Raw genomic sequence first — 104215 nt, 5'->3', positions numbered from 1 at the left:
ACAAAATCTTATCTTAAAAATATCTAATAATTTAATTTAATCTGACTTATTTATATAGATCGCCCCAAACCCTTTTTTCAGTGCGTCACAGATTATCGAATTCTCTCTAACGCATTACAGATGGAAAACAAAATCATTTTTAGTTAAATTGTGGCTTATTTACCATTTAGAATAGTTAATTACAAAAATGCCACAAAGAAATAGCTTTAGAACAACATTTGCGATTTAATTGCAAAGCCAACTTAAAAAAAAATAAAATCGAAAAATTTACGTTTTTGGCTGTGGGGGAGGGGTAATAGGGGAAATGGGCTAAAATTGCGGTGAGTCCTAATTTTTTAATCACAGAACGTAAAAAAATATAAAAAATATTCAGGCTGTATCGATCTCAAAAAATATGATTAGGCCCGCAAAAACCCTTACAAAACTTTAACTAAATAAGAAATAAAAGAATTGACGTTTTTGTGGGGACAGGGAGAGGAAGTGGTGGGCTAAAAATGCGATGAGTCTTATTTTTTAATCACATATAACGTAAAAAAATGAAAAAAAAATATTAAGGTTGTATCGATCTCAAAAAATATCATTAAGCCCGCAAAAACCCTTATATAACTTAAAAAAACATGGTTTTTGGGGGGTTTAAAAGTGTTTCGCCCAATTGTTGATATTCCTAAAATACTCAGTTATTTCAAATTATGCATAATCTATTAACAAAATTTTGAGTTGATCTATATTGCAGTCTATAAAATGGAGAAAATCCCCAAAAACCCCCTAAATAAATAGTTTTCGGGATTTTTCAAGATGGCGCAGGTGACGGAAAAATCTAAAAAAATCAAGGAGATAGCTTTTGATAAAATACACAAAATGCAAAAAAAATTGGACCTGCAGCCCCCTCCAAGAAAAAGTAATAAGCTTTAAAAAAGTAAAAAAAAATTTGAGGTTATGTACACTCGACCTACAGGTCCATAAAAAATGGATATATTTTGTAGATATCTCGGATATATGTCTGAATTTTTTAAAAATTTTAAATCAATTGCAACCCAACTAAAAAAAAAATCAAATCTAAAAATCTACTTTTTTGGCTGTGGGGGGAGGGGTAAGGGGGGTGGGTAGCTAAAAATCCGCGTTATCTCATTTCTTAATTGCATAGAATGTAAAAAAATTAAAAAAATTGAATTCTGGGAGTGAGGGCATTTTGCCTATCTTAACGGGTGGTGAAACGGTCACTAAAAATTTTTTTTAGGAGAAAACATAAAGATTTCAAAATATTTCTTAATTTATATGTTTTATCGTAGTAATATTTGATACTTATTAAAAAATTAACTTGAACTTAACTATATTGACATTGTTTTAATTTTAATAAATAAAATTGTATTTTATATTTTCTATGAAAACGTGATTGTTAATAGTTATACTCTGTTTTTTTTTAATTAACTTCTTTGAACGTGTTTTTATAAATTATTACTACTTCCAATTATTAACGTCTGAATAATTATCCCCACGAGTAAAAATTCAAGCACGCTTATGCTCATTGAGGAAGCTTTTAGAAGGACATTCTATCGAAGCTTCAAAACATTGTGTGTTCGAGGTATTTTATTGCTGGGCCCATTACCGCAGGCTGTGGGTGAAAAAACGTGATATAATTCAGGAATTTTTGAAACCTCTCAGGTGTTGTGAAGGACAATGCCAGGAATAACTTATACTAAAATGTAACCAAAAATTTTGTGCGGTTTTTTATTTATGACGATTTTCATTTTTTAAATTTACAATTTTTAAAGATTTTTAATTTTGCAGCCTAGAATATTCATTTTAGAGAAAAACTTTTAAGAAGAAAATTGTAGTAAATTAAAAATCCTACAATTTGAGCTATGGCAAGTTTAATTTCGTTAATACGTTATTGCAAAACAGTCTGCCAAAAGTCCAAAATGGCCGTTTTTTGCAATTGCCTTATTTATTGTAAAAATAACTTTTATGTATTTTTTGTGGCTTTAAAATGAAGATCTTTCAATACTAAACATAAAAAAAATTTGTAGTGCTCGATTGGTGAACTTGTTGTTTAGATATTATAATTTGTTTTTCCCAAGAGGTCAAATTTCCAAGGCTATAATTTTTTGAAAAAAAAAATCATACACAGTTAATCCAAGATCCACTCTCCTTCTAAAGACTTATGTTTTCATATTCTGATGTAAATATATGCGTATAACATTTTTCAACATATTATTTCGGGTTTGAAAATAAGGGGGCAAATTTCGTTATATACATTTAAAACAGAAGCCGGCCCTGTACATCCTATGAGTTTTTAACTTACAGGTTATTGTTGCTGAAGACAAAATAAAGATTGAAAACTAAATAAAAATTTTCTACAACCAACTGAAGTCGAGATAATTGTTTTTGTTTTCTTAAATCGTAGTGAATTTATTTATAACAATTAAGAAATTATTTCACAGTCATTGACTAAAGAAAGACTTATATTATCTTAAAATAAAAATTATTTTAACCGAAAATTACATTTAATTATCAAAAATGATTTTTAAAGTGTAATGGAGATATTTTTCGTTACGACTATGATTTATTGTGTCGGTTGCCCTTAGCAACGGGTAGCAACTTATAATACATTGTATCACGGTTTTTGCTTTAAATTTGGCAAGCACATAGATAACATGTTAAAGAATAAAAATGATATTGGGCCTCTGTCTGCTTTTGTCTTGGGGATGAGTTTCACCCCTTATGAGGGGTGAAAAATATATGTTCAAAATAAGTTCGGAAATGGATAAAACGTCTAATTCTAAACACTTTTCGTACTATAGCATTTTTTCACCAAGTTAATACCTTTCGAGTTATTTTCGAGTAAACACCTTAATTTTTCAACAACAAAAAAAAACACGTTTTTAGGCGGTTTTTGACAAATAACTCAAAAAATAAGTGTTTTATTGAAAAAATGGGTTTTAACAAAAATATAGAAAATTAAAAATTAAAAAAAATTATGTATGCATGAAATCTCTAGACTCAGTATAAACAAAGTTCTAGCTAATGAAAAATAGGTTCATATCCGTCAAATTTCAAAGTGAATTATTTCAACATGGAATAATCAAAAAATCATGTACTTTTTGGAGAAAAATCATTTTATAAAGTATTTAAAAAATATGTATATCTGTTTTAAAAAAAATGTTTATAGCATCAAAAGTAAGCAAGTTACTCTGAAAATAAAGTTGATCTCTTTTTTTTGGTCAAAAAACTCGAAAGTCAACCCCAATTAGCATCTTAAGTCAAATTAATCATTACCGCTTCACAAGTTACTTTGCTCATGTATTATTTATATGATCTGTAAGTATCATCGGTTCAAAGGGCTTATTTAAAAAAAATTGGTTTTTAAGTAAATCTGTTTTAATTTTTAATTTAAAAAAAATGTTTTTTTCTAAATAACTTAAAATTTATTAATGTGACCAAAAATCACAAAGAGTAAAAAAATTAGTTTTTGCTGTTACGAATATTTCGGATTTTTTGCTTTTTTTTGGAAGGCAAAAATTTGTTAAAATATGGCTGTTCTAAATTTGCATACACTCGTGATTATTGACTAGTTCAAGTCCTTTTAACTACTGCCCCTTCAAAAATAAGCACTTTGAACCGATAAAACTTACATACATAAACGACACATACACTAGTAACACAACATTGAAGTAAAATTGATTAATTTCATTTTTGATGCTAATTAGGGGGTGACTCTCCCGAGTTTTTTGACCAAAAAAAAAGATCAACTTTATTTTCAGCGTAACTTGCTTACTTTTGATGCTATAAACTTTTTTTTAAAACAGACATACATATTTTTTTAAACACTCTAAAAAAGTTGTAATGATTTTTCTCCAAAAAGTGCATGATTTTTCGGTTATTTCACGTTGAAATAATTCACTTTGAAATTTGACGGATATGAACCTCTTTTTCATTAGCTAGAACTTTGTTTTTACTGGGTCTAGAGATTTCACGCGTACACCGTTTTTTCAATTTTTAATTTGCTATATTTTTGTTAAAACTCTTTTTTTCAATAAAATACTTACTTTTTGAGTTATTTGTCAAAAACCGCCTAAAAACGTGTCTTTTTTGTTGTCGAAAAATGAAGGTATTTACTCGAAAATAACTCGAAAGGTATTAACTTGTTGAAAAAATGCTGTGGAACAAAAGGTGCTTAGAATTAGACGTTTTATACATTTCCGAACTTATTTTGAACATATATTTTTTCAGCCCTTATAAGGGGTGAAACTCACCCCTAGGACAAAAGCACACAGAGACCCAATATCAATTTTATTCTTTAACAGATATTATCTACGTGTTTGCCAAATTTCATGTCAATCCAAGCGGTGCTTTAAACTTTAAAGCGAAAACCGTGATTCAATGTATTATAAGTTGCTAGCCGTTCCTAAGGGCAACTGACACAATAAATCACAGTCGAAACGAAAAATAAATCTCCACTACACTTTAAAAATCATTTTTAATAATTAAATGTAACTTTCGGTCAAAATAATTTTCATTTTAAGATAATATCAATCTTTCTTTAGTCAATGGAGGTGAAATAATTTCTTAATTGTTATAAATAAAGTCACTACGATTTAAGAAAACAAAAACAATTATCTCGGCTTCAGTTGGCCGTAGAATGTTTTTATTTGGTTTTTAATCTTTATTTTGGCTTCAGCAACAATAATCTGCAAGTTAGAAACTCATAGGATGTACAGGGCCGGCTTCAGTTCCAAATGTTTTTAACGAAATTTGCCCCCTTATTTTCAAACCCGAAATAAGAGGTTCAAAAATGTTATACGCATTTATTTACATCAGAATATAAAAATATAAGTCTTTAGAAGGAGAGTGGATCTTGGATTAACTCTATATGATTTTTTTTTCAAAAAGTTATAGCCTTAGACATTTGACCTCTTGGGATAAACAAATTATAATATCTAAGCAACAAGTTCACAAATCGGGCAATACAAATTTTTTTTATGTTTGGTATTGAAAGATCTTCATTTTAAAGCCCTAAAAAATATATAAAAAATATTTTTACAATAAATAACGCAATTGCAAAAAACGGCCATTCTGGACTTTTCGCAGGCTTTTTTGCAATAACGTATTAACGAAATTAAACTTGCATTAGCTCAGATTGTAGGTTTTTTAATTAGCAACAATTTTTTTTAAACTTTTTCTCTAAAATGAATATCCTAAGCTGCAAAATTAAAAATCTTTAATAATTGCAAATTTAACAAATGAAAATCGTCATAAATAAAGAACAGCACAAAATTTTTGGTTACATTTTAGTAGAAGTTATTCCTGGCATCGTCCTTTATAACACCTGATAGGTTTCAAAAATTCCTGAATTATATCCTGAAATCGACCTATTTTTCACCCACAGCTTGGACTACATCTGTGTTTATACGTCCGTGAAAAAATCTTAATAAATTAGAAGCGTTCGAGTTGTGGAGTTACCGTCGCATGCTCACAATCCTATGGACAGCACATATATCTAATGAACGTGTGCTATAAACCATGCACAAAAAGCGAGAGTTGATCAACATGATTAAAATGAGTGCAATACTTCGGTCCTATAAGAGAAGGACCTAAATATCGCTTACTCCGGTTGATAGTTCAGGGCAAAATGGAAGGAAAACGCTGGGTCGGGAGAAAACAACTATCCTGGCTGCGTAACATTCGACAATGGACAAGTCGAACCATCGAGAAATTGTTTCATCTAGCTGCCGACCGAGAAATATTTCATCAGCTTGATAGTAAAATACGGGAACGGGCGCACCAAAAAAAAATTCCCTAGATCTACTGAAAAACTGGGCATTTCGCAACATCTGGCAACAGCGCCTTCCATAAGAGCCTATGTGGTAGAATGAGATAGAAAATCAATTTTTCCCCACATTCTGGGGAAATTAAAAAAAAAATTAAGGTCCATTCTGTTCATTTTTGACGCTTTTTGTGTGGTGGAGGCGCGAAGGCCCGTCGGATCGTGACGTTTGAGGTATCGTTGGAAAGCGAAGGGGGGTAGCAAAGACGTTGACATAAAAAACAAACGCAAGGACATTGCCAAAAGGGTATTATATCGTATCTCCGTTTCTATTGGTCGAATCGTGACGTGTGAGGTATCGTTGGAAAGTGGAGGGGGTAACGAAAACGTTGACACAAAAAAACAAACGCAAAGACATTGCCATATTGTAAGAAGGGTATACGTTCTTCGATTAATCATATTCTATTTATAGTAATACCTTACACGCTGCTGTACGGTATATCGTTTTCAGCTATTGTATCATTCATGAATTGTTTCATGAGAGAGGGAGACAGAGACCGAGAGACAGAGAGCGAGAGAAGGGAAGCGATAGGCTGAAGACTATTTTACGGTGACATATACGTGCTAGATGGCCTGGACATAGTTCCAGGTTGTAGCCGGTAGGGGGCTTGATGATAGCACTCGCATACTACTAGGCGATATCAAATCCCCCATTAATTTGACTCGTTAAAATAGCCACAATAGTAGGCACAATGTTGTCACGTTTGTTGCTTCTCTGTTAACCAATCACCATTCATTCGATGCCTCATTTGCTAAAATGGAATCAATAGCAACCGAGATATGAAATAGTGTCGTTTAGACAATATCTTTGCGTTTGTTTTTGTGTTAACATATTCCTTACGCCTTCCTCTTTCTAACGAGACCTCTTACGCGACGATCGGTCCAATAACAAGGGAGATATGCGCTACTGCCGTTTTGGCACTGTCTTTGTGATTGCTAAAAAGTGTCAACGTATTCGTTACCCCCTTCTCTTGCGTTTGATGTCTTACATGTGGTAATCGGACCATTAACAACGGGAATATGCTCTAATGCCGTTTTGGCACTATCTTTGCGTTTGTTTTTTGTGTTGTCTGCGTTACCACATCCTCTTTCCAACGATACCTCACACGTCACGATCGGACCAATAGAAACGGAGATGCTATAAAATACCCTTTTGGCAATGTCTTTGCGTTTGTTTTATGTGTCAACGTCTTAGTTACCTCCTCTACTTTCCAACGATACCTCACACGTCACGATTCGACCAATAGAAACGGAGATACGATATAATACCCTTTTGGTAATGTCTTTGCGTTTGTTTTTTTGTGTCAACGTCTTCGTTACCCCCTCCCCTTTCTAACGATACCTCAAACGTCACGATCCGACGAGCCTTCGCGCCTCCACCACACAAAAAGCGTCCAAAATGAACAGAATGGACCTTAAATTTTTTTTAAAATTTCCCCAGAATCTGGGAAACAATTGATTTTCTATCTCACTCTACCACATAGGCTCTTATGGAAGGCGCTGTTGCCAGATGTTGCGAAATGCCCAGTTTTTCAGTAGATCTAGGGAAAATTTTTTTTTGGTGCGCCCGTTCCCGTATAGCCCTTTTACTCTTGATATTACAACGATAGCCAATGCTTGAGAACAAGCATGGCACACAGAGAATTAAAAAAAGTTGGAGAACAAACCTGCATATATCTTGGACAGTCCATCCAAGAAACGTTTCCATCCTTAACCAATTTGATAATAAACAAGCTGAAAATGCGAGCATTATCATCTTTATTTATTTACGTTTTTTAATTCATAATATGGAAAATTGCTATTATGAAAAATAGTTTAGAATTAATAATTATGTTTTAATGTGCAATTATATCATTCTAATTTAAATGTTATGAACTATAAAGGCAGTTCACTCTTGATCGAAATTAATATTTTTTATATACCTCGTATAAAATTAATAAACTTTTACGTTTGATGGTTGCATCATAAATCTTAGAACATGAAGAGCTTTTTATGAAGAATAACTTTTCTGCGTCAAATTAAAAATAAAAGAGTTATAAATGAAAATGTTGCTGGTATCCATAATTTGAGAAAAATCTTCAAATATTTTTTTCCATTTGAAAGATGTAATTGCACATATCAGACCATAATTGTTTATACCAAACAATATTCTTTCATATACTGTCGGTTCGCTAAACTCAGACACAACTGGTTAGTGATTTTATTCAATAATTTTGCCAATTTGGCAAGAATAATTACTAATTAGTTAATAATTACTAAATAATTAGTAATTTTGTCAATTTTGGCAAAATTTGCAAAAACAAAAAACTTACCTACTAAAATCACTAGCCAGTTGTGTCGAGTTTAGCGAACCGACTATATTTTAATTTCATAGCAAATGGAACAGTCCATTTATCATAAAGGGGAGGCCGCATACTCGTATAAACCTTTTTGAAGCTGTTAATAAATTATTGCTTTTAAAATATACTCAAATTGTATTTTTGGACACCTTATTTATTTTATATAATAATTAAATTCACTATTAAATGTCATTAATGTTTTATTAATACTTAATTTAAAATTTAGTTTGACATTCACGAAGTGTCAAACTCAAATGTAAATAACCTATTATGCTTTGCTTATCAAATCGAGATTAAAAAACTAGCCTACTTAATAGCAGCGATTTCAGCTGGACGTGTAGTGTGTCGGAAGAAAATAACCTGATTTTGACGTCACATTTTACATTTTGGGGTCGATTATCTCGAAGACGGTTAGGAATATCGAAATGCCGTTTTCAGATTTGGATTCAGAAGAAAAAACTACATAAGAATCCATCGATAAATCTGATCTGAGTATTGCAGGAGCGGCAACGCAATAACACACAGACTTTTGCGAATTTATAAACGAAATGTTTTCATTGAAAAATTCTGAATTTTACAATTCTGTGGTCACGTAGTTAAGAGGACGATCATCTACCAGATAGTCCAACCAAATTCAAAATATTTCAGCCATCGTTTTGCGTAACTCTTGGAGCAGCCGAACATAGAGAAAAAAGCAAACAAGATCCATTATATCAGAACTCATACCCTTTTCTTACATAACAGCACAATATTTACGTTTCTCCGTTTGGTTTATATTAAAATATTCCATTATCTTTTGAGACTTGTTCATGATTGCAATGTCAATGGGAGTTTTCTGGTGGAGATTAAATAAATAACTTAAATTGTTGTTTAAGTAATTGTATATACCCTGCTCATTTAGTAAATATTTAATGACTTTAATTGAATCATATTGTGCAGCAATGTGAAGTAAGGTATTACCATCTTGATCTATAACCGTAAAGATATCATAGTTGAGTATAAAATCCAGGACCTCGACAGAATCATACTCCACTGCAAGATGAAGAGGCATTTTTCCGTTAATATCTTTATACTGTAGTTTGTCAAAGTGGCATTGCTTTATTAAAAATCTTAAAGTCTCCAAAGCGTTTCCAATGGCACACCAGTGTAAAACATTGTTTTTTCGATAATCGGAAATATCGATTGGTAATCCTGATTGCAGCCAATATTTGACAACATTTAAATTATTATTTCGACAAGCGTAATGAAGTGGTAGTTTCCCACCTTTATCTGGTGTTAAAAGTGGCATGTATTTTTCGTTTGTAAAATATTCTAAAGATTTAATAGCATTTCCAGAAGCCGCATGATGTAAGACATTGCAACCGTTTAAATCAGTATCAGTAAATTTAAATCCTCTTAACTCTAAATATCTGATTATTTCGAAAGCATCGTTCTCGGCAGCATAATGAATACAAAATTTTCCATCTTGATTACCTATTTTTGGATCCATATTTAAGTCTTCGATTAAAAACATAAAGACGTTAATAGCATTTTTGCTCGATGCCAGATGCAGAATATTGACTTTATTCTTTAATAAAATAGCATGATTTTTACCTTTCTTGATATAATATTTAACTATATTTAAAGCATCTACTTCAACGGCATAATGAAGAGGTAATTTGTCAGATTTGTTTTGCACGTACAAATCTGGATAATTGTCAAAAATATACTGCGTAGTTTCTAAAGCGTTACAACTTGAGGCTGTGTGTAGGATATTATTATCTTGGTAATCAACTACTTTATAATTCACTCCAGACTCTAACAAGAATGACAATATTTTTAATGTATTAGATTTGACAGAGTAATGTAAGCAGTGATTTCCATTATAGTCAACAGCAGATTTATCCAAGTTTTCTTGGTGATATAGGTACTCAAATACAGCACGAGAATTGCTGCCTGCTGCATAGTGCAAAACTGTAGCTCCTATGTCATCACGTAAGTTTAAGTTAACGTTTCGTGTTATAAAATATTCTATAACTTTTCTAGAATCAGCTGCAGCAGCACAATGAACGGCTGTTCTTAAAGCGAAATCTGTAAGATCAGGATTCATTCCCAATACCTCTACTAAATACTTAACTGCATTTAGAGAATCTCCTACAGCAGCCAAATGAAGAACCGATTGCCCCCTTAAGTCGATAAGAGTGGTTATATCTGATTTTGCCTTTAGAAAATATTTTAACACATTTACAGAATCACCTTCAGCCGCGTAATGTTCTGGAAACTGTCCAATTTTGTCAGCACAATATAGATTAGGGTATGCATTCATCAAATATTTAACAATTTCAAGGGCACCCGTATACGCAGCCATATGCAATATATTATATCGTAAATCAGAACTTCGTTGGTTAACATCTATGCCGCAATTAATCAATAATTGAACTAATTCTAGCGAGGTAGCAGAATTAATATAAAAAAGTAAGTTTCTGCCGAAAAAGTCTTCCGTATCAATCTTGACTTTATCTTTAATACTAATAAAAAAATTAGCTACGTCAATTGAATTGCCAATAGGAATAAAATGTATCGGCGCTACTCCATTTGAATTTTTTTCATTAAGATTTATGTTTTTCTTATATAAAAAATGGAGGATACTTACATTTCCTCCAAGCACTGCGTAATGTACTGTGTTATTTTTATAAGAGTCTTTATGAAATATTGACGCTTCTTCTGTTATCAAATATTTAAATTCTTTGTATCTACCGCAGTACGCTACATAATGTAAGATGGAAGTCCCTATGTTCGTTGCTTTATTAAAATCAATTCCTTTGCTTTGGCAGTAATCTGCTATTTTATTAAAATTATTTTCTTCTCGTCTCAGAATTAAGCTTTTCTGATGCTGCGAACCCAAACGTTTTATATAAGTATCCAGTTCTTTGTACATGTATAGATTAGTACGTACCGACTGTATATGGATCATCATTTGTCGGTAATGTAGAGAACTACTAAGTGCAGATAGCTGCGACTCGAAGTCTTCAAAACTTGAAAATTGTGTTGTTGCATAATGAAGTATTGTAAAACCATTATTATCTTTCGCAGAAATATCCGCTCCCTTTTTTACCAAGTATTCAATGGTTGGTAGATGATGACCTGCTAAAAGTACAGCTGTCTCTCCATGTTTGCCCCTGTTATTAATAAAATCAGGAACTGTTTTACAATTTTCAAGTAACAGTTTTAAAATATTAACTGACCCCTGGGAAGCTAGGTTCATAATATTTTTATTTTGTTCCCGCGAAGAGATCCAAAGGTTTTCTAGAATATTTCCAAAGTTCTGCGAAATTTGATCATTTTTTTGAGTATCCTGTTCCTGCTCCAAAATACAGTCGATAAAATGACATATATTTTGTTTTTCTATCCTTAAAAATATTTCCTGATATATGAATAAAAATAGTTCCTCATTATTTTCATTATTTTTCAATTGCTTCCATATATATCGTGCTACAAAAAATTCTTCAAATGCCTTATGTACAAATATTATATTGTTTTGTGTATGTTCCAAGATTCCTACATGTAACACAGTTTTCTCTATATATTGATTTACATCAACATTAAGCAATTTTAAAAATTTTGTATCGTTAAAATTTGTTTTTATTGCGTGAATTTCAAGATCTTCCAAGTACCGTCGAAAGCAATCATCCAGTATTATACACAATACAGAATCGTTATTAGAATTACTTTTAGTACGTACAAAAACATCTCGTTTCCTTTGCAAAAAGAGTTCAAATAGTTCATAAGTGTTATTGTGTTTAAACTCTAAACTTTTAAATGAAGTAGTTCCTTCACAAATTTTGTCAAAGACGATATCTGCCACCATTTCAGTATAAAGAGGTATACTTAGAAAGTGTAAAAGTACATCTGGTAAAGTTTTTATGAATTTTGGAATATCTACTTTATCAAATTTTTGCTTAAAATAAAAGTACTTTTCAAAAAATTCTATTTGATCTTTTTCTGAAAATTCCTGCAGTGTTAAAATTAACAAATCATTTATAGTTGCAAATTCTTCTAAGATAAATGTGTAATTTCTGGTTGTAACAAGTATTTTTACAACATCTTCATCTAAAAGTGATACCTTGTTAAGGAAAAAAATTAGAGCTTTTCTGTCTTTTTCGCTTATTTCGTCAATTCCGTCAACTATAATTACTTTTGGCAAGTGCCTTAATAATCTTCTTTCAAATTCATTTTTACAGTATTGCTCTAGAGTGTCTAGAGCCTCAAATAAAGATATATACTCCTTTTGATTAAGGTATCTTACCGTTGTTTTTAAATTCAAAGGCAAAATCCAATGTTGAGGATTTAATGTTTTTAAATTATTAGCCATTTCTACCAATAGAGTACTTTTTCCCGAACCTGGTTGATCGGAAATAACCAAAAATTTTTCTTCGCACTTTTCTAACAGTTCGTCTTCATTGATAGAACTATACATGGTATTTAATGTTCTTTTGATATAATAGTTTGATATTTCACCCAACTTTTTTAAAGGTTCTCCAATATTGTATTCTTCGACACTATAGAGATCAGACAGTAACTTTTCATCGACAAAATCAACAAAGGTGTTGAGATTTGTAGGTAATCCTTGAAATATTATTTTCTTTTGAAGAAAATAATTTTTTGTGTTATATGTAAAGTCATTTAACGAAAGCGGCTCACAAAATGTATGAAAGGAATTGTCTTTAATCAAACTTTGCTTATTTAAAACATATATTATAGTTTTTGAATTTCCATGTTTTAATTTACTCATTTCAAGTTTAACTTTACCGCAGAACTCTAAGACATCGGAGCTTTTAGCGTCATCAAATAGAACTATTAAATATTTGTATTTATTTATGTAAAAACAATTAATAAACTCTTGTACCAATTTTAAACAACTGTTTACTCTGAAAAATAGGATTTTATTATAGAGGTTTTCTTTCAGCATACCCGGCGTAGAATAGGTAAGTCCCAAACTGTGAAATATTTTAATGATTTTCAGATTTATGGCTTCACCTAACACTAAATTAAATTCCGAAAACTTATAAGTGCTTTCAAACTCGATTGTCTCACTTAAAAAAGATTCTATATATTTTTTGCTACATTCTGAGTATAAAATTGATTTAAAGTAGTCGTTCGTCATGTAACACGCTTTAGATGGCTTTTCTGAATACCAATTTTTTATCTGATCTGTTACATATTTGTAACTAGTAGAAATGTTGTACTGTTTCTCAAAACTATCTAGTCGACATCTAATAGAATTTTCAATAGTACCATCTGGAAGAACAATACATACAAACTTTTTTACAAAAAATTCTATATCACCTTTATCTACCACTACATCTTTAAATTCTTGACCCTCTTTCAGCTTATTTTTGTATTCTGTAACCGCGTTTAGCAATGTTTCTATTAATGTTTCATGCCTCAGTTTATACATTTGGACATCTATACATATTTTAGAAATAATCTGGTATTCTTCGGAAGAACCATTATCAAATAATTCAGTTTTTTTATTTAGTTGACTGTTAGTGCAGAGTATCAAAGACTCATTCTTGAAATCTTTAATATCTTGTTTAAAAGAAAGAATATATTTGGCCAAGCTAAAAGGATTGGAAGAATGAACTGATAAAAAATCGTTATCGTTTAGTGTGCCGTTCTCCTTATGTTTAGCTTGAAGAAGGATGTCGCCAAATTCTGTTTCGAATATCAAATCTTCGAATTTTCCAGCTTTTGTGTTTTCATTTGACAATCTCCAATTGTGGTCTCGATATTCGTGGAGTCCTCCTGCAGCAAACAACGTTAACAGCATCACTTCATAATCTGATCCACCGACTGCAGAAACTGCTTTCTTCCTGAAATCGGGTGCCATGTTGGTGACCTACAAGAGTTTCACAATAAAATACATGGTATCCAGAAACTCTACCGACAAACGAAGACAGGAGATTTCCCAGATAATTTTTAGACAATTTAACCCAATTCACCTAGTCCGAAAATGCTTCCTAAGGGACCTTGAGCTCTTTGAAGATGTCGTCTTTTAATTAGTTTTTTAAATACCTCCAGGACGCTTCTAATTAGAAAAAAAGAAAATTGGTACACATATTTATTATACAAGGTGTCCCAAAAGAAGTGGAACGGTCGAATATTTCGCGAACTAAACATCGGATCGAAAAACTGAAAAATACGTGTTCACTCATTTTCAAAAATCTATCCAATAACACCAAACGCCAATCGCCACTACACCCCCTGGAGGTGGGGTGGGGGGTAACTTTAAAATCTAAAATGGAAAGCCCCAGTTTTTCTTGCAGGTTTTAATTAGTTACGTAAAAGTAAGCAACTTTTATTCAAGACATTTTTTCGAACTCTGGATAGATGGCGCTATAATTGGAAAAAAAAACGATTTATGCTGATACTATAGGTAAATTATAGAAACGGTCTAATATCTCAAGAAATACACTTCCACATGAGAAACTAAAAAACAAATTTTTAATCTTTTTCGAAAGCCTTTCGAATAACACTAAACGTGACCCTCCTACCCACCCCCGGGGGTGGGGTGGGTGGTAACTTTAAAATCTTAAATGGCAACCCCCACTTTTTATTACAGATTCGGATCCGTCACGAAAAATTAAGCAACATTTATTCGAAACATTTTTTAGAATTGTTAATAGATGGCGCTTTAATTGAAAAAATACGATTTATTAGCGTCATCTATCAGAAATTTTAAAAAATATTTCGAATAAATGTTGCTTAATGTTTTATGGCGAATCCGAATCTGTAATAATAAGTGGAGGTTGCTATTTAAGATTTTAAGGTTACCCCCACCCCACCTCCAGGGGGTGGCTTGGAGGGGCATGTTTGGTGTTAATCGATAGGTTTTCGAAAAAGATTAAAAATCTGTTTTTGGTTTCTCATTTGGAAGTGTATTTCGTGAGATATTAGACCGTTTCTATAATTTACCTATAGTATCAGCATAAATCGTTTTTCGCAATTATAGCGCCATCTATCCACAACTCGAAAAAATGTCTTGAATAAAAGTTGCCTACTTTTACGTAAGGAATCCAAATTTTCAAGAAAAACTGGGGGTTTCCATTTGAGATTTTAAAGTTACCCCCACCCCACCTCCAGGGGGTGTAGTGGGGATTGGTATTTTGTGTCATTGGATAGATTTTTAGAAATGATTGAACACGTATTTTTCAGTTTTTTGATCCGATGTTTAGTTCGTGAAATATTCGACCGTTCCACAACTTTTGGGACACCCTATATATTGGTATGGTTATACCTGGGTTAAGCAGAGAACTCGGATCGAGTCGAAATTCATTTCGCTTATTCCCTGTTAGAGGGCGTTCTAACGATACTGCAATATAAATTGTTTTAATTTATATCGAGAATCTACGGCCGTGATGGTAAAAATCTGTCTTTCTCAGAGCCTCCTTGACAACAGGTAGACCTAGAAATAGTACTATCGGGGGATGGAGGTAGACAGATTTTTATCAAAACGAAACCGTAGATTTTCTTATTTTATTATTTTACACATATTTATCTTCCAGCGATAAATCGATTCCATCTATTGTGAATTTCTAGTACCAGTCATAGGCGTCCGTTTTGGGTGGGGTATCGGGTATTTTATCGCATAACTTCTTTCTCTTTAACTTTTAAGAATTTTTAATACTGGATTATTAAATTGTGAGGTATTCTAGTACTAAAAGGTACTCTTGCTTTAAGTCTGTAGGACACACCGTTTTCTAGAAAAATCGATTTAAAAATTTTTCGTTTCCTGAATTTGAAAATAAAATGAAAAAATTTTTCAAAAAAAACCGTGTATTTTACCAACTTAAAGCAAAAGTAACTTTTAGTACTGGAATACCCCATAATTTAATAATCTGTGTCAAAAATTCTTAAATATTAAAGACAAAAAAGTTATGCGATAAAATACCCGTTGACCTACCCAAAACGGACGCATATGACCGGTACTAGAAATTCGCAGTTAATGAAATCGATTCATCTCTAGAGTTTAAATAAACGTACCAGTTTTCACTTTTCTAGATAGTTTTTTTGAATTTTTTTGAATTTTTTTTTTATTCAAAAAACGAAAAATTTTCAAACCGATTTTTATAGAAAACGGTGTATATGTATCTTATCGAATTAAAGTAAGAGTACCTTTTATTACTATAATACCTTACATTTTAATAATCCAGACTTAAAAATGCAAAAAAATTAAAAACAAAAAAGTTATGCGATAATATACCTAACTGTTGCCATACCCAAAACGGACGCCTATGACTACTACTACTAGAAATTTGCAATGAACGGAATCGATTTATATCTGGATGATAAATATGTGTACCAATTTTCGTTTTTCTAACTAGAAGCGTTCTGGAGATATTTAAGAAAAACTAATTACCAGACGCCATCTTCAAATAGCTCTAGCTCCTTTAGGAAGCCTTTTCGGACTAGATGAATTGGGTTAAATTGTCTTAAAATTATCTAAGGAATCTCCTGTCTTCGTTTGTCGGTAGAGTTTTTGGACACCCTGCATATTACCCAATCAAAGCCACGTCTGCTTCTCAAGCAGTGGTAAAAAGATTTGTATGTTTTGGTGATTTAAAAGACAAAATTAAATATAATAGAGTGTCTAAAGTGAAAATTACTTGACAAAAATGCTATTAACATAGTGGTAGGGGAGAACAAGCGGGGATTTTTGCAGTTACTCGAGCGCGTCAGATTATCATATGTGAGAAACCTGGTACCCTGCAGATGTACTTCTACCATATATTGGCTCTTAACACAGGGAGGTTCGTTAAGGGGGGCCCGAAAAAAAATATCTATGTTTAAAAATACTCGAAATTGTCAGATTAAGATAAGGTAAGTTAAGTACATGCAAGAGAGTGCATATTTTAAAAATCTGACGATTTGAGCGGGGCGTAAGGAAATGGGAGGGTCAAAATATTTCACAAAAGAAAAGCGAATATTTCGCGAAATGAACGTCAGATCGAAAAACTAAAAAATACGTCTTCAATATTTTTCAAAAATCTATCGAATGGTACTAAACATGACCCCACGGAGAGGGGTGGGTGGGGAGTAAATTTAAAATTTTAATTACAAACCCCGCGATATTTCGCAAAATGAACATCAGATCGAAAAACTGCAAAATACACTTTCAAAATGTTTTTGAAAAATCTATCGAATGGTATCAAATACGAGCCCCTACGGGGGTGGAGTGGGGGGTTACTTTAAAATCTTAAATGGGACCCCAATTTTTTATTGCAGATTTGGATTCTTTACGTAAAAATAAGCAACTTTTATTCGAGACATTTTTTCGAATTATGGATAGATGGCGCCATAATCGGAAAAAAAGATTGTTGGAAATGGAAAACTAAATTAAAATATGACAAGCGCCCGCTAAAATGGAAAATTTTTCTTAACTTTTTTTGATTTTACGACCTAATAATCACAACCCAATTGGTCCCCAAACCGCTCGAGTGACGGCAAATTTTGCATACTTTACTCCCCTACTATAGTGAGAACTATAGAACTAATCCGCGAGTAGTCGCGCCGTTAGATAGAATCTCACATTTTATAGTGGAGTCAATGAAGGTTTTCACCTCCGATTTCGTTGAACCTCCATCGATTTTCATGAAAATTGGTAAGTATGTAGAGGATACCTCAAGAATCAAAGGTGACATGGTGCCAACTTGCGCTTTTACCCTGGGGGGGATGCCACCCCTTCTCGGGGGTGGAAATTATTTTTTTAAAAATAATACAACTAATCGATAGAGGGACAAATTATAAGTAAAATTTGTTATATAAACTTATTCCAATAAATCAATAGTTTTTGAGTTATTAAAGATCAAAAGTTTTGATTTTTCCTGAAAAAATCCATGTTTTAAAGCAGTTTTTCATAAATAACTCAAAAACCATAAGTTTCTTTTAAAAAGTTGTTATTACCAAAATCGAAGATAATATAAAAATAAATAAGCTCCTTATTCGAAAAATCCTTTATTATATATACAAAGTGCGTTATATGCCATTGAATATATATTTTTTCCCGCGAGTACTCAAATCTTAGTATTCAAGCTTAAATAACAGGAAAACGATGCACTTTGTTAAATATAGATACTAAACATTTTAATAAAGTACTTAAAGTTAACTATCAAAAAGCTATATAAGAAGTCGATAGCATCAAAATTAAGCAAGTTATGATGGAAATAAGAGGACCCTTTCAGATTTTTTAGGGAAGAATGAAAAATGAAACATACGTCATTTCCACAAAAATTAAAATTTATAGTAACCCATTTAAAACTTTATTTATTTTAACATGACTAATAACTTCAACAATTTTGACCGGTTTATAATGCATATTTTTGAAAAAAAAAATACAATTAAAAAAAATTAGAGTTTTTCAAATTTTCGTGAATTTTATTTTCTTTTGATAATAACTCCAAAAATACTCGATATGCTTAAAAAATGGTAGGAAACAAAATTTTAGTTTTAACTTTATTTAAGCTTTTTCTTTTTTTAATATTTTTTACGACAAAAAATAACTGAGATAGAAACATTTAAAACCTAAATTTTACTGCGAGAACCATGTAACCGGGGCCATTTCACCTTGTATTTAAAAATAAATAAAGGATTTAGAGAATTATGTTTAATACAGTGTTACAGACCGTTTACTTAGCTCTGTAATGGTTTTTGGATAAATCTCATATTTCAAAAATTAACTGAGTTATTTTGAAAAAAACCAATAACATTTTCTTTGAAAAAATTTTATAGCGGAGATTTTGTATGTATACAGGTTGTGGGAAGTCCAATTAGTCGTTTGTTGTAGGAGATAGAAAAAAGTTTATTTAGGTGAGATTGGGGCATAGATAATATCAGAATTTAAATACATTTCCAAATATACAGGGCCACCCATATTGACAGGGTGAAACAAAATTATCTTTTGTTTAATGGAACACCCTGTATATTTTTACATTTTTGGATTCTCCTCTATGTTTTATTTCTTAAAATATCAGGTTTTGTGATGTTATACGAAGTAGTTTAAAAGATAATTACGTTTTTTTTTTTCAAATTTCATAGCAATATTCACCACCTGTTCAAGTGATTTTTAATATAGTCTATTATTGTTAAAAATTATTAATCTAGCAAAACGTTTAATTTTAGCTAATACAGGTTTGGTCGAAACTGAATGAGTGTTTTCTCAAAGCTTGAGAGTATGAGTTTTCTCAAACGGAGCAGCCTGTAATGCCTGTAATGAGCATTATAATGAAATGCTATTGTATGGCACTTTATTATTTCCCACACTGCCAGTGAGAACTGAATTTATTTTTGAAATCCCTAACTTTATGTCTTTTATTATTTTAAATATTGTAAACGATTAAAAAACAATCAAATTAAATTGAAATGAATAAACAGTGTATATCTTCCACATTTACTTCACATTTAACGTAGCCTGTACCATAACATTGCACAGATTATTATCCCTGTATAGCAACGATATACCATGAATGTGAATTCATACTTGAGAAATGTCCTATATCCAGTCTCAAAAAAAAGGGATTCTTCAAACATAATACATATGCAGACAAAATCAGCCAAAGTGATTTGCGATATCTAATTAAAGGCCGTACTAAGTTGGTTTTGTTGAATATAGCATGAAAGCACGACAATACTTTAGTGATAAGCGTATTTTTCGTAGTAGCTATAGTATGTTGTTTTATATTATGTATTACCTATATTAAATTAGTTTTAGTATGTTTCGTTTATCTAAAAAAATGTAAAACAAACAAAAGTTCTGTTTTTCTTGTAGTTGTTTTTTCGTATAGATATTGTTTTATATTGTAGTAAATTGAATTTAGTTTTAGTATGTTCCGTTTGTTTGTAGAATTATATTTAATTAGATTTGCTTTAATTACTTAAATAAATAAATTTTCAATTATATTTTATGTATTTGTGGAAAAGGAAACCTAGCATTAGCGGCCACATTTCTATAACGGCCAATTTTTTTCTATTTTTAGTGGCCGTTATTGGCAGGTTTTACTGTACCAATAATATTTTATTGAATTATGAAATATTATTTAAATAAAAAATTTATAAACTTGATAAAAGAAAGTTTGCTTAGAATTTACTCCTCTATCTAATTATGGGGTTATTTTTAATAGAATAGTGTTCACCCATGAGAAGGGGTAACATCCACCCCCAGGATAAAAGCGCAAGTTGGTACCACATCATTTTTGTTTCTTGAGGTATCCTCTAACTACTTACCAATTTTCATGAAAATTGATGGAGGTTCAACGAAATCAGGGGTGAAAACCTTCAGTGACTGCCTTTTTGCAAATATAAAAGAATAATTTTTTTCGTGATTGTCGATTTGCTAATTTTCTGATTTTTGGTTGCTATAAGGTTTGAAAAATTAATAAAAATTATAAATCATGCACATAAATTTAAAAAAATATTTATTTTACTTAATTAAACGAGATTGCTTGAGCCAGAATGCTGAAATCTGCATTTTTATCATTAAAAAAAAAGATGGATTTCACCCCTAAAATGCAGAAAGCGCAACTTGGTGCCATATCACTTTTGTTTTTTGAGGTATCCTCTAACTAATCAACAATTTTTATGAAAATCGATGAAGGTTCAAAGAAATCGTGGGTGAAAACATTCAGTGACTACACTTTCAGAAATATAGAAGAATAAGGTTTTCGTGATTTTCGACTTGTTAATTTTCGGATTTTTGGTTACTATAAGGTTTGAAAAATTAAAAAAAAATAATTCATGCACATAATTATAAAACAAATATTTATTTTTCTTAATTAAAGATTACTTGCTCCATAATGCGGAAGTCTGCATTTTTTACAATTTAAAAATTAGTGGTGTATTGCACCCCTAAAATGCAAAAGCGCAAGTTGATGCTACATAACTTTTATTGCTTGAGGTATCCTCTAACTACTTACCGATTTTCATGAAAATCGATGAAGGTTCAACGAAATAGGAAGTGAAAACTTACAGTGACTGCACTTTCAGAAATCTAAAAAATAATTTTTAAAATAGGGGTGTATTTCACCCCTAAAATGCGAAAAGCGCAAAATGGCACTATGTCACCTTTGTTCCTTGAGGTATCCTTTAACCACTCACCAATTTTTATGAAAATCGATGGAGGTTCAACGAAATCTGAGGTAATAACTCATATCCACCTTCATTGACTCCACTATTATCCTTCTTCGCGATAATGTGATGAAAAATTTTGCAATTTTGAAAAAATTTCGTAAGTTCCTCGAGGAAGGGTGTAGTAATGCGTAGGAATTTTTTTGTCTTGAGAAGTATGTAAACCTTAGTAGTATGGAACAAAATCAGCTCTTCAATTTTTCCACAGAATTTTTTAAAGTTAGGAGAAATTACAACGCTTCCATTCACCCCCGTATAATGCCATCTAATCAAAAAATTTTTGTTACCGGAATAATTACAAATGACATCAATATATGTACCTACAAACTGATGCAAGAATCTTGAAAATCCGGATTAAAAATAATAAAGCTATAGATTGTAAAACTTAATTAAAAATTTTTGGTGGCGGAATTTTGTGCAGGTGAGTGTATATGGGAGCCGAAGGCAAAATCAAAATAATCTCAGGGAAGCGGTTTCAAAGAAAATAATCAAACAAGGCTCCGAAATACTACCAGAGATAATCACTAGCGAAATCCATCAAGCACTAATAAAAATGAAAAATGGAAAAGCATGAGGTGAAGATGGAGTCGTAATAGAGACCATTAAAATCGGAGGCCACATTCTTATAGATATAACAAAAAATCTCTTCAACATATATATCTTCATCAAAAGTCGATACCTGAAAAATGGAAAAACGCAGTAACAATACTTTTGCATAAGAAGGGAGATAAGACAGACTTAGAACAATACAGATCCATTAGCTTGCTAAATCACTTACACAAACTCTTTACAACAGTAGTGACATCAAGAATAGAAAAGAAGCTAGACTTTTATCAGCCAAAAGAACAAGCTGGATTTTGCCCAAACTTTGGAACCAACGACCATCTGCAGGCAGTAAAGTTACTAAGTGAAAAGTCAATAGAATTTAATAAGCCCCTCGTCGTGGCATTCGTGGATTTTCATAAAGCCTTTGACCGGATAGAACTTGATAGCATTTTAGAAGCTCTAAATGAATGCCGTATTGACTATCGTTATACTAAACTAATCTGTAATATTTATAAAGAGGCAACAATGAGTGTTAAGATACATGATAAAACCAAACAAATAAGCATATAACGTGACGCAAGACAAGGCGACACACTCTCGCCAAAACTATTCAAAACTGTTCTGGAATATGCCTTTAAGATGCCCAACTGGGACAATAAAAGGATCACAATAGATGGAGAAAAGTTAAATCATCTTCGTGATGACCTAGGAGAAGTAAAGGAAAGGCAAAATGAGTTAGACGCTATCTGCTGGAAAATAAGCCTGAAAATGAACTTTACTAAAACTTAATTTATGACTAATCTGATTCCTTAGCGGACAGTTGATTATAAGTGAACAAGAAGTAGAAATAATGGAAAAGTACGTTTACTTAGGTCATGAAAGCAGAATTGGCAGAGATAACCAAACGTACGAAATAAAAAGAAGATTAACTCTTGCTTGAGCAGCCTACAGAGCGCTGATGGACATTTTTAGCAGCAGCGTACCGATCAGTTTAAAAAGACAAGTGTTTGATCAATGTGTGCTACCGATAATGACATGTGGAGCAGAGACACTGACTCTAACCAAGGCAACAGTGTCGAAAATGAAGGTTACTCAAATGCGTATGGAAAGATCCATGCTGGGCGTAACGGGATAAAATAAGAAATGAAGATCTCAGACAAAGAACCGGTATTACAGATGTTACAGAACGTGTCACCAAGCTCAAATTAAACTGTGCAGGATATGTTGCCAGGCTGAAGGACTCAAGATGAACACGAATGCTAATGGGATGGAGAAAAAGAGAAGATAAACGCAGTAGAGGAAGGCCGCCTACACGATGGACAGATGATATCAGGCGGATTAGTAAAAACTGGCAACAATCAGCACAAAACCGTGAAGTGTGGAAACAATTGGACGTAAATTGGTTGTATGATGATGATGAAGTTAACAGATTGTCCTTTAGAAAACACTCTTCTTCGGTCATTTTAAAAAAAATGTCTTAACTGAAACCATCAAATATTATGAAATATACAGTTCACAGTAAATATATGTTAAATCCGAAATACACCATAAAATGATTACAAAAAGTAAATGAATACAGTGATGAGCGCGTTAATAACCGTTAATAACCAAATAACGCAAAAGATGGAAAACACATAAAGTTGTGAGACAAAAGAAATGAAACTAGTGGAGGTGGGAGATTTAGCGATAAAAACCTATAAATTTACATTCTACTTATTGTTTCCCACCTTTAGACGTATTGGACGAGTTTGGCAACTGCCACCGTGACAGTGACAATTTTAGTTGATATACTCCTCTGATACTTCTAAGGGTGGGAAACAATAAATAGAATGTAAGTTTATAGGTTTTTATCACTAAATCTCCCACTTCCACTAGTTTAATGAATACTTTTGTCAATGTGAGTAAAACTATTACATAAACTATTTTGCCACAACAAGATCCCATTTCCTATCTCCCTAATTCAGGAAAGCTCTCGAATTAATTCTTTATAAAACCAGTCGATTAATCTGAACTGATCCAAACAATCAATAGTATCAAAAGCAAATCTTCCAGTAGTACTGATGGTCTATCGATAAATTTTTTTTCTAATCTCCCAGAAAATATGTTGGAAGGGAAGTCCTCATTTCACTGATTAATGATTGTTTTGAAAAGGGCAAATTTCCAGAGTGCCTAAAGACTGCCATCATTATTCATCTTCATAATGGTGGTGTAATATCTAATAACTGCAATTATAGACCTACTGCACTACTACTGGTACTCTCCAAAATTATTGAGAGACTCATACAAGCTCGACTTATGTCCTTTCTCGTTGAAAACAACATTTTATCACAAAATTAGTTCGGCTTTTTAAATAATAAATGCACCACTGATGCCATGTTTTCTGTACTACATGAGGTTTATCAAGCACTGAACAATAATCTTCACACTGCCACCGTTTTTTGTGACTACGCCAAAGCTTTTGATTGTGTAAATCACAACATTTTGATAAAGAAACTAAATTTCTATGGAACTCGAGGTATTTCTTTGAATTAGTTCCAATCTTACTTGGATGGAAGGAATCAACTGGTTAGAGCAAATGATACAGACTCTAGTGTCAAAAATATTGTATGTGGGGTAGCTCAAAGTTCAGTATTGGGTCCTCTACTTTTCCTTATCTTTATTAATGACATCACTGAATCTAAAATTCGATGGGACAATCTTTATTTTTGCTGATGATACCTGTATCACTTGGAACAACTCAAATATTGCAACTCTTCATGCTACTATATTATCTTCTGATCTACTTACAATAAAAACCTGCTCTGATTCTAATTTACTCTCGTTTAACGTAGATAAAACAGTAGCATTATCTTATAAAGGAGCTCTTCAGTCCTTACCTCTTAATAAAAGCCAGATCAGTGCTGTTGATTCTGTAAAAAATTTTGGTATTTTTTTAGACAGCAACCTTAGATGGTCCCTCCATATCGATTTGTTAACCTTTAAGTACACGCGCTTTTTGACCTTGTTTATCTCTCTAACCTATCACTGGAATGTGCTTTACAATTTGGTTTTATTTTCGTTATAATCGGCGTCCTGAAAAGATCGTAATTTACAGTTTATTATTTGTTGTTTCCGGTGGTGGACAATATACGCCACGATTATATATTTCAATTGTTTTTTAGTCATTATGGCACAAAATATACTTTTTCTTTATAAACAATTCTTTTTCTCCTGTAAAAAATTACATTTCAAAAAATTTTTTATTAGTAATTTTATTTATTATGGAATCCAGTTATTCCATGATTCTAGTTACAAATCTCAATTGGCTTGCTGAGAAGGAACTCGAAGTATTCACTGATGCCGAATAAGGTTTATAACACACAACTAAGTGTATTTTTTCAAAAAAAAATTAACGAATCCGCTGTTTTTAAGTGTATTTTCTTGTGGCGTATAAAGTACGCCACGCGTGTAGTGCTGTTATAACTTGATGCGCGGGTAGTTAAAGGTTAAGGAAGAAACTATCTTCAGCTTGATATGCTATAAGATCTGTTTCGAATGAACTCAATTTAGCATCTTCCAAAATAACATTTTTTTCTTTGTTCGATGTTTTTTTTTTCTTTTGCTAGCAGTTGCCGCTGGAGCATCTATGGCATTTCGTTCGTTGCAATCCGTGACTGCACGCCGGGGTTTGTTTTGGTTGGATCGGAGAGAGCAGCATATGTGCCTCCTGATGAGAGACTAATAAGTTTAGAAACCGGTAGAGGTGCTTGCTGCACTCTGTGATTGAACTAGAATATGATGCGTCTGTATTTTCGTCTTGCAACGAAATTGAAAATGGTTATTCATTTTTGACTTTTAAATTTAATTTATATTTTTTACGATTTTGAACAAGTTAACCGACGCGCGACGGTTAAATTGAATAGTCAGAAAAATATGTAGAGTAACAAATAACTTACCACTTTATCTAATAATGGCACTACTATGGACTAATATCAACGAGAACAATGAATTATAGGATCAAATAATGTTAGAGATTAAGTATTTGATAAATTGCAAATTTTTATTGTTACAAATTCTTGAAAATTGATAACAAATCACAATCAAACCCGGTAATATTTTAACAAATTATAAATAATCTTTAGTACTTTTGTATGTAGTTTTTAATCTTTTTACATCAAGTTTGATTGTTATTACATTTATACTAAATCTTGAGATTTCGACATTTTCACAGAGTTATAGATTATTGTTTATTCTTCAGATTGAACCAGATAACGGCAGGGATCCCATACCCAGAGGGCCCAGACAGCTGAGATCCACAAGGGTTTGATACCAAACCATCAGATATGGATGAGAGTGGGTGAATGATGGAGGGTGGAGAAGAAAACGCATACGAAATAATGACTATGAATCGACCATGCACAGACCTTTGAAAGAGATAGTAAGACGTATTGCTTTAGTTGTAGTGTGACCAGAAACATGTTAACCGTAGACAAGGCATACTGAGTAAAAAAGCGTAACGCGCGGCAGTCGATCGGTGGTCTATCTATCTCTTTTTACTAAGCGATACCGCTCATATGACGGACAAAGATGGCTAGACCACTCCAAATGAATATTGACCAATAGCGTCCTTGATATCGGCGTTACACCTCGATGCACAGAGCGGCCCATAGCTAGCCTCATCCACAGGTTATTATATCTATTGTGACTGAGGGTTGTGATGTTCCAGTTGCACTGAGAGTTTAGTTTTGACATCTTTCACGATTTCCGCTACTATCATTAGTTGCCATCGACCGTTCAATAGATGATGTAACTGAACCTCTGAACCTGTTCAACTCAAGTGAGGGTCAAATGGTGCCTAGGGCCTAATCATATAATATTTATAACATCCATATTACTTATAACAATTCTGCCGTCCTTAGCCAAAACGCCGTATCTGCAGAGAGATCACATTTGAGTAAAATCGGCTTTGTTTAAATGTGTAGCCATTGAAAACTACTTAGATTTTTTTTCTACTTTATAAACATAATAAATATCATAGAATTCATATCTATACATAAGATTGCCAAAATATATCTTATTTACTCTAAAAACTCATGTTACTGCGTTCTTTCTAAGTATACTACATACATTAACTTCTTCCTACTTAGGAAGAATGCAGTACTGCGTTTGCGCTAAGCATTGTCTTATTTTATAATACACTAGACTATCTCTATAACGAACACGGTTATTACGAGATTTCGCTTATAACGAGGTACACTACATGTCCCATGAAAGTCCTATTGAAGTGAACTCCTCTATAACAAGGCATATTTGGATAAAACGAGGAAAAATTAAATCGTAAAATACGTAACTTTATTATTCTTTATCTATTTTTAGCGCTGTAATGGCTACAAGTAAATACCCCAACTACCTGTATACATAAATCCCCAACATCTGTGCAGTTATCGAGGGTAGTGCTGTAATAAAATCCACCGCCTACCTATAATAAACTTCATCCTGTTCTGTTTATCTATTGACTGATACTAAATATTGTAAAAAAAAATTATAATTTATGATGGCGAACCTTATTGTAGAGGAAACAAAATTTAGCATCTTATATTGCTCCGAATGGCTTCACTATAGAAAGTTAATATTTTAGAAAACTATATAAATATTCATATGTATGCACAATATTATTGTTGTCTGATATAACGAGATCCGCGTATAACGAGGTAATTAGTCTGCCATTTCAGTTCTCCTTATAAAGGGAGTCTACTGTATAATGAATACAATATAACGATGAAAAAGGAGAATAAAAACCATTATTTATAAAAGTATGCCATGAAAATGAACGATGAAATGAAGAATGAATTTATGATGGCGAACCTTATTGTAGAGGAAACAAAATTTAGCATCTTATATTGCTCCGAATGGCTTCACTATAGAAAGTTAATATTTTAGAAAACTATATAAATATTCATATGTATGCACAATATTATTGTTGTCTGATATAACGAGATCCGCGTATAACGAGGTAATTAGTCTGCCATTTCAGTTCTCCTTATAAAGGGAGTCTACTGTATAATGAATACAATATAACGATGAAAAAGGAGAATAAAAACCATTATTTATAAAAGTATGCCATGAAAATGAACAAAAAAAGTGCTGGAAATAATTTTGGAATTAATCAGTTTGCCGCTAAGGGGCGTTTCTTGCATTTTAAAATTAAAAACATTCCAGAAACGATTAACATTTACGATTAAGTTTATTTTTAATTATTAATTATTAGACATTGATTGAATTATGTACTTTTATAACAAATTTTTTATTTGGAAATTCTACGACCTACGGTGACCAAAATACTTCGTACCAAAATTCGTATTTCGAACAAGCCCTATAAAATTTGCGCTGGTTAAAATGCCTGTTGTAACGTAATAATAGAATCCCGCATCAACAACAATATACATACACATAGGAAGCATTCGATCTGATTATGCGATAATATAGAACTACGGCTATTCTGGGAAAACATATTCCTATCTTCTCAGCGGATTCCTCCGGGAAAAAATTTCCGTAAAAGAACAAAATTGCCGTCGTTACAAACAGAGCGTTCTCGTTCTACAAATACATTTAAGTTTTAGAATAAGTCTGCACACGTAAATACTCGCAACAAACGAAAAAGTAGAATGTCAATAACTACCCATATCTGTCAGTTGAAAAAATGTCCGGTTATTTATGTTGATAAAAAGGACCATTTAACGAACAAACTAGAATCAAATGGATACCATAAATGTTGAGAAGATGAGATTGTAACTCAGTCAGGCCTTTTTAGTGCGGTTGCCGATATATTCAACAGTAATTAGACATCAATAAATATCTTGTTGATAAATCTCTGCAATTTCATAGGTTTTTAGAGCTTGCTTTTATTTTTAAAACATTATTTTTATTACATATCTTTGAAATTCACTAAAAATTATGGTAAAATGATATTATGATGTAAAGGGTCTAGCCGGTTAAGCTGGATACAAATAGTACGGGATCCGAATAGGAGGTCGAAATGTACCCATTTGCTTGCCGGATGAAACAATTTTTTTATTAAATTCCATACATATACAAACACGACCAGCATGGGTTGTCTATAAAAATCGTGTCATAGCTATCCTTAATGGGGGGCCGTAGGGGTTGAAATCAACATTTTAAGCACATTTTTGTGAATTTTTTTTTTTTTTTGAAGGTATGAGAGAATAATTTTATTTTTAAATTAAACAAGCATATTAAGTATAATTCATGTAATATTCATAATAAAATTAAAAAAATATATTGAAAAATAAGCCAACGGTGGCAAATTTTTAAAGACACCTCAAAAAAACAATGAATTTTGCGGTGGTCATCATAATTTATCATTGGATCATGGTAGACAAAAAATTCAAAAGGATTTTATTAGCTTATGAGTTTCTCGAGCAAACGCTGTCAAGTTTCTTTTAGTTTTAATGATCTTTGAATTTTTAGTATCACTCAGAAATCAACACAACGAAATTTTTTACAGAAAAAAGGGTGAAAATCAACATATTTATTATTGTTAAACAAATATAAGCATAGAACAAAAAATATTTCGACAGTTTTACCTCAAGGAATGTCTAAAATTACAGGTGAGTTGGTAAAGTAGCTTTTGAGTTACAATGTCTACAGGTTTTAAAAAAATCAGTTTTGGGGAAAACGCTTAAAGTATTGTCAACTTTTATTTTTAATTTTTTTTGTCTGTCAAATCGTAAAGTGATGCACTCCGGAATATGTTTTTGAATCGCGGGGTAATTTAGAGAAGAAAATGAGAACAGCTGTTGACCATTTCTCACTACGCTCAAGATCGCTGAAGCAAAGATGCTGCAAAGCGAGTCGAAGGTAGGGATATAGTGTTGAATATCCCTATCTTCGAGTCGCTTTGCAGAAGGTTCGCGTCAGCACACTTGAACGTAATTAACAGCGGTCAACAGCTGTTCTCATTTTCTTTTGTAAATTACTCCGCGATTCAAAAAGATATTCCGGTATGCATCATTTTACGATTTGACAGACAAACTGAAAATAAAACAGAAATTGAAAATAAAAGTTGACAATACTTTAAACGCTTTTTCCTCAAAACTGATTTTTTCAAAGGCTGTAGACATTGTAACTCAAAAACTACTTGACCGACCCACCTAGAATTTTGTATATATTTCCTTTAGACATTCCTTGAGGTAACGCTGTCGATATATTTTTTGTTTTATACTTATTTTTTATGTAGCAATTATAAATATGTTGATTTTTGCCCTTTTTGTGCAAAAAATTTCGTTGTTTTGATTTCTGAGGGATACCAAAAAGTCGAAAATCACTATGTCTTACAAAACTCGACAGAGTTATCTCGATAAATATATAAACTATTAAAATCTTTTTGAATTTTTTGTTTACCGTGATCCAATGATAAGTTCGGATGTCCACCGCAAAATCCATTTTCATAGCTATATTACTATTAGCAAAATCCATTTTGTTGAGTTGTCTTTAAAAATTTACCACCGTTGGTATATTTTTTAATATTTTTCCTTGAATTTTTTGTTGAGAATTCTTTAAATCATACTGAATTGGCTTATTTAGTTTAAAAATAAAATAAATTTATCATACTTTCAAAAAAAATTCACAAAAATGTGCTTAAAATGTTGATTTCAACCCCTACGGCCCCCCTTAAGGATAGCTAAGACACGATGTTGATAGGCAACCCATGCTGGTCGTGTTTGTCTATGTATGAAATTTAATAAAAAAAAAATGTTTCATCCGGCAAGCAGATGGGTACATTTCGTCCTCCTATTCGGATCTTAGACTAAAATACCGTGTTGTTTTACAACAAAAAGTATTTTACCAAAAAAATTTTAGATCCCTAGTCCCACCTATAACCCCTCAAATAATTAAAACGCGTGTTTTTATATAATTTTGGCGATATTTTCGGTTCTAATCGTCGTAAAAATTTGTTTTTTCCTTCGTTCTGTAGGCGTAGGGTTTACCAATCACATGCTGTAAAAAATAAAAATCCAAACAAAATAAAATTAAAAGAAGTACTTACGACGATTAGAACCGAAAATATGGCCAAAAAACGGAAAATTAATTTTAATTTTTTTGGGTAATGGGTGGGGGTGGGGGTCTAAAAATTTTCTTGGTATTTTTGGAATCAACTTGAAGGATATCAATGCATAGAATGATTTTAAAATTTAATCTGAGTCATAACGGTTAAAGAAAATACCGAAAATTGTAAATGATAATATAAAATAGATTTTTCGTTATTTAGACGATGCCGCCCCACCTATAAAAATCTGGAAGAAAATCATAAAGATAATTTGATACCCAAAGATAATTCTTTTTTTCGACATTAAGTTCTGTTAAAATTTTAAACGAATTTTAAAAATTTCGTTTAAAATTTGAGACAAGTTGTTCTGCAAAGCGCGGCAGGTTGACAGTCGAGTCCCCTATATTTGGGTCCACTACACCTTTCCTCCTTAGATCCCCCCGCGTGAGAATAATACACATTTTACGTATGTTTTTAACTGCTGTATATTTAACATGAAAACTAAAAAGTTTTTACAAAATATATTTTTTTAATACTAGAATATATACAAAGATCAAAAAATATAATTTCACAAAATTTTATTTTTTCCTTTTGTATTTATCGTCGAAGTTTCTTTTAAGATTTCAGCAGTAGTCTGCAAGCATTGACGGTTGCCATTTTCCCTCATACCTTTTTTCCATTACCGCTATTTCTGGAAAGTAGTCTAAATGGGAATGCTTGAAATAAACTTTCAAAGATATATTACATCCCATATCTTTATATGTATGCATTTAACATTTCCTTAACTACATCTTTATAGTCTTCAGAACGATGTCTTCCCAAAAACTGCTTACATACTTTCTTGAACGCAATCCAGAAACGCTTTTCTTTTCTATACAAAATGTGTCGAAACTATCGTCTTTCATCAGATCCTTATTTGTGGTCCCACCAATACACCCTCTTTAATTTTTGCATCAGACAGGCGGGGGAACTTGGTAGTGAGGCAAGCAAATCCTTGACCATTTCTATCCATTGCTTTCACAAATTGCTTCATTAACCCAATTTAATGTGAAGCGGTGGTAAAATTACATCTTTAGTGGCAACAAGAGATTCATTCGTCACATTTTTCTCTCCAACGGTTAATTTTCTGGTTGGCCATACTGTTCTTTTAAAATGTTCTTTTCGAGCACGACTATCCCACTCACATAAAAAACAACAGTACTTCGTATATCCTCCTTGCATGCCAAGTTTCATTGCGATTATTTTAAAGTCTCCGCAAATTTTCCATTTGTGATCTTGGTATTTAATTTTTGTTAATACATGTTGAAGCACACCATACAGGCCCGTGCGCAGGGGGGGTTTTGGGGGTTCTAACCCCCCCCCCATCGAGAATTTTTCCACATAATTTTCCACTAGCAATAGTCCTTATTCTACGAAAGTCAAACCGACTTGATAATAAATATTTTGTTGTCAATTTTTGTTTCGACATTCTCAACTTTCTCCATCTTGTGCACGTTTTTTTTGAATTTTCCCGCCTTTTTTACCTCCTATTATCAGTGTCATTGTGAATGCAACCATCGATAGTAGAGAGTTATTGCCACCGGCAAATAAAGGATCCTTTATTACAGGATACTTTAATAAAGGACAAATACAGGACAGGTCTAAAAGAGTGGTATTGCAAACGCAGTTAAAGAATCTTTTATTTTGACAAATGACATGAAATATTTTTGTAAATATAAAAATAACCTATAAAATTCCATTTGTCGATATAAATTAAAATAAGATAATTGAAGAGTAAAACGTTAAATTTAATTATTTTGTCATTTAAAGATGTTTAGAGAACAACATAATATATCCCATATTACTCATCGTTCAATAATATGGAAGTGCAATAAATTGGAAATCTATTTTAGGAGTTTTTAAATACTTTTGCATTATGGGTATATGTAATGGGGAATTTCTGGAGAATATATTATTAGGGAATAGTGGATATCCATTCCTCAACTACAACTACCGAATGACACCATTCCAGAATTTTCAGACAGAAGTTGTGTTTTTATAATCCATCACAAATCCCTTCAAGAATTGTTATTGAAAGAACATTTGGTATTGTGAAGAGATTTCCCATTTTACCATATGTAATGAGATGCAAGTTACCTTTTATTCAAAGAATAATATCAGCTTGTTCAGTTTTACATATTGCAGTAGTACATAATAGAGAAAACGTTGAAATACTGGCAAATGAGTGTGCTGTTGATATTGATATAGAAGCTGTGGCAGTACATTTTCAACCAGGAGCTAATCTAATGCGACTAAATTGTGTGTGTGTTTGTTTAAAATTATTGTTCGACATTTAAAACTAGCGCTTAAACTAATTTTATTTTTATTGGACTGCAGTTTGTTAATAAATTTATATAAAGATTATATTGGTGACTGATTTTAAGTATTTTATGATCATTAGCAGGTTTTAAATAATAAATTTATAAATATATACATACATGCTATTGGCGTTTGATCTTTTATCCATTATGGCCCTCTTTCTTTCTTTTCACCTCTGGATAACTAGTTATCAGGAAGTTTATCTGACAGATTAGATACTAATAGATATCTGACAGAGAAAAACTTCCCATTAACTAGTTATCCGGAGCTGAAAAGACAGATACTAAGGATACTGTTATATAAACTTCCCAATAATTAGTTATCTGAAAATGAAAAGACCTCTAATCTGTCAGATAAACTTCCCGATATACAAAAAGATAATAGAAGAATTAAGCTTTATGCTGGTTTTTATTAATTTTTTTGGCAATGTTTAAATAAACAAACACTGATGGCATGAAATGGATCACGAACAAGGAGGAATGAAGAAGGAATTGGAGATTGTGTTTACCATTAAACGCATAAAACTGCAGTATCTGGGACACATATGATAAATCAGCACCGTTACTCCCTGCTGCAGTACATATTGCAAGGTACAGTCAAAGGTAAGCGAAGACCTGGTAGAGGGAGAATATCAATGGAACTGTTTCGAATCGCAGCTAGCAAGGTTACGATTGCTATATGATTTCCAACATTCGAAACGGATAAGAACCAAAAGAAGAAGATGGCATGAAAATGAAAGTGTATTAATACTTTTGATTAAAAACTTTATAGATTCTAATCTATAAAAGATTAAATTTTCAAAAATAAATACTTAAACCTTTGTTTTATTTTGTTAACCTGTTGTTATATATCTGTTGAATAGAACTCTATTTTGAATCTAGAATTTTAACAAATCCTAACTTTCATTAAAATTTATTGATCTTATATCTTCAATCTCTTATATCTTCAATAAATATTTATTTCTATAGAAAAATGTAAAATAGGTATATTGAGTTTAATAAATGAGTTACTGATATTTTAAGTCTGATCATTGTAATTAGTAACAATTTAAAATTATTTACGTAATATTCCTTTTTACAACTTCTTGTAATAACTCAAGCTTCAATCAAATGTTCTTTTCTATATTCGTTTGGGTCAAAACATCAATAATATATATCTCAGAATATTACTTAGAGTTGTTTTTAATAAATAAAACTCAACATACAACTTTAATGATGAAAGTTTATTCAAATATCAATCCCACAATACATAATTATCAATCCAAAGAAGCGACAAGATAAATTCAAAATACAAGTGAAGTTAGACCTTTCTTCACATTTTTGACACGTTATGTCAAAATAAAGGAACTTTTATTAAAATAAAGGTGTCCTCTAATTTTCCTTAAATACAGGCGGCCTGTATTTTATTAAAAGACAAAAATAAAAGACGCAATACTGCGCATGCTTATATGTCAAAATAAAGGATCTTTTATTACAGGTCGACTTAAAAGACGTTGGCAATAACTCTCTAGTATCGATTATGGAGACCTGTAAGAAGGAGTGGAAAGGCAAAGCATCGTTTGTGGGCTAACTGATGTTTAAATTTAGTTAATAAAAATATAATATGTAAATTAACTACAGACCGACAGTCTGACTTTTATAAAATTAATGTTAATTTTTGTGAAATATTTTGTCTCAAAAAATGCATTGTTTCGACAGAAAAACTTTCAAGATCCTCCGATTATCACTACCATTTTCAGGTTAAAATAGTGTACACAAATTTCAAGGTCGTCCTATCTCGATTCCTCTCCTCTGTGTAGGTCTCCATAGTATCGATACAACTGACTCGAACTGACTAGTCAGCTGTTACATACAAGTACATTTTTAAAATGTATAATATATGTATGAATTGCCAATATAAATGAGTCAGATTAAATAAATTATTAGAAGAATTTTTTGCTTAGCAACAACACTTTTGTTTATTCTAGTAATATTTTGTATTTTGACAACGGCACCCGATTTGGGCGTCGAAACGTTAATAAAATTATTTTTTTCATTTTAATTGTGGCTTATTTCCCATATAAATAATTAATCATAAAAATGCCACAAGGAAATAGCTTCAGAAATACAATTATTGTTGTCAAACAAAATGTGTTAAAGCAAAACTTACCAGGAATTACCTGTCAAAACTGTTCAAATAGAACTGTTAATAATTATAATTTTAAATAAATGAAGTACATAACTATTAAAAATATTAAATACCTACATTATGTATGTATATGTATTTTATTTCAATTAAACCATTGTGAAATGAAAATAATGAATGAAAAAAAATTTTGCTTCAAATAACTCAAAAAATAAAGAAAAAATATTTTCCGAAACGAAAAAGTAACTTTTTGAATTAGTTTAAAAAATTGTTTAAACAATTTTTGCCCAAAAATTTCACCTGGCATCCTTCTGATTTATTTAAAGGGGACATTTTTGAATAGGAATTTGCAAACAAACATAATCAGAAATTTTTTCATACGGGAGCGGCCTCACAGCCAAATTAAAACATTTTTTTTTTATTAAAAATGAATAAATATTTTCAATTTTGTTCCAACCCGAAAGTGCAGTGGTATTATATTCTAGTTTCAATCAGAGAGTACAGCAAGCATCTCTGCCGGTTTCGGGTCTTCTTAGCTCCTCATCAGGAGATACATAATATATATGCTCTTCTCTCTGACTGAACCAGGATAATACCCCGCGAGCAGTCACGGATTGCAACGAACGAATTGGCAGGAATGCCCTAGCGACATATTCTAGAAAAAAGTTTAAGATTTTAATCTAACAGCACATAAAATGATATTTAAAATACCATTTTATTCGGAGTATTCAGTCAGGGAGAAGATCATATGTACCTCCTGATGAGAGACTAAAAAGCCTCGAAACCGGTAGAGATGCTTGCTGTACTCTCTGATTGAAACTAGAATATAATACGACTGCAGTTTCGGGTTGTAACGAAGTTGAAAATGTTTATTTATTTTTAGTATATACAGGGTGGTTCATCTTATTCGCCTCGATCTCTGTACAGAAAACCACTTGATATTTTAAAAAAATTTCTTCACAGAAATATACAGGGCCTTTAATACTACAACCTAAAAATAATGTGAATTATACAGGGTGTTCCAAAAAAGAATGGTATATCAAAGTTTTATTTTTTCTTATGGGATGCCCTATATCTGATGACATTATTGAATTGACCTTAAAACATAAGCTATACTTTCATAAGGGTTCCCTATACCTAAATATAGGGTATTTTGATTTATTTCGATTTTTATAAAAATGTAAGGTTTTAGAAAAAAATAAATATCTACGAATCTAAGAAGCAGTAACAAATTCTTTCTTGGATCTTAATAATAGATTATTTAGCATACTTAAACAGATGCTCATTGCAACAAAATTTCTTACAGGGTGGTCAAAATATGAGATTGTTCTATTAACAAATTCAAGCTGTAATAACTTACTTATCTTAAATGGAACACCCTGTATCTTACTAGTATATTGCGTAGAAAATTTACTTAGCTTTCAATTTGTACTAGGGTTTCCTATACCCATCTTTTTACAGGGTGGTCAAAATATTAGATTGTTCTATTAACAAATTCAAGCTGTAATAACTTACTTATTTTAAATGGAACACCCTGTATCTTACTAGTCTATAGAGTAGAAAATTTACTTAGCTTTCAATTCTTATTAGGGTTTCCTATACCTATCTCCCTTCATTTTTTAAATATTTAAAGATATCCTAATTTGTAAGCTTTAAAAATTAAAATTAAGTACCTATGTAGTGGTTATGTACAACACATCACCAACACCGGCAATATACTTAAATATCTTAGTCAAGATAGTTTCATTAATAAAATTCACATTTTTATCATTTAATCACACAGAGTGTTATTATTTTGAATGACATACTCGATATTCTATTCTTTATAATGGAAGATATTTAAAATCTCTTCAATTCCATGTTAACATTCTCAATACACATGTTATTCTGTAGATATAAATTCCCATGTTACTCTGTAAATACCCATTTTTACATATTTTTGTACAATAGGCTCGTTTTCGTCAAAGTAGCCATTGCATTTAATTGTTTGTAATTGCGATTTAAAGATTCAAACAAAAAGTGGTGTTCTTAAATTTACTTAATAACCGTTGGGTTAAGATATGGAAAATACTTATACGGAATGAAATATAATTTAAATATCTTCCAGAATACGGCATCTAATATAGGGTATGCAGTTTAAAATAAACGTATTATTCAATTTCACATGCAGGCCAAAATCAACTAAAATTATACAACACTCTGTGTGACTACATGATAACACTGAAAATTTCATTAATGACAGTATCTTGTCTAAGTATATTGCCGGTGTTGGTGATGTGTTGTACATAAACACGACATAGATACTTATGTAATTCTAATTTTTAAAGCTTACAAATTAGGAAATCTTTAAATATTTAAAAAATGAAGGGAGATAGGTATAGGAAACCCTAATAAGAATTGAAAGCAAAGTAAATTTTCTACTCGATAGACTAGTAAGATATAGGGTGTTCCATTTAAAATAAGTAAGTTATTACAGCTTGAATTTGTTAATAGAAAAATCTAATATTTTGACCGCCCTGTAAAAAAATAGGTATAGGAAACCCTAGTACAAATTGAAAGCTAAGTAAATTTTCTATGCAATAGACTAGTAAGATACAGGGTGTTCCATTTAAAATAAGTAAGTTATTACAGCTTGAATTTTTTAATAGAACAATCTCATATTTTGACCACCCTGTAAGAAATTTTGTCTTTCATTAAGATCCAAGAAAGAATTTGTTACTGCTTCTTAGATTGGTAGATATTTATTTTTTCTAAAACCTTACATTTTTATAAAAATCGAAATAAATCAAAACAACCTGTATTTAGGTATAGGGAACCCTTGTGAAAGTATAGCTTATTTTTTAAGGTCAATTCAATAATTTCATCAGATATAGGGCATTCCATAAGAAAAAAGAATGTGTGTGTACTTTGTACGCACGTAAGAAGTTATACTTCTATTATATGATTTAAACGAAATTAATATACTTTTTATTTATACAGGGTGTTTCAAAAAAAGGTAACCCCGTCTCTAGGGTAGGTAAAAAACTGAAAAATAATTAGGGTTTGCTTAGTAAAAAATGTTTGTAACGCCATCCGTTTTCAAGAAACAGGGCGTTGAAGAAAAAAAAATTTTACGCATTTTTGAGAATTGAAACATTGAAACAAGGTTTAAAAACTCTAATTATTGTTGATTTATCGTCATAACAATCAATAAATGTCAGATTTACATGGCACACTTGGAGAAATTAGAGGTATACCTATTAGAACTTTATCATTACTACCAGCATCAATTATTACTTCATAATTTTCAAATCAAAATATTCCGAAAACGGTACACAGTATCGAGTTTTACCCAGAGTAACTTTTTCGTGTAAAATTGAATGATGTTTAAGTTTACTTGAAATTTTGATTAATAATTATACTCTTAAAAAAGTTATATTGACTAATACTTAGTACGATCCGTGTAACTAGCGCCCTCTATGAGAATCAGATATAAAAACAAATTCATGGGATGTATCAGCTTCCAAAACATATTCGTATAAAATTTCATTACAATGTTGCCAGTAGTTTCGGCAAAATTGTAAAAAATGAGTAAAATTGTTTTTTCTTCAACGCCCTGTATCTTGAAAACGGATGGCGTTACAAAAATTTTTTACTAAGCAAACCCCAATTATTTATCAGTTTTTTACCTACCCTAGAGACGGGGTTACCTTTTTTTAAAACACCCTGTATTTTGTTTAAATATTAAACTAATTTATACTTACTACTTCTCAAACATTTTTATAAGAACAGTGCCAAAAATTAAAATAATAAAAGAATAAAACACACACAAACACATTAAACAAGCCACAAATGATGTCTGAACATTAATTGTCGAAAATTTTTTTAACTAAATACGTATTTTCTGAAAATACAATTATATAATAAATATACTTACAATCATAAAATGTATTAAAAAAAACAAAAAAGAATGTTTCTATTGGGACTCGAACCAGCGCTGATAAGAGCGGTTGGTATTGGAATTCATTCGCCTTCTCCGCTTAGCCACGGACACTATGTGTCATTATTTACGAAGATCGACTAACTAAACGGATTAAACTTGTGATATTTTGATATTTTGAAAATTGATCAAATTATTTTAATTTTGAATTGAAATGATTAAGAATTGAAAAAATACAACAAAACATAGAGTAAAAAAACAATATATTAGGTGAATATTGATAGAAATTTTGATGGTAATCAAATTATATAAATAAAAGTATTACATACTATGTATTTTGGCAGATCAAATAGGTAGGTTTATACCCAAGATACATTAACAATTATTACGTACCTGTTGCTTTTAAAAACTATTTAAAAGTCACTACAGTATTATAAATTTTTTTGTTTCTGTCCTCACAACAATAAAACTAATATATTATACATTTGTTTACCTTTACCTTTACCTCCAAACCACGGCTGCCATATCGGATAATTTTTGACATGTCATTTGAACATCCAATCAGAACAAAGTTATAATGCGCATGCGCCGGGCTGATAGGTTTTAACATATAAAAAAATCACCCTCTATCGCCGGTAAAGAAGTATAACTTCAAAAATATAACTTTGATATACCACTCTTTTTTGGAAAACCCTGTATAATTCACGTTATTTTTAGGTTGTAGTATTAAAGGCCCTGTATATTTCTGTAAAGAAATCTTTTTAAAATATCAAGTGGTTTTCCGTACAGAGACCGAGGCGGATAAGATGAACCACCCTGTATATATTTACTCTATTTGGAGTACGGAGGAAACCATTCTCGCTGGAACTTTATCGCTCTGAGCAGATGGGATGTGAATTATAAATTATAAATTTCCTCATCTTCCTATAGTCTTGCATTTTTAGAAGCCTCGGATGGTGTAACCAGAGAAGGTTTTCCATTGTTTTTAATCTGGTAGGATAATGGTTTTTAAATATCATTTTATGTGCTATTATATTAAAAAATTTAACTTTTTTTTAAATATTTTTTTTTATTTTAACTGGGCTATACGTCATGATGTGTACTGGGAATGTGTGTACAAATATTAATATTTCTACTTAAAAAAAAACAATCTTTTATAATCTATGATTTATTTGACGACAAATTTCATATTTTTTCGCTATTGACAGAACTGCATGAGATAAACAAAAAATGTGATTTCTGATATTTTTTTTAGATAAATTTAATATTTATTACCGGTTATCAGTACGTTGCACCATACAAAGTTCAAGTACAGTCAGAAATTTGAGATAAAACATTTGATTTTCCTAGAAGTGAATAAGCAGTTTTATTAGAATTTTAAAATTATTTAGGTAGTGAGGTGCAAAATTTTCATCAAACACAACTTTTAAGTCTGCTGACATCATTCGATGACATATTAATCCTGTAAACTAAATCTTGTTATAGATATCGTGGGAGGTAAATAGAATCTGCAAGCACTAGTGATTTAGCCAGCCTGAGAGACTTGCTCACCCATTGATAATGGCATTAGGGTGATACAATTCATTGGGGCAAAGAGGATTAGCTCATGTAAGTAGGAACCACTCTACCCTGCTCCAATACTCCAGAGCATCCATTTTTCGCCCCGATAGCCATCTGATGCTATACACCGGGAAGTCCTTATCATGCGGCAGTCCTGGGGCACACGGACTCCCACACGAAATCCTACTCCAATCAATGCAGGCCAGCGTGAGGCGCTCTATTCCCGCTATCTCTAGTGACTTATCTTCAATCTGTATTGTGGTGCTATCGACGAATCCTAAAGATAGTGTGGGTTTCGCACACTTTCAATATAGATGTTCTTCAAATGATAAATTCAGAACTTCGCTCATAAACATCATAAAGAGGAGAAATACAGAATAATTCGGCCGTATAATGCTTCTTCTTTAAGTTCCATCTTCTATCGAAGGTTGGAAATCATCATGACAATGCGGACCCTGTTGACTGCCGCTTTAAATAGCTCTGCACTACTGCATTCGAACCATTCCCGTAAGTTTTTAAGCCAGGATATTCTTTGTCTTCCCACATTTCGCTTTCCTCGGATTTTGTCTTGCATAATAAGTTGTAATAATGAGTATTTTTGCCCTCTCATCACATGTCCAAGTACTCAAGTTTTCGTTTTTTGATAGTTAGTATTATTTCTGGTTGATTTCCTATCCTTCTAGTTACTTCCACGTTCGACATTCTTTAAATCCATGATATTCGTAGGATTCTTCTCAAACACCAAAATTCAAAGGCGGCCAACTTATTCAAATGGACTTGTTTCAATGTCCACGCTTCCAAGCCATAAAGAAGAGTAGAGAACACGTTACATCGAAGCATCCTTAGGTGTAGTTCTAACCTTATATCGAGACAACAAAGAAACTTTTTAAGTTTAATGAATGATGCACGTGGTATTTCAATATGTGTCTTAATTTCTTTGGTTTGGTCAACATTTGATGTTATCCACACTCTCAATTACAGTATCTTCAACATGTTTGCGTACAATAGTTAATTGCATGTTTGCGTGTGCTGATTTAGCTATGATCATGCATTTAGTTTTCTTTAAATTCATCTTCAGTCCGTACTCATGACAGCGTTCATTAAGGCGTTGCATTACGTTCTGTGAATCATTGTTGTTATCGTTATTATTACTGTATCGTCTGCAAAACGTAAGATGTTCAAAAAACTTGCTCCATTGATAGATATACCTTCTATCAGAGAACCTAAATACCATCTATTACGCCTTATAATACAAGGAAAAGTGGAGGGAAAAATATGGATTGATCGAAAGAAGCTTTTATGGTGGTATAATATTAGACAATGGCGTGGTTTCACATTAGAAGAATTATTTCGTGCAGCAGTTAATAGAGAAATGTTTCAGGAACTTGTAAACATGATGGTGGTCAACGTTTGAATACGGACACGGAACCTAAAGAAGAAGAACATATTGAATAAAAATCAAAGGGGAACTATTTAATCTAATTAGATACGCAGGCGATATCATAATTGTATCAGAAAATATTGAAGGTCTCCAAATTCTGCTTGATCGTATTCAGGCAGTAGGACAGGAATGTAAATTAAAATAAACTTTACAAAATAACATATTTGGAACTGTCCCAATGGACCAACTAGAGCCAGACATTGAAATAAAACGCAGAATAGCAATAACTTAAATTACTTTTATAAAAAAGAAGTCAATTATTTGCAATAATCATTTGTTGTTATCTCAGTTTAGAACTAAGAGAACGAATGGTAAGCGTTATGTTTGAACGATTGATTTCAATTACTTTTAATTCGAAAACCATTAACTTTTGAGAAAAATGACAGGAAACCATTTGTCTCTAAAGTGATCCAAAAAACCTAAAAGCATATTTTCCGGACGAAAAATGGCAGATATTCTTGAGTTAAAATTGATTTCATGTAATCGAATGAACTATCTTTCAATAAAGTCCCAGGAACGCAACTCATAAATATTAGCAAAATCATTTAAAGTCTTCTACTTTAAAACGTATAATATACAGGGTGGTTCATCTTATTCGCCTCGGTGTCTGTACGGAAAACCACTTGATATTTTAAAAAAATTTCTTCACAGTAATATACAGGGCCATTAATACTACAATCTAAAAATAATGTGAATTATACAGGGTGCTCCAAAAAAGAGTGGTATATCAAAGTTATATTTGTTCTTATGGAATGCCCTATATATGATGCCATTATTGAATTGACCTTTAAAAATAAGCTATACTTTCATAAGGGTTTCCTATACCTAAATACAGGGTGTTTTGATTTATTTCGATTTTTATAAAAATGTAAGGTTTTAGAAAAAAATAAATATCTACGAATCTAAGAATCAGTAACAAATTCTTTCTTGGATCTTAATAATTGACTATTTAGCATACTTAAGCAGATGCTTATTGCAACAAAGTTTCTTACAGGGTGGTCAAAATATGAGATTGTTCTATTAACAAATTCAAGCTGTAATAACTTATTTAATTTAAATGGAACACCCTGTATCTTACTAGCCTATCGCGTAGAAAATATACTTAGCTTTCAATTTGTATTAGGGTTTCCTATACCTATCTTTTTACAGGGTGGTCAAAATATTAGATTGTTCTATTAACAAATTCAAACTGTAATAACTTACTTATTTTAAATAGAACACCCTGTATCTTACTAGCCTAACAAATTCAAGCTGTAATAACTTATTTAATTTAAATGGAACACCCTGTATCTTACTAGCCTATCGCGTAGAAAATATACTTAGCTTTCAATTTGTATTAGGGTTTCCTATACCTATCTTTTTACAGGGTGGTCAAAATATTAGATTGTTCTATTAACAAATTCAAACTGTAATAACTTACTTATTTTAAATAGAACACCCTGTATCTTACTAGCCTATCGCGTAGAAAATTTATTTAGCTTTCAATTCTTGTTAGGGTTTCCTATACCTATCTCCTTTCATTTGTTAAATATTTAAAGATTTAATAATTTGCAAGCTTTAAAAATTAGAATTAAGTAAATTTGTCGTGGTTACATATGTACAACACATCACCAACACCTGCAATATACTTAGACATGATACTGTCATTAATAAAATTTTCATTGTTATCATGTAATCACACAGAGTGTTGTATTATTTTAGTTGATTTTGGCCTACATGTGACATTGAATAATATGTTTATATTAAACTGCATATCCTATATTAGATGCCGTATTCTGGAAGATATTTAAATTATATTTCATTCCGTATAAGTATTTTCCATACCTTAAACCAACGGTTATTAAGTAAATTTAAGAACACCACTTTTTGTTTGAATCTTTGAATCGCAATTACAAACTATTAAATGCAATGGCTACTATGACGAAAACGAGCCTATTGTACAAAAATATGTAAAAATGGGTATTTACCGAATAACATGGGAATTTATATTTACAGAATAACATGTGTATTGAGAATGTTTACATGGAATTGAAGAGATTTTAAATATCTTCCATTATAAAGAATAGAATATCGACTGTCATTTAAAATAAGAACACTTTGTGTGATTAAATGATAAAAATTTGAATTTTATTAACGAAAGTATTTTGACTAAGATATTTAAGTATATTGCCGGTGTTGGTGATGTGTTGTACATAACCACGACATAGGTACTTAATTCTAATTTTTAAAGCTTACAAATTAGGAAATCTTTAAATATTTAAAAAATGAAGGGAGATAGGTATAGGAAACCCTAATAAAAATTGAAAGCAAAGTAAATTTTCTACGCGATAGACTGGTAAGATAGAGGGTGTTCCATTTAAAATAAGTAAGTTATTACAGCTTGAATTTTTAATAGAACAATCTAATATTTTGACCACCCTGTAAAAGATAGGTATAGGAAACTCTAATATAAATTGAAAGCTAAGTAAATTTTATACGCGATAGACTAGTAAGATACAGGGTGTCCTATTTAAAATACGTCAGTTATTACAGCTTGAATTTATTAATAGAACAATCTCATATTTTGACCACCCTGTAAGAAATTTTGTTACAGTAATCATCTGTTTAAGTATGCTAAATAGTCTATTATTAAGATCCAAGAAAGAATTTGTTACTGATTCTTAGATTCGTAGATATTTATTTTTTTCTAAAACCTTACATTTTCATAAAAATCGAAATAAATCAAAACACCCTGTATTTAGGTATAGGGAAACCTTATGAAAGTATAGCTTATTTTTTAAGGTCAATTCAGTACTGTCATCGGATATAGGGCATTCCGTAAGAAAAAATATAACTTTGATATACCACTCTTTTTTGGAGCACACTGTATAATTCGTATTATTTTTAGATTGTAGTATTAAAGGCCCTGTATATTTCTGTGAAGAAATGTTTTTAAAATATCAAGTGGTTTTCCGTACAGACACCGAGGCGAATAAGATGAACCACCCTGTATATCTGAATTTCCGATATGAATGAGGCAGATTAAATTAAAATATTAGAAGGATTTTTTTACCAAGCAACAACAATTTTATTTAATTTATTAATATTTTGTATTTTGACAACGACGTCTGAAGTGGAAGTCGAAACGTTAATATAATTCATACACGTCAGTTGCAATGCGGGGATAAATTTTCATGGTTTGGTCACTTCGAACAGAGAGCAGCAGGCCTACGCCTCTCCGATGATGACTCCAATAAGAGTCGAAAATCGTCGATCCAGATTGCTGGACTGCGCTCTCTGTTCTAAGTGAAAAATAAGAAATCATTTTTTAAGTTAAATTTTGGCTTATTTCCCAACTAGAATATGTAATAAATTGCATAAATGCCGCAAAGAAATAGCTTCAGAACAATGTTAACACATAATTATTAAAAATTAAACACAATAGTCTAAATTGAAATAAGCCCCGATTACCCTTCAGATTCTTGAAACTAGATGTTTAAACGTCAATTTTAGCACTTGGAAACGTCAAAAATAATAATTTTTTATATATGAGTTTTCAAGCCTCGAAAATGCGCATTTCCGCATGTTTCAGATTTTAAATCGCTTATAACTTAAAAACTATCAACTTTTGAGAAAAATGTAAAAAGACGTTTTTTATTTAAAATGGCCAAAACAATCTAAAAAGTACTTTCCAGGGCAATAAAAGGTGTTCTTTCGAGTTTGTTTAAAAAATTGTTTAAACAATTTCTTTACAAAAAATTTTGCCCGGCACCTTTCTGATTTGTTTAAATGGGACATTTTTGAACAGGAATCCGCAAAGAAACCGAATCAGAAATTCTTTCATTCGGGAGCGGTCTTATAACATGGACTAACAAGGATAGTGATTTGATGCAAGTGAACTTCTTATCAATAGGTCTATGTATGTCTATTACATAAATACTAGATAACATTATATAATATCAGCTGAACTATTAGACCAGTGCAGATAGCTCTAAAATGGACCAAAAAAATAAAAAATTAATAGCAGGATGAGACCAATTCCAAATGAAAGTACACATATTAGATAACATGTGGAACATTTTTCACCAAATCTGGATGAGGGGAACATGGGTTGGGGGAGCGTTTTTAGGGGTGAAAACGGTTAATTACGATTTGCGGCAAAACGGCACATCCTATCGAAAAAAGTTAAATCGCAAAGTTGTAGGAAATAAAAATGTCTACAACTTTTGTACATAAATATATTTCACATAACCTCAAAATATCCGAGAAAATCGGAAAAATCGATGTTTTTGATTTTATTTTTTTTTTCTCACTAAAAAAAAAAAATTTTTTTACCAAATATGGTGGAATCTTACCTCTTTCTGTCCCAAACACGCTGTAATTTTTCTGTATAAAAATATTTTTTTAAACTCTTGTTTTTTATGTTTAAGGGAAAATGTAAGCATTTTTTCAATTGAAAAATCTCCCGAAAATTTTTTTAGCTTTTTTAAAGAAGTTGACATTTTTTTTGTTTATTGAAACCTCTATTTTCTGGTGGTGTAAAAAAATATATACGTTACTGTGGAAAATTTTGTCACAAAAAGGCAAAAATTGGAAATTTGTTTTCAACCTCTCACCATTTTCAGATTCTCAGACGTAATATAAGTTGCATAGCGAACAGGAACCAACGAACCTCTGTTAAAAATTTACTACACTAATGCCGTTGTCTGTGATTTTAATTTTGTGAATAAATTATAGTTAAAAAAAAAAAAATAAAAACACGCTTTTAAAGCACTAAAAATTTAAAAATAAAATATTACTAGCTTTAATTTTAAAAGTTATTTTTAAATTTTTAGTACTTTAAAAGCGTGTTTTTTTATTTTTTTTTAAACTATATATTTTTTTAAAAGTCGGCCTACTTACCTATAAGCTACATTTTTTTTTAACTTTTTTCCCATGAACCAAATTAAAAGTCGCAAGAACTTTTTTAACGAGCAACAAGTTTATTTAATACAAAAGAAAGTAATTATTATAATTTTAATGGCCAATTTTTCATCAATTAATTAAGTATTTGCTTCTTTGATGGCATTTCTTCATCACATTCGGTAATGCTTACAGATTCTGCAGTTTCCCCTATGCAGCTTTCCGCAGCTATGCAACTTACATTACGTCTGAGAATCTGAAAATGGTGAGGGGTTGAAAATAAATTTCCGATTTTTGCCTTTTGTGACAAAATTTTCCACAGTAACGTATATGTTTTTTTACACCATCAGAAAATAGAGGTTTCAATAAACAAAAAAAAATGCCAACTTCTTTAAAAAAGCTAAAAAAATTTCAGGAGATTTTTTAATTGAAAAAATGCTTACATAATATTTCCCTTAAACATAAAAAACAAGAGTTTTAAAAAATATTTTTATACAAAAAAATTACAACGTGTTTGGGACATAAAGAGGTAAGTTTCCACCATATTTGGTAAAAAAAAAATTTTTTTCAGTGAGAAAAAAAATAAAATCAAAAACATCGAATTTTCCAATTTTCTCGAATATTTTGAGGTTATGTGATAAATGCTTATTTACAAAAGTTGTAGATCTTCTTATAGCCTACAACTTTGCGATTTAACTTTTTTCGATAGGATGTGCCGTTTTGCCGCAAATCGTAATTAACCGTTTTCACCCCTAAAAGCGCTCCCCCAACCCATGTTCCCCTCATCCAGATTTGGTGAAAAATGTTCCACATGTTATCTAATATGTGTACTTTCATTTGGAATTGGTCTCATCCTGCTATTAATTTTTTATTGTTTTTTTCCTATTTGCACTGGTCTGAATAATTTACAGAGACGCCCCCTCAGTGTAACGCATCGGCGGCGTGTCGCCGCTGCGTGGCGGCTTAAAAGTCGAGTCTTCTTCTTCTTCTTCTTCTTCTTCTTCTTCTTCTTTGGGTACCGTCTCCTCTAAAGAGGTTGGTAATCATCACAGCTATTTTCACTTTTGAGACTGCAGCTCTGAACAAGTCGATGAAACTGCAATTATACCACTTTCTCAGATTGTTGAGCCAGGAGATGCGTCTTCTTCCAATATTTCGTTTTCCCTGTATTTTCCCTGCATTATGGTATGTGGCAACACATAATTATCCACTCCCATAACGTGGCCGAGATATTGTAACTTTCTTATCTTAATCGTATCCATGATTTCCTTTTTCATCTTTCTGAGGACCTCAACATTTGTTATTCGGTCTACCCAACTTATTTTTAATATTCTTCGGTAGATCCACATCTTGAATGCTTCAAGTCGATCGCTTATTTCTTTCTTTAAGGGCCATGCCTCCACCCCATACAGCTGCACCGAAAACACATATTATGAACGTAATATTTTTATTTTGAGTTGCAAACTGAGGTCTCTACTGCATAATACTTTCCTCATCTTGTTAAATATTGCTCTAGCTTGTCCAATTTTTATTTCTTCTCTGTACTCGTGATTTTCATTGATAATTTACCAAGGTAGCTGTATTTTTTATCTTTTTCTAGTGCCACCCCTCTTATGTTTAAAATGTCTTAGTCCGCTTTCCTCACTAGAATTTACTACATTATTTAATATTGCCGGTAGGTCTTGTATATTCTCTGCAATTAGTGTACTATCATCGGCATATCTGATATTGTTGATGGGTTTGCCGTTGACTTTTATTCCAATTTGGAAAAATCCTTTGTAAAAGGTATAAAATTTTTATTAAAATCCCTTTAAAGGGCTACATCACAACAAAACGTTTTCGATTTTTATAAAAACTCATCATCAGTGTTAGATCGAAAAATAAGTATAACCGATTTAATGAATTTAATGATGTTATTTAAATTTTGACTAAGGTTAGAGCAAGTGGGTTATACTTACAAACTGGATGCTAGCTGAGCCACAAAAGAAAAATATTCTGGTAAAGACTCTTTAAATATAACATAGATGCGTTAAAAGTGCATACTTTAATAAAATGCCTTATGATGGTCACATGGCAACTAGGATAATGCCCTAAGGTAATGTAATGAATTTCCCAACACGTGGGATCCAAATTGAGTTGTTTACATTCCAATGACTTAATGGCAACTAAATGCAAAATGAGTGATGTTTCTGAAAGGTGTCAAAGGACAAACTGATACATGGTAACTTCTACGTCACGTTGTCAGTTTGTCCTTTGACACCTTTCAGAAACATCACTTATTCTGAATTAGTTGCCATTAAGTCATTGAAATTTAAACAACTCAATTTGGATCCCACGTGTTGGGAAATTCATTCATTACGTTACCTTAGGGCATTATCCTAGTTGCCATGTGACCATCATAAGGCATTTTATTAAAGTATGCACTTTTAACGCATCTATGTTATATTATTTAAAGAGTTTTTACCCGAATATTTTTCTTTTGTGGCTCAGCTAACATCCAGCTTGTAAGTATAACCCACTTGCTCTAACCTTAGTCAAAATTTAAATAACAACTTTACATTAATTAAATCGGTTATACTTATTTTTAGATCTAACACTGTTGATGATTTTTTATAAAAATCGAAAACGTTTTGTTGTGATGTAGCCCTTTAAAGGGATTTTAATAAAAATTTTATACCTTTTACAAAGGATTTTTCCAATTTTGTGATTTATGGTATACAGCCAACTACAGGAAAAACTTTTTCTTTTCCTTGTGGATGTTTACGCACATTTATACTGATATCTGACAATACGAACCAGTACGCCAATGCGGCTAATATTAATACATATATGGTTCATTTTTTACTACCCCACGCTCTCAAGCAGAGGGGATTGAAGTTCACCAAAGGCAGATTCCAGAACCCCATTCGAGTCAAAACATTCAGAGAAGCAACACACATATTAACCCTTTTTTAATACTGTTATATATCTAGTTTACTCAATATACGTTTAAATTCAAAAATATTAACAAGTGCGAAGTGATTTACGACCACCCATCAACCTTTTTCTTCAGCTTCGTATAAACAAACATTTTGGTTCTTCGAGCAAATATATAATTAATTACCAGTGCCCTAGTGATCGCAGACAGGCAGACAGACACGCCCAGTTTAAAAAAGGTCAGTGTTCACATTTTCATATACCTACCCTTAAAATATCTTGATTTATAAGTACTGAAATCTGATAACAGAAACGTGGTATTTTATTTACGATAAGACATTTTTGAGTTTATGTTAAAAGATTTAATTGCTTCACGGGCAAACTGCATTTTTATCTTTTTTATGTCATAGACGGGGTGTCATTTTTATCTTTGACATTTTAAATATTTATAGTTTCGAATTTTGAACATTTTTTCAGGGTTATTTAAACATTTATTTCACAAACTTTACAAACATTTTTTAAGGGTTATTTAAACATTTATTTTACAAATACGTTGGGCTCGAATCATTACACAATAATACATTTAATTACATTTATATTTTTCTTTAGACGCTTCTTCTTCTTTTATCAATTATTATAGGTAGTAGGTATTTTTACATTTTATAATTGTTGCATTTTACAATTTTTACATTTTTTGACATTATCTACATTAGGTACATACTATAATTTATTTTACATTTTATTTTACACCTTTCTTCTTCTTTAACAAATATTATAGTAGGTATTTTTGCATTTTACATTTCCTTTTACATTTATCTTTTTATTTGAATATTGATCACAATGTCAAAACAAAACAAAAAGGAATCAGAGCGTTTACAAACAGAACAGAACAAACGAACAACTATCAAAAATCACCTTACGAGATTTAGCGCATACTTTAACACCATTAAAACACAAGATCAGCCTGATTTAACGGAGTTAAATGCTAGGCTTGTAAGGGCTGAAAAATTGATTGACCAATTTGAAGAAGCTCAACAAATCATCGAAAATTTGGACAGTAAGTGTGATGAAAATTATAGAACTGTTCATGAGCCAGAACGATGTAGTTTTGAGAACATGTTTCATGCGCTAATGGCCGAGGTAACACACTTTTTAAACACTAAAGCTCCTGATAACCCTGTCGACCATCAAGACAGTGCTAGCACATCAGGTTCTCGGGCGGGCAACCTTCTACATTCGGTAAAGCTGCCTATCCTGAATTTGCCTTCGTATGACGGGAGCCTGGAAACCTGGATGTTTTTCCGTGACAGTTTTTCATCCATAATACATGAAAACGATGCTCTAGCAAATGTCCAAAAATTCCATTACCTACAGCTCTCCTTAAAAGGGGAGGCTGCAGAAACAATCAGCTCGTTGCAAATATGTGATGCAAATTATGAAGTAGCATGGTCGCTTATTAAAGAACGGTTTGAAAACAAGCAACTTCTAATAAATTTTCACATCAAATCTTTATTTAACCTACCGGCATTACAACACGAGTCACACACTGGACTTAGGCAACTTTTAAACGGGTTACAAAAACATTTAAATGCTTTGGAAGTTTTGGAACGTCCCACCGAACATTGGGATGATATTTTAATATACTTATTGGCCAGCAAATTCGATAACGCTACCAGACGCTCCTGGGAAAACAAAATTAATGCTAGCGAAATTCGCACACTCTCTCAGTTGACTGACTTCCTAAAAGATAAATGTCGAATGCTACAAACGTTGGAAACCGAAACCAAACAGTCAAGTAATAAATCTAATAGTAACTTTAAACAAAGGGAAAAAACAAAGACATTTCTTACTAACGCAACAAAACAATGCGTTTTTTGTAACAATGAACATAACATTTACCATTGTGAATCATTTTTAAAATTAACACCTTCTGAACGTTTAAATAAAGCTAAAGGTTTACGATTGTGCATTAATTGTCTAAACAACAATCATTCCACAAAACAATGTCACTCTTCCGGTTGCAAGAAATGTGGTAAGGTCCACAACACTCTATTGCATTTTCCAAAGCAGCCAATTAAACAAACTTCTGTACAGGCTGACATTCCTATTAACGCACCTCAGGCTAACGAGGCTTCTTCTAGTTATTCTACTTTAACATGCCATTCACCTGTCAAACCACAGATTTTACTCTCCACTGCCATGGTTAAAGTGGCTGACAAAAATGGAAATTTTCATGATTGTAGGGTTTTACTTGACAGCGCCAGTCAATCTAACTTTATTAGTCAACGTTTATACAATATTTTACAACTACCGAAAATGAGAACTAATATTTCCATATTTGGTATTGCTCAAATGAATAAAAATGTCAATTTTTGTGTGTCGGTTGAGATGAAATCGACAATAAATGATTTTAACAAGAAACTCACGTGCTTAATACTGCCTAACATCACAGGAAGTACACCACAATTTTCATTTGACCCTGCTATTCTAACTATACCCAAACATATTACACTTGCAGACAAAAATTTCTACCAACCTGCCGATATTGATTTACTTATTGGTGCGGACACATTCTGGGATTTATTGTGCATTGGTCAAATTAAATTGGGAACCAACTTTGGTCCCATATTACATAAAACAAAGCTGGGTTGGATTATTTCTGGTCCTATCTTCAGCACTAAGTCCTCTAATGACACACTAAGCTGCTACGTTTCGACTGAAACCGACCTTAACGAAACACTCACAAAGTTCTGGGAGATAGAAGAATGTCCGAAAGCTACCTATCTCTCAGATGATGACAAATTCTGTGAGACTTATTTCAAGGAGACGACTTTACAACACACTAACGGTAGATTTATTGTATCTATTCCTCTAAAGCACCCCTTTTCCTCTTTGGGTGACTCAAGAACTAATGTCACTAAACAATTCCTTAACTTGGAGCGAAAATTGGATCGAAATCCCGATCTAAAGCGACAATATCATGACTTTATTAATGAATACATAAAACTTGGCCACATGTCAATTGCACCCAACCAAGACAATCACGGATTTTTTTTACCACATCACGGTGTTGTGAAAGATTCCTCGACTACTACAAAATTAAGAGTAGTTTTCAATGGAAGTCAACCTAGCGATTCCGGTCTTTCGGTTAACGACTTAATGTTGCCTGGGCCAACAATACAAGATTCTTTATTTGACATTTTACTGCGCTTCAGAACACATAACATTGTGCTAGGTGCTGATATTGAGAAAATGTATCGTCAAGTACTTATTACAGAGGATCAGCGTAATTATCAAAAAATATTATGGCGATTTCATCCAGCTGACGAAATTCATGCATACACACTTAACACCGTCACTTACGGTTTGGTTTCTTCGTCCTTCTTAGCTATTAGAGCTTTACACGAGGTAGCTCATCTGAACGCAGAGGAGCATCCTAACTTATCATTGATAATATTGCACGACTTCTACGTCGACGACCTTCTTACTGGTGGAGAAACCCTTGAGAATGTCCTAAAGATAAAGAATGGATTATCGGACCTGCTGAGCCATTATGGATTCATTTTGAGGAAGTGGAAATCAAATGACAAACGCATTGCTGATTTTAACGAGGAATCTTCTATTCTACAGATTGGTACTGAACCACAAGAAAAAACTCTCGGCTTAGCTTGGAACTCTGCGAATGACACTTTGCAGTATACAATTGTTCCTTTGGATTTCACAAAGAAAATAACTAAGAGGCAAATTTTATGTTCGATTGCAAAGATATTTGATCCATTGGGACTGATATCTCCAGTTACAATTACTTCCAAAATTATTCTCCAAAAACTTTGGAAATTAAAGGTTTCATGGGATGAGTCTTTGCCCCATGACCTACACAGTTTGTGGTCACATTATAGGTCCCAATTGTCCTTACTTAATCATCTCAAAATACCCAGACAGTCTTTTTGTCCAAACCCTATTTCCGTTCAACTGCATGGATTTTGTGATGCATCGGAGTCTGCATTTGGTGCTTCTGTCTATGTACGATGTATTGACGCCTTGGGAAACATAACTTCAAACTTATTCTGTGCCAAAACCAGAGTAGCTCCAATTAAGAGCGTTACCATACCCAGACTTGAACTATCTGGAGCACTTTTACTAAGTGAGCTTATGGGCAAAATTCAAAATTCAGTTAGACACAATTTAGAGAACACGTACTACTGGTGCGACTCTACAATTGTGCTTGCATGGATACATACTTCTCCTCACTTATTAAAACTTTTCGTAGCCAACAGAGTATCGCAAATACAATGTTTGACTAATCATAACCAATGGAGATACGTCAATACCTCCGACAATCCTGCTGATCTTTTGACACGAGGTATTGATCCAAAGGCACTTCTGACTTCTGAGTCTTGGTTTCATGGCCCCGTGTGGCTCACTAACTCTGAACATGAATGGCCCAATTCTTACATTGACACTACTACCTCCGATTTGCCGGAACTAAAACCTATCAAGACTTGTCTCGCCCTACTTTCGGAAGATTTTGACCTTCTAACTAGGTTTTCGAGTTTTGCTAAACTTCAACGAGTCTTTGCGTATATAATCCGATTCAAAAATAATACCACGAAACCTCGGCAGTTTCGTATTACGGGCCCTCTTACTGTACAAGAGTGTACCGATTCGGTGAACAATTTGATTCGTATCGTACAGCTTAGACACTTTCCTGACGAATACCACTTATTGCAATCTTCCCAACCTATCAACAAAGACAGTAAATTATTGGGCTTAAATCCTTTCTTTGACACTTACACTAACACCATAAGAGTTGGAGGTCGTCTAACCAACTCAAACTATGAATTTAGCAAAAAATACCCTGCTGTGCTACCTGCTAATAGCAACTTAACAAAACTTATCGCACAACACGAACATATAAGACTTTTACATGCAGGAGCACAGAGCACTTTAGCATCTCTCAGAGAGAGAGTATGGCCTTTGTCCGGACGAACTCTTATGAGGAAAATTATACATGAATGCACACGTTGTTTCAAATTTAATTTAAGAAACAAATCCCCTCTTATGGGGAATCTTCCCCTTCCACGTTTAACTCCTTCTAGGCCGTTCTCCACTTCCGGCGTTGACTATGCTGGACCTTTCCTTCTTCGTGACAGGACGGGAAGAAACTTCAAAACTACCAAAGCATATATTTCACTATTCGTTTGCTTTGCATCTAAGGTCATACATTTGGAAGTTGTAAGCGACTTAACGACTGATTGTTTCTTAGCAGCCTTACGTCGGTTTATGTCTAGACGAGGTAAATGCACAACAATATATTCAGACAATGGAAGCACATTTGTTGGAGCAAATAACGAGATAAAAAACTTCTTAGCTTCTAACGCTATTGACATTGAAACTAATTTAGCTTGTGATGGGATACAGTGGAATTTCATAATTCCTAGAGCGCCACATCAAGGTGGATTATGGGAAGCGGGAGTAAAGTCCGTAAAACACCACCTTAAAAGAGTGGTCGGCGACGCCTCTTTAACTTTCGAACATTTTACCACGTTTCTGTGTCAGGTGGAAGCATGCTTAAATTCAAGACCCATTTGTCCTCTTTCCTCCGACCCTAGTGATCCTACTGCCTTAACTCCTGCGCATTTCCTGATTGGAGATACCCTCACGTCAATTCCTGACCCCATCAATTACTGCGACATTAAGGAGAATAGACTTTCTCAATATGAACGAATGCAGCAGCTACGCCGACATTTTTGGACCAGGTGGTCCAAGGAGTACATTTCCACTTTGCAACAACGAGTAAAGTGGAAGCAGAACTGTCAACAACACTTACATATCGGAACATTGGTTCTGATCAAAGAAGATGGTCTACCACCTTTGAGATGGAAGCTCGGACGCATCCTCGAGACTCATCCCGGTAAGGACGGCGTTATCCGCTCCGTGACGGTGAAGACCGCATCCAGCATTTTCAAGAGACCTGTGGTGAAGCTGTGCGTGTTACCGTCTCAAGGTGAATCGCAGTGAGACGTTTATCTTAAACAATCTTAATTTTTTTATTTTATTTTGCACAATTTTAACTTTACTGACTCTACGTTTTGTTACTATTTAGCTCGGACAGTGAAGCGTAGTGAGCAATTATTTGAACAATTTTAATTTTACTGTTCGTCGAACAATTTTGATTTTACTTTACTTTGAACAATTTAAATTTACTTTATTTTAAATACCTTTAATTTGCTATTTTACTTTCGTTTTTGTATATATCCTACTTTATTACTATTTTACTTACATTTACATGCTTTATTACTAGTACAAAGAATGTAAAGGATCTGACTGTTTTTGGTGACTTTACTGTAAGTAACCAATTGAAACCCGATGGTTTCAAGGGGGGACTTATGTTTACGCACATTTATACTGATATCTGACAATACGAACCAGTACGCCAATGCGGCTAATATTAATACATATATGGTTCATTTTTTACTACCCCACGCTCTCAAGCAGAGGGGATTGAAGTTCACCAAAGGCAGATTCCAGAACCCCATTCGAGTCAAAACATTCAGAGAAGCAACACACATATTAACCCTTTATTTTTTAATACTGTTATATATCTAGTTTACTCAATATACGTTTAAATTCAAAAATATTAACAAGTGCGAAGTGATTTACGACCACCCATCAACCTTTTTCTTCAGCTTCGTATAAACAAACAGTGGATATTATTCCAATTGTTACATCTTCGAGTGATTTTTTGATTATTTCTTCCGAATATATATTGAACAATAAGGGGAGAGTATGCAACCATGCCTTACGCCTCTTTTTATTTCTACTTCCTCCGAAAGTTTTTTACTTTTGCTGTTTGGTTAAAGTAGAGATGAGTTTTTATTCTTAAGTCTTTTGTGTCAATGTGTTTATATCTAGGCAACTGTATAAGATGGTTGTGTCGGACCTTATCGAACGCCTTATTGTAATCAATAAAACAAGCATAAAGTGGTTGGTTTACATCCATATATCTTTGAATGAGGACGTAAAATTCAAATAATGCCTCTCGTGTACCTATGGCATTCCTATCCAGATTGGGGTTCAGTGATGCATTGTTCCTAAACAACAATTAAAAACCAACGGTCTAAATTGAACTATACTAGAGAGTCTTGAAACTAAATTTTTAAACTTCAATTTAGGCACTTGGAAACCTAAAAAATAATAATTTTTTATATATGAGTTTTCAAACCTCCAAAATGCGTATTTGTGCATTTTTTTAGATTTTAAATCGCTTGTAACTCAAAAACTATTTTAAACTTTTGAGAACAATGTAAAAAGACTTTTTTTATTTAACAAAATATCTAATCAAATTAAAAAAAAAATAATTTCTAGAGCAGTAAAAGGTGTCTTTAGAATTTGTTTAACAAAAACAATTTCTGACCAAAAATTTCCCCCGGCACTCTTCTGATTTGTTTAGAGGGGACATTTTTTGTGAACAGGCATCAGCAAAGAAACCGAATAAGAAATTTTTCATACCCGAGCGGCCTCACAACATTGACTAACACGCATAGTGATTTTGATGCAACTGAACTTCTTATCAATAGGTCTATGTACGTCTATTACATAAATACTAGATAACATTGTATAATATCAGCTAAAGTATTTTTAACATAGGTAACCTTGAATAAGAAATTCAAGTGGGAGATGTTTTAGAAGTGTTTTATAAAATTTAGTTAATTCTTAAAGTCGGTGACGAAATTACATAATTTGGTTCCCGCTATGGCAAGTAAAGTACCCTCGGTAAAACTTAACAATGGACGAGAAATTCCAGCTTTTGGTTTAGGAACGTGGAAGGTATGTATAGTTTTGTTTACTTGTTTGTATGAAGTTATTTATAGACTCACGTGTGGCTGCTTGAAACAATTTTTGTTGTCTGTTTTAGCTGTGGTTGTACTGCATATGATAAAATATTACTGCCGGCCCATTTTTAACTTTATATATTGTTATGATCTGCTTCTTATTAATTTTATATTAATTATTATTTATTGGATTAATTATTTAATTGTCGCAATTCATACATAAAAAAATGAAAAAAAATCTCAGGGTGCCGTTTCATAATATAAAAAAAATCTAAATTATCCTACGTTATACTTATCTTCCCTCGTGGTTTCAGTATCTCTTAGTTAATCCTAATCGGGATAAAATAGGAAAAAGAAATAAAGCAAAAATATAAAATAAACATACAGAATTGTCTTTTATTTATCAAAATCAATACTCGAAAAATCTATCAAATCTAAAAACCTGTGGACACAGATGTCCGAATGAAATTTTTACCACTTAAATTTATTCTATTTAAAAAAAACAATTTATCGGTTTGTTTCCGATGACTTTGGTACAACAAAATAAACAAAACCAAATTATGTATTCGCAAGATTAGCTATACTTCCTATTTACTTTTTGAAATATTGGAATTTTAATTCCTACGCTTTTTACTCAAATTTTTAGTTTCCGAACATAAAAAATATCTTTCACATAAGTTGACTGACCTTTTGCTTCACTCACTCTGATGTCTTCTCGTGACCCAAAACAGCTCTCCCTCGTTGACTATGTTAAAGGCTACTCATGAAAGCCCTCTCCGTTCTCCAGCTTCAAAACTATCAGCATACCAGCACCAATTCTCCAACAAGCCAGGCCTCTTTTGACACGTACTCGATTCAAACAAAACTCCAAAAATTCTCTGCTCTCCTTCTCACAATAATACCGAATCAAAGAGGTATTTCGTCTCAATTTGATCTGTCTCTCGTTCCACTTTTCAGCACTATTCTCCACTATCAAACAAACCACTGGTACTTGCAAATTACTTATCCACCAAAACGTCGACCGCTCCTCAGCGCTGCCAAATAACATACTGACTTCTTTTTCAAACTCTCTCAATCATTCAAACTACTTTTCCCCTTCCAACTTGCCAAGAATCATAAACAATCTTTTCCATTCGACAAACAAACAGTCTTTTTTAAAATTATTCCGACCATCCTAATTACTTTCGGGGAACTATACAACATTTACTCGTGTTGAAACAAAGATATAAAAATTCCAAACTTTCTTTTTAAACCACTTTTCTCGAAAATGATAATTACATCTAGCTGTGTATTCTATAGTTTCCGTAGTAAACAATCTTTTTCCATTATAAACCTAAATGCATCGTCCTTTTCACTTTAAATATTCACAAAAGTCTTTAATGGTTCATCGGAAATCTCATTAAAAAAAGAAATCCACTTACATCCAAACTAATTTCTAATAAATATTTATAGCTCAATATACAGGGTGTATCAAATTTATGTGCCCGCGTTATAAAATAAAAAAATTTAATTTAATTTTCATTTTGCCTTTGATTGATAAATTGAAAACACAATAACATTCCCGCCTTGTTTTGAGATAAAATCAGTATTAATAAGTGCAACAAAAATATGATTTTCTCTCGACAACAACACTTTTCTCTTGTGTCAAAATATTGAGTCCCACCTGAAAAACAATTGCTTTCTTTTTCCCAGTGTCTGTACTTAGATGGGATAGGGTAAGTTTTCGATCGAAAACTTCCTAAGTCTTTAGTCTCAAATGAATTTTCATACTTTTTGGCTACTCTGTTTTCTTCATTTATTAAATTTTCACATTCCCTCAATATTACACGCAGTTCCTTCTCCTTTTCTTCTCTACATATCAATTTTCTTTCTTTTTCCTCCAATTCTCTACACATGTTTATTGTGTATTCTGTCTTCTCCATTTTGCATACTTCCTCTTTAAATACCGCAGTCTCAATTGTATCTTTTCCGCCTTCTTTTTCTATTCTGATCTCTTCTTCTTCTGGGCTCATCTCATCTTTTGAGGAATCCCAAGCTTCATTTTCCTGTGTCAATCTTTTTTCTTCCTTTTCTTTTTCTGGGCTCATCTCTTCTTTTGAGGAATCCCAAGCTTCATTTTCTTGTGTCAATCTTCTTTCTTCTTTTTCTTCTTCTGGGCTCATCTCTTTTTTCGAGGAATCCCAATCTTCATTTTCTTTTATCCATCTTTTTTCTTCTTTTTCTTCTTCTGGGCTCATCTCTTTTTTCGAGGAATCCCAATCTTCATTTTCTTTTATCAATCTTCTTTCTTCTTTTTCTTTTTCTGGACTCATCTCTTTTTTCGAGGAATTCCAATCGTCAATTTCCTTTGTCACTCTTTTTTCTTCTTTTCCTTCTTCTGGGCTCATCTCCTTTTCATTGTTTTTATTTATCTTTTGTTGTTTTCTCCTCTTTCTTCTCTGTCCTTGCTTCATTGCCAAATTTATTTCCACCGTTTGTTTTTTGTCTGCATTATCCTTTTTCCGGTTCTCCTGTTCCTTGTCCATTTCCAGAATGTTAGGTCCTTCTTTTTTCCATCTGTGATTTTCATCGTGTTATTTTTGAAATCTATCACCACATGTTTTTCTGACAATTCATCCACTCCTACGATCATATCATGCATCATGTTTGGCATTATAACACATTGTAGTGCATAAAATTTCTTCCCCAATCGAACCCTTATTCGTATTCCTTCATTTATTGTTGCCAAAGTCCGTTTATTTGCGCCCACTAAATTTACCCTGGGAATTTTGTAAATCAAATTCGTCAAATCAACCTCTTCTATTAATTTCCTGTTAATCAAAGTAATTTCTGACCCAGTATCAATCATAATTTTAATCGGTCTCTCATTGATAAAACCATCTACAAATTTTAAATTATATCCACTTCCTTTATCATTATTTCCTGCTAATTTAATAAATTCCTTCGGGTGACAAAAAATTCCTGTTTGTTCTTTTGTTTTTAGTGAGCGCCTTCGTGAAAAGACGCTTGCTGTTCTTCTTCGCTTCTTCTTCCGTCGCTTTGTCTCTCATCCTCATATTCATATATTTGCGTGTTGTTTACCGCTCTTCTGTTTTCTCTTTGTCTGTCGGACCCGTATCTGTTTCCACGATTTTCCTGTTCATTCATTCTATTATCATTTCTGTCCTCTTGATTTGTGCGGGTGTTATTTCTATTCTGGTTTTCTCGATATCTGCCTTCGTTCCATTGCCGATTTCTTTGTTCATAGTTTCCTCTTCCGTTGTCTCTATTTTCGTTTTCTCTTCTTGTAGAGTCTCTCCTAAAGTTTTGTCTTCTATCTCTATAGTCTTGATTGTCGCGTTGTCTATAATTTTCTTGCGATCTTCTTATTTCTCTTTCCCTCATTTTGGTTTTCGTATTTGTAAAAATTTGCACAAACTGTCGATATCTTTGTAGTTTTGTAACGTTATGTGATCTTCTAAGGTATCTTCAAAATGTCTGGCTATCAGTTCTACTAGCTGTTCGGATGAATAATTGTACTGTAGATGTTTTGCGTTATTATATAATTGTAGTGCATATGTTTTCTCTGAAATACCCACTCGTATCATGGTACCTCCCATTTTGCAATTCCTTGTTTATTTCTAGCTGTTGTATTTTTCCCCAGAAATAACTCAAGAACTTTTGTTCGAATTTATGCCAATTGTCCAATTCTTCTTCTTTGCTATCGAACCATAAACTTGCCTTATCTTTAAGATGGTTCCTTATCGTTTCTTTGGCTGTCTCGAAGTTACCGATGTATTTCACTTTCTTTTTTAAATTGTTTATGAAAATTACTGGGTGTAATTTTTTTACATCCCCGCCAAATCTTATTTTCAAATCCTCTGTACTATGGTTAATCGTTTCCCTTCTTTCTCCGGAATTTTGTTGATTCTTGATTTCTTCCATTTGTCTTTCTATTTCTCGTCTGTCCTCTTGTAAAGCATTTTCAAATTTAAAAATACAAAAATAGACGGTTTAGTTTTGATTTAAATCTGTTTCCTGCCATCCCCCGATAGCGCTATTTCTAGGTCTACCTTTTGTCAAGGAGGCTATGCAAGAAGACAAATTTAAATCAAAACTTCCGTAGTTCTCGGTATACAATAAAACTATTTATACCGGAGTAAGGTTAGAACGCCCTCTAACGGGGAATAAGTGAAATAAATGGCGACTCGATTCTAGTTTTCTGTTGACCTAGATATCAAAATATCAAAAGGCACCGCTGGGAAAATATTCCAAAAATGCGGTTCAGAGAAACTATATGAAACGAGTCTTTGTACTCTCATACAGAGTATGGCATTAGTAAAAATACAAAAATAGACGGTTTAGTTTTGATTTAAATCTGTCTCCTGCCATCCCCCGATAGCGCTATTTCTAGGTCTACCTTTTGTCAAGGAGGCTATGCAAGAAGACAAATTTAAATCAAAACTTCCGTAGTTCTCGGTATACAATAAAACTATTTATACCGGAGTAAGGTTAGAACGCCCTCTAACGGGGAATAAGTGAAATAAATGGCGACTCAATTCTAGTTTTCTGTTGACCTAGATATCAAAATATCAAAAGGCACCGCTGGGAAAATATTCCAAAAATGCGGTTCAGAGAAACTATATGAAACGAGTCTTTGTACTCTCATACAGAGTATGGCATTAGTAAAAATACAAAAATAGACGGTTTAGTTTTGATTTAAATCTGTCTCCTGCCATCCCCCGATAGCGCTATTTCTAGGTCTACCTTTTGTCAAGGAGGCTATGCAAGAAGACAAATTTAAATCAAAACTTCCGTAGTTCTCGGTATACAATAAAACTATTTATACCGGAGTAAGGTTAGAACGCCCTCTAACGGGGAATAAGTGAAATAAATGGCGACTCGATTCTAGTTTTCTGTTGACCTAGATATCAAAATATCAAAAGGCACCGCTGGGAAAATATTCCAAAAATGCGGTTCAGAGAAACTATATGAAACGAGTCTTTGTACTCTCATACAGAGTATGGCATTAGTAAAAATACAAAAATAGACGGTTTAGTTTTGATTTAAATCTGTCTCCTGCCATCCCCCGATAGCGCTATTTCTAGGTCTACCTTTTGTCAAGGAGGCTATGCAAGAAGACAAATTTAAATCAAAACTTCCGTAGTTCTCGGTATACAATAAAACTATTTATACCGGAGTAAGGTTAGAACGCCCTCTAACGGGGAATAAGTGAAATAAATGGCGACTCGATTCGCCATCGAGTCGCCATTTATTTCACTTATTTATTTTATCACAAAAAATTCGATGGCGAATCGAGTCGCCATTTATTTCACTTATTCCCCGTTAGAGGGCGTTCTAACCTTACTCCGGTATAAATAGTTTTATTGTATACCGAGAACTACGGAAGTTTTGATTTAAATTTGTCTTCTTGCATAGCCTCCTTGACAAAAGGTAGACCTAGAAATAGCGCTATCGGGGGATGGCAGGAGACAGATTTAAATCAAAACTAAACCGTCTATTTTTGTATTTTTACTAATGCCATACTCTGTATGAGAGTACAAAGACTCGTTTCATATAGTTTCTCTGAACCGCATTTTTGGAATATTTTCCCAGCGGTGCCTTTTGATATTTTGATATCTAGGTCAACAGAAAACTAGAATCGAGTCGCCATTTATTTCACTTATTCCCCGTTAGAGGGCGTTCTAACCTTACTCCGGTATAAATAGTTTTATTGTATACCGAGAACTACGGAAGTTTTGATTTAAATTTGTCTTCTTGCATAGCCTCCTTGACAAAAGGTAGACCTAGAAATAGCGCTATCGGGGGATGGCAGGAGACAGATTTAAATCAAAACTAAACCGTCTATTTTTGTATTTTTACTAATGCCATACTCTGTATGAGAGTACAAAGACTCGTTTCATATAGTTTCTCTGAACCGCATTTTTGGAATATTTTCCCAGCGGTGCCTTTTGATATTTTGATATCTAGGTCAACAGAAAACTAGAATTGAGTCGCCATTTATTTCACTTATTCCCCGTTAGAGGGCGTTCTAACCTTACTCCGGTATAAATAGTTTTATTGTATACCGAGAACTACGGAAGTTTTGATTTAAATTTGTCTTCTTGCATAGCCTCCTTGACAAAAGGTAGACCTAGAAATAGCGCTATCGGGGGATGGCAGGAGACAGATTTAAATCAAGACTAAACCGTCTATTTTTGTATTTTTACTAATGCCATACTCTGTATGAGAGTACAAAGACTCGTTTCATATAGTTTCTCTGAACCGCATTTTTGGAATATTTTCCCAGCGGTGCCTTTTGATATTTTGATATCTAGGTCAACAGAAAACTAGAATCGAGTCGCCATTTATTTCACTTATTCCCCGTTAGAGGGCGTTCTAACCTTACTCCGGTATAAATAGTTTTATTGTATACCGAGAACTACGGAAGTTTTGATTTAAATTTGTCTTCTTGCATAGCCTCCTTGACAAAAGGTAGACCTAGAAATAGCGCTATCGGGGGATGGCAGGAGACAGATTTAAATCAAAACTAAACCGTCTATTTTTGTATTTTTACTAATGCCATACTCTGTATGAGAGTACAAAGACTCGTTTCATATAGTTTCTCTGAACCGCATTTTTGGAATATTTTCCCAGCGGTGCCTTTTGATATTTTGATATCTAGGTCAACAGAAAACTAGAATCGAGTCGCCATTTATTTCACATTTTCAAATTTGGTTTCCAAATTTTCTAGTTCCTTTTTCTGGCAATTTGTTAACTCCTCCATTGTATTTTGAATTTTCATTTCTTGTTCTTTCATCTCGTTTTTCATTGTTGTCAAACATCCTTTTATTTCCTTTTCATACTTTTCTATGCGTTCCTCTATTTTCTTATTGTTCTCTTCTATTGCTTTTTTTGTTTCCTGTTGATTGTCATCCATTTTTTGTTGTGTTTCATCCATTTTTTGATCCAATTTTTGTTGTGTTTTATCCATTTTTTGTTGTGTTTCCTTCATAGCTTGTTTTGTTTCTTCTTGATTTTCTTTCATTGTACGTTTTGCTTCATCCATTGCTTGTTTTGTTTCTCTTTGATTGTCATCCGTTTTTTGTGCCTGGAGTTGCATCTGTTGTAATAATTTATCTATTCCTGATAATTCCTATTGTTCTGATGCCATGATTGTTGTTTCAAAAATGTCTTCTTGTTCTATATGTTCTTCTTGTTTTTTGTTTTCTTTGCTTTTGCTTCTGGTTGTTATCGACATGTATTTAAAATTTATCCCCGCCTAATATGAAATTCGAAAATACCTTGTACGCTGTCGAGACGAAAATTTTTCTCTCCCCAAATATAATCAATTTATCCCACAAATTTTTAAATATTTCAAAATTCAAATCAATCAAAAATAAAACAAATATGTAAAATTGTACCTAGATAAAAAAATTAAGTCAAACAAATATTTCAAAAATTTTAAATATATCAAACTTTTTCCGACGGGCAAATAAATTCTCCTTCACCTGTTTTTCCGTTTCCTATTCCCTTCAAATTCACAACCAGAGATACTTTAATGTCCTACGTTGGCTCGCCATGTTGTTATGATCTGCTTCTTTTTTAATTTTATAATAATTATTATTTATTGGATTAATTATTTAATTGTCGCAAATCATACATAAAAAAATTAATAAAAATCTCAGGGTGCCTTTTTATAATATAATAAAAATCTAAATTATCTTACGTTATACTTATCTTCCCTCGTGGTTTCAGTATCTCTTAGTTGATCCTAATCGGGATAAAATAGGAAAAAGAAATAAAGCAAAAATATAAAATAAACATACAGAATTGTCTTTTATTTATCAAAATCAATACTCGAAAAATCTATCAAATCTAAAAACCTGTGGACACAGATGTCCGAATGAAATTTTTACTACTTAAATTTATTCTATTTAAAAAAAAAACAATTTATCGGTTTGTTTCCGATGACTTTCGTACAACAAAATAAACAAAACCAAATTATGTATTCGCAAGATCAGCTATACTTCCTATTTACTTTTTGAAATATTGGAATTTTAATTCCTACGCTTTTTACTCAAATTTTTAGTTTCCGAACATAAAAAATATCTTTCACATAAGTTGACTGACCTTTTGCTTCACTCACTCTGATGTCTTCTCGTGACCCAAAACAGCTCTCCCTCGTTGACTATGTTAAAGGCTACTCATCAAAGCCCTCTCCGTTCTCCAGCTTCAAAACTATCAGCATACCAGCACCAATTCTCCAACAAGCCGGGCCTCTTTTGACACGTACTCGATTCAAACAAAACTCCAAAAATTCTCTGCTCTCCTTCTCACAATAATACAGAATCAAAGAGGTATTTCGTCTCAATTTGATCTGTCTCCCGTTCCACTTTTCAGCAGTATTCTCCACTATCAAACAAACCACTGGTACTGGCTAATTACTTATCCACCAAAACGTCGACCGCTCCTCAGCGCTGCCAAATAACATACTGACTTCTTTTTCAAACTCTCTCAATCATCCAAACTACTTTTCCCCTTCCAACTTGCCAAGAATCATAAACAATCTTTTCCATTCGACAAACAAACAGTCTTTTTCAAAATTATTCCGACCATCCTAATTACTTTCGGGGAACTATACAACATTTACTCGTGTTGAAACAAAGATATAAAAATTCCAAACTTTCTTTTTAAACCACTTTTCTCGAAAATGATAATTACATCTAGCTGTGTATTCTATAGTTTCCGTAGTAAACAATCTTTTTCCATTATAAACCTAAATACATCGTCCTTTTCACTTTAATTATTCACAAAAGTCTTTAATGGTTCATCGGAAAACTCATTAAAAAAAGAAATCCACTTGCATCCAAACTATATTCTAATAAATATTTACAGCTCAATATACAGGGTGTATCAAATTTATGTGCCCGCGTTATAAAATAAAAAAATTTAATTTAATTTTCATTTTGCCTTTGATTGATAAATTGAAAACACAATAATATATTGTTTTAAATGTTCTTAAGTTATCGATTACAGGGGAGTCAATATAGCACGAAAACATGCATTGTTTCGGAATAATTCAAACAAGCTTATAATTTTCTAAAACTTTTTTTGTTAGTTTACAAATACCTAATAATGAACTATTTTAAATGGGAAATAAGCCACAATTTTACCAAAAAAATGAATTTATTAACGTTTCGACGCCGAAGTCGCGTGTCGTTGTCAAAATACAAAATAATACTAAATAAACAAAAATGTTGTTGCTTAGTAAAAAATTCTTCTAATAATTTATTCAATCTGACTTATTTATATCGGCAATTCAGGCATGTATTATACATTTTAAAGTAGAAGACTTTAAAATAATATTGCCAATATTGATGAGTTGCGTTTCCTGGGACGACTTTACTAAAAGATAGTTCATTCGATTACATGAAATCAACCCCAACTCAAGAATATCCTCCACAAAAAATCATGGCATGTGATCTGTCTTTAAAAAGACAACAAATGCAACGATGGCAGTAAAATTCTCGCGCTAGAGATTCCATAGTAAATCACGAGGGAAAACCAGGAAAAAACTTCGTGATACTATCCCGACATCGTAAGTATTTGGGCTTATATTTAGTTTACTCTCAAAACTAATACCAAATTCTGACTTTAATGTATGTATGCTATTTTAAATTATAAATAATATTAATAATACATAGATAATATATAAATAAAACTAAAATATAAAATATGTACTAACTCGATATGTTAATGACTTACTAATCATGGTATTTTCTTTCTATTGACTTCCTCTTTTAGTATGGGTAACCACATCCTACTGCATTCTACCGAGGAATTTGCGACACAATTGTTTTCATTTAGCATAATTAGAATTTGTTGTCTTTTTAAAGACAGATCACATGCTATGATTTTTTTTGGCGGATATTCTTGAGTTGGGGTTGATTTCATGTAATCGAATGAACTATCTTTTAGTAAAGTCGTCCCAGGAAACGCAACTCGTTAATATTGGCAATATCATTTTAAAGTCTTCTACTTTAAAATGTATAATACATGCCTGAATTGCCGATATAAATGAGTCAGATTAAATAAATTATTAGAAGAATTTTTTACTAAGCAACAACATTTTTGTTTATTTAGTATTATTTTGTATTTTGACAACGGCGCCCGACTTGGGCGTCGAAACGTTAATAAATTCATTTTTTTTGGTAAAATTGTGGCTTATTTCCCATTTAAAATAGTTCATTAAAAAAATTCCACAAGGAAATAGCTTCAGAACAACATTAAGAAACCTAATAATGTTAAAGTAAAAAGTTCTACTCACAGATTTTGCGTTAATTGTTTATTAATTATTGTTTAAACAACAACAATTTAAGGGTGGAGGTAAATTGTTATAGTTACACATTTTAAAGCATTTTTAAACAAAATTCTCTTTCCGACCACACCGTACTTATGCCCATACATTTTATTTCTTTTCATTACAACCATAAGATAGCTTAATTGTTTTTCTTTCATGTCCAATTTGCAATATTTCATGTAAACCATTTATAGTTAAATAATTATATTAAAATAACTCAACCGTGCACTTCGCCGAACGTTTGTTTACAGTGCGCCAATGTTTGTGATAAGGGTGTCTTTGCGTTATAAATAAAAAATATAGAAGCTATATATTTAATTTAAAGAAAAACGTTTTAATAAGGTTTTTTTTTGTAAAATTTCCTGGGTTTTTTCAATGGCGAAGTCAATTTTTATCCAAGATTTATATTTTCTGAGTTATTTAAAAAAACAACTAATTTCGCATTTCATTTGTTTAATAAAAAATGAAGCACCCACTTCTGGAGTTGAACTTTTTGATATGTTGTTTTTTAAACATTTCTTAATCAAATTAGACAAAGTTCTTTCTATCATGTTTGATTTTTTCCGAAGTCAAAATCTCTATTGACTCTCTAATAGTTTTTATATTGTCAGTTGAAACATTTCATTCCAACGCAATTTATAAGGGCAGTTCAGTATCACATTTACCACTTCCTTCCATAGCACACTCACTTTAAATGCTTTTCTCTATCATGAGTGATATTAAGTGCATATTTTATAGCATATGTTAATTATTTTTAATATCTAGTAACTATACAGTGATGAGCACGCTAATAACCGACAAAATAACGAAAAAGATGGAAAACATAATACATTGCGAAAGAAAAAGTAGTTAAGGTGGAAATTATCGTTATAAACGTATAAATAATTACCATTACATTACATAGTTTCCCACCTTTTAGGCCCAGTTTTTCAGTAACTGGTTAAAATTTTGGTTAGCTAACCTAGTTTAAATTTTAACCAATATCATGATACTATAAATAATTATTTATGTTGTTTATAGTATCATGGTTAAACCATCTATTCTAATGGGTATCGGTTAAAATCTTGGTCAACTTAAACGGGTTTAAACGCTAACCTAGCACTGAAAAACTGATTAACCATAAATATTTCGGTGACCAAAAAATAAATAGGTTAACCCAGCACTGAAAAACCGACCCTTAGGCGTCTGTGACAGGAGTATTTTATACAATTCTACTGTCAGTGAGAGTTTTCATACTCCTCTGATACGACTAAAGGTGAGAAACTATGTAATGTTAATTTATACGTTTATAACGATAATTTCCACCTCTACTAGTTTCATCTCTTTATGTTTAGCAATGTATTACATTTTCTACTTTTGCGTTATTTTGCCGGTTATTACGCGCTCATCACTGTATTGGCCTTAATAATATTTATTTTCAGTCTAAACCAGGTGAAGTAACACAGGCAGTAAAAGATGCCATTGACGCTGGATACAGACACATTGATTGTGCATATTTCTACGAAAACGAAGCTGAAGTAGGAGCTGCTTTAAAGGATAAAATTGACAGCGGAGCAGTAAAAAGGGAAGATCTTTTCATTACCAGCAAACTCTGGGTCACGTTTATGAAACCCGAACTGGTGGAACCAACATTCCAGAAGACTCTCCAAAACTTAGGTCTCGATTATCTAGATTTATATCTAGTCCACTGGCCAGCTGCTCTTAAGGTAAGTTAAATATTATATAAAATATTTTTTGAGAGGTGCATATTTTTATCCTATTAAAAGAATGTAAATTTAACATGATTAATATTTACACCTTCATCTCTCTCGCCATGCCGTGACACATGTTTCGCTATTTATAGCTCTTCAGACGGACTTTGCTTGAAATACGAAGCAAAGAATAACTTTTTCATATAACGGTGGTTAATATACTGATCGCAATATAAAGGCAACACAGAGGAGGGCAAATATTTTTTTAAATGTTTATTTACGGAAGTACACTTTATAATGTTTTTATTATTTGATTGCATTATAAACAAATTTGCAACGTCATTTTCATCAAAAAATCAATAATGACTGGGCCTTCCTTAATAATAATAATAATAATAATAATAATATCGTATGGCATTTTTGCCGGAGAGATCCTTTCGGGCAGTTCCGGCGCCATTTACATCTTTAACCCTGTTTCAAGTAACTAGTGCCGATGTACACTAGCCCAGGGGGACCGACGGCTTAACTTGCTCTCCGAGGCACGGTGAGACGGCTCGTGTCATTATTGGAAATGAAAATGGTTTGACTTTGGCAGGGTTCGAACCCACGTGCACTGGCGTATGATGCCAGCGATTATGCCGTTACTCCACGGCCGCTCACAATTTTCCTTGATATTCTATACACTCAGTTACTCTATAATAGATCATTGACCGAATTAAGTGGTCTCTATCATATTACGAATTAGTCATCCATATTGTTCTTTTTTGTTGTTTTTAAGTTTGCAGGAGGACGTGGCAATTGATTTTGGTTTCGACCTACCATATCCCACACATTTTCAATGGGTGACAAATCAGTTGATCTTGATGGCCACTCCAAAGTCTCTATACCTGATTCTTGTATGAACTCCACGGCTTCATGGGAAATATGAGGTCTTGTGTTATTCTGTTGAAAGATCGCATTTAGAATGGTTTGTACGTAGAAATAAAGAACCGGTTGCAGTACTTTACCAATATATTGTCGAGCTGTCAGAGTACCGTTAGTAGGAACTAGAGGTGCTCTCCTTTCCAAATATATAGCACCGTGACCCGTCAAAACAGCCCGGTCAAAACAGCCCCGTCAAAAAAGCCCCGTTAAAATAGCCCGGACACAAAATAGCCCCGACAAAATAGATCGCACACAAAATAGCCCCGGTCAAAACAGCCCCGGCTAAAACAGCCTCTAAGAAAACTCCTCCAATAAAAAGTTTTACCTTTTAATGAAGTACCATTTATTTTAAATTACTATTCTAATTGGGAAATAAGCCACAATTTACTTAAAAAAATTATTTTATTAACGTTTCGACTTCCACTTCGGACGTCGTTGTCAAAATACAAAATATTAATAAATTAAACAAAAATGTTGTTGCTCAGTAAAAAAATTCTTCTAATAATTTAATTTCTGATTCATTCATATCGGCAATTCAGACGTATCATACAGTATGGTGCAAATGAAAGGAATAAATTCGTTATTTCGTAAATCCGCGACGTTAAGGAATAATCCTGAAATAGATCGATTTTTATTTTTAAATTACGATATCCTGTTATATGTCATACTAGTGACGTCATCCATCTGAGCGTGATGACGTAATCAATGATTTTTTTAAATGAGAATAGGGGTCGTGTGCTAGTTCATTTGAAAGGTTATTTAATTCTCTATTTAGTAATATAAACAATTACATAATTATTTATACAAGTTGTCCAAAAACTTTTTTAATTTAAATTATTTGACAAAAAAAGAAAAATGATTGTAATTTATTATAAGCTAATAAACATTAATTTTCGCTTAAATTAAATGTTCAAACTTCCAAGAGGCAGAGAAGACAAAAAGACCATTTTTATTTAATGTGGTTAAGATAAACATCTGAATAGAGAATAATTACCATTTCCGAAAAAATGTATTTTTAAGGGATTATTTTATGATGAATTCTAAAGGGAGCTTTTTGTCGGGGCTATTTTGTCCGGCTCTATCGAAATGCCTCCCACTTTTTCAGGTAAATATTTTCATATATGCGTCCCAGGTACAATCGAGATGCCTCCGTTTCGTTAATCGGTTAGGCTGATATTTTGTCTATTTCATCCCTATTTAATGACACAATGTTACCAAATCATAATTTAAATAGGTACTATAAATCTATTTTTATTTTTCTAATTCTTAATGCAGTGTACATAAAATATATTAACATTAATATTTCCCAGTACGACATATTCCTTTTTAGAAAAGAAAGTTGTTACCCGACATTGGGCTGAGCATTCTTCATCCTTGCAAAGAACCACAAACCCATGCGAAATTTTTCATTCCAAGTATAATTCTTCTTTCTACTGCCCTCATCCTTAAATTAATAATTTTATTGATATAATATTAGAATTTCAAATAAATACCTACATTAAAATGTCTGTTTCGACACCAAAAAAAATTGTTACGGAAAGTACAGCAAAAATAAATTTTATTATAAATGACAAAAATTTAGAATTAAGAGAATGTAAAATAAATAGATCAGAATTTGTCAAAGTAGTATCATATAACTTTAGGAAAATTATTTTGTAATTTCATATTTCTATACACATTTTGTAATATTTTTCAAATAAGTTTTTTGTGATGTTATTTTTAATAAATATATAAAATACTTATTACGTTTTTGTAATGAAAATAAAATAAATTAAATAACAAAATACTGATTTTGCCAAAAATTTACAAAGAGACGAAGATGTGGCAACGTCTCACCTTCACATAAAGATTAGAAGCATATAATTTATTTAGAGCTTGTGAGGCAATTCGTATGTGACCATTTTAGCGAGAGGTAAGAAACCCTTCTTCGGGAGGCATTTCATAAGCGCCTATTTTGTCGGGGCTATTTTGTCGCCGGGCTATTATTCCGCGGCTATTTTGTCTGCAGGGTATTTTGTCGCTATTTTGTTTGCGGGATATTATGTCGGGGCTATTTTGTCGGAGCTTTTTCGACGGGGCTATTTTGACGACGCTATTTTGACGGGGTACCATATAGCACCACACACTATAATACTTGGTTGTCTTGAAACGTTCAAAAGTTTTTGAAAAACTTTTATTCAAAATTTTTTTGTAAATCTATCAATAATCGAAAGATTAGTAAGTTACTTTTCTTTTTGTACACTGTACATAATATAACGTAATATACAAAATTAGTGTATTAGAGTTATTGAACTTGTTTTGTCTGTTTATATAATAAAAAATTTTTGAAACTGTACTATAGGAAGGAGGTGCTTTGTTGCCTAAGCGTCCAGACCATGAAACTCTTGGTATCTTCAGCGACGTTGATTATCTAGACACGTGGAAAGAAGTTGAAAAACTCGCCAAAAAAGGTTTAGCCAAATCCATAGGTGTCTCAAATTTCAATAAAAGACAACTAGAGAGAATTCTTGAAAACGCTACCATTAAACCAGTCAATAATCAGGTAAGCCATAAAATATAATAGCTTTTTTTTATATTTACATAGTTTTCCAATCGAATGCGACCTTACAGTTCAGTCCATGGTTTTTTACCCGTTCGTCATTATTACCTGGCGAGATAAAACCCATACGTTTATCTCGCATCATTGTCTTCTACGTATGAAACTAAAGACAAACCAGCTACAACCCATTATTAAATAAAGACACATGTTACTTTTATGAACGCTCTAGACGCAGTTCCTATGTACATCGAAAAGAAGTATTTACAAAATAGATGCTTGGGGACTTTTTCAGATTTTAAATACAGTTTGTCACGATACTGGTTTGTTTACTTGTAGCTGTCAGTTTGTTGGATTTTTTGTCCTGTTTTTGCATTTAGAAGTTTATACATATTATACAAGCAGTTGTTTTCACAACTAATTTTTTATTGGAGTTTAAAATTTTATGGTACGTGTATTTTATTTTGCCACTAATTTCCATACAGTTTCAATATACGAATGATATTAAAAGAATTTTCTAAGTAATTTTCCACCACAATTTTAAAACAAAACTAACATTTTACATTATGTTTATTTGATAAAGTCAAATTTTCTAATATGTATAATCCGTGATCGGAGCTGTAGCCACTTTTTGTCACTTGCTGTTGCGTGGAGTAAATTTGCGACTTGGAGTGGGTTAAAGCTTGGAGTGGGGAAGTGTTAGCTTCTTGCTTAATATTATCTGTGATATCTAAAGAACATTTCTTCTAGGATGTAGTGATACTCATCACCACATCAGGAAGTTGGACAGCAACCAGCTTGGCTGGGACGAATATAAATTTTCTTGGAGCACCTGGTGAGTGTGTGCTCTAGGGGATGGCAGGGTGTTTTCAGGGTCTCCTTACTCCTTAGCTCTGATGTTGCAGCTATCGTACGTAAAACGTGTCTTTTTCTGAGAGAACGTGTTCTGTCCTCTATAGTAGGAAGTTTAGTAAGAGGGTGGATTAATACTGACGGATAATATGGACATTTCCTCATATATTCCCTAAGGAGTTTTCTTTCGTTAGGTAAAGTGGTGTTACTTTGACGATTTTTAAGTGACTTATAGATACACGCCTTTTATTCGATATAAGGAGTAAACGTTGATATAGCTGGTTCATAAATTAAAAAGTTAATACATATAAAATATTTAGATTTAGATTTAAGAATTAAAACTATTTTTAACGTGAGAACGTTTATAAATAAATAACAATTTATAGAAATAAGAGGGATACGCTAAATTTTTATGATCAGCATCAAAATTTAAATATTTCTAGTTACAATTAAAAAATAACAACAATGTCTCCTGTTTAATATTTTATTCTTTACTTGAGAAGTTAATACATATTGGCATTATATTTACAGATCGAATGTCACCCATACCTTAACCAGAAGAAACTTATCGCCTTCTGCAAATCAAAAGGTATTTCCGTAACTGCCTACAGTCCTTTGGGTTCCCCAGACAGACCATGGGCTAAACCTGGTGATCCAATTCTCACTGAAGATCCTAAAATAAAGAAGATTGCAGAGAAATACAAGAAATCTAGTGCACAAGTAATTCTAAGGTAAACAAACCTACCCATTTTATTTAATTTTTTAAAGGTTTTGTTCTCTAGTGTTTAACTAAAATGAGTACTTCTGATTTCTGATACTTTTCGTGTGAATCATAAATAACAGAATATATAGAAGTTGTGACGAGGTCACCGGTCAAGAACCATTTGGCATCAGGAAAAGTTCGGGGACATGAGACGCAATGTTCTGTCTTCAAATTCTGGCGCAAAAGTGCAAAAAATAAACAAGCAGACCTTTTTGTCTCTTTTAAAGATTTTGGAAAGGCGTTCGACCGGGTACAGCATAGAAACTTAATAGGGAGGTTTACCTGTTCCAATATTACGTGAACCACCAACAGCTTGAATATGTAGACCAATACAAATATCTTGGCTGCTGGTTCAAGAATCAACTTGATTGTAAATAAGAAGTAAGAGCGATAGTAGAGGTAGCCCGACAAGGCTTTATTAAAACGAAAAGCTGGTTTGGTGACAGCAGCATTAATAACAGTCTTAGATGTCGTTTTCGGCATTGCTGTGTAAGTACGATCAATACTATTGTATGGAACGTAGCCCTGGCCGCTCAACATAATTCTGAAAAAGAAGATAGAAGTTTTGAAACTCCAGCTTTATAGAAGGATATTGAAAATACCTTGAACAACTCACACCATCAACGAAAATGTCCTGAGCAGAAAAGGCACAGATAGGGAACTAATTAATATCATCAAAGTTAGAAAAGTTAGCTACCTAGGACATATAATGGGAAATGAAAAGTACCACCCCGCACAACTGATCATACAGGGAAAGATTTCATGGTTTTATAATGTGAGAGACTGAATCAGCCTTAATTCAACATCTTTATTTAGAGTCGCATTGGAGAGAGATATATTTGCCAGGGCCTAGGATCTGTGAGGGAAAACAGAATCTTCAGAAGTCGATACAACAATGAGCTTTATCAACTTTATAAGGAAACACCCCTGTCAGACTTCATTAGAATACAAAGATTGCAATGAACCGGACATGTGATAAGAATGTGAGAGGATAGGCTATCAAAAAGAGCACTGAATGCTAGAATGCAGGGAAAGAACAAAGGTGACTGACGTCATCGAGAGGATAGCCAGGTTGAAGTGGAGATGGGCAGGACACGTAGCCAGAATGACAGATGGGCGATGGACGAAGAGGTTATTGGAATGGAGGCCAAGAGAAGACAAGAGAAGCGTCGGTCGACCGCCTACAAGATGGACTGACGACTTAAGAAAGGTAAATAAAAACTGGATGAGGGCGGCGCAGGATAGATGGGGTTGGAAACGAGGGGAGGAGGCCTATGTTCAGCAGTGGACTTTTGAGGCTGGATGATGAGGGAAAGAAAACCAAGAAAGCGCTGGGAAAACACAGTAAACAGCGACGCACAAGCCCTTTTATGAGTTCGTGTATGGAGAAGAGCAGCCACAGACAAGCAAAGTGGAGGCAAAAAATAAAGGAGGCCAAGGCTCAATTTGGGCTGTAGTGCCGTAGAAGAAGAATATGATTTACCACGGTAGTTGCTAACCTCAACTAAACGAGACAGAACCACAAGAAAAAGATACAGATAGGAACAGCCAAATGGAATAAGTTCGATAATAAATAAATAGGGGCGTGTTAAACAAACACTCGAGTATTTTGTTCGCACGCCATAGAATATGTTATGTAATAGTGGTCAATACAACTTTGCTACTTCAAGGATGCCGAATTATCTATCTCATAATTAAAAAAATTACTATGGTTTAATATTATTAATCATCTATGTTTTTTACCGTTTCTAGATATCTTTTACAATCTGGAGTAATTCCAATTCCAAAATCAGTCAACAAGAATAGGTTACGAGAAAACATAAATATTTTTGACTTCGAACTCTCTGCAGATGATGTAGCTGTTATGGATACCTTTGATTGTAACGGAAGGGTATGCTGGTATGTCGAGTAAGTATAGTTTATTTTTTAATTTATTATTTTTACTGTGAATAAGCTGCAATTTTACTTTAAGTAGGAATAAATAAACTTCCTGTTCATTTTCTCTGCTTACCTTTTTTATTTGAAAAATTGAACTTCTTTGAGAGGAACAACATTACTCTCAGTCGAGCATTTCCCCTTTCCCCACACTCTAACTCGCACAGTCTGACTCACTTTTTCTCCTCTTATAAAAACGTATTCCCTATACCTTCAACTTACCCTTCTTACCTTCTCCATTGGTCCAGCAGACTTTCTCCTCTTTTTTCTTGTTGATGACTGCACGAATGTAGTTGTGTACACTAGTCTAAACTACTTTAGTTTCAATCATTCTCTTAATCGTGTCTGTTACTATCGCAGTATTTACTCCTGTCTCTCTTTCCATTCTGTTCCTTACTATCCATCTAGCCCTAAAACAATGTAAGTACCTGCGTTAGGATATAATCTAGTCGCATGTGACCACAGTAGACAATCTCTTAGGTTAGAGATCAGTTTCTTTGTCCGCTCTGCCATGTCCTTAGTGTTACTCCATTCTTCCATCCGCCTATGAATCCATCCAATGCTTCAATTTTGTTTATGCTTGACAATTTTAGTGTCCACACTTCTGCACAATACAAAAGTACAGACCAAACATAGCACTTTACAATTATTTGCCTTAGTTCTAAACTGGAATAGTTATTGCGAAGAACTGTTTCTATTCTGCGGTTTAGTTCTATGTCTGGATCTAGTTGGTCTAGTTGGCGCATTAGTTTCAATCATAATCCAAACCCATAAAATCTTATTTTCATACTAAAATTATTATATATTTTTTATATAATCTTTTTTTCAGGGCCATTGGACATCCACACTATCCGTTTAATGATGAGTACTAAACTAAATGTATATAATATATAATCAATAAAAAAAGTCACCAATGTTTGTGTTTAAATTCCATAAACTAAAATCCAAAAACCAGTATTATAAATTTCATTAAAACCATAACTATAGTTGACAATATCACCCTAAAAGAGTTTTTACAAACTGTTATCAATAGGGAGTTTTTGTTGCTACGTAACGTACGCATCTCCGTATACGTAAAGCAACTAACGTGTCGTAGAGGATGAATGTTAAAATAGGTAGTTTTTGTAACTGCCTTAACGTAACGTAAAGCAAATCGTAAAGTCATTTTTAAATTCCGTTGACATTAAAAAAAATAAAACAATGTTCACACAATATACAATTAATATACAAATGTAAAAAAAGATAAATGAATGATGAAATTGTATGGTTTTAATTGCTTCTATTTAAATATAAAAATATTATTTTTCCTTAGGTTAAAATTTTTTTATTTTTGTTTATACCTACTTTTTAGTTGTAAATTATTGTATACCTACATCAGAATTCCAGTAGGTATAATGTAAATAGTGTGGTAATATTTATTTGAAAATTTTACTGAAACTAGGTCATTTGTTTATCTAGTTATTAATTGTGGTGATCACTGTATTTCTTAAATTAATACAAGATTTGTTTGTTTTGCTTTATTAATAGACAACTTAAAAACAATAAAATTTTAAATCTATTATGAAGTTTCAATTTCCAATTACAAACACAGAATAATTTTACTCAAATAGACTAAACCAATAACCAATATAACCTTAAAATGTTTAGAAACGAGTAGTATGCTGATGAAATGTTCATTTGGTAGGTAATCGGGCAAGATCCTCGTGTGCGTTCGGTGACTTTCGGCTCGATAGGGATGCGTATGGACCTAACGTACCAGCCCGTAACCTTAGGTAATACGTATCGCGATACGGGAGTTCAACCATTAATGCGCAAGCGTATATGTCAAAAAGATGCGTTACGTTTACGTATTTGTGTGCACAAAAACTCCCTAATGTTGTCAGATATGTAGTTCCTTTTAATAATAATTATAGTCTACATGAACAGTGATGCTACAGTTGCAAGATCGTCAGAACTTAAGATCAGGAAAATTTACCAATGAAATCCAGTGATGAGATAGTTTCCATGTTCTATAACGCTATAGGTCCTTATGGACCAAATGCAGGAAAATTTTAAGAAACTTAGAATAAAATGGAACAAATAATTACAATTTTATAAAAAAGAACTTTTTATAATAAAACGTTTTCATAATTATGGTAGGGGAGCCCAAGCGGGGATTTTTGCAGTTACTCGAGCGCGTCAGATTATTACATAGGGAGAAACCTTGTACCCTGAAAATGTACCTCTACCATATATTGGCTCTTAATGCAGGGGAGTTCGTTAAGGGGGGGGACCGAAAAAAAAATCTTTCCTTAGAAAAACTCGAAATCGTCAGATTTAGTTAAGTTAAGTACATGCAAAACAGTGTATATTTAAAAAATCAGACGATTTGAGGTGAGCGTAAGGAAATGGGGGGAGTCCCAAAATCTCACAAGAAAAAAGCGAATATTTCGCGAAATGAATGACAGATCGAAAAACTAAAAAATAAGTACTAAATATTTTTGAAAAATCTATCGAATGATACCAAACACGACTTCCCGCGGAGAGGGGTGGGGGGTAAATTTAATATTTTAAATACAAATCCCGCGATATTTCGCGAAATGAACATCAGATCGAAAAACTGAAAAATACACTTATTCAATATTTTTGAAAAATCTATCGAATGGCACCAAACGCAACCCCCCATGGAGGTGGGGTGGGGGGTTACTTTAAAATATTAAATGGGAGCCCCCATTTTTTATTGCAGATTTGGATTCTTTACGTAAAAATAGGTAAATTTTATTCAAGACATTTTTTCGAATTATGGATAGATGGCGCTATAATCTAAAAAATCGATTGTTGGAAAGGGAAAATTAAATTAAAAATGGAGAAGTCCCCACTAAAATGGAACACTTTACTGAACTTTTTTTGGTTTTAGTACCTACTCTTCACAACCCAATAGGTCCCCAAAACGCTCGAGTGACTGCACATTTGGCATACTTTGCTCCCCTACCATTATTTATAGGACCCAATATAAAATTATAAACTCATGTAAATGTAAGAAAATATTTAAAATGGTATATACAATATTTACATATAATAATTAACTTATATAATATTAATTTTTAGTATACATATTAACTTTTAATTATTTATTAAAACAATTAAAAAAATATACGTACCACCGGGTTCAAAATCGGGACCTCTCGACCTGCAGTCTACCACTGAGTGGCACTGAGCCCCTGAGCACCACCTATCGATCTATTAACGTACATTATAATGGAATTTAAATGTCATTGCATTAGTCACATTTTTAAAATGTAGCTTGAAATTTAAAAAAATCAATTTATCCATAATATAATAGCAGTTAAATGTTGCATTGTTAGCTAGTTCTAAGCTATTCTGAAAACTTCTGAAAACTAGGTAGCATAGAACTATTTTAAAAATGGATTACAAGATTTGCGGATATAGTGACATAGTTATCAAGACCAAGCTAAGTATATAAAAACGTTTTAAATATAATAAAACGTAAGAAAAATTACTTTAATAGATGACCAACAAAATAGGGAAGCTAGAAAAAAATTAGGCATTTATTCCTAAACAGTTTAGAGGAAACTGTAAAGGTGCAAAGGCTAAACCAATTGTAGATATACAAGATGCCATTGATAATAATATTACACATATGCCTACAGAGACGCAGGAGATGCAAATTATTATGGGTGAGATCACTACACATTCTCGCAAAGAGACACAACATTTAACAATATTCCTCATGCAATCATAATTACACTCCCAAAAAATCCCAAAAAATATTAAATTGGGAGTTCAATACTCCAAAAAGAATTTTGGAGTTCTCAACTCGATACTTAATAGATACCTTTACGATTTCACTTGATTTTTTAAAAACTACTAAAAAGAAATATTTATGTGTAATGTATGCTGCATTTTGGAGAAGTAGTTGAACACCCTTTAAAATGAGGTATCACTCACCCCCCTTTCTATTAAAGATTTTGGGGGTCGTATCCACTCCCGCTAGAGGGTTGATGAAATTTAGTGGAAAAGTGGTCAACAAAATTTCTCCCTCACAGATCAATTTAATATGGTTTTGCATATATTTAGATTTTCTATAGGAACCAATTTATAGAGGGTGGTACCCTCTATATTTGAAGTTCTGATCTCGATACTTAATATCCTTATAGTTTAATTTGATATTTACAAAAATACTCCAACACATACTCCAATACTTCAAAAAAAATTCAATTTGGAATTCCATAGGCACTTCAAAAAATTTTGGAGTTCTGAACTCGATACTTAATAATTTAATATACAGCGTGTGTCAGCCAAATGGAATAAATTTAATAGTTCAAATACCAGTTTTTTTTTGAAAAATGCTCAGATATATAGATTAGTATTTTAAATCTAAATTTTTTACATAGATACAATAATATGTATATATACATATACATATTATTGTACAATAATACGTATTTATTATTATACCATGTATACAATACACCCTGTATACAATAATGTATACAGGGTGTCCCAATTTAAGGATATGACGTCATCGTTAATTTTCTTAAAAAATGGCAACACTGTTATTTTAATGGCTATTTAGATAGAGCGTGTAAAGCTATACATAACTGCAAAATATCAAATTTTTATTTTCTAACATTTACAAGATAATAAAAAATAATGGTATGTCTGTAATGTGGAATAAACTTAATATTTCAAATAATAATTGTTTTTTTTAAATACTCAGACCTGTCGATTAGTATTTCAAATCGAAATTTTTTACATACAATAATAATGTATACAGGGTGTCCCAGTTTAGAGATATAATGTTATTTTTTATTATCTTGTAAATGATAAGGAATAAAAATTTGATATTTTGTAGTTATGTATAACTTTACACACCATATCAAAATAGCTATCAAAATGATAGTGTTGCCATTTAAGAAAATCCAATGATAACGTTATATCTCTAAATTGGAACACCCTGTATATATTATTATTATTGTATAAAAAACATTTCCATTTGAAATACTAATCAACAGATCTAATCATTTTTCAAAAAAAAATAATTAGTATTTGAACTATTGAATTTATTCCAAATTACAGACATAACTTTGTTATTTTTTATTATCTTGGAAATGGTAAGGAATAAAAATTTGATATTTTGCAGTTTAATTTGATATTTTTGCAGTATAACTTTACCCACCCTATCAAAATAGCTACGAAAATGATAGTGTTGCCATTTAAGAAAATCAATGATGATGTCATATTATCTCTAAATTGGGACACCTTGTATGCATTATTATTTTATGAAAAAATTTCCATTTGAAATACTAATCGACAGGCTTAAGCATTTAAAAAAATAATTAGTATTTGAACTATTGAATTTATTCCATTTGGCTGACACACAGTGTATGTACGGTTTAACTTGATTTTTTCAAAAGTACTGAAAAGAAATGTAATGTATGTGGTATTTTTGAAAAGTGGTTGAACGATCTTTAACATGAGGTATTACTCAACCCCCCATTCCATTATAAGATTTTGGAGTTGTGTCCTCCCTCGCTAGAGGGTTGATATAATTAGTTGAAAATTGGTCTACAAAATGTCCCCATCACAAATAAATTTGACCTGGTAATGCATATCTTTAGATTTTCTATAGGGACCAGTTATAGAGGATGGCACCTTTTCTAATTAACACACTGTATGTATTTCTCAAAATTCTGCACGTGTAATTTATTTATATGAATAGGTGAAGAAATTATCTCAACATGCTCTTTTCCAGCTTTGTACATCTATGTTTGTGGAGGTCCATTTTTCGCTAAGACGTGATTAATTTGGTTGTGTTAATGGATATTGTAGGATTAATAAAAAATATAGGAAAATTAAAATAAATAATAAATATATTTACATTGTCAGTACATTTTACATGAGTACATCAAACTTATTATCTTTTGTTGCCATAAATAGACTGCAAAAAAGTGAATAATAACAATTCTCCCAATTTTTTTAATTTTAAATTAATTTCTCAAGAAGTACTTATCGGTATGTATTTATACAATAAAATTTTTATTGACAATTCTACCTATTAATACAGTTGAGTCCCTTAATCTTTACCCGTGCGTCATCATTTAAAGCATACGAAATAAGTTGATGATGAGTCAGAAATTGAAATTTACTAAACGCAACAGCAAGTGACAGTAAGTGACTTCCTGTTGCGTTTAGTAAATTTCAATTTCCGAATAATCATTGACTTATTTCGTATGCTTTAAATGATGACGCACGGGTAAAAATTCAGGGACTCAACTGTATGTACTAGTAATATCGAAGTTACGCGAGATAGGTTAATTTCAATGTTTCTCATTTTGTAAACTTTTTAACATTTTGTAGCTAAAAAAATATACAGGGCTAGCCAAAAATCCCCTCTCCCCCTCTTCATATCTTTTGAAATATTGTGCGTATAATAGTGAAATTTTAAGAAAGGAAATAAACAATAAAACAAACGTAGGCTTCTCAACTAACCATGTGACGTAATAGTGATAAATTACGTTATAGAGCCACCGTGACCGATAATTTTAAACGGGTTATGGCAAGTGATATCTCGTTTGAAAGGTATTGCACATAACTATTCAATAATACTAATTTTTACACACACACACATGTATTCTCCTTCTCATAGGCATTTTTCAGTGCGTCACAGTTTTTCGATTTCTTTCTAACGCATTAAGTTGTAAGTGGCAGAAAAAAAGGTACGTCCGTGATTAAAATCATTTATAACATTTATTCCAGTTGCTGGTAGATGCCGCTATAATCGAACAAAATATTTTTTATGTATTATCTATAAGTACGACTATAATCTGTACAATTTATAAAACTATACAAATCCTTTTTATAAATGAAATATATGATTACGATTCTGACAACTGTCAGTTTTAATTAAAATGTCATGCTATGATATGATTCTCTACATTATTAAAATCATATAGGTACATATTACATCATTAATGACACACTGAAAGACTGAGAAGAACTTTAAATTATAGTCGTATAGATATTATGTAATAGGTAAATTGGTAAACCTAAATCTTTTTTTTTCGATTATAGCGCCATCTATCAACAACTGGAATAACTGTTATACATGTGTATGTATCACAGACGTGCCTTTTTTTTCTGTCACTTGCGTCACACTAAAAGAAGCATCTGAGAAGAACCATACACTTCTTCTTCTTCGGGTGCTATGTCCGTTTATCGAACGTTAGCGAACATGTTGGCTATCATAACTTTATTCGCAGCAGATCTGAAGAGCGATTCCGAAGTGTGACCAAACCATTGCCTCAAATTTCTTAACCAAGATGTTCTTCTTCTTCCTCGACTTCTTCTGCCTAATATCTGCCTATTCTTCATAGTGCTCAGAATAATATCATTACGCACCCTGTCCATCCAGCTTACTCTCAGCATTCTTTGATAGCACCATAATTCAAAGGATTCAACCATCTTAAGCATTCTTCCTGTTAAGGTCCATGACTCAACTCCGTAGAGAAGAACGGAAAACACGTAACACTTTAAAATTCTTGCCCTAAGACTCAAATTTATGTCATGACCGCATAGAATTTCCTTGTAACGGAAAAATGCTGATTTGGCTTGAGCAATTCTGCAACGTATTTCGGTGGATGGATCCCAGTTATCAGTGATTCTGCTTCCCAAGTATGTTATAGCTTCAACTCTCTTAAGTTGTACATTATTAACGCGAATTCCAGCATCGATGACATTATCCTTACTGACGACCATATATTTTGTTTTTTTGATGTTAAGGTGGAGACCATAATTACTGCACTGTGCTACCACAGAATCCAATAGATATTGTAATTCGGTATCACTACTGGCAATCAGTACAGTGTCGTCTGCATATCGGAGATTATTTATCAGTTTCCCGTTTATCACAACTCCACCTTGTGTAGTACTGAGTGCCTCTTCAAACATCTTTTCTGAATAAATGTTAAAAACTAATGGTGAAAGAATACATCCCTGTCTTACTCCACGTTGAATTTGAATCTATTCTGTGTGATCACCGTCTACTCTAACTGTGGCTTTTTGATTCCAGTACAAGTTAGCAATGATGTTTAGATCTTTATCGTCAATATTAGTTGACTTTAGAACATCCAACATCTTAGTATGTGATATTTTGTCAAATGCTTTTTCGAAATCAAGAAAACATAGGTACACATCAGCATTTACATCTCTACTCCTTTGTACTAATACCTGCAACCCAAACAGGGCCTCTCGTGTACCTAGTCCATTTCTAAAACCAAACTGAGTTTCGCCCAAATGTTCTTCGATTATTTTATACATATATTCTCGCATGGATCACAAGCAGAAAGACCTTAAGTACGTGGCTCATTAGGCTAATGGTTCGATGATCATGACATTCTTTTGCCTTCGCTTTCTTGGGAATTGGTATAAAATTAGATTTCAGCCAATCATGTGGTAAGTAACCATGATTATATATATAGCATTAAACAAGTCAACCAATACTTTACTTCCGCAATCTCCTAGTAGTTTTAGAACCTCTGTGGGTATTTCATCAGGTCCCATGGCCTTCTTTGATTTTGACAAGCTTATAGCATCTTCCACTTCGCTTTTAGTTATAGGTGGTCCACCATTCGTAACCATACACTTAGTACTGCACACTATTATGATGCAGTAACACATTACCTAGATGAGGAATATCATGATAGATAGATTGGACGACGAGATTCGATAGAATGGCCAGCTTGGTCACCGGGCGTTACAACATTATATTATTTTCTGTGGTGACACTTGAAATCTAAGGTTCACGCTGTAACACCCGACAGTACTGACATTTTAAAGCAGCGAATTGTTGAAGAATGTAGGGCAATTTACCCCGACACATTTGGACGAGTCCGAGAAAAGTGTAGCATGTACGTACGAAAAGAGTTTAAGACGCATTACTGTCAGGAAGTGGAAGCAAAATTTGAACACTTATTATTATAAGAAATTGTTCTTAAATATTTATTAATTGTTAAACTAAAAGTGTTGAATGGTTTGCATATGCAAGTTCATTTTGAATGAAGTAAAAGACAGACGTACCCCCAACCATGTATTGTTAATTCCCGATAACCGGTTTCGCTGTCTATAACATGCATAGCATCTTCAGGTCAACGGATATAAGTAACTAAATGATGCCGCTACAAGGGGCTCCTTCTATAGTCTTCAATAACATGATTTATTGCTCAAATTATGCTAATGGAGATATGATGGGATTGACGGAAAAATTGTATAGGTTAACAAGTATATCATGGACAAGTTCTTGAGGGTAGGGAGAAAAGTGGCGAGAAACAGCCAACAAATATATGTAACATAAACATGGTCTGCTTATTATAGAGAGCGAAACCTGTCGTTGAGAGTTAACAATATATGATTGCGAGTACGTCTGTGTTTTACTTCATTCAATTAAAATAAAATTTTAATATTTATTTAACTTATTCGTCAAATAAGCGAAACTGAGCTAAAATAAATAAACCCAAACAAAATTATAGTCCAGGGTAATAAGGTTTTTTCCATGACACTCAAGCAGCCAGGGTACTGAAGCGTTTTTTCGATAGGTAATACCTATAAGGGCAAATTGTAACTATTTCCTGCGTAGGATCTGGCGCCCATTTTTATTTATAAACAATTAAGTGTCAAAAAATGGCATTTTTCCCATTTTTTTTTCAAATCAATGGAAAACAGTGAAACTTATGGTTTTTAGTACAAATATATTTGAGATTATGGAAAAAGCTTTAAAATTACGTATTACAAAGTTTGATATACTCATTTATTGTTAATGTAATTGCGAAAAAAGGTCGGAATTGCAAAAAAATTAATTTCGCAATATCTATTGTAAAAATTAGTGTACAGCTTTGAAAGTTTTGTCATATTAGGGTTCTTTGGTGCTTAATCTGTGATAAAAATTTCAAAGCGATTAATTCAATTGTTTAAATTTTGTTCAAATTGTTCATCCCAGAGAGCATTTTTTGCAATAACATAAGTCAGAAAAAAATGACGTTAGAACCATTCCACCGGTGTCAAATGAAAGAGCATGAGCCATATTTTCAACTTGTTTTAAAAAAAGCGAATAGAAAATGCATTTATTAGTAATAAATAACTATGCAAAAGTAGCGTAAATAATTATAAACCTTATAAACTTTTTATTTTGTTATATAAGAAATTATATATATATATATATATATATATATATATATATATATATATATATATATATATTTATTACAATTTTTTATCAATTATGATATAAATAACATTCCTTGGTAGTTGTGCACTTAAAACAGGGTAAAAAAGTAAATTTTTTGGAAAAAGTTATCCAAAAAATATAGCTCATGCTCTTCCATTTGACACCTGTGGAATGGTTCTAACGTCATTTTTTTCTGACTTATGTTATTGCAAAAAAATGCTCTCGGAGATAAACAATTCGAATAAAATTTAAACAATTGAATGAATCGCTTTGAAATTTTTATCACATATTAAGCACCAAAGAATCCTCCTTGGACAAAAATTTCAAACCTGTAAACTAACTTTTACAGCAGTTATTGCGAAAATATTCTTTTTTTTGCAATTCCGACCTTTTTTCGCAATTATATTAACAATAAATGAGTATATCAAACTTTGTAATATGTAAATAATGAATGGGTTGCATGTGTGAGTCCATACTATTGTAGTAAAGAAAAGAGAGACGTTCTCACAAACAATTTATTTTATAACTGACGACCGGTTTCGCTGTCTACAATATTCACAGCATCTTCAGGTCACGGTAAAAGTAAAATTAAATGCTACAAATAACAAAAACCAGAGTTAGTTTAGTGGTCTGGTTGAAATCAAAGGGTAATGATCAAGCCAATATTAAAGTATATATATTTATGCATACATATAAATACTCACATGTACGTAAATATGGTGTATAACCCTCACACTCACATACACGCACGCATTCAAATGTAGTGGCAACAAAAGTATGTCAAGTATAAGTATAAAATATACACTTACTTTCCGGTATAAGGGAAGAATATAGTAGTATTCAATATCATACTTTTTCTCTATACTATGCTAAAGGGACAGTTGGTAGAGGGACAGATTTGAATGTAATACATTAACAAAAAATCAAAACAATTGGCAGGATCTTTAGGGGATTAGTAAGGAAACACGACATTAAACTGTGAAACCAAAAAAAAATTGTTAGTTATATATAAAGTGATGTTATTTTTATATTTTTAATTAATAGTGTATATTTTAATTTTAAAATTAAATTAAATTAAAATATACACTATTAATTAAAAATATAAAAATAACATCACTTTATATATAACCAAAAAATTTTTTTTTTGGTTTCACGGTTTAATGTCGTGTTTCCTTACTAATCCCCTCAAGATCCTGCCAATTGTTTTGATTTTTTGTTAATGTATTACATTCAAATCTGTCCCTCTACCAACTCTCCCTTTAGCATAGTATAGAGAAAAAGTATGATATTGAATACTACTATATGCTTCCCTTATACCGGAAAGTAAGTGTATATTTTATACTTATACTTGACATACTTTTGTTGCCACTACATTTGAATGCGTGCATATATGTGAGTGTGAGGGTTATACACCATATTTACGTACATGTGAGTATTTATATGTATGCATAAATATATATACTTTAATATTGGCTTGATCATTATCCTTTGATTTCAACCAGACCACTTAACTAACTCTGATTTTTGTTATTTGTAGCATTTAATTTGACTTATACCGTGACCTGAAGATGCTGTGAATATTGTAGACAGCGAAACCGGTCGTCAGTTGTAAAATAAATTGTTTGTGAGAACGTCTTTTTTTTTCTTTTCTACAATTTGTAATATGTCATTTTAAAGCTTTTTCCATAATCTCAAAGATATTTGTACAAAAAAATCATAAGTTTCATTGTTTTCATTGATTTGAAAAAAAAGGGAAAAATGCCATTTTTTGACAATTAATTGTTTATAAATAAAAATGGCCGTCAGATCCTACGCAGGAAATAGTTACAATTTGTTCCTGTAGGTATTACTTGTCGAAAAAACGCTTCAGTAACCTGGCTGCTGAAGTGTCACGAACAGGGTATATTTTTGTCTTATTACCCTGGTCTATTAGTAGGTATTATTAAATAGGTATTTTCAATACCTTTCAAAGTTTCAAACGAGGTATCACTTGTCATAAGGTACCATTTTAAATTATCGGTTGAAGTGTCATCTGTCACTATTACGTCACCTGTTATGACTATTTGAGAAGCCTACACAGAGACATGTAAAAGGATAGACTTGGCGAGGGGTATGCCACTCAATGCATTGGGGTGTAACGTCAATATCAAGTACGGTGGTCTAGCTATCTTTGTCTGTTGTACGAGTGTGAGCATATCTACCAAGAGGTGGGAGTAATGGAACGACACGTTACAGCGGCAACGGCCATCATATGCTAGCGAGAGAAAGTTAAGCGCCGGTAGAGAGGGATAAATAGACCACCGACCCGAACTGCTCCACGTTACGCTATTTTTCGGAGCTGGCCAAATATATGTATATATATTTTAGCCCACATCCGTTTATTTCTCCCTCCAAATTTCACTATTATAAATTATATATAAGTAACCGTTCAAAATATACGAGGGGGGAATTTTGTCTAGCACTGTACCTATATTTTATTTGAACCCTACTTGATTTCTGTCTAGAAAATCGCCCTAATATAACCCCTATCAGTATAATATTCCAGACACCTTTAGAGAAGGTGCATAGGCAACTTTACTTTTAAAATCATTACACGTACAGGCATACGAATATCCCTTTTTCTGATTATTTTCTTGCCAATTTAACCAGTTTACGCTATTAGATATGTCCCTACAAATTATATGTCTTGAAACATTAGTTTCAAATGGATTATTTAATCCAATAAGTACCACACATCTATTGTTGGATGGGTTATAAACTATTTTCCAGTAAAGTGCTGGAACGGGTAATGCCTTTGTCCTTCCATTAACATACAAATATAATTCTGTTGGTTTTCGGGTGACCCCATGCGGCAATGTGGCTACACCGTAAGTGCCTGTCCAGATTTGTAAGTTGGTTTTCCTTCTATCTGCATAGTTTCTGCAACTCCTTTCAACTCGGTACCAGTTTCCACCATTGAAACTTTGCCATTGTGGTGCTACATTTATATATCTAAAATATAAAAAATTAGAAAATATGTTTATAATATAGACAATGATATACTACTACTACATGTCGCTTTATATTATTCTCCCCCATTTTCCGACTTAAAATCTCTACTTCGTTTGGTTGTTCTAAAATTCCTCTTCTGTTTCTTTCACTCAGCTCTTTGTCTATCCCTTTGGTTCAGCTTGTTTTCAGTCTACCTGGTTCTTTTTTCTTCTCGTTGTCATTTAATATTTCCTTTGGTATTAGGTTGTTCATTCATTCTTTGTATATGCCCGAACCAGATAAATTGTTTTGTTGATCAGTCATCTGTGATTGTTTGTTTCATTTGCATTATTTCTCTAATACGTTTTTTGGTATTTAACCATTTTTTCAGTTCCCCAGACTAGTAAGACCGAGAATGTAAATTCGGGCTAAAGTCAACCAGAACGAAGAGCAGTAGAACTGGTCGGAATGAGAAGACTAGGTAAACCAAAGTTAAATAAAAAAACTCCCTCAACAGGAATAAACAGTTACAAGCACATATGAAATTAAAATTTTTCCAAGGCCTACCTATTTATAATCATCTTGAAGTCTTTTTAAACCCAAAGTAAGTGGGTTTTTTCTACCATTTATAGGCAGGCTTCACTGGGTCGATTATCAGTTAAATAATGCCCATTTTCAAGAGCAGACTCCCGTCTATCCGTCTGTCGTTTTCAGGCAGGTGAGAATAGTATAGGGGGACCAAGCTAATACTATACTTATATTCAGCTCACTATCCACAAATCCCCCTGCGTGTCTTCTGATCTTATATAGGAGAGTACAGTACAGGGGAGAAACACGGCTTTCCATTTAGGAGATTATTCTCAAAGACCTCCCCCCTATCCGCCTGTCCGTTTTTAGGAAGGCGAGAATAATATAGGATGATCTATGCCAATCTTCTCCTTTAGTCCTACTTACATAGACTGCGCGGAATATTCCCATGTATCGTTCACTATCCAACACGTCCAGGGATATTCCGGGTCGGAAGAGGGGGTGGTTTTAGTTGCTAGGCGGCTGGTCATGGGGGCACGCAGAACGCATGGACCAAACTGTGATCTGTGTGCCCTGGCGTGATCTTCTCTCCTGTCCGAGTATAACAGTAGGCATTAGGGACATCTTTCCTAGTCAGCTATGAGCGTTCCACCTCAATCAAAAACAAACGGTAGACCAAAGCTGTGGTAGCCAGTCTGGGTAATCGACAGGATGATGAAAACATCGTTGTTACAAACTGATAAGTCCCAGTAAGGTACAGGTAAGAATGACTTAGAAATCTTGAGAAAGTCAAGGCCCTTTAAGGGCTGTAGCAGGTATTGTGATGGACTTGTGATGGATAAAATAAATAAATCTGCTATATTTTACTCACCTAAAAGTAGCATTTTGTTGAAATCCATAAAGAAAATCAGTTTTGGCCGCTAGATGTCCTCTGGATAAAAATAAATCCCCACTACTTATGTATTTTGATGATGTAGGTGGTAATCCTAGCAAATTGTTTATAGTAGTCCTTTGACGACTTTTTTTATAGTATGTGTTAACGCGACCTTTTATATTATACAGGTCTTTATCTTCAAAAAATGTTGCTCTGCCAATGGTTTCATCGTTTGACTTTATGGAGGCAATTAGGTCATAACGAGAATAAAGTGCTGGTAATTATTTAGTGTTGACTCACTGCTCCCACAAGTCTGACAACTGTATATATGGTATCTGCCTTACCTTCTTATCATTTTAAAATTAACAATTAACTGCGCTCGGCTTTAATTTTTGTATTTATCTCATTTAAAAATGTGAAATTTTCACATCAATTTCAAATTATGGCCGCCATTACAGTATGCGCAGATCGCTTACGTATGGATTGATGACAGTTTATTTCTGCAATGTTGCCTAATTTAAAATTTTTTATAATTTCTTGTGCAAAGACGGAAGGTGCTTTATTTTTTTTTTAATTTTATTAATAATTAACAAAACACTCTACACTCTAATACCCGAAAGTTAGGTTTGGACCGAAGGGTTAGGTCTTCCTCCTTTGAGAAATTGTACTGTATAATACATAATATATTAATTTTTTAATTTTATTAATAATTAATATTATATTAATTGCAGACATAAACTGCATATTATATCAATTGCAGACATAAACATTGCAGAAATAAACTGTCATCAATCCATACGTAAGCGATCTGCGCATACTGTAATGGCGGCCATAATTTGAAATTGATGTGAAAATTTCACATTTTTAAATGAGATAAATACAAAAATTAAAGCCGAGCGCAGTTAATTGTTGATTTTAAAATGATAAGAAGGTAAGGCAGATACCATATATACAGTTGTCAGACTTGTGGGAGCGGTGAGTCAACACTAAATAATTACCAAAGTGCTATTTGAGATGATGTGTTAAAGCAAATTTCCATAATAGATACAAGGTGGCTATTTCCTAAATCATAACCTATTTTAACTATTGTTGCATCTCTAGGGCAGTGAGAATTTGTCTTCTTTACCGTAGCTCTAGGATTGGAGCTACAGGTTATATCGGTCCAGGAATATAGCTCTCCAAAAACTTCAAACTGCGAATTTGGCAAACACTTGCCCTCTACTGTGGTTTGATGCATTAATCCATCGAGGAAAATATTGCTTCCAGGGCAAGCAAAGATAACAATCTCTTCGTTGCGGAAGTCTAATGTTGTTTCTCCAGAGTTTGGATATACTATTGATGCATTTTTTGCTGTGAGAACTAATGGTGCTTTACCGTCAAAAGGATCTATCTGGCAATCTAAAATGAAATATGTAAACAGACAGTACACGATATTTAACAGGTACATGTGTACCGAAAATTTTAAAATAAACAAAATAATATGGAATAAAAATTACTAATACTGCCGTCGTAAGCAAAAACGCAGTATCTACACTGGAAATTAACACTATATATTTACAGTGTAGATACTGCATTTTTGCTTACGACGCACAGTGGTCCAAAAACCCGAAAAGATGGCCAAAATATGAAAGCGTTTTTTGATTTACATGAAATTAGGCATCCAGGGTTTTTTGAGGTCGCTAATTACGAATCCGAAGTCTGAATTGCAAAAAACAAAATGGCGGATGTAATACGGCGGTTTTATATATTTTAAATGTAAGTAATACCGTCGAAATTTGATATCCGGGGATTTTTGAGGTTGCTGATTACGAATCCGAAATCGAAATTTAAAAAACAAAATGGCGGATGCAATCCGCTAATTTTTTAATCCAACGTTAATTTCTATTATTAATCATATAAAAGTCAAAACCAATTTTTACTTTATTTTTCAACAATACTCTACCTGACCCTTTTATATACGATTTTGGAATACCATACTGAAACAACTAAAGATAACAGTCATAACAACTACTTGAATGTTGCGGCATGATCTGTTTATTCTGCGTTGTTATGTTAACGATTCATATTGAAACTCATAGCGCAGAACGCTTGTACAAAAAATTCTCGCACAACCAAAGGGGCAGATAGTGGCAGCTATTTTTTTTAATCTTAAAGAGAGAAATATAAGCTAAAATATGATTGTAATAACGCCTTGGAGTTCGATGGAATACATAACTATTTGGCTATCTGAAAATTTAATTTTTTCAAAATATATACTATCTTATTACGTAAATGCAACTTAAAATCTACTAAATATAAAACATATACAAATATTTTGATATTATCAGATTTTATTAAAAATGGCTCCACGAATATCCTCCATTTTGCAGAATTGAATTTGCACATTTCATTTTCGAGATACACGCACAAGACTGTGCGTATAAAATATTCGCTATTCTTAACTGCGCTTTTGTTCCGCACGAAGGTCAACTTTGAACCGAACTGGAAATTCAGATATAGGAGATATATAGCTCTAGGGTTGCCAACACTGAATAGGAAATTTAATTCTCTTTTAGAAAATGTAATAAAATTCTCGAAACGTTAATTTTTTTTTTTACTTTTGTCCAGCTTTTTGGGTTTTTGGACCACTGTGCGACGGCAGTATATTGTATTTTTATAATGTATTAGGTATACTGCCGTCGTAAGCAAAAACGCAGTATCTACACTATATCTAAATTTACAGTGTAGATACTGCGTTTTTGCTTACGACGGCAGAATAGCACCTGAAACGATGGAGAAAAAACTTAAAGCCTTCGAGATGTGGCTTCTCGAAGCCACATATCGAAGGCGAATACACGCGAATCCTAAGGATATCATGGACGGACAAAATAACCAACGAAACCGTATTATGAACAATGGTTAAAGAAAGACAGGTGATGCATACCATTAAAAGAAGAAAGTTAGAATATCTCGGACACATAATTATAAAAGGCACTAAATACTGATTACTGAAGGTAATCCTTCAAGGAAAAGTATTCGTAAAGCGAGGAATTTGGAGAAGAAGAATATCAATGTTAGAACCTGAGGAAATGGTTCTCCAAAACAACAACTAATCTATTTAAAGCATCAGTTTATTAAAATAATTATGGCCAGAGTGATCGCCAATATTCGAAACGAATAGGCACCAAAAGAAGAATAGTACCGAAAAAAGCATTCTTCTTCTTCTTGATGTGCTTATCCGTGACGAATGTTAGCGATGATCATGACAATCTTTATCTTATATGCAGCAGAGCGGCAAAGCTGCACATATGTTGTGTTAAATCAGCTTCTGAGGTTCTTTAGCCAGGACGTTCTGCTTTTTCCTGGACCTCACTTTGCAAATATTTTTACCAGCAGGATGGCTTGTAGGAGAGAATATCTGGATTTATTTCGCATTGAGTGTCCGAAGTATTCAAACTTTCGAGATTTGATGGTACCTCTTGGTTCTTATTCATTTTTCTGTGGGCCTCCTCATTTGTGACCCGGTTAGTCCATAGGATTTTAAGAATTCTCTGATATAGCGACATCATAAATAGCTCCAATCAATAAATTATCGGGGCTGTATCGTCGCCCCCGTTAGCGAAATTATTCCGATTCGTTTTTTTTTACACCAAGTTTCTCAAAAAGATGTCCTTATAACAAATCCACATGGTGCCAGGCGGTGCCCTGGTCGAAAAATTGTTTAAACAATTCTTTTTAAACAAATTCACAAAAATAATTTTTTTTGAACTAATAATTTTTTTAGGTAATCCGGGTCATGCTGAGCAAAAAAGGTTTCTTGTCATTTTTCTCTAAAATTGATTTTTGTCGAGTTATACGCGATTTAAAATTTGGAAAATGCAAAAATGGTCATTTTCAAGGCTTAATAACTCGATTAAAAATTATATTATAAAAGTCAGAAAGTTACCAGATAAAAGTCTAAAATTCCTACTTTAAGATTCAAAAGAAATTTTTGTCGTTATTTTATTACAAAGCTGTTATTTTTAATTATTAACAATTAGCACTATCGTCCAGGCTCTATCGTCAACCCCCGTTAGCGAAATTATTTCGATTGGAGTTTTTTGCACAAACTTACTAAAAAAGAGGTCCTTATAACAAATTCACAGGGTGCCAGGCGGTACTTTAGTCGAAAATATGTTTAAATTATTTTTTTTAACAAATTCACAAAAATAATTTTTTTACTTCTAACAATTTTTTTTTATAATTTCGGTCATTCTTCGTAAAAAGGTATCTTGTCATTTCTGTCTAAAATTTATTGTTGTCGAGTTAAACGCGATTTAAAATTTGAAAAATGTGAAAATGATAGTACAACTCAATAGAACTGGATCCCGCGTACCAAAAAAAAAAGTTGATTAATAACAAGCTGAAAATTTGTTAATAGCTTAACGGTGTCTAAAACTTTGATGTATGAGAACACTGGAACCGGGGAAGTTTTAATTGTGGAACAGGTTAAAAATTTGGAACGTCAGACTACGAAAACGTTCCATGTATTTTGTCGGACAGAACTTTTAATTGATTTTCATTGACTTTTAATAATTGTTTGTCACCAACTGGGCATTTTAATGAGTGGAACACGAAGAATATGTCAAATGGCAGGAATCGTGTTGGTTAGTAATAGCAGTCTGATTTTTGCAAGAGAGATTAATGAAAGAATAACGTATCAATTGGATGTTCTGTCCGACAAAATACATGGGACATTTTCGTAATCTGACGTTTAAAATTTTTAAACTGTTCCACAATTAAAACTTCCCCTGTTCCAGTGTTCCCGTACATCAAATTTTGTCCGACTAGACACCGTTAAGGTATTAACAAATTTTCAGCGTGCTATTACTCAATTTTTTTTTTGGTACACGGGATCTAGGTCTATAACAACAATCAATTTTAGAAAAAAACCATAAGAGACCTTTTTTGCTCAGAGAGACCCAAGTTATATAAAAAAATTGTTCGAAGTAAAAAATTATTTTTACTGTGGATTTGTTATAAGCACCAATTTTTAAGTAAGTTTGTGCAAAAAAAATCTAGTCGAAATAATTTCGCTAAAGAGGGCGACGATACAGCCTGGACTATAGCATAGCGCTAATTGTTAATAATTAAAAATAACAGCTTTGTAATAAAATAACTATAAAAATTTCTCCAGAATCTTGAAGGACGGATTTTAAACTTTAATTTGATCACTTTCAGAATTTCATAATATAATTTTTAGTCGAGTTATTAAGACTTAAGGTTTTACTTTCGTCCTAATCACAAAATAAACTAATATGTCATAGACTCTTTTATCAAATGAAGCGAGGAGTGCTGAAATATTTACTGGAAGAGGAAATTTTATATTATTTAATTCCGTCATTAGTTCCAATATTTCAAGTGTATATTTAGTGCAGTCGAAAAATATATGGTTTAAGTCGCCTATCGACATCGAATTAAGACTTGAATATGGCCATTTTGGCAGTTTTTAAATTTTAAATCGCGTATAACTTGACAACAATCAATTTTTAAGAAAAATGACAAGAGACCTTTTTTGTTCAGAATGACTCAAGTTATCTAAAAAAAGTTTGTTCAAAATGAAAAAATTTTTTGTGAATTTGTTTAAAAAAAATTTTTTAAACGATTTTGCGACCACGGCACCGCCTGGCACCCTGTTTATTTGTTATAAGGACCTCTTTTTGAGTAAGTTTGTGCAAAAAAATCGAATCGGAATAATTTCGCTAACGTGGACGACGATACAGGCCAGTTTTCGAATAAAAAACCTAACAAACTTAAGCTACAAAAAAATGAATAATTAATTGTATTTACCTGCATGTATAAGAGCTACCAGATGAAACAGTATTAAGGTGACGCCTACAGAAACTACACAGTTATACATGACAGCCATAATATGTTATTTAAAAATTTTGGTAAAAACCTATATCTTTATACACATTCAGTTCATGTTCATGTACATATGTAAATCTGCAAGAAAGTAAATTTACAGTTTTAATTTTCAACCAAACAATATAAAATTATGAAAACGAATAACAATAAACTTTTAAACAATTTCTTTGTGTCAATTCTTTTGTGCAATGAATTATTACAAATACATATTAATATTGAGTAACTTGAGATGGGTGGGTATTGATGATAAAGACCTACGTATTAATAAAAATCTTTACTGGTACCAACGTGCAGACATCAGGATTGGCCGGGATACTTCTGAAGCACTTCAAATACGAATAATTGAAGCAGAGCTGCATTTTGTCCCCACTTGTAAAAGTGTATTACCAAAGTGTGTGTCGTTTATTTGTTAACAATTCTGTCTCTGTAAGTAGATATGCATATCAAAATAAATACAGATTTGAAGTTTTGCAGTCCATACAGATTGAAGGTTTACACTTTTTAAGATACTCAAGTGAATTTTTTTAATTCTAAAAACGGCCTACTGCGAATCCAAAAACACAGTAAATTACCGATATTTTGCTTTGCATTACAGATATCGGAAAAAGATATTTAAACAAGTTGTTCCAAATATTATTCTAATTCCACATACCAAATTTCATCACAAAATTCGCACTTTTAATTTTTTCATTATTTATAGTCAGGATCCTAAAATCGCAGAGGAGGCTACTGGCCGGTTAGCCGCACTTGCCCAATCTCTGGGCAGCGTGTGCGTTAAGCGATAATGCAGCTCTAAGGAGTTTCGGGTCTCCTTAAACCATCCTTAAACGCTGCTGGGCTGCGCGGAGCATTAGCTTGTGAGATTTTCCGGCCAGCAGCCTCTGCGATTTTAAGATCCTGACTACAAATAATGAAAAAACTAAAAGTGCGAAAAACCATGAAATCCTTTATAAAAGGTATATTTGTTAAAATCCCTATACAGAGCTACATCATAAAACAAACAGAACTAGTTTTCAATCGGTTGACCGATCATAATCAGTGTTTCGTAAAAAGTGTATAACCTGATAAAATGATGCAAACTATTTAAAATTTTGATTATGATTTTAAAAAGTTATAGGTTATACTCACTTGAATCATACATGCTAACCACCAAAATAAAAATATTAGGGTAAAAACCCTTTAAAATTAATCCGTCATAGGAACATATAAAATTGATGTGACTTTACGTATGGATGTACAAAATATCCAATGTTTCACGCCCTAGATACCATTGAGCTAAATATGACTTGTTCACATCATGGCTGTGTAGAAGCAAGTGACTTTGATAGCGGAAATCCTGAATGGTGACATGACAGAAATGACAGTTCCACAGGAAGTTAAAATTTCCCTGTTGGTTTTGTGATAATAAAGTTTGTTAAATTATTAACAATAAAAACAGTAGCTCCCACTAGGGTAAATACTCTGTTAGAATGAAAATGAACTTGATGTAAAAGTTAGAATATTTGTAATGAAATAGATAGGCAAACCACATTACGCGTTGAAACGAAAACTTAATGAACGTTCTCAAGCCCTCTTATGTGGACATCTAGGGCTTAGAAAATCGATATCATTCGAATGGTCGGAAGTTGCCGTAGTATGTGGAAGTACCATAAAAGATCACAATGGGGGAGACACAGATGTAGAAATGTCTCAAAATCAGGGAGGGATGTATAAGATAAGCTCAGATTCATACGATCATTTCCCAAGGTCCATGCAGGCTACCCAATCAGAACTCTAAGGGTTCGACAAAACAGACCGTCATATGATATAGTCAACCATAGGAGAGAGGGTTGAGTGTTAGAGGTTTATGAGATTATAATGGAAATGTGAAATGAGCGGGATCCAGAAAGAGTAGTGAGACTTTTAGTGAGGGATTTTAACAAATATACCTTTTATAAAGGATTTCATGGTTTTTTGTAATAAATGGTATACAGCCAATCAGAGGAAAATTTTTTTTCCTCGTGGATTTTTTAAAAGTGCGAATTTTGTGATGAAATTTGGTATGTGGGGTTAGAATATTATTTGAAATAACTTGTTCAAATAACTTTTTCCGATATCTCTAACGCTAAGCAAAATAGCAAAGTAAACAAAAGAGTGTTAGCAGTGTAGCAGGTGTAAAAAATTTATGGGGAGGCTAAGCCTCCCTTTCCACCTCTGACCAGCCGCCACTGCATTGTCCTAATTCGGAGCACGAGTGTAACATAATATGTATATGTTTTCTTAAAAATTCTGCACTTATAATTTATCTGCACTAGTGGCCAAAATTCTGAAAACTTTACAAAAATTTTAGTTTTGTTAGCAGCATTCATCTCAATGAAACTTGTTGCATTCGATTCGTAAAAGCCTTAGGAAACTTTGTGAAATAAAGTGATGATGACGAAATGAAAATTGCATTATTGAACAAGGAAAATGCATTTTCGAAGTGTTAAAAAAGGATATATTTATAATTCGTAAATAACTAACATAAATGAGTTCAATATTACTACTCAGAGGTTTTTGGGTTCGCTGAACACGAATATCATGACCGCAATGGTCCAGGTGCCACCAGGTGCCTCGGATACCATCGCAGACATCGATGCATCGGAGACATCATAATATTGAACTCATTTATATCCATTATCTCAGCTTCCAATTTTTTCTATAGTAACACATATCTTCATCTAATTGCCTCGAATCCATTGCCTCCTGAATATTGTCCTTCCAGCTTCTCCGTGGTCGTCCTCTTCTTCTTCTCTCCGGTGGGACCCACTCTAATATTTTTCTCGGTCAGCGAGTCTCATTCATTCTTTTAACGTGACCGAACCATGTCAGCTGTCTCTTTTCAATATCGTCTATTATAGTTTTTTCCATCTTCATACGTTCTCTATGTGTTTCATTTCTTACATGTTCTAATCTCGAAACCTGACAACCTCTCCTTAAAAAGTCCATTTCTGTACTAAGGAGCTTCTTTTTATTTCTTGCACTTATGTCCCAAACTTCTGCACCGTAGATTGTAGCGCTCTTCATTATACTTTCATATATTCTTCTCTTTGTTTCCTTCCTGATATCTTTGTTCCATAAAATTGAATTGAGGAATCTAGTGATGCTTGTATTTCGTCTTCACTATTTCCTCGTTTGTCAAATATAGCTCCCAAATATTTGCATTGTTTCACACCAACAATATGTCCTTGTTCCAATGGTAGGTTTTCAATGTCTTCGTTTCCCACTATGAAATATTTTGACTTATCCATATTTATTACTATCGGCCAAGAAAGATGCATAGCTGAAATGGCTGAATGGGGGGACAAAGTGAAGATACTAAAAGAGAAAGCAAAGTTAAGGGGGAAAGACATATTCATAGAGGCAGACCTTACAAAGAATGAACAAAAAATTCAGAAACATATGAGAGATGTTGCTAGAGAAGAGAAGAAAAAAGGAAATGTGGTGAAAGTGGGTTATCAGAAGATGGATGTGAATGGGAGACAACTAAAATGGGATCACATGCAACAGAAGCTAGTAGAAATGAAGGAGAAAGATAGCAATGCAAAAAACTGATAGCAGGAGACGAAACTGGAACCAAGATGACGACTAAGCAAAGCAAACGGACAAATGAGAAGGAAAATGAACATAAAGTTAACATGCTTAAAATAGACTTGAACGAAATGCAACGAAAAGAAAACAATGATAAAGAAAATCAAGAAACAGAAGTGGAAGAAGCAGAAGAAGAAGAAGACGAAACGGACTCTCGGGTGCAGAGAGCTGATAACTCACTCAACTTAAATCTTAAAATCAAAGAAACTGAAACGAAGCAAACCAAGACCACAAAAACCTTCCATCCCAAAAACCGCTGTAGAATTGGAGCCTGGAATGTCAGGACAATGCTCGAAGCGTCCAGACTGGCTCAAGTAGAAAAATAAATGACAGAGTTAAATTTACATATATTGGGCTTATCTGAAATACGATGGCCTGGACAAGGAGAGAAGACAACATCAAATGGCAGTGTACTACTATTCTCAGGAAATGACATAACCAATGATAGAAGAAATGGAGTCGGAATACTTGTAAGCAAGGAGGCCAAAAGAGGCCTAATTAAATGGTATCCAGTGTCAGATAGAACAATAGTGGCCCAGTTCAACTAGTTTATAAGGAAGGTAACCATCGTGCAATGCTATGCACCTACAGAAGTAAGTGAAGAAGAGGATAAAGAAAAGTTATATCAATAATTAAATGAAGTTATGAAGAAGATAAACAAAGGAGATATTATCATAGTTATGGGGGATCTGAATGCGAAAGTAGGTCAGGATAATAATGGGGCAGAAGCAAGTATGGGAGTACACGGGCTGGGGAAAAGAAATAAAAATGGAGAAAAACTCATAGAATTTAGTTTAGAAAACAATATGGTAATTGGAGGAACGATATTTCCACATAAAAAGTGTCACAAGATAACCTGGGTATCACCTGATAAGAAAACAGAAAATAAAATAGACCACCTTCTGATTAGTAACAAATGGAGAAGCAGTCTACTGGATGTAAGGAATAAGCGATCAGCAGATGTAGGGAGTGACCACCACCTACTATTGGGGGAAATAAAAGTAAAAATAAGGGCGAAAAACAGCAATAAACAACTCAACAGACGCATGTAATACAACATACAACAATTGAATGATAGCGAAACTCATAATAAATGGAGTAATAGAATAAAACTGAATGCAGAAACTATAAACCATATGCAGATAAGTGTAGAAGAGAAATGGGGATCGATTAAACTTGCCGTACATCAAAATGCTCAGGAAATCTTATGATATCAAGAAGAAGAGCGGAAAGAGTGGATAAGTGAAAATACTTGGCAACTTATTAGAAAAAGAAAGGACCTCAAAGCCACATTAAATAGAGCACAAAGAAGTGACGACAAAATTAAAATAGCCCAAGAATATGAAGCTGCAAATAAACAGCTAAAAAAGAGTGCTAGGGGAGACAAGAAAAAATGGGCTGAGGGAATGGCTCGAGCAGCAGAAAAAGCAGCAGCAACAAATAACCAAAGAGGATTATATAGAAACACCAAGCGTTTGGCAAACAGGAACACAAACAATAACAAACCACTAAACGACAAAAGAGGGCAAGTTCTCACAACGACAGAAGAACAGACCCATAGATGGCAAGAGTATTACCAAGAACTCATAACAGAGCAAGAAAACGAACCGTTTGCGCAAGAAGACCATGCAGCAGGACCAATTGAAAACTGTTTAAAAATAAATGCAGAGAGCCCAACGAAGAAAGAATTAGGTGAATCAATCCGTCACCTGAGGAATAACAAAGCAGCAGGAATTGACGGTATCCCATCCGAATTGTGGAAAGCTGACATTGAGGGAACAGTGGAGTTACTGGCACCATTGGTGATAGAGATATGGAATGAAGAACACGTACCTACAGAGTGGAACAATGGAATCATAATAAATCTCCCAAAAAAAGGTGACGCGCAGCTATGCGAAAACTGGAGAGGAGTAACTCTATTGTGTTCTATAAATAAAATAATAGCCTATATGGTACATCAAAGAATTAACGTCGAAATCGATAAAAATCATCTTCGCAATGAACAAGCGGGTTTTAGAAGGGGAAGATTCTGTATTGACCAGATTGCTACATCACGTATCATCATCGAAGAAATTAAAGAAAAGAATGCAGCACTGATAATGACGTTTGCAGACTTTGCCAAAGCGTTTGATAGTATAAAACACAAAGCTCTTTGGAACATTTTAAGCCACGCGAAAATTCCACCTAAGATCATTAGAATAATACAAATGATGTATAACCGAACAACATTCCAGGTATTACATAAGGGTCAAATGACGGACAAAATAGAAATAGAGAAGGGCGTAAAGCAAGGCTGTATACTCTCACCTCTACTCTTCAATATATGTCTCAACTACATTTTACAAAAAACCATAGACAGAAAAAACGGAATCCCTTGGAACTATTTAGATGGTAAGAAACTGGCTGATATGGAATATGCAGATGATATATGCCTGGTATCCCATACAATAGATGATATGCAGAACATGCTAAGTAAACTGGAGAAAGAGGCGGCAGAAATTGGTCTCCGAATAAATGTCAATAAGACAGTTGAGATGAGAATAGGCCAACTCCGACAGGAAAAATTATATATCAGTAAAGAAGAAGTAAAACAGGTACAAGAATTTTGCTACCTAGGAAGTATACTTGGCGTACATGGTGGAATCGAGGCGGACATTAAACATCAACTTAGAAAAGCACAACACGTATTTGGAACACTCTCAAATATATTGAGGTCAACACAAATTAGTCAAAACACCAAAATAACACTGTTTAATAGTAATGTTAAAACAGTATTACTGTATGGATGCGAGACCTGGGTAATAACAGACGGAACTGTCAAAAAACTCCAAGTATTTGTAAACAGGTGCCTCCGAAAAATTTTGAAAGTATATTGGCGCAACATCATAACAAATCAAGAACTCTGGAAGAAAACCAAACAATAGCCAATTGAAATTGCAATTAAAAGGAAAAGATGGAATTGGCTGGGACACACCCTGAGGAAGGACAACTCAGATATAACAAAGAAAGCTCTAAAATGGACAGTAGCAGGACGAAGAAAGCAAGGACGACCCGCAACGACCTGGAGAAGAACGACTGAAGCTGACTACAAAGGTATGAGAAAGAGCTGGGGAGAGGTAGCAGCTATGGCCAGAGA

General features: G+C 32.8%; 3 protein-coding genes across 3 annotated transcripts; 1 reads left to right on the top strand and 2 right to left on the bottom strand.

Moving 5' to 3' along the window:
* Nucleotides 1-8131: 8131 nt before the first annotated feature.
* LOC114342792 (uncharacterized) lies at nt 8132-25934 on the bottom strand. The gene is made up of 2 exons (XM_050645094.1): nt 25803-25934; nt 8132-14041 (listed from the first exon to the last, which is right to left on the bottom strand). Exon 2 carries the CDS (start codon nt 14030-14032, stop codon nt 8897-8899), a length of 5136 nt encoding a protein of 1711 aa, XP_050501051.1. The 5' UTR covers nt 14033-14041; nt 25803-25934; the 3' UTR covers nt 8132-8896.
* Nucleotides 25935-40700: 14766 nt separating this feature from the next.
* Nucleotides 40701-77904, top strand: LOC114342828 (aldo-keto reductase family 1 member B7). The gene is made up of 7 exons (XM_028293641.2): nt 40701-40922; nt 57763-57942; nt 69711-69995; nt 73246-73446; nt 74824-75023; nt 76808-76963; nt 77820-77904. The coding sequence occupies exons 2-7, from the start codon at nt 57868-57870 to the stop codon at nt 77860-77862; spliced, it is 960 nt and encodes a 319-aa protein (XP_028149442.1). The 5' UTR covers nt 40701-40922; nt 57763-57867; the 3' UTR covers nt 77863-77904.
* A 10890-nt stretch (nt 77905-88794) lies between these two features.
* LOC126882480 (uncharacterized) lies at nt 88795-97566 on the bottom strand. The gene is made up of 5 exons (XM_050647445.1): nt 97393-97566; nt 92583-92982; nt 92318-92322; nt 91582-91858; nt 88795-90203 (listed from the first exon to the last, which is right to left on the bottom strand). Exons 1-5 carry the CDS (start codon nt 97469-97471, stop codon nt 89741-89743), a joined length of 1224 nt encoding a protein of 407 aa, XP_050503402.1. The 5' UTR covers nt 97472-97566; the 3' UTR covers nt 88795-89740.
* Between the last annotated feature and the right edge of the window lie 6649 nt (nt 97567-104215).

Source organism: Diabrotica virgifera, chromosome 3 (genome assembly GCF_917563875.1).
Source record: "Diabrotica virgifera virgifera chromosome 3, PGI_DIABVI_V3a".
Lineage (NCBI taxonomy): Eukaryota > Metazoa > Arthropoda > Insecta > Coleoptera > Chrysomelidae > Diabrotica > Diabrotica virgifera.
The sequence above is the reverse complement of the archived record's forward strand: the minus strand, read 5'-3'. Positions and strand labels throughout refer to the sequence as shown.

Bases quoted from the DNA above. Each gene is read 5' to 3' on its own strand.
- LOC114342792 (XM_050645094.1), bottom strand. From the start codon at position 14,032: ATGGCACCCGATTTCAGGAAGAAAGCAGTTTCTGCAGTCGGTGGATCA.
- LOC114342828 (XM_028293641.2), top strand. From the start codon at position 57,868: ATGGCAAGTAAAGTACCCTCGGTAAAACTTAACAATGGACGAGAAATT. The intron at 69,996-73,245 runs GTAAGTTAAATA...ACTGTACTATAG, and splicing joins ACTGGCCAGCTGCTCTTAAG to GAAGGAGGTGCTTTGTTGCC. The intron at 76,964-77,819 runs GTAAGTATAGTT...TCTTTTTTTCAG, and splicing joins AGGGTATGCTGGTATGTCGA to GGCCATTGGACATCCACACT.
- LOC126882480 (XM_050647445.1), bottom strand. From the start codon at position 97,471: ATGGCTGTCATGTATAACTGTGTAGTTTCTGTAGGCGTCACCTTAATA. The intron at 92,983-97,392 runs GTAAATACAATT...ATTTCATTTTAG, and splicing joins GGTAGCTCTTATACATGCAG to ATTGCCAGATAGATCCTTTT. The intron at 90,204-91,581 runs GTGAGTAAAATA...TTTATATTTTAG, and splicing joins CAACAAAATGCTACTTTTAG to ATATATAAATGTAGCACCAC.